This window comes from Diuraphis noxia, unplaced genomic scaffold (assembly GCF_037042655.1).
Source record: "Diuraphis noxia isolate RWA-SAM2 unplaced genomic scaffold, SU_Dnox_SAM2 contig0006, whole genome shotgun sequence".
Lineage (NCBI taxonomy): Eukaryota > Metazoa > Arthropoda > Insecta > Hemiptera > Aphididae > Diuraphis > Diuraphis noxia.
The window spans coordinates 2,349,605-2,493,783 of record NW_028301716.1 but is presented as its reverse complement, the minus strand read 5'-3'; the positions used below and the strand labels follow the sequence as shown (position 1 = coordinate 2,493,783).

The 144,179-nt window shown below is 29.6% G+C and overlaps 15 protein-coding genes and 4 pseudogenes across 15 annotated transcripts; 7 read left to right on the top strand and 12 right to left on the bottom strand.

Moving 5' to 3' along the window:
• Nucleotides 1-13,064: 13,064 nt before the first annotated feature.
• On the bottom strand, nt 13,065-13,862 carry LOC149054540 (zinc finger MYM-type protein 1-like). Its single transcript, XM_089230117.1, has one exon. The coding sequence runs from the start codon at nt 13,860-13,862 to the stop codon at nt 13,065-13,067; it is 798 nt and encodes a 265-aa protein (XP_089086243.1).
• A 9,235-nt stretch (nt 13,863-23,097) lies between these two features.
• Nucleotides 23,098-24,637, top strand: LOC149054539 (death-associated inhibitor of apoptosis 1-like). Its single transcript, XM_089230047.1, has 2 exons — nt 23,098-23,533; nt 24,523-24,637. Exons 1-2 carry the CDS (start codon nt 23,172-23,174, stop codon nt 24,635-24,637), a joined length of 477 nt encoding a protein of 158 aa, XP_089086173.1. The 5' UTR covers nt 23,098-23,171.
• Nucleotides 24,638-25,356: 719 nt separating this feature from the next.
• Nucleotides 25,357-26,469, bottom strand: LOC149054538 (uncharacterized). The gene is made up of 4 exons (XM_089230048.1): nt 26,322-26,469; nt 25,933-26,223; nt 25,622-25,738; nt 25,357-25,557 (listed from the first exon to the last, which is right to left on the bottom strand). The coding sequence occupies exons 2-4, from the start codon at nt 25,987-25,989 to the stop codon at nt 25,357-25,359; spliced, it is 375 nt and encodes a 124-aa protein (XP_089086174.1). The 5' UTR covers nt 25,990-26,223; nt 26,322-26,469.
• Nucleotides 26,470-32,153: 5,684 nt separating this feature from the next.
• LOC149054537 (uncharacterized) lies at nt 32,154-33,099 on the top strand (annotated as a pseudogene).
• A 1,159-nt stretch (nt 33,100-34,258) lies between these two features.
• Nucleotides 34,259-35,203, bottom strand: LOC149054536 (uncharacterized). Its single transcript, XM_089230116.1, has one exon. It carries the CDS (start codon nt 35,201-35,203, stop codon nt 34,259-34,261), a length of 945 nt encoding a protein of 314 aa, XP_089086242.1.
• Nucleotides 35,204-53,569: 18,366 nt separating this feature from the next.
• Nucleotides 53,570-56,721, bottom strand: LOC149054535 (uncharacterized; annotated as a pseudogene).
• A 328-nt stretch (nt 56,722-57,049) lies between these two features.
• Nucleotides 57,050-63,756, bottom strand: LOC149054534 (uncharacterized; annotated as a pseudogene).
• A 2,762-nt stretch (nt 63,757-66,518) lies between these two features.
• On the bottom strand, nt 66,519-71,139 carry LOC149054533 (uncharacterized). The gene is made up of 7 exons (XM_089230115.1): nt 71,094-71,139; nt 70,180-70,308; nt 69,503-69,712; nt 68,516-68,599; nt 67,193-67,440; nt 66,906-67,068; nt 66,519-66,843 (listed from the first exon to the last, which is right to left on the bottom strand). The coding sequence occupies exons 1-7, from the start codon at nt 71,137-71,139 to the stop codon at nt 66,719-66,721; spliced, it is 1,005 nt and encodes a 334-aa protein (XP_089086241.1). The 3' UTR covers nt 66,519-66,718.
• A 17,251-nt stretch (nt 71,140-88,390) lies between these two features.
• LOC149054532 (uncharacterized) lies at nt 88,391-91,186 on the top strand. The gene is made up of 4 exons (XM_089230114.1): nt 88,391-89,029; nt 89,441-89,733; nt 90,034-90,593; nt 90,912-91,186. The coding sequence occupies exons 1-4, from the start codon at nt 88,391-88,393 to the stop codon at nt 91,184-91,186; spliced, it is 1,767 nt and encodes a 588-aa protein (XP_089086240.1).
• Nucleotides 91,187-91,320: 134 nt separating this feature from the next.
• LOC149054531 (uncharacterized) lies at nt 91,321-98,011 on the top strand. The gene is made up of 3 exons (XM_089230113.1): nt 91,321-91,723; nt 91,835-91,976; nt 97,993-98,011. Exons 1-3 carry the CDS (start codon nt 91,321-91,323, stop codon nt 98,009-98,011), a joined length of 564 nt encoding a protein of 187 aa, XP_089086239.1.
• An 8,368-nt stretch (nt 98,012-106,379) lies between these two features.
• LOC149054530 (uncharacterized) lies at nt 106,380-107,234 on the bottom strand. Its single transcript, XM_089230111.1, has one exon. It carries the CDS (start codon nt 107,232-107,234, stop codon nt 106,380-106,382), a length of 855 nt encoding a protein of 284 aa, XP_089086237.1.
• A 6-nt stretch (nt 107,235-107,240) lies between these two features.
• LOC149054529 (uncharacterized) lies at nt 107,241-108,002 on the bottom strand. Its single transcript, XM_089230110.1, has one exon. The coding sequence runs from the start codon at nt 108,000-108,002 to the stop codon at nt 107,241-107,243; it is 762 nt and encodes a 253-aa protein (XP_089086236.1).
• Nucleotides 108,003-108,664: 662 nt separating this feature from the next.
• LOC149054528 (uncharacterized) lies at nt 108,665-109,588 on the bottom strand. Its single transcript, XM_089230109.1, has 2 exons — nt 109,550-109,588; nt 108,665-109,489 (listed from the first exon to the last, which is right to left on the bottom strand). Exons 1-2 carry the CDS (start codon nt 109,586-109,588, stop codon nt 108,665-108,667), a joined length of 864 nt encoding a protein of 287 aa, XP_089086235.1.
• An 860-nt stretch (nt 109,589-110,448) lies between these two features.
• Nucleotides 110,449-111,720, top strand: LOC149054527 (uncharacterized). Its single transcript, XM_089230108.1, has one exon. It carries the CDS (start codon nt 110,449-110,451, stop codon nt 111,718-111,720), a length of 1,272 nt encoding a protein of 423 aa, XP_089086234.1.
• A 99-nt stretch (nt 111,721-111,819) lies between these two features.
• On the bottom strand, nt 111,820-112,618 carry LOC149054526 (uncharacterized). Its single transcript, XM_089230088.1, has 2 exons — nt 112,013-112,618; nt 111,820-111,953 (listed from the first exon to the last, which is right to left on the bottom strand). The coding sequence occupies exons 1-2, from the start codon at nt 112,616-112,618 to the stop codon at nt 111,870-111,872; spliced, it is 690 nt and encodes a 229-aa protein (XP_089086214.1). The 3' UTR covers nt 111,820-111,869.
• Nucleotides 112,619-112,760: 142 nt separating this feature from the next.
• Nucleotides 112,761-113,946, bottom strand: LOC149054525 (uncharacterized). Its single transcript, XM_089230091.1, has 4 exons — nt 113,334-113,946; nt 113,166-113,264; nt 113,014-113,103; nt 112,761-112,959 (listed from the first exon to the last, which is right to left on the bottom strand). Exons 1-4 carry the CDS (start codon nt 113,628-113,630, stop codon nt 112,888-112,890), a joined length of 558 nt encoding a protein of 185 aa, XP_089086217.1. The 5' UTR covers nt 113,631-113,946; the 3' UTR covers nt 112,761-112,887.
• A 234-nt stretch (nt 113,947-114,180) lies between these two features.
• LOC149054524 (uncharacterized) lies at nt 114,181-115,866 on the bottom strand (annotated as a pseudogene).
• An 8,583-nt stretch (nt 115,867-124,449) lies between these two features.
• Nucleotides 124,450-126,585, top strand: LOC149054523 (uncharacterized). The gene has a single exon (XM_089230107.1). The coding sequence runs from the start codon at nt 124,450-124,452 to the stop codon at nt 126,583-126,585; it is 2,136 nt and encodes a 711-aa protein (XP_089086233.1).
• An 847-nt stretch (nt 126,586-127,432) lies between these two features.
• LOC149054522 (uncharacterized) lies at nt 127,433-130,377 on the top strand. Its single transcript, XM_089230090.1, has 8 exons — nt 127,433-127,668; nt 127,743-127,889; nt 127,972-128,139; nt 128,424-128,483; nt 128,610-128,714; nt 129,164-129,420; nt 129,917-130,076; nt 130,157-130,377. The coding sequence occupies exons 1-8, from the start codon at nt 127,461-127,463 to the stop codon at nt 130,294-130,296; spliced, it is 1,245 nt and encodes a 414-aa protein (XP_089086216.1). The 5' UTR covers nt 127,433-127,460; the 3' UTR covers nt 130,297-130,377.
• Nucleotides 130,378-144,179: the final 13,802 nt, after the last annotated feature.

The following is a 144,179-nucleotide window of genomic DNA, read 5'->3' as shown; positions in this document are numbered from 1 at the left end:
TATAACATTTTATACTATAGGTATACTAAACTACTAAAGTTAAAAAACACAAAGTAAAATGGAATGTTTTAAAATTCAATCAATGTAAGGAAATTACAATAGGTATTAGGTACATAAAAATTAGGTCGCATATACAAGTATACAACTATATAAAATACAATTGCCTATATATAGGATTAGATAGATTATAATCTATATCAAAATAATAAAATATGTATGTGATATGTACCGAATGTACCGTAATTCCATAATATGTGCACCAACACAAAATTGTTTTGAGATAAATAAGGTTTAAGTCTTAACTCTATTCATATCCGTCATTACGCACCTTCTTGAAAAAAAATAATAACAGCTTTGCAGTTTTGCATCTATGACTGAATACGCTTGCGCTAGTATATTTATTTTATTTGCGCAAAATGTAAATAATATACGGACAATATTATATTAAGCGATATTTAGCTTAGAAATCCGGCGTTCTTTTTGAGACACCCTAGCTATATATGACGTAATATTATACTAATCTAAGTCTATAATATAATATGTACTAGCTAATATTATATTACCATATCATATAATAATAATACCCACTAACACAACTCATCCGTTGGATATATAATATATAATTATATTTATATTATATATATATATATATATAGACATCTCCAATATATCAATTTTATGTAAATTTGTGACATTATATAAGTAGATGATAATATCATCCATATCTATTATGTGTAGTGTTGCAATGGCCACAAGGTCTGAGACCACACATATATTGTTTAGAAAGTATTCACAGGATGTACGTGTTGTACATGTACAAATGTATCACGTAATGAACACAAGGAAAAGTTAGTTTCTAAAAGCATATCGAAAAGCCCACTGCGAATACTCAAGTGGGACCTTGTAGAAAGACAATGCATTCTGACTGTTGTCTTTCCTATATAAAGACGCTCGTAGGGCGATCTCAACACACTATTTCTGCGTGACGACTAGTTGACAGTATTCATGCTAGAGATATTTGTCTTAAGTTGTACATTACTCTGAGTGTTTAGAATAAACTTGTTAAAAATACTAATCTGTCAATAAATCTATAATAATATTTAAATTGACTACTGTGTTAAATTCATTTGATTCGACCCTTGTCAACCGAGCTCCATAACTGGTTCGCAACAGAAAAAATTTGGTGCCGAAACCAGGGATCTTTACAAACATCGTATCAACACGACGAAGATTTCTACCCGAATCATTCAAGGGAAATCTGATCAACTTCTCAAGAATAAATTCAAAACATCTGCCGTGGACCAGCGAGTTCTAGAAGTGTCGACATCAATTCAATGAAAAATTCAGTAATGTACAATAGTTGGTAAGCGTAACTCATATGTCAGATAGTCCGAAAAAACGTAGTAGTTTAAATATAACGTTAGACGATAGTCCTACGAAAGTAGAATTATCCAAAGCACAGGTTTTTGAGATTGTGGTGGGTACTCCGACAAGTGAAAAAATGTTAGGAGACAATAGTAACGCTGGGACAACACTGTCCACAGACACCACACTATCAGCTTGCTCTATAGGGCTCGATAAAACCGTGGAGCATGTAACGCGTATGGTACCCGAATTTAGTGGGGGTATCGATGAAAAATTAATATTTTTTATAAATGCATGCGAGTTAGTATCGGAAATAACTCCGGTAGCTAATAAGGACATAATGTTGAGAACTATCTTAACTAGAATAAAAGGGCAAGCTTACGAGGTGATAAGATATGAGGAAATCACCAGCTGGGAAATGCTAAAAACTTTGTTAAAAAACACGTATGATAAACCTATAAACGCGGCATACTTACAGATAGAATTATTTAGCGCGAAACAACGTTATAAGGAATCGTTAATAGAGTATGCCACTAGAATACGTAATCTGGTACAAGCGGTATCAGAAGGTAGCACCCAGGGAAAGAGCACGAGTGATGCTCTCGCCGTTAAAACCAATATAAGGGAACAGGCGTTATTAGTATTTTTGGAAGGGATTAATGATAAAATAAAAGTAATGGTAAAAAGTAAAAATCCCTCCACATTAGAGCAGGCAATACAAATTGCAATAATTGAAGATAAAAATATAACCCCAAGCGAATTAAAAAATAATTTTAATAATAAGGCTAAAGGGGAAGCGCAAAAATACAATAAAGGTAATTGTCATGTATGCGGAAAATACGGGCATTATGCTAGAGATTGTAGGTTTAAAAAGGGAAGTCCTAAAAATGAGGGTGGTAAATTTAGTACAAATAAACCTACAGCAAATACATATTTAATATGCACATATTGCTCAAAAAAGGGGCACACTATAGATAAATGTTATAAAAAGAAAAATAAAGATAAACGTGATAAAGGAGAAAATTCCAATTCGGGAAACGAAACCCGACCGCAGGAATAGAAAGTCCCTCTGTGGTTGAGGATTTAAGGGAAATATATGATATAAAACAAATAACGGTAGCAATGGAAAATCAACATATTAAAAGTAGGTCCAAACATTTTATGAATAATCCGATAGAATTTTTAGTAGATACAGGTAGTAGCGTAAATATAATTCGATTATCCGAGTTAACATCGGACACAAAGTTAATACCAGGTGAAACAATTTCTTTAAGAGGTATAAGTAGTACGCTAGAAACTACCATAGGTATAGTCGAGATACCGATTGAAATAGGAACCGAAACTTTTAAGAAAGTAAAATTTTATATAGTAAAAAATGATATGCCACTTATTAAAGCAGGTATATTAGGTAGACCGTTCTTTCAATTGCAAAATACCACAATACATATGCCATACGGCTGTGGTACGCACACGTTAACATTAGGAAATCACATAAGAATACCTCCGCGGGTAGAATACATAATGGCGGTAGGTGTTGACGCCGGCACGGTTGAAGATAATGAAGTAATAACTATTCATCAGGAGGAGCTGCAAGAGCAAGTGTTCTTGGGCAACGTAATAAATACAGTGAAGGACGGGCGCGTGCTAGTAAACGTCATAAACATATCTGATGAGGAAAAAATAATACAACCGGTGTCGCTAAGTCAAATAAAATATGAAATTTATAGAGAGGAGTCAGTCATGTATATAAACACTAATAAAAACGAAAACTTGTCAAACTATTCAGAAAGGGTACAAAAATTAAAAAATGAATTACGTACTGAACATTTAAATTCAGAAGAGGCCCGTAGTGTTGAACAAGTGTGTATAGACTTTATGGACATATTTCATTTAGAAGGGGATAAGTTAACTTATACAACGTCCATAGAGCATGAGATAAGAACTCCGGGGGGAGAACCTCCCATATATCAGAGACAGTATAGGTTACCACATAGCCAAAGGGACGAAATAACAAAACAAATAAAACAAATGGAAAGCGACGGTATAATAGAACCAAGCAGTAGTCCATGGAATAGTCCTATACTTTTAGTTCCGAAAAAAATAGACGTATCAGGAAAACCTAAATTTCGTTTAGTAGTGGATTTTCGAAAATTAAAAAATATTACAGTAGGTGACAAAATGCCATTACCACAAATACAAGACGTATTAGATCGACTAGGTAGGTCTAAATACTTTTCTATACTCGACCTTGCTCAAGGTTTTCATCAAATTTCGTTAAATAAAGAGTCACGGGTTAAAACAGCCTTTAGTAGTGACATAGGGCATTGGCAATATACTAAGTTACCCATGGGATTAAAAAACAGTCCTCCCACATTTCAACGATTAATGAATAATGTACTTTGTAATTTAATCGGTTTAAAATGTTTAGTATATTTGGATGACATTATAATTTTTTCCACTGATTTACGTGAGCATGACAAACGAATTAGAGAGGTGTTTTCTCGATTACGTACACATAATTTAAAATTACAACCTATAAAATGTGAATTTTTAAGAAAGGAAGTAATCTATTTGGGACATAAATTAACAGAAAAAGGTGTACAACCCGACGAACGAAAAATTAAAAGTGTTAAAACATTCCCTACACCCACAACGGTAAAAGAAATAAAATCGTTTCTCGGATTAACAGGTTACTATAGAAACTTTGTACCTGACTATGGAAAAATCGCTAAACCAATAACAAATCTATTAAGAAAGGGAATAGAATTTATATGGACACCGGAGTGTCAAGAGGCTTTTGAAAAATTAAAAAGTATACTATGTAACGAACCACTATTGCAATATCCGGATTTCGAAAAACCATTTATTATTACGTGCGACGCTAGTAATTACGCGGTAGGATGTGTTCTCAGCCAAGGTGTTATACCGGCCGACTTACCTATCGCTTACGCATCACGTACACTCAATAAAGCTGAAATAAATTATTCAACAACCGAAAAAGAACTAGTAGCTATTATGTTTGGTGTTAAACAATTCCGACCATACGTTTATGGACGAAAATTTACAATCATAACCGACCATAAGCCATTAACATGGTTATTTAGTGTCAAGGACCCAGGCAGTAGACTACTTCGATGGCGAATAAAGTTAGACGAGTTCGATTATGAAATTCAATATAAAAGTGGTAAAACTAATTTAAATGCGGATGCATTAAGTAGAATAAAAGAAATTAACTTAATTGAAACTACAACCACATACGATAAATTTTGGGAACAGTTTAATTCTAAAATAATTATAAATACTCGAATAAAAGAAATAAGTGGACAAATAGCAAATGCACCTAGGGATTCAATAGTAGTGATAGATATACCTAAGGATAAAATAATAACTAACGAATTAATCCAAACCATAACTAGAGAGGTTGACCTAACTAATATTAATACCATTATCGGGGATATAGCGTATATAGAAAAAGACAAATTAATTTGTTTAGTAACTAAGGAAAATGATAGCGACGTACCTACTTACGAAAATATATATATAACGTTAATAAAGCTAAGACAGTTTTGTGAAAGTAATCGGATAAATAAACTGACAATACTTAAAAAAGAAATAAATTATACGAAAGATAAATTAAATTGGGCACAAGTAAGAGCCATGTATAGATACATATTTAAAAGTACACCTATAAACGTTTTAATATATTCTGAAACTGTAATGAGTAGCCAGGACAAAATAGATGTAATTAAGTTATATCACGATTCACTTCTGGGAGGTCATTTAGGTATGACAAAAACGTTAAAAAGAATACGAACACAAATACAATGGAAGGGAATGAGGAAGGACGTACGACAGTATATAGAAAAATGCGAATCATGTCAAAAGAATAAAAATTCTAAAAATATTAAATTACCAATGGCAATCACTACGACATCGACAAAACCTTTTCAAAAGATATTTCTAGACATAGTAGGTAAACTACCCACATCTTATAGGAATAACTCTTATATATTAACTATTCAAGATGACCTAACAAAATTCTTATTAACAATACCTTTAGAGGACCATACAGCTAACTTACTATTATAATACATGTAATATTAAAAAAAAAAAATAATTTTTTGTAATATTTATTAATAATGAATTTCGCTGTACGAATATATATATGTAATTGTAAAAAAAAAAAAAAAATGATAATACTATACTAACATAGCATAAGAAATAATTGTACCACCAGAGTAATAAAAAAAAAATATTTGTACAGTATGGATACCGAATATTAGTCGTAAGACAACAGTTAGAGGTCTTATTTAGCATAAGCCCTCGTTTTGTGGGGGAGGTGTTGCAATGGCCACAAGGTCTGAGACCACACATATATTGTTTAGAAAGTATTCACAGGATGTACGTGTTGTACATGTACAAATGTATCACGTAATGAACACAAGGAAAAGTTAGTTTCTAAAAGCATATCGAAAAGCCCACTGCGAATACTCAAGTGGGACCTTGTAGAAAGACAATGCATTCTGACTGTTGTCTTTCCTATATAAAGACGCTCGTAGGGCGATCTCAACACACTATTTCTGCGTGACGACTAGTTGACAGTATTCATGCTAGAGATATTTGTCTTAAGTTGTACATTACTCTGAGTGTTTAGAATAAACTTGTTAAAAATACTAATCTGTCAATAAATCTATAATAATATTTAAATTGACTACTGTGTTAAATTCATTTGATTCGACCCTTGTCAACCGAGCTCCATAACTGGTTCGCAACAGTAGGTATTCATAGAAAGTAACTGGCAAGAGGTAGATGATAAATTGATAAGCCACAGTGGATTTTTCGGATATCCATTAGTCATTGATATTTATTGTAATTTGTGGACTTCGCATCATATTATATAGTTGTTATTTGTTAATATTGTATACATTTATTGTAAGATATCAAAAAAAAGTTCAAACCACAATATATGTTTACAAAAAGTTTTTAATTTTATAATTCAAACATATCAATATAATATATATTATTATTTATTTTATGTTATAAAAATAAAATGTTATTGTAGTGGATATACATAATATAATTTTTATATATATTTTATTAATACATATATCAAAATTTACGTTCAGCTGTTCCAATTTAGTGTTTTTAGCTCAAATATATATTATTATAAATATTACTATATTAGAGTGAATAGTGAATTGGCCGGTCAATAAGCCGCCTATTATTATATTGGTTTTAATATTTGATATATATTTTATTCTTTATTTATATTTATACCTATCGGGCTATCGATGATTTACATTAATAAACAATGAGCTACATACCATCTACTAATACGAAAAGGAGTACGTTTTAGAAGGGCCTAAACCAAAACGTTAAGGTGAAGAAACGGTCCCGGCCAACAAATACATAAATAAAAAAAAGGGGGTAGAGGAAACTGAATAAAATATAATATATTATATTAGGTATGTTATTATGCACGTGGTCGTATAGTTACTCTCTCGTAGACCGTATATAAGTTGCCTGCAGTTGGATTATTATAATATTATTATATAATAAAATATATTGAATGTCATAATTAAATTTAACACATTTCTAGGACAGACTAATAGAACTAAACACTCACTCCGAAAAATAAAAATATTATATTATTATAATAAAATAATAATATAATATAATATATATAATAATATAAATTATAATAATTCATGCTATGTTAAAATGTCTGAATTTTGTTTGTATCATAATCGTGTAATTCCCAGACAGCAATATAAAATTATTTTAACATTTTTAGAATATTTAGAAGTTAACATTAATGTTTCCATAACATTTTAATTGCATTTGTTTAATATTATTGAAACTTTCTTAGAATATTAAATGGTCATTATTTGTCCTACCTTTATAAGTTTCCTAAAATGTTATGAAATTAACATTCTGAAAATATTCTTGTACTGATTAGATTAAAACATTTCGTGAAAGTTACAGTAATATTTATGAAATATTTTCAAAATATTTTAATTTCATTTCATACCATCAATTTTAATGTTATAATAACATTATGTCATTAAGTTCGTATAATATTTCAATATAATATATTTATAATATTCTTTTGAAATTATAATAAATAATATTTGAAATTTTAAATATGTTTTAACATATATTATATAATATAAAATAATTTCAAAATACACAAATAAATAAAAAAAAGTCAAAAGTATTCACTTTCAAATATTTATTAATATTTTATAACTCAATTAAAAAAAAATAATTTCATGATATCAGCAATGGTATTTATACAATATCAATAACATAAAACAGATTTGAAAAAAAAAATTAATGACAAAATAATATATTTTGTAGACGGGTATCTATATTTGTTTTATATGACTATATATGCACGCGATTAATACATAATTTTTAAAAAATTAAGTAGAAATAATTGTGGCATAATAATATATTGTATATAATAATATTTGCAAATTAATTTTTTATTTTATAATAGAATTCCAAAACTTTGTTATACATACATTAACAAAATTAAAGTATGATCAAATCACAATGAGCAATACATTGAATGCATCACATGTTGCATTACAAAATTTTTTAAATACTTCTGGTGAAACCATCAGAGCACACATGGCAAACAATATTACACAATCAATTAATATCGATGAAATATTCCCTCTTAAGACGGATGATGAACTTGATAATTTCGAACAAAAATTGCTATGTGATAAAAATTTTAGACCTAATATGGTATGCATTAGAACTCATTTAAAATAAATAGTAAATATGTATATAATATATTAAATATCTTAAATCAGCTTAACTATTCATTTTTTAGGTATCAAAACTATCTTTATTAGTTGGAAATAAAGATATTGGGGATAGTGTACGACGTATCATGTTGAAAATGTTTTCAGATGAACTTATAAAAAGTTACTCGCTATTGGGATTTAAAAAAAAAAAAATTTTTCAAAGCTTGGATGTTATCGTTTAATCATTGGTTATTAATATTTATTATTATTATATTTACTAATATTATTAATATTTAATATTATTTTTGTTTTTTAGATGCTTTAAGGGTTAACATCAAGTATAAAAACATAATTGACAAGGACATTGACACACCACTATCAACTTGGTTGGCCCATGCCAAATTTAGGATTTTAAGCAAAGCAAATGCTACAATACAGACATTAAATAATCTGGACAATACATTATAATTATTTTATATAATATATATTTAATTTTTTCATTATTATTATTATTATTTTAATATTTTTTATGTTGTTGGTATTGAGTAAATACCATTGCTGAAATCATGCGCTATATCAATGCTATATTATTTTTTTTATTTTATTATTATTATTATATTAATTTATATAATAATTCATTGAATTTTGTCATTAATTTTTTTTTTCAAATCTGTTTTATGTTATTGATATTGTATAAATACCATTGCTGATATCATGAAATTATTTTTTTTTAATTGAGTTATAAAATATTAATAAATATTTGAAAGTGAATACTTTTGACTTTTTTTTATTTATTTGTGTATTTTGAAATTATTTTATATTATATAATATACGTTAAAACATATTTAAAATTTCAAATATTATTTATTATAATTTCAAAAGAATATTATAAATATATTATATTGAAATATTATACGAACTTAATGACATAATGTTATTATAACATTAAAATTGATGGTATGAAATGAAATTAAAATATTTTGAAAATATTTCATAAATATTACTGTAACTTTCACGAAATGTTTTAATCTAATCAGTACAAGAATATTTTCAGAATGTTAATTTCATAACATTTTAGGAAACTTATAAAGGTAGGACAAATAATGACCATTTAATATTCTAAGAAAGTTTCAATAATATTAAACAAATGCAATTAAAATGTTATGGAAACATTAATGTTAACTTCTAAATATTCTAAAAATGTTAAAATAATTTTATATTGCTGTCTGGGATACACGATTATGATACAAACAAAATTCAGACATTTTAACATAGCATGAATTATTATAATTTATATTATTATATATATTATATTATATTATTATTTTATTATAATAATATAATATTTTTATTTTTCGGAGTGAGTGTTTAGTTCTATTAGTCTGTCCTAGAAATGTGTTAAATTTAATTATGACATTCAATATATTTTATTATATAATAATATTATAATAATCCAACTGCAGGCAACTTATATACGGTCTACGAGAGAGTAACTATACGACCACGTGCATAATAACATACCTAATATAATATATTATATTTTATTCAGTTTCCTCTACCCCCTTTTTTTTATTTATGTATTTGTTGGCCGGGACCGTTTCTTCACCTTAACGTTTTGGTTTAGGCCCTTCTAAAACGTACTCCTTTTCGTATTAGTAGATGGTATGTAGCTCATTGTTTATTAATGTAAATCATCGATAGCCCGATAGGTATAAATATAAATAAAGAATAAAATATATATCAAATATTAAAACCAATATAATAATAGGCGGCCTATTGACCGGCCAATTCACTATTCACTCTAATATTGGAGATGTCTATATATATATATATATAATATAAATATAATTATATATTATATATCCAACGGATGAGTTGTGTTAGTGGGTATTATTATTATATGATATGGTAATATAATATTAGCTAGTACATATTATATTATAGACTTAGATAAGTATAATATTACGTCATATATAGCTAGGGTGTCTCAAAAAGAACGCCGGATTTCTAAGCTAAATATCGCTTAATATAATATTGTCCGTATATTATTTACATTTTGCGCAAATAAAATAAATATACTAGCGCAAGCGTATTCAGTCATAGATGCAAAACTGCAAAGCTGTTATTATTTTTTTTCAAGAAGGTGCGTAATGACGGATATGAATAGAGTTAAGACTTAAACCTTATTTATCTCAAAACAATTTTGTGTTGGTGCACATATTATGGAATTACGGTACATTCGGTACATATCACATACATATTTTATTATTTTGATATAGATTATAATCTATCTAATCCTATATATAGGCAATTGTATTTTATATAGTTGTATACTTGTATATGCGACCTAATTTTTATGTACCTAATACCTATTGTAATTTCCTTACATTGATTGAATTTTAAAACATTCCATTTTACTTTGTGTTTTTTAACTTTAGTAGTTTAGTATACCTATAGTATAAAATGTTATATAATTTGTAGCCTTGTAGGTAGGTATTTTGTCTTCTTTATGAGTCAATATATTTAGTATTATTTTCGTAATTAGCCAATAGTAACCATTAGGCAATAAGTTAGCCAATTGTATAATATAATATTATAATATATTATATTATATTGGTCAGTCCACATTTTAAGGTTTCTGATTTTAATTGCGAATGATTAGCGTTTGAAAATTCCTAATATTTTCAAATATTGAAACCAAATTTATAAGAGTTGGGGCGTAAAATTGGGAAAAGTGAACTAGCATCATCTTAAGTAGACTCGATGACAAATTCAAATCTATTTTCAGAATTCTTATCGCTTTACTGTATAAATCGGTACGTTTGACAAAAAACACGTCTAAATTCTTATGTTGCGCGTGTGTTAGACAAAGACAGCCAATCATCGCCACCAATTCACTTGCTTAAGTTCCAAGACGTTTCGGACTTTGTTCTGGTAAACTCGTGACTATTAGTGTATCCCCATAACTCATAAAAAAAAATCACACGGCGTCAAGTCGCAAGATGGCGGCCTTTTCAAATCTGGCGTTCTTTTTGAGACACCCTTTATATATATTATTTAAATATTAAATATATAGTATAATATATAGTATTTGTGATCCCACAAATAGATTGTACATCATTATATTATACCATTTACGAGAAATAAATGATAGAGTCTAAACTAACACTTTAAACTAACTATAATAACATTATCCTGAGCTGAAAAAAGTAATAATAATAATACGTTAAACTTCAAATCTAATAATCTTAATTTTTTGTTTATAACATTAAATTTCTAATATTACATTAAGATTAGGTAGTCAACTTAATATAACGTTATTATAAAATATTCTTTAAATGTTTTTCATAAATTTAAACATAATATTGTAAATATAACCAATTTTAAACATAAAAAGAATATTTTCAAAAAAATATTATATTAAGTTGATTACATAATCGTATTATAATATTATTGTGGAATTATAAATATAATATTATTAAAAAAACATTGAGAGCACATTTTTTTTTATAACATTACATTTTTATTTCTACAATAATATTATAATAACATTAGGTAATCAAATTAATATAACGTTATTTTGAAAATATTCTTTAAATGTTTTTTTATAATTATAGTTATAATATTGTAAATATAACCAATTCAAAACATACAAAGAATATTTTCAAAATAATATTATTTGAAGTTGATTACCTAATCTTATTATAATATTATTCTGGGATTAGAAATTTAATATTATAAAAAAAACATTAAGAGCATATTTAAGTAATATTTAAATTTAAATGTTACTTTTATAAGATCAGAATAATGTTTTAATGATGTTAAAAATATAATATTTATTATTTAATCATGTTTTAAAGTTATTATAATATTGATGTTAAAGAATTGCTGTCTGGGTCGTATATATATAATGTGTGGTAAAATAGTCTAATAGTCTGCTAAATAATTGAAAAAATAGCTTGGCAATTTTTAAACAGTTATTTATATGATTCACTACTTATTTCAATGTTTAAATAATAATATTATATATACAATGGATAAAGCCATAGCCTAGCAGTGGTTCTCAACTGGTGTGCCGCGGCACACTATACCGGGTGATTCTTTTATCATTGAATAAAATGATTGTTATGATTATTAATATAATTGAATATTATTAGTTATATATATATATATATATTTATTTATTTATGGTACTCATAAGTACTGGCTAGTAATTCAATTATTTGATATTTTTTTACTGTTGTTCATATTGAACAATTAAGATCAGATATAATCCCAGACAACAATTTCGTAACATTAATGTTATTATAACTTAAGTACTTGATTAAATTATGAATATTATAATTATTATGTTATTATAACGTTATTTAATCTTTAAAAAGTAATATTAAAAATAAAATATTTCTTTAACGCGCTCAGTATGTTTTTTTTATAACATATTAACAATTAAAACTACATACAAATATTATAATAACATAAATTTATTAACATAAAATAATATTAGTTTGCAAATATTCTTTACATATTTTGGGTTTGTTTAATTTACAATATTTTGATTATAATTTCTAAAAAACATTTCCTAAACAATAAATAAATAATTTAAAATAACATTTAATTCTGAATGTTCTACGCGCGTTTCAAAATTGTTGTTATTTTAAAATACTAAATTTGTTATAATATAGTAAATAATAATATAATATAGTATTATATAATACCATGGGCGCCAGGTTTTAAACATATCATGGGGGGCTCACTATTTTAAGTACACTTACTGAAGTTTTACATAAATATTTTCGTTTTATTTACATTTTTCATTAAACAATTAACTATTAAAATTTAGTTATTTGTTGTATTGTATGTTATAAAATTATAATAGTATTATCATAAAAAGTCATAAGACAAAAATTAAAAAATGCTAATTTATTTTGAATGTTACACATTTTATAAAGAAAATGTATTTTTCCGCACTTTGGAAATGTTGATGAATTGGTTTGCGACAGTTTCTACATTTATTTCTTCATCACGGTGAACATGAAGAATGGCAATATCGTTCAACCGTGTTTGACTCATTGTACTTCTGATGTATGTCTTAAGTCTTCGAAGGGCAGAAAATGATATTTCTGAAGTACATGATGACACTGGTATAACTAACATTATGCATAATATTTTTTTTAACTCTGGTAACATTTGACAAAGTGCATCATCGTTTTTCATTAGCTTCAAGACATCATCAACATTTTTAATTGGCACCTTTCTCGATTTTGCTACATCTAAAAACATATCCCTGTGTAATTGCAATTTATCATCATCAAAGTCAGATCCATAAAATTTAATTATATGTTTATGTGAAGTTTCTTCCCCAATGATGAATCTTTCAATTAATGATAAATGTTCAATAACATTTTGTTGAAACCGCCTATCTAATGAAGCTAATGTTACATCAATAATCTCATAGAATAAAGCTTTATATTCTTCTCGAATGTCAGAAAATATATGTGGTTCACTCCCTTCATTAAATCGTTTTGGTAGTTTTCGGGTTCTAGTTTTATCTTTTTCTTCCAAACACAATTCATTTGACTTTAGTTTTGAGTCATTCCATAAAATATCAAAACCAGAATTCCTTTGTTCTTGAATTGATGTTCTTACATTTTTAATTTTATTTTGTGCTTCTTGGAAGCTTAATGTTACTCTTTGCAACTCTGCATTTAAAAGTTCTACACAATCAAAAATAGAAATCATAATATTTGTAAGAAATAAAAAGTCAAATTTAATTATCTTATTAAAAAATCCCTTTGCTGTCGCTCCAACTTCACTATTCTCATTCGAAAGAGTTTTTAAAAATTCAATCAATATTGCATAATTTGAATATACAGTTTTTAAAGAAACTATTCTCATACACCATCTTGTTGGGCAAAATGGCCTAAGAGATTTTGATGGTAAATTGTTTTCAATCTGAAGATCATTAAAAATTGATTGTCTTTTTGGTGAATTTCTAACAAATATTATCATAGACTTCATTAAAACCAAAAAATCACGAGATTTTTCTACTGTCATCATGGCATCTTGCACAACTAAGTTCAATGTGTGTGCTGAACAATGAACATATAATGCACGTGGCTCTATGTCATTTATTCTTTTTTGAAGCCCAGTAATATGTCCACTTACGTTAGCAGCACCATCGTAACATTGTCCTCGACAATCCGACAAATCCAATTCAAATTGAGATAAAACATTAGTTAATAAAGAATACAACGTTGCAGCATCAGTTAATTTGGTTTCAAAAAATCCCAGAAATAATTCAAAAACATTGAACATCAACTATTCTGAAACATATTGATACCTGTTATTTACAAGCATTATCAGTAGTTTCATCAAGTATTATGGAAAAGTATTTACAATTTTTAATTTTCTCAATTAAGTTTTTTTGCACATACTTTGATAATAATGATATAATTTCGTTTTGTATGTCATGTGAGATCCATTTATACTTTGTACGACATAACCAATTTTTTAATTCAGAACAATCTTCAGATCTAAGAATAAGAAGTTGTTGTAAATTTGAGTTTTCATCAATATGACCTCTTAATGCTAATCCTTGTCTTGTTAGGTGAAGTATAGAACTAAATATCTTTAAAAGAGCTAACTTGGACTCTTTCATTTCCTTAAGTTTGACTGTATGCAAGGAGTTATATATACTAGTACCATTTTTATGAATTAAGTTTGATGAAACAGCGGCTTTATGAAATGATCCACCTATAATTTAATTATTTTATTTAGTTATTTAGAAATTAACTATTAATTTAAAATTGTTAACACAACATAACACAAATCATCAAAAAATACTTCAATAAGCCGGTGTTAGTCACATTTTATTTAACAAAAAAAACATAAAGAAATAAAAAAAATAATATATAAATAAAAATTAATAATTATAATTTATCATCATACTTACTCATTACTTGAAATTTGAATTATGTAAATCTTTGTAAAGCCTTTTCCCAATTTGAAAACCCATTAACTGTAAAAACATCTTTAAAACTCTGGTCAACCAGTCATAATATTATTAAATTATTTTAAATATTTTATAGGTATTTGGTCAACTACAACATTAAATTTAAAACTAATCTATAGATATTAACAAAATATTAACACAAAATGACAAAAAAATACAACAAACCAAAATACTAGAATAAGCTGATGTTAGTTTGACACAAATTATTAACAAAAAAATTTAAAAATTATATCTAATTGTAACATGAATAATTGTATAGGTACTTAACTTCATGTGATGAAAATCTTTGTAAAGCCTTTTTCCAATTTGAAAACCCATTAATTGTAAAAGTATCTTTCGAATTCTGATCAGTAATTGAATTTATTGGTAAAACAATGTTGTTATTTACAGCGTTTTTACATTCAGTACAATATACTTTGTCTAATACTGTTATACATAATCCATGGATATTTAACAATCCATTTTTCTTGAAATGTTCTACCACTCCTATCAGTCCTATCTTTCACTTTTTCCTGTTGTAGAGGTAATTGAGCCTAAAATAATAATTTATTTAAAATTGTTATTTTAATTTTTAAATTACAATAATGAATAAACTTATTTCTACATTATTATTTACCTCCTCTTGCTCCTTATCAAGATTTATATCTGTATCTTCAACGTCATCATTACATTCGTTATTAACGGTATTAACGGTAAATCTATAGACAGACTTATTGTACTACATAAAGGAAAACTTACTACTAAAATTAAAGAATTGAGAAAAAGGCACAAGAATAGTCTGGAAATGTCAACTAATAATGTACTTAGAGATGGAGAAGGTTGTTGGAATGTGATGGCAAGTGGTCATGATGATAATATGTACACTGTCAATAAATTGAAAGACTCCTGTGATTGCCAAATTGTGTGTGATGATTGCAAAACTTGTATTCATTGTTTTTCGTGTACATGTATAGATAGTGCAATAAAATGGAATTTTTGCAAGCATATCCATTTGGTTTGCCAATCTGAAAAAGTGCAAAATATAAATACTAATAGTTATACAAAAAACTTAATGGAAGAAAATAATAAGAAAAATGAAACTGTAAGTATTGTATGTCAACTGAATAATACAGAAGTAATATAAGAAGAAGACAATTTAGTACATGAAAAACAAAAACTTAAAAATATATTTGATACAATGTTAAATACTGTTTCAAGTTTAGATGAACTTGATGTATTGAAAAAATGTTTGTCGTCTGCACAACCTACATTATTAGCATTGAAAAATAACATTCATAAAAAGCCTTTGAAAAAAATGTCGTCAAATAGTTCACCGGAAAATAAAAAAATTATACATCAGCGTCGTTTTTTTTCCACTAAAAAAACTAAAAAAAATACAAAAGTTTCAACTATTTTAGTACCAAGCAATATACCTAAGTAAAAAAAAATAATATAAGTGCATCCTTATTGTTAATGAACAAACATGAAAATTAATTTTATAATAATTATACAATTTGAAACTTACTATATTATATTAACTTATTTGGTTATTGACAATTTATTATACATATTATATTATAATTATACAATTTTTAACTTACTATATTATATTGACATATTTGGTTATTGACAATTTATTATACATATTATATTATAATTATATGATTATTTTTAACTTACTATATTATACTAACATATTTGGTTATTGACAATTTATTATACATATTATATTATAATTATACAATTTTAAACTTACTATATTATACTAACATATTTGATTATTGACAATTTATTATATTATAATTACTATTTATTAATGACTTTGAGATCAAGTCTACAAATAAGCAATTTGAAATTTACTATTGTTGGCTAATGATGTGACTGTTGATTTTAATAATTATTAATTTTATAGTAATTGGTAGGTACTTGTGTCGAATCCAAATATGAAATTTTATTTTTAAATAGTTTCGAATTTATCAACATACGTTATCAGCAGTTCAGTTTGTAAAGATAAGAGATAATATTGATAAGAGCATACAGCCGCCATCTTGCAGCCATTCGGCGTTTTCTGTCTCTAGACGCTTGTGTTGTATAACTATTAACTATTAACTGCCATTTTTTCCGCGTGATCGTGATTCCTATTGCCTTTTTTATATTCACTATTTAGTATTTATTTTGGTTTTTGGCTTTTTGCGTCTGGCACTCTCGTAGTCTCGTTTTATTTAATATGGTATATTGGTACCATTATTAAACGTTATTTAATATTATAATATTGTTTTAGTTTTTGTGTGCAAATGTCGTTATGTGTGCTAGTCGTCTGCAGTAGTTAAAAACGCAATTACGCAACCGGCGTCGTCGTTTCGTTTTCGTCATGTGCGTCATATCCATGCTTGTGTCGACACCATTGTTTTATTCACTGTCACCGTTTTTGACTTAATATAACCCAAAATAAAATGTAAGAACATATTCATGCTACCATAAATGCAATGTTGTCTGTATATTCATTGTATCTTCGTGTGAATCTGTATTTTTGATATATCTGTGGCTGTTTTTGAGGTTAGTCCTAATAATAGTCGTGTATCACTGTTCAATTCACCATAATATTACTGCATTAAAATTAAGATACCTACCTATATACCTACTTTTGTTTGTTTTGTTACAAGTTAACAACTACCTACACAGCTGCATTGAGTCATTTTTACAACTATATAATATAATAACAAGGCAACTATTCATTTTTAATATTTAGGTATTATAGTTATCTAGGTATACCTAATATTATTGGTGAAAGGTTAACATATTTTTAATTATTAAAAATGATTCAAAGTAGTTCACGTACAAAACGTCGAAAAATTAAGAACGAGCTTGAAATTATAAATAGTTTATATGAAACTAATAATTGTGTAGTTCAAAATGCTGAAACTGAAATTCATAATGATAATGAAATAAAATCTAATGTAAAATCTCAACAATTAATTAATGACAATGCGTCTTCAACTTACTCCGGTTCACCATCAACGGTTAATTTTAATTTGGCCAATATAATATTATCACAAGATACTACTTTAAGTAAGATTCCAACATCAAATGAAATATTTTCAGAACAAGTTCAAAATAGTATTCATAATAATTCTCCAAATAATTTTACTTCTGATCTTACCTTAGACTTTTTGTCTAACTGGGCCACAACATTTAATATACCACAGAATGCTGTAAGTGGTTTATTAAAAGTTTTAAAAGAACATACATGTTTTAGTCATTTTCCAGTTGATTGTAGAACACTTTAAGCCACACCTAAACAAACATCACTTAATATTCGAATTGTAATCCCAGGTTCATATTTTCATTTTGGTTTAGCTAGAGGGATATTAAGATATGCTTCGTCAGATTTAAAATCAATTAAATTGGTAATTGGTATAGATGTACTGCCTATATCAAAAAGTAGTGGTGGAAAACTTTGGCCCATTATGGCGTATATTATTACTGATCTCCCTTTCCAAAAAACAGTTTTTCCTGTGGTAATATATTATGGTTTTGAAAAACCAAAAGATAGTAATGAGTATCTACTAGAATTTGTTACTGAAGCCACTGATCTTATTAATAATGGAATTAATTTAAATAATGAACATTTAGAAGTTTCCATAAGTATAATTTGCTGTGACACTCCAGCAAAATCTTTTATTTAAAAAATTAAGGGCCATTCAGGTTTTTCATCTTGTACAAGATGTTGCATAGAAGGTGAATATACAAATAGTAGAGTTTGTTTTCCATATTCATGTACCAAATCTAAAGAAAGAACTCTTCAAAATTATTTATCCGGATTAGATGAAGATTATCATATTTCTTCTGAATCCAAGTCAAATTTAATAGAACTGCCTAATTTCGACATTGTAAAATCTTTTCCTTTGGATTATATCACGGTTATCTACTAAGGTTGGAGCACGGCACGTTATCACATGTTGAAGTGGCGTGACTAGTGAACTAAAAGCGCTAGTAGTAGTCGACCCGATTTTTATATGTTAAACATACTAAAATTTATAGTTTTGTACTACTTAAACGTAAAACAATTATTTTTATTGAAAAATTGTTTGAAGTAAAGATGTTTGATATTAAACTGTTCATTGATTCAACTTGGTTAGAATTATTTAATTAATAAATAAGTCTGTAAATAAGGTTTTTATAACATAAGCTTAGGGAAACATCTTATAAATGAAATTTTCAATTATGAAAATAATTATTTTTAATAATATAACATTTTTAACAGATTTAATCACGTTTTGTAATTGATCATTTATACTTCCAATCATTTCTTGAATTGTATGTTAGATTCTCGAATCCTAGAAAACATAAATTATTGTTATACCGAAAAATATTTTTTTAATAATTAATACTTTAATTATTAAAAAGCAATAAGCTAAAGCCAAGCAAGTATAAGCAAGTTTAAGCATGTATTTAATGTAATTTAATTATCATGTTTTATGTATTATAAAGTTTAGATATTTTCTTTTTTTCTCTTGATATTTTTTGTAATTTAAGGTTTTCTTGATAAGTATATTGGCGTAGCCTCATTTGAATAAAATAAACTAAAATTTCTGTAGCCACTTCAAGTTGATGTTCTGCACATGTATATTTGAGTTCAAATTTACTTTCAACAACTTCATCTATAACTCTTTCAAATACATTATAACTTGTACAATGTTTAGCAAAGGAACTTTCAACTTTACTGAGAAATTCAAACAAATAAGTGTTTGGATATAAAAGGTTACCTCTTGATTTTAAAGTAATAAGTTTTGCTGCAGGATGCTCATTACTGCCATTTTTTAAATATTCAATGCATTTAGGACATTTTTTTCTTTTTAAAATTTGTTTCGTTACATACCCACATACATAGTATACAACACAATCTCTAATGCTAGTGTGTTCCTCATAACTGTCCATTGGTGGAAGAAGTTGACACGGTTCCCAAATACCTTCTTCGATCAAGATATCTAATCGTGATTTAAGATTATTAATTTTTGTAGATCTGTCACTAGTTTTATCATGGAATATTTCATGCAAGTTAGTAAGTGATATTTTTGGAGCATCTGTATTAGTGACAGTACAGTTTCCGTGTTTTGGTGGTTTAAGAACAGAATAAATTGATAAAATTTTGTACAAATATAGGAAAGTCGGCGTAGTGGGGTGGTCATTGGGACCGGCAGACTGACGAATAATACCAAAAAATTTCTAAAACATAAAAATCAAGTATTTAAGTATATAATTATTTTAATATTTTAAATAATATGTTATAAAATTGTGTATACAATTTTTAATTTAATATATTATATCTATTCAATTTTAATTACATTAAACTATAATACATATTTATTTATTTTTATAACAAAATTAATTAATTAATTTTCTATCTACTTAGAATGCAATGATCATTGCTTTAAATAGTTATGAAAAAATTAAGAATTCCCAACCAACATCAACTGTTCTTCTTTTTATACATACTTCTAATGGATCTTGGCACATCTTTCCTGTAAGGACATATTCAAACCCACATTCTTCTAATAAATATTTAGAAAGGTCAATTGTCGATTGAATAGTGACACGTAGGCCTTGTGCAGTTGTCATTGTAAGGAAATCTTTAGGATCTATTTTTTGGTCTTTATTTCATCCTCCCACCCATTAAGATATGAAAGTGCATTCTCAAAATTCTGAAAAAAATTCATACATGCATAATTAGAATCATCAAATCATAAATTAATAAGTATAATCTTTAATTAAATATTAGTAGTATAGATGTACCATTCCTGGCACACTTTTATTTAATCAGTAAAAGATCACAAAGAAAACAATGTGCAAAAAGATCAGACAATTGAAATGCAATAATTATTAAAATATTTTTCGCAAAACTTATGATATTAATAATTAAAATTAAAATGCAACATTTCAATATTAGAAAATATTGAAATGTGATATAAATAATAGAAATGGAAAATATTTTAATATATTATATTTTCAATCTTTTTTATTTTGATTTTTAATTAATGTATTGAGATGGCTTACAAAATCATTTCTATCTATATTTGTTTTATAATGTCCCCAAGCTAATGTATCAATACTATTTTCCAAAATAAATCTTTTATCATCATAAGCACTTAAAGCTTTTTTGTTTTGTTCTACAGTAAAAATATCATGCAGCTTAGTTCTGAATAAATTTTGTTTAACATATTTTGATTTTTTTGTTAGTAAACAATTTTCAAAATCATTAAAAAATATTTTATTTTCCACAGCATTTTTTTTAACACCTTTAGATTTTTTAATTTCCTTTTCAGTATCTAAGATTCGATGTGAATATAATTTGGATCTTAAACCTATAAATTCAGTCATAATTTTTCCGTTTAACTCATCTTTAAACTTACCTAAGACTTTTTTGTTAACTAAAGGTAAACCACAAATATTATCTTTTGAATAATCTGATGTATCAAAATAATCATCAATTAATGATCTATCTTTATTATCTATCTTTACATTTATATCATGATAGAAATCATCAGTTTTTATTTCTAATATTAGTGAGTCTGTATCTGTATATAATAATCTAACTCTGTTTCCATATTTTTTCTTTATTATATTATAATAAAAATCATACATTAACAATTTAGATAAATCTAAAATACACATTCCTATATATATTGGTTGTTTGAAAGATATTTGACATCTTTTCATATGGATTGCAGCTAAATTATCTGTAAAAATTGTTCTTTTATCAAAATTTGGTCTCGCAATTAATTTGTCTAGTTTTGAAACATTAGAACATAATTTTATATCAACATGATTTCTCACATTCATCATAGTACGTCCATAAACACTATTGTTCATTAATTTGAAATATTCTCGTCCCCGATAGCGATGAGGACAGTGCAATGTCCCTATTGTCCCCGATAGCGATGAGGACAGTGCACTGTCCCTATCGTCGTGAGAGCGATGAGGACAGTACTGGTTCGAACGATATTTCACTGTCCCTTTCCTCCTCTGGTGAATGGGGACAGTGTCGTTACCGTAGCCCTGCACACTGTGCATCACGGTCGCGCGGCTGACAAGCAGCAGTCTACTCCGAAATTCCATGGAGGTGCGTAGCGGCACGTCGAACGGTTTTGACAAAAAAAAAATAGCGCCCGTCGCCCGGACCTGCGGGCCAGTCGACCGCGACCGAACCACGAACCTAACCTAACCTAGCCAGGTGTAGGCCGCGAGACCAATCCGAGAGAGACGATCACTGAACCGGTCGACCGGCGTGCGCTCCTCCCGGCAGGGTCACCGGGCACTCGGACGTCACGGCCGCGTGCCGAGGAAAAATTTTTATTTTCCGTCCGACCACGGTCCGCCCGTCACCAGTCCCCCGGCCGATCCCCGGGGCCGAAAAAAAATCACCGCACAACACAGTAGTATGTATTTGTATGTTCTGAGCACCTTTTTTACAGGGAGATTTCATTAGTTCAAGGGGGCATTCCTACATGCTCCACCGTGTAACACAAATTCTCAAAAACCCTAATGTATGTTCTGAGCACCTTTTTTACAAAGAGATTTCTACACACGTTCACTGTGTAACACAAAATCTCAACAAGTATAACACATTATAAAACTGTGTACCTACATCGTCTGTTACACAAAAATAATGAAAATTTTTTTTTTAGATTTTGAAAAATCTAAATTTAAATTATCATACGGATATGCAATAGAGTTTAGAAATACTTCAACTTTCGTTAGATTATACAATGATCGAATATACTACAATCTTTTGTTAACGAATTTTTACGATGTTTTTGTAATCCAATTATAATAGATAGTGGTTTTAAAAGTAACAATCTGACTACTAACAGTAATAATTTACAATTAATTTATTATTTACACATGTTGGCTACACTGTGCTGTAATTCTTTAGTGTCAAAATTAATTTTCTTTACATTTTAGTAACTAATTAACTATCGTTAAACCAAGTTGTGTTTTATGTTTATTTTCGTATCTCTTAAGAATATATTTTTTATAGTAATACGTTTTGATTTTCAATGTCATTTAAAAACATGAACTTACAAAAAACTAGCAATGACATTTCTTCATTAGTTTCTTTAGTACGAAGCAAATCATTCCCAGCATATCCGGAATACATTACATTTACATCCAGATTAAAAACGTATGATATATTACCATCAAATATACCTCAAAATAAATATTTATTGGCTGATTGTGGTTTCATATTCAGAGGATTAAAAGATGTTGTAGAATGTTTTTCCTGCGGACTTGTCTTACACGATTGGAAAAAAGATGATATACCATGGATTGAACACTCGAGACATAATCCGGAATGTATATATGTATTATTATCAAAAGGAAATCACTTTGTTGAATATGTAAAAACCAAATGCGGAAGATCTAAATGTAATTGTGAAATTGAATCATATGATACCACTTGCTAGTATATTAAGATGTATATAATATATGTATAAAAAATGTTATATAATAGGTATCGAATAAATTATCGAATTCTATTAAACAACTTAAATGTGTTATTATTCAATCCTTTATCTTGTAAATACGTGACCTAATGGATAAGGCGTGAAGTTCTGTTTAAATATATAAGGTTTAATTTCAGGTTTGATGCAAATTAATGTAAGTATATAATCATTAATAATTAATAATCTTTCTCTCCCCCTTCCACACTTATCAATTAGGTCACGTATTTACTTTTTTGCATTTTTTTTTTATTTTTAAATAATTTTAGTATAAAATGTTGTTATATTTAGCAATATTATCAGTATATGATAAACACTCTAACAATCAGAACACTACTTTAACAAACGTAATTCCTCAGAACAAAAAAAAATCGATAAGAATTTAAAGGCCGCTAGCTACAATAATATGATTTCACCGGTTGTTTCAAAGTCGGTATTCGAAATTCGACCGTATGGCAAAAAAAGTGTAACAGTTGGATTGCTTGTTAACAAAAAGATTTCAATCGTTATATTATTAGAATGTAAAATAACTAAAAAGATTTTAAACCTTGATCTAGAACAATGGCTTACATTAATGTGTGAAAATAATTACAATGCTATTATCGATAATCTGCAAACTCGATGTAAACGTGTAAGAATAACTGACAATTTAAGTTATTCTGTTAATGTGAAACAGTCTTCAATTATATTACATTCTAATGAAAATTATATTACTTTATCACATATCGATTTACACCGTTTGAAACAATTGCAACACTGTATTGATTTATATATTATTGAAAAACAAAAAAAAATTGTCAAGTCATCAAAAGACTTTTGACACAGCATATTCACTAATCATGGCAGATGTAAACGGGTTACCTTCTTCTTGTCGTCGGAATGAATTTACAAACCAATATATTCAGAATTATGACTTAAGTTATAGTAATATGGAGTCTAACGATATTTCTTTTATGTATGAATTATTACAGTATCATTATAACTCATTATCAGATATGATATTGCAAGACTTAGTAGTCTAATTTTTTTTCAATCAGCTGTTAACCAGTAATTTATATTATTATTGTTTTTTATTTTACGTTTCATGATACTAACTCATGTACCTACACTACTTTTTACTACATTTTAAAATAAATATACAATCTTTTTTTTTTTTTTTACATACATAAATAAAATACTATGTATAAATATATAATTTATTTTTACAATATAATAGTAACAGATATTTAATTGATATATAATGTGAGTGATGTATAAATATGTTTCATAACACAAGTATATTTAAACTGAAAAATTTTTTATTTTGCATAGTACCTATTATATATTCAAATTTTTTTCTACCGTCATTAATAAATACATTATTATGTCTTTGATAATTTAGATCTTTTGCTTGGTCGGTTATCGTTACTTTAAGACTACATTCAGCTTCTTTCCATCTATAAAAAAAATATAAATTTTTTTTTTTAATCTAACTGTAATATGATTATTAAAAAAACATATATTACATTTATTACAAGTATATTATATTCTGGGGTAAGCGGATAGCTGGACGAAGTGAATAATGTTAATACATTTTTGAATATTGGTGATTAAATAATAAAGAGCATATAAGTTGACAGAAATGTGTATCGCTTTGTAGGGATAATAATTTAATGTTATTCACTAGTTTACATTCGTAATAAAAGCGTTTATCCAAAAATTGCCCTGGTCTCCCCATATATAAATAATATAATATATTATATTACCTGTTCTTGCTATCAACATTCTTAATATTTTTGACTTTATAGTGGCTGATAGTCCAGTACTCGGAACTTTTGTCGTCAGTTGGAGACTTAACATTTATCAAATTATCACCTTGTTTTACAGTAATAGTATTTATGATATCAGTTTCAATTTTTTCATTTTTTAGCAAACTTTCAATATTATCCAAATATGAAATATTCTAAAACAAAAAAAAATAAAAATGTAATTTTTTTACTATACTGTAAATGTTTTGTTTAACTTACTTTTCTAGCCATTGTTTTGTTCTTATTTGATTTTACTTGTTTTTTATTTTTACTATGCATGTTTTGTTTAATCACCGATTTAACCTCGTTATTCATACTCTCATTATTATAATCGTTCTGAAATAAAATAAAATTTGGTAACTAAAAATCTACTAAAAATATATACGCTACACCTATTTATTTGCATCTTTATGTATAATACCGAACCAACATAGTTCAGTATTATACAAAATAAAATATTGTATTTAATCATCTCCAAAATATAACTAATAAATATAAATTATATAAAAAACATATTATTTTGTACTTACATCACTTTCGATCATCGATTCTTCGTTACTACTATTTAATGAGCTAACAAATGACATTTTTTTTTTTATTATTTATTTATTCAGATATAACTTGTAGCTAAAATATATTGAGTGGATTTATGTACTGTCTCTAAAAGTGTCTTGCTATTTTGTATTGAGTGTTAAACACAGTTGAAGCACACTGAAACGGGAAGTGTAAAATTATATTGTTTGATAGAGATGGTAAATTATGTGCGACTATATTTTTTTATTATTGAGACCAATAATAATAGTAATAGTAGTGGGCAGCGCCTGCAATAAAAAGAATACTGTAGTACGCCTCCTTGATAGTAGGTATATAGTAATAGTATATTATATCGCTACTCATATGAATAATTATTTTAATGCACCATGCAGAAATATTGTTATTCGCGTAAAATTAATATAAAACATAACGTTGATATAAAACATATGCAAAGCAACATCCAGGGCGTTGCAGCGCCTGCTGCACGACTGCAAGATAGTCTTTCCGTAGTAATGCTAAAAGTGTAGCAGGGATAAATGACCATCAACCGAGAGTAATTATGTCACATCATATCATTCGCTTCACACTGCTCAGCACATAGACACACGGAAAAAAGTTTTTTTTAATATTTCAACTTCTCAAAGAACATTGCAAGTATATATTATCATTAAACATACAACATAAAATAGTTATAAATCTAATTTAATTTTTTTTTACTTAGCTAAAAAAAAAAACATCAACAGTTTTATCGCAAGCATTGTATTGAACAACGGTCCCACTAACTTATAATATATCATACCACATCACGACGCTCAACACAAACACACACGGAAAAAGTTCAATTTTTTTTTCGAATATTTCAACTTCACAAAATAACAATGTAAGTATATATCGTTAGTATAGATATTATTTTTTTTATAAAAAATTTTAATATAGGTAGGTAGGTGTACGTTACATATAGAACGATTCAAACGAATACATCGACATTATTATTGTATACGTGTACAATATTCAATTAAAAATTGTTTTTAAAAATATAAATTACAGTATGCCTTCAATCGTTTCAAACAATACACGGAATAGAAAAATCAACAATGTTCTAGAATCTTTAGAATATCATCGTTCTAACCCAGAAATCACCTTAACATTTGTAGGAGATTATTACCCATTTATGGTAAAGGATCATGTATTAAATATTTTAACCGATCCACTTCGAAATTATACATTAGTTGAACTGTGTATACAAAATGTAGGAACCCAAAAGTGGTGTAGCAGTGCATGTTATCATGATGAAAGATCTTTTGGTTTTCGAACTTACAATCCTATATACCAGTTTGTTCGATTTAATGATATAGAAGCGTTTAAAGATTATTGTTATTATACACGATGTATATTATGTAATCGGTTTTTAACAACAGGAGTTCATTTAGAAAGTAACCCATTTCCTGCTAGTATTAACGCCGTACCTGTACCCGAAACATATTCAGCATTTTTTGTTTTAGATATGATGAGAAATATATCTCATCGTTAAAATTTTAACTAACAATAAAACAATTTCCTAAGATGTATACACTTTAAAACATTAATTATATTGTTATTTAATATAATATTGTAAAAACGGTGTCGAAGAATAATAGTAAATATTAAAATCGCTACGATTCTTTTAACGATAAACAATTATTATACACAGTTTAAAATAACATTTATTATATTACTATTATTATTAATTATTTTTTTTCTTAATCAAAACCATATTCATCTAACCCTATTATATTTAAACGCTTTTAAGGGTATTATTATTATTATTATTATTATAATTATACGCTTTATACCTACATACAAAAATTATTAATATAATTCTTATTAGATATTATATTTTAATTACTAATAATGTATTATATTTTGTAAAAAAAGAAAATGCATTGTCAACTATTAAAACTTACATTGAATTCTGTGATGTGAAATATACAATTAATGTTAAACATGAACATAGATTTAATAAGATGTGCTAATATGTGCTTGTATCTATGTCTGCGTCCAACATTCTTCATTAATATTTTCTACGATTCTTTAACGATAATCAATTATACACAGTTTTAAAATAACATTTATTATTATTATTTTTTTTTTCTTTTATTAAAACCATATTCATATAACCCTATTATACTTAAACGCTTTTAAGGTTATTATTATTATTATACGCTTTATACATACGAAAATTGTTGATATAATTCTTATAAGATATTATATTTTAATTACTACCTACAAAATGTTGTATAAATTTCAAATAATGTATTGTATTTCGTAAAAAGAAAATTAATTGACAACTATTAAAACTTATTATGTTTGTGTAAACCATGAATTCGTATGATTATATTATTAACATTGAAATCTGTAATGTGAAAAATACAATTAATGTTGAACGTGAACATAGATTTAATCATATACGTTTGAAAAATACTATACGCTTGTATCTATGTTTGCGTTCAACATTCTTTATTAATATTTTAACTGTGTTGTGAAAATTTATCACATAATATGAGTTGAATATAACATATAAAGGAAGAAATAATATCGTATCGTTTACCATTATTATGGTTCGACAAGGTGTTCATATAAAACAAATCCGATCACGTTCAATGACTGTGATTTATCGTTGAATTACATACGATTTTTTTTCTACTGTAATATTATATTTATATTAAAAACTAAATAAATATAATTACTTAAATAAACATTAGAATAAGAGATATTCTAATTTTTTTATTTTATTGAATAAGTATATTGGTTATTGAATAAAATATTAACATTTACAGTTTCAAAATAAAAATAATAAAATGGAATCACCTACGTTCATCAAACTACAAATTGAAGAAATGTATGAACAGCGTGAAACAAATTTTACCATTGCAGACGAAGAAGAAAAGATACACGAAGAAAAAATAAGAATAATAAACCAAAAAATTAAAAAATTAAAAGATAAAAAAAAACAACTTAAACTTAACTATGAAGAATCACAATATACATTATATAAATCCGAATTAAGTATACGCAATTCTTTAAATTCGCTGCACAAACAATTAGAATCTTTGAATAAAGACTAAAACTATTCTAAAACTTAGCTATTAGTATAATATATTAAATTATCATTAATATTAATGTATATTATTATATGATGCTTTAAATAATATAATGGAATTTAATATAACAAAGTATATTCGTAAAAATTTGAGCTCAACACGTACCACAACGGTGTATAATTGTACGTGTCAGGTTCGAATTATGTTCCACAGAAGTGATTGTACGGTACGTACGTTAGGTCTATGTGCGTAGATGGCAAAGTTCCAGCGTTGTGGGTGAATCGCACCTTCGTTGCTGCCCACTTCGCATACCACTATCATGACCCTACAACGCGTTCGTATAATCCGAATCCGATCACGTTCGATGGCTGTGACATGTCGTTGAATAACATACTTTAATTCTAATGAAATAATAATTAAAACGTACACTACAATAAGCTGAATATCTGATACACTAATAATTAAATCTTAATCAGTTAGGAATATAAACAAATGTATTAATATTATTTTTTTTTAATATAAATTTATTTACAGTTACAAAATGAAAAGAAATACAATCACTAAACGTAGACGGATGGAATCAGCTGAGGGTGAAGTTGTTGAAATTGAGAGATTTAAAAGCTGTTCGAGAACGTTTATTGTTAAGAACAAGGAAGAAATAATAGACTAATATGTATTTTTTAGTTATGTTTCTGAAATGTTAATTTCTAGATTAACACAATCAAGCCAGCAGTCGACAATTAAATTTAATTTACATGTTGATAGCACGTATGAAAAACTATTGACGGATGAAGTACAAGATATGTCGTTTAAAACTTCAAACGTATTAGCATGTAAATCATCCAATTTTAATATTTTGTTAAACAAAATGTTTAACAAACTATTATCTGAAGAAGCACAGTTTATATCAAAAAAATCAGGCTGGTCACTTAAATCTATAGATTGTATACAATTACGAATTAATAAAGTAAATCCTCTTAAAGGAAGAAGTACATATTTAGATTTACCTAAACATATAAAAAAAAAAAGCAGTTATAAATATAAAAAATAATGATAACGAATGTTTCAAGTATTCTATACTAAGTAAGTACGATAATCGATTAAATAAATCTCGGTTTAACAAAAAACATTTTAATATTTTAGAAAAAAAAAGTGGGTTTAATTTTAAATGCATTGATTTTCCAACACCTATAACTCAGATAAAAAAATTTGAAAAAATAAACAATGTATCAATTAATATTTACAGCTTAGATGATAAAAATGTAATTTACCCATTACATATAACCAATAATGAAAAAAAAATCATTTTGATCTATTTTTATTTGATAATAATAATACATCTCATTATTGTTAGGTATATTAACAACTTCTCAAGGTTTATTAGAAGTCAAAAAACTAAAAATTGTTCAAAGTTGATTATATGTAAGAGATGTTTTACAAGTTTTGGAAATAAACCGTGTAAAAGCAAACTTTGGGGTGAAACAGGATTAATTAGACATAAAGAAATGTGTATTAAAAATAAATTAGGAAGATCTATAATGTTTGAAAAAGGAGATGACGATTTCATATATTTCAAAAACTATAAAAATACTCAACGAATCCCAATTGTTATATACGCTGATTTCGAATGTATTTTAAACCCTAAACAACCTGATAAATTCTCTCAAAATGGTAAAAAACCAAAAACTCATATTACACATTTGCATAAACTTATGAGTTACGGGTTTTATGTAAAAGTTGACTATAATATTATCCCGAAAAAATTAATAAAAAAGTTTGAAATTCCTAGAAAAGTAGTAATATACTAATATACAGAGGTAAAAATGCAGCAAAAAAATTTATGAATAGTATGATAACTATAGGAAATAAAATTAATGATATTTATAAAACTAATTTACCAATTAAAAAATTAACTTTAAAAGAAGAAAAATATTTTCAAAAAGCTAAGGTTTGTGAAAAATGTTTATTATCTTTTAAAAATAATAATTTGTTAAAAGTTCGAGATCACTGTCATATAACTGGAAATTACAGACGATGTATTTGTGTTAAATGTAATTTTCAGCTAACTAGTCCATCATTTGTACCAATTTTCTTTCATAATCTGACATATGACAGTCATTTCATAATTCGAGAACTTGGGTGTAACGATAAAGATATTCATGTTATACCTAATTCCTCTGAAAAATATATATCATTTAGTAAAGAAATCGCACCAAAATTTAACATAAAGTTTGTTGATACATACCGTTTTATGGCTGAAAAATTAAGTAAACTTGCAAAAAATTTATCCGAAGATAAGTTAAGGTTTAGAGAAACTAGCAAAGTATTTTCTACTAAAGTATTAGATCTAGTTACTCGAAAAGGAGTCTTCCCATATGAATATGTTGATAGTTGGAGAGAACTAAATGATTCTTTTTTACCTTCAAAGCTTGAATTTTATAACTCTTTAACCGTGAAAATATTACTGAAGATGATTATATACATGCGAAAACTATATGGGACGTGTTTAATATAAAGACATTAGGTGAATATAGCGATCATTATTTGAAAACCAATGTTGCTATACTAGCTGACGTGTTTGAAAATTTCAGAGACTTATGTTTATCTACTCTCGAGTTAGATCCTGCTCATTATATGACTGCTCCAGGATTTGCGTATGATTGTATGCTGAAATATACTAAGATCGAATTAGAAAGGTTAAATGCCCTAATATGCTTTTTTTTATTGAGAATTCAATTCGTGGTGGGATAACTCAATCAACTAAAAGGTTTGCCAAAGCAAACATACCAAATATTGAAGGTTTCAATTATAATTCTAACGAACCGATTACATGGATAACATATCTTGATTGTGTAAATTTATATGGAAAGTCTATGTTGACAGAATTGCCTTTTAAAGATTTTGAATGGGTTGATGACTTAAACATAGACGTAACTAAAATAGCTGATGATTCTGAGGTTGGATATATATTAGAAGTCGATATCGACTACCCTAAACAATTACATAAGGCTCATAATGATTTCCCTTTTTTTACCGTTAAACGAATGTCCACCAAATTCTAAAGTTAAAAAATTGTTAACTACACTATTACCGAAAAAAAACTATATTGTTCATTATAAAAACTTAAAACAAGCGATTGCTCACGGTCTTAAACTTGTAAAAATCCATCGAGCTATCCGTTTTTCTCAAAAAAAAATGGATGGCATCGTACATTGAATTCTGTACTAAAATGAGAACAGAAGCTAAAAACGAGTTTGAAAAAGAATTCTGGAAGCTTTTAATTAATAGTGTTTTTGGAAAATGTATGGAGAATGTTCGAACAAGAACTTCTATAAAACTGGTTTCATCTGAAAAAAAGCTAATAAATTAATGTCAAAAACTAATTTTAAGGATAGAACTATATATTCTAAGAATCTTATGGCTATTCATCAACATAAGGAAACTATTAAATTCGACAAGGCGATTTATGTAGGATCTGCGATTTTAGACGTTTCGAAAACTTTTATGTATGATTTTCATTATAATGTAATGAAAAAAAAATATGGCAGAAAAATTAGTTCTCTATATTCGGATACAGATTCCTTAATATATGCTATTCAAACAGAAAATTTTTTCGATGATTTAAAAAATGATTTATTACCATATTTTGACACATCTAATTATCCTAAAGAACATTATTGCTTTAGTGAAATACATAAAAGTCAACCTGGATTCTTCAAGGACGAACTTAAATCAATAATTCTTAAAGAATTCGTTTCATTGAGACCGAAATTATACGCTTATAAAACCATAGATGATACTGTAGAAAAAAAAGCAAAAGGTGTAAAAAAATATATAATAAAAAACTATATGAAATTTATTGATTACATAGAGATATTAAATGCTTTTATTAATCATAGATCTGTTGAGAAAAAACAATCTCACAGAAACATGAATTTCATTCAATCGAATAAACATGTTGTTCATTCAAAAACAATGAACAAACTTGTTCTAAGTGCGAATGATGATAAACGTTATATAATGGACGATGGGATAAATACATTGGCTTACGGTCACTATAAGCTAGCAAAATATTTTAATTAAAAACTTAATGATCTAACAATTGGTATAAACAGTGGTATTATTCATCAGTATTATTATTTTTTCATTGAATAAGTTCATCACTTGATAGCCCTTTTGAATATATTGATTGAGGATATATTAAAATTGTAAAGTTTTTTAAACAGACTATGGAGTACCAGGAGAACATGTGAAATAATTAATTCAAATTCATAAAAAAATATATATATATTTTTTTTATTATAAATCTTTTATACATATAAAAATCTTTATTTTAAAATATCTGATGAAGTTATCCATGAATTTTGACTTGAATCAAAACCTAACCATTTAACGAACATTTTATTACCATTTTTTTTTATAAAACGTTCAACGAGAAATTTGTCAGGAAAATCAGTTGATTGAATTTCTGGTTCATAAAATCCACCTAAGATTATATTGTCAGACCCATCTTTTAGTTGATAAGTTACTGGATTTGTCTGTAAAACTTTTGAAACTGTAAATATTTCTGTAGTCCAATTTGGTGTATATCCTTTACTAAATATATGTTTATACTTAGATATTCTTACTTTGTCATTAACTTTAAATTTTGGTTTATATAATGTATCATTTAACTGTGTATTAAATTTAATGTTGTTTGTGTTCATTCGAGCTTCATTTGGTGAACATTTGATTGTTCTATGTTTTGTATTATTATAATTTTGTATAATTTTTGATATTGTATTATACCAATTCCATGTACCTGTTGCAGTAAAATGTTTATATATATTATTTTTCAGAGTTTGGATCACACGTTCACAAATTGAACATTTGATAACACTGTATGAACTGTAATGTCTAATTTTATACTTTTTCATCAAATGTTGAAATTTAATATTATAAAATTCTGTACCATTATCTGTTTGTAACAATTTTGGATGAGCTTTTTTCAATATATTAAACATACCTTTTGTACATTCCTTTGATGTTTTATTTTTCAACGTCTCAACCCATACATACTTACTATATGTATCTATGACAACTAAAATATACTTAAAACCATTATTTTGTCTAGAATGAGGTTGCATGTCTATTAAATCAGCTTGCCAGAGGTCATCAATAAACCGCGTTACCACACTACGTCTAGGAAATATTTTTCTAGCTGGTCTATGTAGCTCATTAGCTATAGCCTCTAATGTTGTCATTATACTATAATATCTCTCTCACGTAGTTCTTCTAAAATAGATATAATTTCATTATTAACACCAGTATTACCAACACTTTGTGATGATTTTATAAGATTTAATCTAGTTACTAGTTCATTCGGGTCGTCATAATAAACTAATTGTGTTTGCGGCATTACATCTTTATATAAACCAGAACCTTGCTTTGACTGTGGTGTTGAAGTAAAACTAAACATATTTTCAACTGTGGGAGCTGTAACCATAGAACTGTTTGCATCTGGATAAAAATCAAATTTTCTATTTTCTATGGTTATATCGTTATTACTTTTTTTAGCATTTTTACTAGATAAAAGATCCTTAATTGGTGTTAAGTCAATTTGAGGAATTCTAGATTTATTTAGTTTAGTTATTTGCTCGTTTAACTGTTTTTCTTCATATTTCATTCGTTCGTATAGAGGTTTTACAACAGTTGACCATTTATGAAACTTTGAGGTTTTAGGTTTCCCATCTGCTTTTAAATGAACTCCAGTAGTTTTCAAAATGTCGTAATAGTTTTCTATATCTTCTACAGTTGTTTTTTTTGGTTCCTTCTCACATAATAAAGACCATAGTCCTACAGTCCATGGATAGTAACTATCAAGCAACTGTAAGTTACCATGACTAAAAACTACAGAGTGTTTTCCTATTTTATATGAATCACTAGCTTGATCATAATGCAAACCATAAGATTTATCATAACGTTTTATTACATGACGTTTATTATCTAAAAAATTTGTAAATGATGGATCTAACTCATCGTCATCATCTTCATCACTAGAGCATACAGTTTCTGTTTTTATTAGTTCAGTTGGTTGTGAGTTACATTGTATATTTTTTTCTGTCTGTGCACTCAGTGGCTCGATTATTGGTTTAAATACTTCGCGGTAATATTTGTCAGAATCTATAACACCACGTTTCATTTTCATTATTTTTCGTTTAATATTCTTTTTTGATGCTATTAAATTTTCCAGCAAAACTTTTTCTTTGTTCATTGTGAATAATAAACACAAGATAACTGTATCGTATGACTACTAATAACACTATGTAGATAACAACAGTGTTACGTTATATTTATATATATATATATATATATTATTTAAGTACACATGTACTTAAAATTTGTTTATTTTAATAAACGTATGAAAACCGCATCTATATCTTCCTTCATTCAGTTCCCGCGTTTTATCGATAACCAAAAACCCGTAGTCGCTGCGATTCCAACAAAAATGAGAAATTTTCCGAAATTCTAAGAAATCCATATCTGCAGACGAATGATCGTTGAATACATGCCGTAAATTTGTATCATCTTGCTTCAGTATCATTAAAAAGTTTGAGTTATCTCTTACTAGCTGTTTTGATATTTTAGAATATGTTTGTGCTAAAAAAAATACAGAGCTAGCACCTGAATGTCTGCCAATGCTGAAGTATTCTCTGATTATAGATTGTGGACCACATATTACATCATCGAAAATTATTATAGAATTCTCCTTAGTCATGTTTGGTTTTATAACCTTATCAGCGCTTGTAAATATGAAAAAATTAGCTTCTTGTATATCATCTATTATTATTTTCAATAAAAAATATTTTTCCTGATTAGAAGTTTTAGAGTATAAATAAATATTTTCAAATCTTAACCCGTTTGCATGGGTGATCAGATTATACATTATATTTGTTTTTCCTGATCCGCTGGGACCGACTAATATAGCACGTATAGTATCAGGCAATAATGAACCGTGTCTTGATGGTTTTTTTATCATCTGAAGATCTACATTTATAACATCTAATTTATCTTTCTGATCAATCAAATCCATTTTTATTTCCTTATAAATACTCTAGAATTTTTCAATTGATAATCAGTCATAGATGATGTGTTTAACTCGAAAGTGTAAATCAAATAAGACTGGTAAAGGATTAGTAAACTTCCTTATAAATAGCCTCCCAGTTGAAGCCCATGTGCCAGGCTATAAATATTGTGGTCCAGGTACGAAATTGAAAAAGAAACTAGATCGCGGTGACAAAGGAATAAACCCATTGGACGCTGCTTGTCGTGATCACGATATTGTGTATGCAGTGAGTAAAAATTTAGACGATAGACATAAAGCTGATAAAGTGTTAGAAAATCGTGCCTGGGAAAGATTTAAAGCAAAAGACACTCCTAGAAAAGAGAAATTAGTAGCGTACGCGGTGACGCGGGCCCGCGTAATAGCCGTTTGAATTCAAACGGCCTTTGCCCGGCAAACCGCGCAATTACTTCTCTTTTCAACCGCCAATCGACGACGGACGACACCGACACGCGATAAGCGCGCCTGGAACGGTCGATCCGCCGAGACTCCGAACCGGTCGAGAGTAGAGTGAGTTCTCTGACCGACACTGAACGACACACGCTCCTCACCACCCCGCTATTTTGATTTTCGTGTTGATCATTTTCTGGCGGTTGTATTTTCAACCACCACAATAAAAAAATCATTATACCGCGAACTGTTTGTGTTTTTCTTTTCACCACTTCCTACACTAGTGACACCACTGACTCACGCGGTATCCGTCCAGGACCGCCACAATATTAAATCAGATTAGAACCCACCTAGTTTGAGAATTTAGTTAGAGTGTTAAAACAACTACTATACATTCGATCCCAGTTCACAGTAAGTTCAGAAAATTTGTTAGCTGTAGAAACTGTTCCAAATGAAAGTAATGCATTAAGATCTGCGGCAACTGCGCAGTCACTGGAAACTGGTCAGGGTTTTTTTAAGTGCACTAGTCTCTTATATAATAAAACGTGAATCCCTATATATATCGCTCTAAGCAACCCATGGAAGAATTACGTTTTTCTTCCATGGGTTTCTTAAGACCGGCCAATCGCGTTACTTCCTCGCGGCGGCGGCCGAGCTATCACGATTTTTCGGTTATCGTATCACTCATCAGTCACAGATATCGTGTTTTAGATTTTTCGAAACGTTTTACGCTCATTTTTTCGACTTTTTACTCGATTTTTCTGCTTTTACGCCCTTTTCCGTCGCCTTTTTTTTACGTTTAATTTAAGCGCGTTTCTTTTAAAATCGAAAACGCGGCCGACTTTCGTTTTTATCGTTTTTTTTTTCGATCTTTTTCGTCTTTAAGACCGCCGACTGCTCTTTTTTCGCGTAGTATACTTATTGTACCTACCTATTGTACTGATAATAATAAATATTATACTGTTTTTGTTTGATTCAATAAATATTGTTTTAAATACGTTTAATTCTGTCTTTTGCCTGTTCGAAATCCTTATTTTAAGCTCATGTCGACGGTGTTTGAGTGTTCCTACTTTTTATAAATTATTACAAAAACGGCTACTCGGTTAGTAGCCAAATATTTAACACAGCACATAAAAGGTGCGACTACATGTGATATAATAATATGTAATATTTATTTACACTTTTGTTCGTCGACGGCTCAAAGAACGTAATCATATGATGCTACGGATAAGGTGTTTAATATTAATTGCTGTCGATAGGTGAGATAAGTGTAATGAGTAGTCTACGACGGTGGTTAATTATTTAATCGAGCACACAAATTGTACAACAACGTAATGTACTGTAGGTACACTACGGTTAATCGACAACGGTAGTATCGGTGTATATGTAATCTCTTTAGGGTTTTTATGTTTAAATTGATTAAGTAACTACTCGGTTATACCATGAAAAGAATATTTTGGTGGTAATGTTAATAATTTAGTTCATTGACGGTGTTATAAAAGTGCATTATTAAATATCATTACTTATAGGCAATGTAGTTTTTATTCATTTGTGGTAATTAAATAGTTACTAAATTACACCAGTAGTAGAATATTTTTTGGTAATAATATGGACAGTTTTATTTATTAACGGCTGTATGAATGTCATTCATGGGACGGATAAAACATTAAATATTATTGTTGATAAATAATTTAGGTTCTATGAGTAGTCTATATTTTTGCACATTTGTGATAATCAAATACCTACCCAAATTTACCAGAAAAAGCATATTTTGGTAATTATATTAACGCTTTGGTTCATCGCCGGCTCTATTATTGTCAGTGTGTTATTAAATATTACTGTTTATAGGTAAGTTAGCTACTGTGAAAAGCCTATTGTTTTTAAATATTTGATAGATTTAAATAACACTTTAGTTCATTGACGGTGTTAGTTATGAAAGTCTATATGTACTGAAATGGATACGGTATTAAATTATGCTATTGTTGGGCAAGGTAGATTCTATAAGTAGGTAATCTATATTGGTTAGGTTAGTTATTTAACCAAGCCCACAAATGTACACCAATGTAATATAATAGTATAGTCACAAAACAGTTCGTTGACAACATTAAATGTTATTTGTATTAAATAGTATAATACACAGGTACATGCATATAATGTTAAACTTCCTTAATTTGACAAATTGTGTAAAAATCGTTAGAATTAGAATAAATTAATAAGCAAATTTAGTTAAACCAACTTCAATAGTTTGATTTTAATAAAATTACTCAAACATAGACTATCAAAATAAATTATTAAATATGTGATAGATCTAAATAACACTTTAGTTCATTGACGGTGTTAGTTATGAAAGTCTATATGTACTGAAATGCATACAGTATTAAATTATGCTAATGATGGGCAAGGTAGATTCTATAAGTAGGTAATCTATATTGGTTAGGTTAATTATTTAACCAAGCCTACAAATGTACATCAATGTAATATAATAGTATAGTCACAAAACAGTTTGTTGACAAAATGAAATGTTATTTTTATTAAATAGTATACATACATGCATATTATGTTAAACTCCCTTATTTTGATAAATTGTGTAGAAATCATTAGAATTAGAATAAATTAATAAGCAAATTTAGTTAAACGGACTTCAATAGTTTGATTTTAATAAAATTATTCAAACATAGACTATCAAAATAAATAAAAAATAATATATTGATATTACACTACATTTAGAAGTAACGACTAATTGTAAATTATTTAACATTTACCTAGAACTTAATTATTTAGCCGTGTATATGTATTTTTAAAATATACACAATGATTTTGTATATATTACAATATGTTTTGATTTTATTTGATACCTAACAAAAAAGAAATTGCTGTGTATTCACATGACTTCTTGATTAATTTTGTTAGTTACAATATGCAATAAAATAATGGTAGGTTAACTAAATGTTATGACTAAACAGTGAATAGAAACATAACTTAGTACAATATGAACAGAATCATAGATGGATATACTATACCGAAATAGTATAAACACATCGATTAAAAACAAACATACCTACTATATTATAAGGTTAACTGACACATAATTCACACGTTTAAACGTTTTTAGTATTAATCGCCGCTAAATTAAAACGGTTTAAATGCTAAAGTTTTTCCACAATCCAGTATCTCGGTAGGATGTCCCAGTAGGTTAGGCGTTAGGCATTAGATGTTAGGGTATAGGATTCGATCCCGGCGGCGGAGAATAATAAATTTGACAGATTTTTCTCCGACTTCTTAAGGAAAGAAGGAGTTCTAATGATAACAAAATTAATTGATTTAATTTGTTTGATCTTTTTTTTGTATTTTTTTTTAATTTACCGATGTCCTAATGTTTTTTTCGTTTTTTTTTTTTTTTCATAATTTTCCAATGTTCTAATGATCATAATTTGTCACTCGAATTACTGTTGCATATTATACCTACAATAAATACTTGAATACTAGGTAGTCCGTGTTTTTAGTCTGTTATATTTAATAACTACGCGTGATCTATTTATTGATATCAATGATATCGATAAAAGTGTTTTTGAAAATACTGTGGTCTCTGGATATCGCTTAGTACCGTTAATCACTTCGCATCTTATATCTACGCGTACATCGTATTATTTATTAATTAATTAATAATAATAAAATTGTTAGTTGTAGGACTAGCTAAGTTATTGCGGTGGCTCATTTAAATAACATAGCCACCTGAGATCTTTTGCATTTTTTTCGAATTTTATTTAATTATTTTTTGTTATATTATTACTTAGTTCTTTTTTTAGTGAAGGTTGCTCCACCATCACTGAAAACCAATTAGAGCTATATGCCTAAATGTATTTGGATATCCCACAACGACGATAAATGATAATTGATGGGTACCTAACCATTTACGATCCGTCTTCCATAATAAACCGTTTTCAAGAAAAAAAAAACCATTTAATTAAGCTATGTGTGTGTATACTGTATAGTATACAAAATAGTATATAGTAGTATATAATATAAAATAAGCCATTGGTTACACTAAATAAATTCCAATTCCTTAAAACATACAATATGTTGTCTTCAGTATTATTCAATAACCTATAGGCTACACAACTACCAGCAGTAATTTGTTCGAACTTATGATGACGTATATAATTTTAATATAAGTTAGGTTCGATGATATAGGTATATAAAAAAAATTTACTATATAGGAACACCTTGAAGAAAAACACATATATAAAAGGAATATCTTTTATATTACTCATTTCATCAATGCAAATGTAACAGAAACACATTAAAATAAATCATCATTGTATTAATACTTATTACTAATTTGTGACTAAACCATAGGTACTCTGTTAATCATAAGAATTTCTACACGGCATGCACACCATTTTATTTGTGATATTCATTAATTTCTTAATTCACTTAATACTTTATTATTATTCATCGTGAATTTCTATTGCGAATTGCGTGTTATTTATAAAATTGACTGTCTATATGATCAAATGCTATTGGTTTATCAGATTAAATACGTTTATATGCGTTTTGTTATTCATATATTTTTCGTGAACAAAATAGATATATATCTACTACCAAAGTAGCGCAGTTTTATTTATTGCCGTGGAACAGAGGGTCTGCAATCCACCGCAGGTGGATTGCCTACCTGATAAGCTGCTGCACATATGTTAATCGATATTCACTTGGGGAGATTAACTTGCTAGACACCAAAACATGGATTTCAAATTGAAGATTTTTTACATACGAAAAAGCATCGGACATGCGACGAGAGGCCGTATAATTCAATGACTGGTATATAATATATATATGTGTGGTGTGTATGGTTTACGTTACTTCTCTGTGTATGATAAAATTTGCTTAGGGTTTATCATGGCGAATACAATCATGTGTGCTCTAAAATGTTTATAATAATATATTATGCGTGTACAGAATAGGTTTATACTACCAAAGTAGCCGAATTTCATGTATTGCCGCGGAACAGAGGGTCTGCAATCCACCGCAGGTGGATTGCCTACCTGACAAGCTGCTGCATATATGTTAATCGATATTCACTTGAGGAGATTAACTTGCTAGACACTGAAACATTGATTTCAAATTGACGATTTTTTACATACGAAAAAGCATCGGACATGCGACGGGAGGCCGTATTATTCAATGGCCGATTTCCATAGGCCATAGGTGATGTGAGAATATATCTAGACACTCAAACTCGAAATTCAAACATTCCCGCCTTCGTAACGCGTTCGCCAAGCATTATCAGAAATCCTTATCACCTCCTCAAATTTTTGTTTTTAAACAGGAACAATTTTTATATGTAAAACTACGACGACATTGTCGTCACTAGCCTCCACCGCCCACTTCAGCGAGTCTCACCTATCCCCCGAGTTTCAGGACAGCGAGTTTCCGACAGCAGCTAGTCTCTTATATAATAAAACGTGAATCCCTATATATATCGCTCTAAGCAACCCATGGAAGAATTACGTTTTTCTTCCATGGGTTTCTTAAGACCGGCCAATCGCGTTACTTCCTCGCGGCGGCGGCCGAGCTATCACGATTTTTCGGTTATCGTATCACTCATCAGTCACAGATATCGTGTTTTAGATTTTTCGAAACGTTTTACGCTCATTTTTTCGACTTTTTACTCGATTTTTCTGCTTTTACGCCCTTTTCCGTCGCCTTTTTTTTACGTTTAATTTAAGCGCGTTTCTTTTAAAATCGAAAACGCGGCCGACTTTCGTTTTTATCGTTTTTTTTTTCGATCTTTTTCGTCTTTAAGACCGCCGACTCCTCTTTTTTCGCGTAGTATACTTATTGTACCTACCTATTGTACTGATAATAATAAATATTATACTGTTTTTGTTTGATTCAATAAATATTGTTTTAAATACGTTTAATTCTGTCTTTTGCCTGTTCGAAATCCTTATTTTAAGCTCATGTCGACGGTGTTTGAGTGTTCCTACTTTTTATAAATTATTACAAAAACGGCTACTCGGTTAGTAGCCAAATATTTAACACAGCACATAAAAGGTGCGACTACATGTGATATAATAATATGTAATATTTATTTACACTTTTGTTCGTCGACGGCTCAAAGAACGTAATCATATGATGCTACGGATAAGGTGTTTAATATTAATTGCTGTCGATAGGTGAGATAAGTGTAATGAGTAGTCTACGACGGTGGTTAATTATTTAATCGAGCACACAAATTGTACAACAACGTAATGTACTGTAGGTACACTACGGTTAATCGACAACGGTAGTATCGGTGTATATGTAATCTCTTTAGGGTTTTTATGTTTAAATTGATTAAGTAACTACTCGGTTATACCATGAAAAGAATATTTTGGTGGTAATGTTAATAATTTAGTTCATTGACGGTGTTATAAAAGTGCATTATTAAATATCATTACTTATAGGCAATGTAGTTTTTATTCATTTGTGGTAATTAAATAGTTACTAAATTACACCAGTAGTAGAATATTTTTTGGTAATAATATGGACAGTTTTATTTATTAACGGCTGTATGAATGTCATTCATGGGACGGATAAAACATTAAATATTATTGTTGATAAATAATTTAGGTTCTATGAGTAGTCTATATTTTTGCACATTTGTGATAATCAAATACCTACCCAAATTTACCAGAAAAAGCATATTTTGGTAATTATATTAACGCTTTGGTTCATCGCCGGCTCTATTATTGTCAGTGTGTTATTAAATATTACTGTTTATAGGTAAGTTAGCTACTGTGAAAAGCCTATTGTTTTTAAATATTTGATAGATTTAAATAACACTTTAGTTCATTGACGGTGTTAGTTATGAAGGTCTATATGTACTGAAATGGAAACGGTATTAAATTATGCTATTGTTGGGCAAGGTAGATTCTATAAGTAGGTAATCTATATTGGTTAGGTTAGTTATTTAACCAAGCCCACAAATGTACACCAATGTAATATAATAGTATAGTCACAAAACAGTTCGTTGACAACATTAAATGTTATTTGTATTAAATAGTATAATACACAGATACATGCATATAATGTTAAACTTCCTTAATTTGACAAATTGTGTAAAAATCGTTAGAATTAGAATAAATTAATAAGCAAATTTAGTTAAACCAACTTCAATAGTTTGATTTTAATAAAATTACTCAAACATAGACTATCAAAATAAATTATTAAATATGTGATAGATCTAAATAACACTTTAGTTCATTGACGGTGTTAGTTATGAAGGTCTATATGTACTGAAATGGATACGGTATTAAATTATGCTATTGTTGGGCAAGGTAGATTCTATAAGTAGGTAATCTATATTGGTTAGGTTAGTTATTTAACCAAGCCCACAAATGTACACCAATGTAATATAATAGTATAGTCACAAAACAGTTCGTTGACAACATTAAATGTTATTTGTATTAAATAGTATAATACACAGATACATGCATATAATGTTAAACTCCCTTATTTTGATAAATTGTGTAGAAATCATTAGAATTAGAATAAATTAATAAGCAAATTTAGTTAAACGGACTTCAATAGTTTGATTTTAATAAAATTACTCAAACATAGACTATCAAAATAAATAAAAAATAATATATTGATATTACACTACATTTAGAAGTAACGACTAATTGTAAATTATTTAAAATTTACCTAGAACTTAATTATTTAGCCGTGTATATGTATTTTTAAAATATACACAATGATTTTGTATATATTACAATATGTTTTGATTTTATTTTATACCTAACAAAAAAGAAATTGCTGTGTATTCACATGACTTCTTGATTAATTTTGTTAGTTACAATATGCAATAAAATAATGGTAGGTTAACTAAATGTTATGACTAAACAGTGAATAGAAACATAACTTAGTACAATATGAACAGAATCATAGATGGATATACTATACCGAAATAGTATAAACACATCGATTAAAAACAAACATACCTACTATATTATAATGTTAACTGACACATAATTCACACGTTTAAACGTTTTTAGTATTAATCGCCGCTAAATTAAAACGGTTTAAATGCTAAAGTTTTTCCAGAATCCAGTATCTCAGTAGGATGTCCCAGTAGGTTAGGCGTTAGGCATTAGATGTTAGGGTATAGGGTTCGATCCCGGCGGCGGAGAATAATAAATTTGATGACAGATTTCTCTCCGACTTCTTAAGGAAAGAAGGAGTTCTAATGATAACAAAATTAATTGATTTAATTTGTTTGATCTTTTTTTTGTATTTTTTTTAATTTACCGATGTCCTAATGTTTTTTTCGTTTTTTTTTTTTTTTCATAATTTTCCAATGTTCTAATGATCATAATTTGTCACTCGAATTACTGTTGCATATTATACCTACAATAAATACTTGAATACTAGGTAGTCCGTGTTTTTAGTCTGTTATATTTAATAACTACGCGTGATCTATTTATTGATATCAATGATATCGATAAAAGTGTTTTTGAAAATACTGTGGTCTCTGGATATCGCTTAGTACCGTTAATCACTTCGCATCTTATATCTACGCGTACATCGTATTATTTATTAATTAATTAATAATAATAAAATTGTTAGTTGTAGGACTAGCTAAGTTATTGCGGTGGCTCATTTAAATAACATAGCCACCTGAGATCTTTTGCATTTTTTTCGAATTTTATTTAATTATTTTTTGTTATATTATTACTTAGTTCTTTTTTTAGTGAAGGTTGCTCCACCATCACTGAAAACCAATTAGAGCTATATGCCTAAATGTATTTGGATATCCCACAACGACGATAAATGATAATTGATGGGTACCTAACCATTTACGATCCGTCTTCCATAATAAACCGTTTTCAAGAAAAAAAAAACCATTTAATTAAGCTATGTGTGTGTATACTGTATAGTATACAAAATAGTATATAGTAGTATATAATATAAAATAAGCCATTGGTTACACTAAATAAATTCCAATTCCTTAAAACATACAATATGTTGTCTTCAGTATTATTCAATAACCTATAGGCTACACAACTACCAGCAGTAATTTGTTCGAACTTATGATGACGTATATAATTTTAATATAAGTTAGGTTCGATGATATAGGTATATAAAAAAAATTTACTATATAGGAACACCTTGAAGAAAAACACATATATAAAAGGAATATCTTTTATATTACTCATTTCATCAATGCAAATGTAACAGAAACACATTAAAATAAATCATCATTGTATTAATACTTATTACTAATTTGTGACTAAACCATAGGTACTCTGTTAATCATAAGAATTTCTACACGGCATGCACACCATTTTATTTGTGATATTCATTAATTTCTTAATTCACTTAATACTTTATTATTATTCATCGTGAATTTCTATTGCGAATTGCGTGTTATTTATAAAATTGACTGTCTATATGATCAAATGCTATTGGTTTATCAGATTAAATACGTTTATATGCGTTTTGTTATTCATATATTTTTCGTGAACAAAATAGATATATATCTACTACCAAAGTAGCGCAGTTTTATTTATTGCCGTGGAACAGAGGGTCTGCAATCCACCGCAGGTGGATTGCCTACCTGATAAGCTGCTGCACATATGTTAATCGATATTCACTTGGGGAGATTAACTTGCTAGACACCAAAACATGGATTTCAAATTGAAGATTTTTTACATACGAAAAAGCATCGGACATGCGACGAGAGGCCGTATAATTCAATGGCTGGTATATAATATATATATATGTGTGGTGTGTATGGTTTACGTTACTTCTCTGTGTATGATAAAATTTGCTTAGGGTTTATCATGGCGAATACAATCATGTGTGCTCTAAAATGTTTATAATAATATATTATGCGTGTACAGAATAGGTTTATACTACCAAAGTAGCCGAATTTCATGTATTGCCGCGGAACAGAGGGTCTGCAATCCACCGCAGGTGGATTGCCTACCTGACAAGCTGCTGCATATATGTTAATCGATATTCACTTGAGGAGATTAACTTGCTAGACACTGAAACATTGATTTCAAATTGACGATTTTTTACATACGAAAAAGCATCGGACATGCGACGGGAGGCCGTATTATTCAATGGCCGATTTCCATAGGCCATAGGTGATGTGAGAATATATCTAGACACTCAAACTCGAAATTCAAACATTCCCGCCTTCGTAACGCGTTCGCCAAGCATTATCAGAAATCCTTATCACCTCCTCAAATTTTTGTTTTTAAACAGGAACAATTTTTATATGTAAAACTACGACGACATTGTCGTCACTAGCCTCCACCGCCCACTTCAGCGAGTCTCACCTATCCCCCGAGTTTCAGGACAGCGAGTTTCCGACAGCAGCTAGTCTCTTATATAATAAAACGTGAATCCCTATATATATCGCTCTAAGCAACCCATGGAAGAATTACGTTTTTCTTCCATGGGTTTCTTAAGACCGGCCAATCGCGTTACTTCCTCGCGGCGGCGGCCGAGCTATCACGATTTTTCGGTTATCGTATCACTCATCAGTCACAGATATCGTGTTTTAGATTTTTCGAAACGTTTTACGCTCATTTTTTCGACTTTTTACTCGATTTTTCTGCTTTTACGCCCTTTTCCGTCGCCTTTTTTTTACGTTTAATTTAAGCGCGTTTCTTTTAAAATCGAAAACGCGGCCGACTTTCGTTTTTATCGTTTTTTTTTTCGATCTTTTTCGTCTTTAAGACCGCCGACTCCTCTTTTTTCGCGTAGTATACTTATTGTACCTACCTATTGTACTGATAATAATAAATATTATACTGTTTTTGTTTGATTCAATAAATATTGTTTTAAATACGTTTAATTCTGTCTTTTGCCTGTTCGAAATCCTTATTTTAAGCTCATGTCGACGGTGTTTGAGTGTTCCTACTTTTTATAAATTATTACAAAAACGGCTACTCGGTTAGTAGCCAAATATTTAACACAGCACATAAAAGGTGCGACTACATGTGATATAATAATATGTAATATTTATTTACACTTTTGTTCGTCGACGGCTCAAAGAACGTAATCATATGATGCTACGGATAAGGTGTTTAATATTAATTGCTGTCGATAGGTGAGATAAGTGTAATGAGTAGTCTACGACGGTGGTTAATTATTTAATCGAGCACACAAATTGTACAACAACGTAATGTACTGTAGGTACACTACGGTTAATCGACAACGGTAGTATCGGTGTATATGTAATCTCTTTAGGGTTTTTATGTTTAAATTGATTAAGTAACTACTCGGTTATACCATGAAAAGAATATTTTGGTGGTAATGTTAATAATTTAGTTCATTGACGGTGTTATAAAAGTGCATTATTAAATATCATTACTTATAGGCAATGTAGTTTTTATTCATTTGTGGTAATTAAATAGTTACTAAATTACACCAGTAGTAGAATATTTTTTGGTAATAATATGGACAGTTTTATTTATTAACGGCTGTATGAATGTCATTCATGGGACGGATAAAACATTAAATATTATTGTTGATAAATAATTTAGGTTCTATGAGTAGTCTATATTTTTGCACATTTGTGATAATCAAATACCTACCCAAATTTACCAGAAAAAGCATATTTTGGTAATTATATTAACGCTTTGGTTCATCGCCGGCTCTATTATTGTCAGTGTGTTATTAAATATTACTGTTTATAGGTAAGTTAGCTACTGTGAAAAGCCTATTGTTTTTAAATATTTGATAGATTTAAATAACACTTTAGTTCATTGACGGTGTTAGTTATGAAGGTCTATATGTACTGAAATGGAAACGGTATTAAATTATGCTATTGTTGGGCAAGGTAGATTCTATAAGTAGGTAATCTATATTGGTTAGGTTAGTTATTTAACCAAGCCCACAAATGTACACCAATGTAATATAATAGTATAGTCACAAAACAGTTCGTTGACAACATTAAATGTTATTTGTATTAAATAGTATAATACACAGATACATGCATATAATGTTAAACTTCCTTAATTTGACAAATTGTGTAAAAATCGTTAGAATTAGAATAAATTAATAAGCAAATTTAGTTAAACCAACTTCAATAGTTTGATTTTAATAAAATTACTCAAACATAGACTATCAAAATAAATTATTAAATATGTGATAGATCTAAATAACACTTTAGTTCATTGACGGTGTTAGTTATGAAGGTCTATATGTACTGAAATGGATACGGTATTAAATTATGCTATTGTTGGGCAAGGTAGATTCTATAAGTAGGTAATCTATATTGGTTAGGTTAGTTATTTAACCAAGCCCACAAATGTACACCAATGTAATATAATAGTATAGTCACAAAACAGTTCGTTGACAACATTAAATGTTATTTGTATTAAATAGTATAATACACAGATACATGCATATAATGTTAAACTCCCTTATTTTGATAAATTGTGTAGAAATCATTAGAATTAGAATAAATTAATAAGCAAATTTAGTTAAACGGACTTCAATAGTTTGATTTTAATAAAATTACTCAAACATAGACTATCAAAATAAATAAAAAATAATATATTGATATTACACTACATTTAGAAGTAACGACTAATTGTAAATTATTTAAAATTTACCTAGAACTTAATTATTTAGCCGTGTATATGTATTTTTAAAATATACACAATGATTTTGTATATATTACAATATGTTTTGATTTTATTTTATACCTAACAAAAAAGAAATTGCTGTGTATTCACATGACTTCTTGATTAATTTTGTTAGTTACAATATGCAATAAAATAATGGTAGGTTAACTAAATGTTATGACTAAACAGTGAATAGAAACATAACTTAGTACAATATGAACAGAATCATAGATGGATATACTATACCGAAATAGTATAAACACATCGATTAAAAACAAACATACCTACTATATTATAATGTTAACTGACACATAATTCACACGTTTAAACGTTTTTAGTATTAATCGCCGCTAAATTAAAACGGTTTAAATGCTAAAGTTTTTCCAGAATCCAGTATCTCAGTAGGATGTCCCAGTAGGTTAGGCGTTAGGCATTAGATGTTAGGGTATAGGGTTCGATCCCGGCGGCGGAGAATAATAAATTTGATGACAGATTTCTCTCCGACTTCTTAAGGAAAGAAGGAGTTCTAATGATAACAAAATTAATTGATTTAATTTGTTTGATCTTTTTTTTGTATTTTTTTTAATTTACCGATGTCCTAATGTTTTTTTCGTTTTTTTTTTTTTTTCATAATTTTCCAATGTTCTAATGATCATAATTTGTCACTCGAATTACTGTTGCATATTATACCTACAATAAATACTTGAATACTAGGTAGTCCGTGTTTTTAGTCTGTTATATTTAATAACTACGCGTGATCTATTTATTGATATCAATGATATCGATAAAAGTGTTTTTGAAAATACTGTGGTCTCTGGATATCGCTTAGTACCGTTAATCACTTCGCATCTTATATCTACGCGTACATCGTATTATTTATTAATTAATTAATAATAATAAAATTGTTAGTTGTAGGACTAGCTAAGTTATTGCGGTGGCTCATTTAAATAACATAGCCACCTGAGATCTTTTGCATTTTTTTCGAATTTTATTTAATTATTTTTTGTTATATTATTACTTAGTTCTTTTTTTAGTGAAGGTTGCTCCACCATCACTGAAAACCAATTAGAGCTATATGCCTAAATGTATTTGGATATCCCACAACGACGATAAATGATAATTGATGGGTACCTAACCATTTACGATCCGTCTTCCATAATAAACCGTTTTCAAGAAAAAAAAAACCATTTAATTAAGCTATGTGTGTGTATACTGTATAGTATACAAAATAGTATATAGTAGTATATAATATAAAATAAGCCATTGGTTACACTAAATAAATTCCAATTCCTTAAAACATACAATATGTTGTCTTCAGTATTATTCAATAACCTATAGGCTACACAACTACCAGCAGTAATTTGTTCGAACTTATGATGACGTATATAATTTTAATATAAGTTAGGTTCGATGATATAGGTATATAAAAAAAATTTACTATATAGGAACACCTTGAAGAAAAACACATATATAAAAGGAATATCTTTTATATTACTCATTTCATCAATGCAAATGTAACAGAAACACATTAAAATAAATCATCATTGTATTAATACTTATTACTAATTTGTGACTAAACCATAGGTACTCTGTTAATCATAAGAATTTCTACACGGCATGCACACCATTTTATTTGTGATATTCATTAATTTCTTAATTCACTTAATACTTTATTATTATTCATCGTGAATTTCTATTGCGAATTGCGTGTTATTTATAAAATTGACTGTCTATATGATCAAATGCTATTGGTTTATCAGATTAAATACGTTTATATGCGTTTTGTTATTCATATATTTTTCGTGAACAAAATAGATATATATCTACTACCAAAGTAGCGCAGTTTTATTTATTGCCGTGGAACAGAGGGTCTGCAATCCACCGCAGGTGGATTGCCTACCTGATAAGCTGCTGCACATATGTTAATCGATATTCACTTGGGGAGATTAACTTGCTAGACACCAAAACATGGATTTCAAATTGAAGATTTTTTACATACGAAAAAGCATCGGACATGCGACGAGAGGCCGTATAATTCAATGGCTGGTATATAATATATATATATGTGTGGTGTGTATGGTTTACGTTACTTCTCTGTGTATGATAAAATTTGCTTAGGGTTTATCATGGCGAATACAATCATGTGTGCTCTAAAATGTTTATAATAATATATTATGCGTGTACAGAATAGGTTTATACTACCAAAGTAGCCGAATTTCATGTATTGCCGCGGAACAGAGGGTCTGCAATCCACCGCAGGTGGATTGCCTACCTGACAAGCTGCTGCATATATGTTAATCGATATTCACTTGAGGAGATTAACTTGCTAGACACTGAAACATTGATTTCAAATTGACGATTTTTTACATACGAAAAAGCATCGGACATGCGACGGGAGGCCGTATTATTCAATGGCCGATTTCCATAGGCCATAGGTGATGTGAGAATATATCTAGACACTCAAACTCGAAATTCAAACATTCCCGCCTTCGTAACGCGTTCGCCAAGCATTATCAGAAATCCTTATCACCTCCTCAAATTTTTGTTTTTAAACAGGAACAATTTTTATATGTAAAACTACGACGACATTGTCGTCACTAGCCTCCACCGCCCACTTCAGCGAGTCTCACCTATCCCCCGAGTTTCAGGACAGCGAGTTTCCGACAGCAGCTAGTATTACAATAATATGATATGACACCATGGAAAAAAAACGGACGAAAAAAATTCCCATACGACACTTATTATTGTTATATTATATTGTAACCGTTTCGACCCGGAGGTCATAATAATGTTCAAAACCAGTCACGACAATAAATAAATAAGCAAATTAAATAATATTATTTTAACATCGATAAAATTGTAGTCGTAAAATTACGCGAAAAGATTTCATGACGTGCACTCTATATGATTATTTTTTTTTGACCGGTTGCCCGACGTGGTTAGCGAACCAACAGTTTAGAATAATCGATCCAAATTGAGGTCTGTCTGGGCAAATAAGACGTATGAATAGGAGTATAGGGTATATTTTGTACATTACCGTTTTAGCAAATAAAATAGAAAAATAAAACACGTTTATAGGTATAATATATTATTATACATAATTAACAATTAAATGACTTAGTAGTAACTAGTAGTGTAATAATTACATAATGTATTTTATACGGATGTCGAATTGAAATTGTATAGAATAACTAGATATTCTATGAAATAAATAGTTAAAGTAAAATGTTCATGTATTATTTCATACTCTAACTAACATTCGTAGGTAATTCATGAAGTACCTAGTTATTTCATTAAATATCGGAATTCAACACTTTAGCTGTAACATAAATGTGTATTGAATATACATATCTATATTATATAATTATCTAAGATTATTACCACAGAATTAAAAACTTAACCGTCCTAACCTAAATATTATCATAGTATAGATGTGTCATGTGTGTATTTATGTAAACATGCATTATTAATTATTACTATGGGAGATGACCCTTGTAGCTCTAAAAAATCTTGAAAATCACTAAAGCAAAATAGAATTAATAATAAAAATTTTGAAATGAATATTTATGAAAAATTACAATAAGTATTGAATTATTTTAATTTATGGGATTCAGATCATTCTACAAATTAATGTTTCAACTTCAAAAACTTAATTGACAAAAAATTTAGTTTCAAATTTTAAAGGATTGACACACATTTTCACCTTGGAAGTTGAATTGAATAATAATAGGTGTTTTTAATATTACTTTGGTTCATTGGTTGTATAAATAAACAAATAAAAATGTTGATGAAACAATAAATTATTTTGAATAAGCATCAAAAAGTACAAAATGGAAGACATATGACATAAAAACTAAAATAACTCAAAATAAGCGTTTATATGCAAATACAATTTCAAAACTATAGCTTCGGGGAAACATGAAACGAATTTGTTTTGTACAACGGTATTTTTATGACTGCTGTGCACAGTGTGCACAAAAAAAATGCAAATGCTACAATTACTCTGCTCTATTTATTACATATTATAACAATAATGTAATATATATTGTCTGTAATTAGAATGTTTCCGAAGTACCTTAGTACCCAGTCCGAATATGTTCTATCCATATATTTTGTATTGTCCCAAGTAGCAAAAAAATATTATTTAAATATTTGAAAAAATAATTTTAAAACATTTCAAAAATGATTCTAAAAATATTTATTAAATGTTATAATGGCCGCTATTTGATTAAATAGAAAATATTTTATAAATTATAAAATTATAAAAATCTTGATGAAACATTTTTAGGAAATGAAAAAACAACGTTGTAAAAACATTAAAAATATATTTTTATTAGAGTATTAAATTTATGATAGAAAATATTTAAAAAATTTTTTTTTTATCTTAAAAATGTAATTATTTAAATTATATAATAAAAATGTGGTAATATAATATTATGAACTTAATATTAATTATATTATGAATAACTTTTTTATAATATACGTGTTAAATGAAAAAATTGATGATTGGCATTAGATTAGACCTAGAACTTCTGGCAGAACTTCTCTGTGTTCTAGCAGCCGTGATGATATAATATTTTATCAATTTTATTATTGATTGCCATCGTAGTTGGCACTACAGTTTCCATTATTATTGCAACTTTCTTTATTGACTTGTTTGCTATAACAGATGCAAAATAAACATTTTTGAATTTAAATGTATTTAAAAATGTAGTTAAAAAGAATAATATTTTTACATGTAGGTATTCATTTAATTTTCCTATAATATGCCTAATAGGTATTATTAATAATTGGTAGTGGTATATTAATCATCACTAACATAGAAAATGGCGTAAAAAATACAACTAACAAATATTTGATTAATTCCGTACTAATAATTATAAATACATTGTATAGAATATATTTACACAGCAATAGGATCCGTTCTCCTATAAACACAAATTATTGCTACATTGTGTGTGGGCCAGGGAAATATAAACAGGATATTCTACTATAATTACTATAATAATATTAATGTCATATATAGAATTACCTTGTTTTAATTTTGTGGGATGCTTGAGCAAACCAAGTCATTATGTTAGGCTTTATATCATCTTTATTGATACCAGGGAACTTATTTTTTACAGCAGCTAAAATTAATAAATATTTATTATCATTAAACTATACTTCATATAAGTTCAGTTCATAATATACAAAGTGTTCTATATCAACTTACCAATAATAACTTTGAAAATATGGTGATCCTGAAGTTTTTTTCCCCTTTTGTCCTTTCCAGCTGTATTCAGAAGCTAATTCAAGTGTAAATATTAGTTTTAAAAGACTAGTAGTTACTTTTTCAGCTGTTTTTCCTTCACTTGCAAATATAAAAGCAGATATCTAAATATAAATAAAGGAAAAATACATAAAATGATAATATAATTAAAAATTAAATATCAGGTAGGTGCATAAGATAAAAAATATACTGCCATAATTATTCCGTGTTCAAATATGTTTCTTTATATAAATGAGATGTAAAAAATATGAATTTAAATAAATTCTGTAATGATTAAGTTACTACATATTAATAATTAGTTGTCTATTTATATTTGCCGTAGTCCTTAATATATTAGTTCAAAAGTATAAAAGTATCCAAGTACAAATAATGAAGTTCGTTGATTTGTTTAGTTCTTATATAACCTAACCATGTCATATAATCAAGAATTACCAAGATTTTTTCCCCTAACTTAACTGTGGTTAAGTGCACCATTCTTTATATTAATGGTAATTAAATATATATTCCATAAACATACAGCTGTATCCAGAAATCCAAATCCTTTCTAATAGGCATACCGCGATCCCTGACCAGCGTATATGCAGTAGATTGTAGGTAATAAAATATCTAAAAAACAAAACATTATTTTAAATGTTACTTACCAATTTTTGAGTATATGATAAATCCTTATCTTTTAATTTACATTCTATAGCCAAAAGCTCATCATCAGTACTTAAAGGAAATATTGATAATATATCTTCAGTTCTTTTTTCAAGGTTTTGTGATTCATTGTTGTTTACTTTCTTAGTGTCATTAAGAATGAAAGATTCCATTTCACTTTTCATGTGGATCATATTTGATTTGATTTTCTGAATATCTGCTGTAAATATAAAATATAAATTATAATTTTTGTATTTAAGTATTTGTCATTGTACCTATTTAATTTTTAATTGTACCTATTTGTCATTCTAGAATAATGATAGCTCAAAATTATAGATACCGTTTTTAAAATACCTACTTACCAGATATTTTACACATATTGTGTGATATGGCAACTAATATCATTTGGATATTATTTATATCTTTAATATTATCAAACGAACAAGAATGATATTTTTTGGAAAGATTGCATCGAATTTCACCAGCATGTGAACCATTAGCTACGGCTGCTACAGGCCTACCGCCTGTACTGTTGCTCATCATTACATTGTCTACAAAAAAATAAAACATTACATATTACATTAACACAAGTAATAAAAATATTTTAATACAACTTGAATAATTAATTTACAAAAACGACAAAATGTATAATCAAAATATATTTAAATTACCAGCTGTATAGAAACTGTTTACTACGTTTGGAGATAAATGTTCTTCACCATCAATTATTGCACCTTTATAATAACACATGAAAAAAAAAATTTCTTATTAATAATGATTATTAAATATCAATTGAATATTTATAAAGCCCAATGTCATTTGTATGCAGTTTTAATATAGAATCTATAATAATAAGCATCTGTACAATTATATTTTTCAATAACTCAATTTTATAATTATTAACTTGATACATACCTATACTTAGAATAAATAAAATAAAAATCCTAACTTGAATGATAGATGATAGAAGTAAATAAAAATACTTACTAATGCCACTTATCTTAGGGGTACTGTACGAAATAGTTGATTCTGATACGTTTGAACAAGTAGGTTGTGGCGGTGTATCTACAATATTAATAATTACTTATTCACCAATTAGTTCATACAGAATTATATTAAATATGCATACAGTTGACTTTCAGTTTTTTTGGGCATTTAGGGTAAGGAATTGTTATTATATCTTCAGCTGAATCATTTTGAATTATCTCATCAATATTAGTTGAAAAGCCATGGTCAATGTCTTCAAACAAATTACGTTTTTTTAATTTTGGTCTCATTCCTCTACCTCTTTCTAGTTCAGCTTCAGAATGCAACTCGTTGTGTTTAGCCGCTCTGGCGCTCTATACATTAATTTCAAACCATAATCATAATTGTCTGTAAATAAACAAATAATAAAATTAGATATGAAAAATGTGTTAATTACAATTATTGATACATTTTACATTTTATTAATTCATTGTTAATTTCATACTTATGTCTCTTTCGATGATTTCAATTTTTAGTTGTTCCCAATTTTTAGGATCTGGATTTGCTTGAGATTTTGTTAATGATTTAATTGTTGACATACGAAAATTTAATGGGTACCAACATTTTACATCATTAATTAACCAAGTATTTGGTATTAAATCTGGTATTGGCTACTCATCTGGTTCATAAATATATATTAAAGTCCACATACTGTAAAAAAAAATAAAGAAAAAATACAAATTATGTCCACATTTCATATCATATTTTGAAATATATAATACATATTTAAAGTAAAAACTTAAAATAACCTCCATAAAATAAACAAAATATTGATAGCGTGTATATTTTGTAAATGGAAACAGATTAATATAATTATAAGAGTATAATATAATGAAATAAACATAGTAAAAATATATTATATTTATATACATTGATTTTAATAAGTAGTAGGTAGTTATATAGGTAAGTTTAGGTAATATAAAATATAGGTAACATAATAATTCAGATCATATAAAAAATAAAAAAGTTAATATACTATTATGCTGAATGCAATAAAGGAAAAACAATAAAAAATTGTTTGTAAGGCAAAACAACATACTTCATGCAAACCTTAGAAATAGGCCATACTTTTAGATTCGATAATTTTTCTACTTTATAAATACCAATAGTAGAACTTTCACAAGGCACTGTAAAAAAGTTATTTTTTACAAGAAATTTTCTTCCAACAATCAACAATTACAGAAGATTGTAACTCTGTGGAAAAACAAATATTTTCTACTATTACAATAGCATTACTTGTCGTTGCACAGCAATTATTGGGTGATACTATTTTAATTACAAAATCATAAAATTACAATGTTTTATACTGTGGCCCTTTACAATTTACAGGTAAAGGTCCACTACAATGCATATTTGATAATATAGGAAAATTGCCAGATGGAATTGATTGGAAAGAAAAGAAATGATCATCAGAGAACAATTGTGCTAGTCGTTTTCCAATTTGTTCTAACGGTTTATTTTTCCCTCTAATCATATTTTTTAATTTTTGAAGAAAATTTTCAAACGGAAATGCAGAAATTGAGTCGAGTGTAAACGCATCAATCATAGGTGCAAAATGTTGTGCGTCATCTACTAAATGTATTAGCCCATGAAAATTGTGAGTTATAAAGCTCTCACTATAGAGAGTCATAAACGTTTGCACAAAATGTTGTAAAAGAGATCTTGCATATTCCCTCATTTCTTCATTGTTGCATGTTTTTGGATTAAGCAGTATAGACATTGCCACATTTAATGTTAAAAAATTATTATATTTGTTGTCATCTAAAACACCTTTTAAAGCTACTACCGCAAGGTACAACATAAAAGATCGATACTCAACTCCTTTCCACCTCAAAAGATACTTAAGTTCACGAGGCTTCCTTGCAAACTCTGATGGTAAATTTAAACGGTTATTGTACATAAAATCTGATACTTTTTGTATTAGTTGGCGTGATAACTTAAATGGTATAACTCCATCATACCATGTTAATAACATAGTGCGCATTACTCCCAGGCAAACAAAATGTAAATAATCTAAAATTATTGACTTAACAAAATCAATGCTAGGTATTTTTGTCAATGGTGTATCAGACTGTCTATAATTTGTATCAACCCAATTAATGAAGTCTTCATTAGTTCTTGGTGCAGAACTTAATTCAGTAAAAACACGCTTGTTACCCACAGTAATACCATGGACTGTGCATTTAGTGCAAGATGAATATCCACCGTGACCTTTAATACCCAATATGTCTTTCTTTGCTGGGGCATCACAACAAAAACCAACAATTTTTACTGAAATTACACTACCATTTTCATTACATATACCTCTTTCTGTTAAAACTATAACTTCATCAACAAAAGTTTGAAGAAATTGAGCCATATCATTAGGTTTCTGTAAACCATAATAAATTCCGACAGGAAATATATTTTTTTTAAATTGTAGAATATTAACGACTGAAATTAATATTGGAATAACTTGTCCTGCAGAACTTTTGAAAATAGGAAGACCGTCAACATTCACTATTAATTTTAATTCTTGTATTTCATTAATTAATGGACAACTTTTAAGCAAACGTTTTAACTGGGTTTCCAATCCAATATGTAAATAATGGCCAGGTTCAATATTCTTTTTTTCAAACACAATATTTGTTTTTAATAAGGTTCTGGCATCAGATGGCAAAATTGTATTTAAGATAGTAACATTTTCTTTCAAGCCAACTAACAAAGCAGATAAAGATACATCAGTAATATTATATTTAATAGACCAATTTCGAAGAAATTTATTAATATCTAAAGACTGATTATTAGTGTTGCATATTCAGCATTTATATTATATGATATTACACCTATACTGTTTATACTAACAATAATCATAAGTATCATATTACGATCGGTGGGGACTGTCCATCGGTTATTAGCGAGTAGAAATATATTGTACGTCATTACGATTTATACTGTCAACAATAAATGTCTATATAATACGTTTATGTTATTATTTATATTTATAATACATAACAAATTGGCGACGAAGAAAATAATAATTTAATCGTAATCACTAGTGCATTAGAAGTTTCAAGTATTGTATTCATACTAATACAAAATGGCAACTCCTAAGACAGAATCCATAACGAACTTCAATCAAGTTATGGGGTCACCTGGAAACTTTGAAACAGGTATGGATATCACAATTTTTGAGTCAAAATTGACAAATTTTTTTTTGGCAAATGCCATCGAAAATAATATTCAAAAAAGAGCCATTCTATTATCATCAGTCAGTGAGGAAATTCACAAAGTACTTTTTTAGTTTATGTGTTCCTAGCACGCCAAACGATGTTGAGTATGAAACTCTAATGAAAAGTTTGAACAAATATTTCAAACCAATAAAATCGTACTTCGCGGCTAGGTATACATTTTATCAAGCTAAACAAAGACAAGATGAATCGGTGTGCCAATGGGGAGCACGTGTCAAAAATCTTGCTTCAAAATGTGGGTTTTCGTCGGAACTAACAACAGTCATTAGAGACATATTTGTTGTCGGAATGGGTTCAGGACCAATCCAAGATCGTCTGTTAGAAGAGGATGCCTCAAAAATTGGAGTTCCATATTCAAATCTAATGGAAATCGCGACAGCCAAAGAAGCTGCAATAAATGACAAGAGTGGCTGGAAAAAAGAAGAATACGCAGACTTGAAGTACCAACAAAAAAATAATGGACATACTGCCAAGAAGGGGTTCAACACATACAAGGAGTCAAAAATCAAATGCGGAATTTGTGGCCGTTCCAATCATTTTCAAAAAGACTGCAGATACAAGGGCTTCGAGTGCAACAATTGTGGTGAAAAAGGTCATTTGTCCACCGTATGTAAAAAGGGTATGAAAGAAAAGAAAAATATAAAAACACAAAATAAATTTTTGTATGATAATAATGATGATGACGAAACAGTTAATTATGATCTTTCGAATACTTTTTTTTCCATAATTGATCAAAATTTTCAAAATAAAGCGGTAAAACCGTTTACAGTTAATTTAATTGTACAAAACAATAATGTAAGCTTCGAAATTGATACCGGTTCACAACATAGCGTAATTTCAAAAAGATTATATCATCAACTGTTTAGTCATATCAAATTAAAAAAAAAATGACATTTCGCTATCTGATTACGTCGGCAACGACATTAAACCGATAGGAAAAATATTTGTCGATTCGGTGTACCAAAATAAAAAATTTACAATGTGCCTTTATGTTATCGACAATGGTGGTCCTCCATTAATAGGTCGAAATGATATAAAAAAACATAAAATGTTTTACCTTGTTTAGTATTGAAAATGACGTAAGTGTCGATAGTATTATAAAAAAATATAACAATGTTTTTAAAGATGAAATAGGCACTTTTAACAAATACGAAATTTCATTAAATATCAAAGCGGCGGCAGTACCTAAATTTTACAAACATAGGTCTATTCCATTAGCATTAAAGGGAAAAGTTGAAACCGAAATTGAGCGTTTAATCAAAAGCAACATTTTAGTTTCCGTCGACCACAGCGAATGGGCAACTCCAATAGTACCAATATTAAAACCAGACGGCACGGTTAGAATTTGCGGTGATTTTAAAATAACAATAAATCCGGTATTAGAAGGGACTGAATACCCTCTTCCAAAAATAGAACATTTATATGCAAATATTAGTGGTTCAAAATATTTTTCGAAAATAGATTTAAAAGACGCATACCAACAAATGGTTATTAAAGAACCTGATCGCAAATATACCACTATTAACACACATAAAGGTTTATTTAGCTATACACGCAACCCTTTTGGAATAAAGTCGTCAGCAGGGGAGTTTCAAAAAGCTATGGAAACTTCAACAGCAGGTCTTGAGGGCATAGGTATATTCCAAGACGACATTATTGTTGCAGGTTCCACTATCACAGAGCACAATGCTCGTTTAGACAAATTACTAAATGTATTGTCAAATGCAGGTTTAAGAGTAAAGTTGAATAAATGCAAATTTATGCAAAAGTCAATTGAATATTTGGGTCACAGGTTAGATGAAAATGGTTTACACACACTAACAAAACACACAGATGTTATAAACGATGCCATTGTCCCAGAAAATAAAACATTGCTAAAATCATTTTTAGGTTTAGTTACGTATTATATAAAATTTATTCCAAACGCTGCAAATATTTTAAAACCATTGTACACTCTTTTACGTAACGGCAGTGAATGGAATTGGACACCAAAATGTGACCAAGCATTCAATAAAGTCAAACAAATTTTAATTTCGAAACCCGTATTGGCATATTATGATCATAATATTCCGATTAAACTCGTTGTAGACTCATCATCTTATGCACTAGGCGCAGTTCTTTCCCATGTGTACCTAGATCGGACTGAAAAACCTATAGCATATGCATCAAGAGTTCTATCTGAGTCAGAATGTAAATTTCCACAAATTGAAAAAGAAGCTTTAGCAATTATTTACGGGGTTACGAAATTTTATGACTATTTATATGGTAGGCATTTTCTATTAGAAACCGACCATAAACCGTTAATATATATTTTCGGTGATAAGAAAGGTATCCCAATTTACGCGGCTAATAGATTACAACGATGGGCCTATGTTTTATAATCATTCGATTTCGACATAAAATATGTAAAATCCGAAGATAATACAGCCGATTTTTTATCACGAACAAAAAGTTCAAAATTAAAAATTGAAAATCATAATGAAGAATGTATTAGTTTTAATTTTATTCACGAACAATCACCTTTCACATTAGACTGGTCTAAAATAAAAATTGAAACAAGTAGAGACACAATTCTCGCCAAAGTATTAAACGCAGTCAAAACAGGAGAATGGAATAGTGATTTTTCTAAAAATTTAGAACTTAATTCATATAATTTACGAAAAACTCAAATTGCAGTGGAACAGGGATGTCTATTATGGGGTTACCGTGTTATTATACCAGCTAAATTTCGAAATAATATACTCAAGGAACTTCATTCGTGTCATATGGGTTCTTCCAGTATGAAAAGTTTAGCGAGATCATACTTTTGGTGGCCAGGAATGGACAAAGAAATCGAAAATATCACACAAAGTTGCGACAATTGTATTAATGTCAGGCAAAATCCGCCAAAATCTGTAACATCACCTTGGAAATGGCCAGAAAAACCGTGGACTAGAGTGCATTGCGATTTTCTTGGTCCATTTCAAAATAAATATTTTTTTGTCATTGTTGACGCAACCACAAAATGGTTAGAAGTATTTCAAATAAATTTTATGACAGCAGAAATTGTTATTCAAAAATTTTCAGAAACGATAGCACGATTTGGAATTCCAAAAACAATTACATCAGATGGTGCAAAATGTTTCACTGGTTTTGAATTTCAAGCATATTGCAAAAATCTAGGTATAAGGCATATGACAGGCGCTCCATTTCACCCAGAATCAAACGGCTGTGCGGAATCAGCAGTCAAAACAATAAAAAAATTGTTTTAAAAATGCTCGACTGCACAATCCCAATTAAATAAATTTCTTTTGATGTATCGTAATACACCTCATTCAACAACACGAGAAACGCCAGCTAAACTAATGTTAGGTCGATCAACACGTTTACAATTTGACGCGTTAATGCCGAATACAAGTGAAGTGGTTATTGAACGACAAATATCACAAATAAACAATAGTGGTAATAGGATAGTATCATTCAATACAGGTGATAATGTTTTAGCTAGAGATTATAGGAATAATAACAATAAATGGCAAAAGGGTAAAATTATCAAATCCATTAGTTGTAATTCACACGATGTAGAGCTCGATGACGGAACTATTTGGAAGAGACACAATGATCAATTACTCATTGATAAATCGCTGACACCAGCGAATAATTCAATTTCACTTACACCCACTAGACAAATAAATGAAAATACTGAAAATATCGAAACCGTAGGTGCAAAACAAAATTCTGATACTATAATAATAAATAAAACACCCAGACCAATTAGATCTAGAAAACCACCTCAGCGATATTCTCCAAGTGATTATAATTAATGTAATTAAACTTACTAACACACTAACATAGCGATTAAGCAATACACAAAATACTACTTATATATATTATATATTTTTTTTTTTAAGGAAAAAGATGTTGCATATTCAGCATTTATATTATATGATATTACACCTATACTGTTTATACTAACAATAATCATAAGTATCATATTACGATCGGTGGGGACTGTCCATCGGTTATTAGCGAGTAGAAATATATTGTACGTCATTACGATTTATACTGTCAACAATAAATGTCTATATAATACGTTTATGTTATTATTTATATTTATAATACATAACAATTAGCATCTTCATTTACATCAACAGGTGAAAATAATACTAGTGGAGACCCGGGTGGAGACAAATCAAAATTAAACTGAAAAAATTGTTCATTATCACTAGATGTACTGCTTGGAGACTGGTTATTTTCAGAAAATGTTGTTTGATGCTTTTCAATCTCTGTATTATAATTTTCTGAAGATACAGGATCAAGAACAATTGAAAAATTTGTATTTTTAGCATTACTTGCTGTAGTATTTATTTTATTGTCACTATCATCAGACCAATGTGAACAACCAGCACTTTCATTTACTCTTCTTCTTTTACTCCTACTAGACAATTGATGAAATTGAAGTCGCTTTCTAGGCATTTTTTTCTAAAATAGGAAATTTATAAAATAAAACAAGAAAACAACCTAATTAGTAATCTTTATACTCGTACATCTAATAGCTAAATAAAAATAAAAAAAGTTTCATATTTGATATAAATAAGTAGTTTTTATAAATACCTACATCAAAATATTAAGGAATATTGTGATTATTAAAGTAACTAAGAAATAATAAAGTACCTAAGTTGCTATTTTTAATTTTTACTTTAAAGGTATTATTTTATTATAAGATATTTTTATTAAAATTTGAATGAATAGGTAATAGAAATTTGGAATTTAACAATAGGTAACAATAGGACATTTAAGTGAAAATTAAAGTAAACACCTAATACCAGTTTCAATAAATAGGTTTATAATAATTAAATTGCCATACAAGAGTAAAAATAATTGATTTGCAGAAAGTATAAAGAAAGTAAATTATATAATATATAATATATTATATATATACCTATTCTATTATCATGTTTTTCCCTAATCCATTGCAAAGTTAAAAAAAAAAGTTCCATTTGCATAATATAAATATGTTACTATATACCTAAGTATACTTATTATACCTAAAGCCTAACACCATAAAATAAATATTAAATAATAATAGTACATCAGTATATTCTCAAATCGATAAACACTTATTATTATTAATTAGCTTTAAATTATTTCGCTGCCACTATAATCTAAATATACCTAACTATAATAATTCTAGTAGTCTGATTATTTATAGGTATATGTAACGTAACTAATGTATATAAAATATAACAATGCTACATTTCAAAGTTTCAATATCTCACACATAATATTATATTTGTATTAGGTACAATAAAATAACCAGTTCGTTATTCTTTTATTTTTATTATTTTTATTATTTTTATTATTATTTTTATCTAATTTCATCCAAATTTAAATTTTAACATGCATATAAAAATAAGAAATAGAAATTGGAACATTTTATAAATATTTAACCACAAAATCACTTGGAAATTATGATAACTTCAAATGCATGTAAATAATAATAGCGAATAACATAAACAGCTGTATAAAACAACTCATGAGGAACTTTGTATTAAATTCACAAGCTTTTTGACTAGGTAAGCAAAAATTGTTTTAAAAATACCTAAATATGAGAACATAATAGTATCAGATCAAATTTGTATAACAATAATTATTTAAATGTCGGCATAGCGTGCTAATACTATGATAACGTGTTGTTCCTATATTAAATTAAAATACTAGATAGTAAATAATAATATTTGAATTAACAACAATATAAAATGACTTACCTGTACAAAATAACTGAAGATGACGTCTTCTATGTACAGAACAATCTCTTTATTTATTTTAATGATGCAGGACGCGTTTAGAGTTACGAGAGACTTGCGAATAAATATCGATAAGAACTTAGAACAGCCAACAGGCAACAGTTGTACTACACAGGCGTATCGCGTATTGCCACTATTGCGTATAATATTATTATGATATAATTTAAGTTATTTATATCAGGGTATTATAACTATGAAAGTATAAACGCAATTTACACATCCGAATCGATCAGAAATATTAACATCACGATATAAATGATATAATATAAACTATAACCACACTTTATGTTATCATTCTGTATTTCAGTGCTATACTATTTTTATTTTTAAACCAACGGACAATTATATGCGATAACAAAATATAAACCACGTTTTGTCCGTGCGCACTAGCGCACTCATCCTACACGCAATCCGGACACCGCTAGCGAGAGCGTTATAGTGTCGACCGCCCGACTAAAATAATTAAATTATTGTGACAGTTGCATACTTGCGTGTACTGAGATGTATATAGTATAATAAGACTATTACATTTTTGATTCCACTCGCGCATATTATACTTTTATTCTTGTGATGATTACACGACACACATACTTACATTATACTTCGCTTATATAACTATATTATATACAATACATAATAATTTCGATGGAGTACCTGTATATTGTATATATGTATACCTAGTACGCCTACTTGGGAATTAAGAGTTATATATATTAGATATAATAATAATCCCAGACAGCAAAATTATATTTTGTAAATATTTTCAAAAAATGTTTAAATTAATAATAATATTCTCAATTTATTTCAATTGCATGTCACTAATATAGTTTTAAAGTTCAAAAAATATTCTAACGTTTTTAATTGTCCACTTGATATTGTGTTGAAAGAATATTATGTTTTTAACCAGTGTAAAATATTATATTAAAAACGATAACTGAATATTCCTCTAACATTTTGAACTGTTTACTGGAACATTGTAAAAGTTGTATCAAAATAATTTTCATACCAGTAAAATGTTCCTAAAACATTTTGGTTATCAGAAAAAAATATTTTAGAAATTTTTTGAAAAAGTATTAATTATTGAAACTTATTAATGAATATACACACTTGCTTATCAGTTATATTATATATAATTGCTTGCCTTACTCATCCACTAAAACTATGTTACAATTAATGGATAAAAATATTATTATTAATATAATTATAGAAATAACATATATTTTAAGCTTAATATATTCAAGAAAAATAACAAAATGGTTTTATTTCTATAATCAATTTATTAATTCTGTAGTTAAACAAAAAATATCCATCGCGGAACAAATTAACTTATTTGACATATTTTATTAATAACTATACAAAAAAATTCTTCCCAAACCAATTCATACTTGCATATCTAAATTAATAAAAGCATAAAAAAATATCCGACTCGGATCAATTAGTTTTACATATTTTATTTAAAATAACAAAAACAAAAATTCTCCTTGGATCAATTTAAAATTGTATACATCAACAAAAGTATAAAAAATATCCATCTGATCAATATTAATAATTTTACATATTTTATTATAAATAACGAAAAATATCCTTCTTGGATTTTGTATAAATAATATTATTAAATTTAATCAAATAATTTATGATTTGTCTATGTTTTTATGATTCATCAATCTAAATTTGGCATGTGCTATCCAAGTTGCAAGCGGTACATCAAACTCTTTGTCAATTAAATTGTTAAACTTTCGGTGGACCCTAATGGCATCTGTGAAATATAAGACACTATTTTAGTATTTTAATTAAAGAACAAATTAGTATCTAATTTACCAATCAGTAAACGATAAATTCCAAGTTTTTGAAAACTCTTCTTCTTTTTAAAACCTTGTAAGGAGTATTCTACTAAAATTTCATCTTTAAACATTTTTGACATTAATCGCCGCACGCTGTCACCAACATTTTTTATACCAACCATTAATGATAATTTTGAGGACTGGAAGTAAAATAAAATATATTAATGTATTAAATAAATAAATAATAATACATTGATCATGTAGGTATATTGTTCCATATTATATTTATGAGACTAATTTATAAGTAATACATAGTAGACTTACTATATTAGATCTGAAGTGTTTATCATTTTCAATTTGTCTTTCAAAATGTTCAAGTTCATCATTTGATTTGATTGGAAATATTTCATCTAGAATAAAAGTTTCTTGAAATTCATTTGATAAGGTTGATGAATTCACAGGCCTATTTTGAATGCTATCCAAAATTAAATGAGACGCATTTACTGTATGAGTTAATCCAGCAATATCGTACTTCACTTTTGTTAATGTACTTATAACAAAGTTTTGAAAATCTGTAACAATATTAGTAACATATATAGTTTTACAAGGGATAGTTGTATACAACATTGTTTTAATATTGCATTTAAATTTGTATTAGTATTCAATATTAAGAGGTATTTTTTCTATTAAAACCATTACTAAACATAAAAATTCAAAAGGTTTATTTAGTTTTCATAGATAAATTATAAATAAATATAAATTAACAATATAGTCATTTAATATCTTTTGTAAATAAAATTTAACTTTTGTTTAGTTGTTACTCTGAATAAGTTAATAAATAATTGTTTGGTTAATAGAAAGTATTAGCTAATTTTAGGATATACAGATTTAAATAATACATTGTAATTTCTAAATAGTAATATACAAAAAGATATAAATTAAATTACTTACATCTAATGGTTAAGTGGCACAGAAGTTTTTAGTAATTATAATTATATTAATAATAATTTATTCAAACGAATAAACCGGGTTATTATATATATTATTATATTAATAATTATGTAGAATTTGAAAGCTATTAACTCCTTCAATAAAATCAATGTTAGATTTAATAATAATAGAGTATTGATATAGACCAATGTTTCTCAACATATGGTACTAGTGGTACTTAAAAAGCTCATAGATGGTGCGTGAAGAAAATCTTTCTTTATGAAAAAATGGAATGGATTAATATTATTTGGTTTATTTAATATTAATAATAATATGAATAATAGTTGTACATAACATTTTATTTTATTTTTGTGCATTAAATGCTTATATTATTATTATAATTTATTGTAGTTCCAAATAAAATAAATTCCTATACATGGTAAAATAGCGTATATACTTTTGATAAAAAAAAAGGTTATTTGGTTAAGTGGAACATGAACATTTTTAAGCTATGTATGCGTGGTACTTTGATATAAAAAGGTTAAGAACCGCTGATGTAGACCGACCATATAATTTGTAAATTTGTAATTTTAATATAAAAACATAATAATATATATTATGAAACTCATCAAATAAATATTATTATTTATAATATTAAAATTACAATATGCATTATATTATAATTTATATAATATACTACTATAATTTTTAACTTACCTTCAGGAGGCATTGAAAAAGAAGCATTTTGTTTTTGTTTGTTGTTTTTCATGTTAGAAGATGTAGAAACTGAGACTGTATCATCTATATGAATTACATAATATATGTATAATATAATATACGATTAATAATATATATATTATTTTTTATTTATAAGAATAATAAATACTAAATATTATGAATTGAGTTAGGATGTTGATGACTTTTGCATTTTTTTTCCTTTTATTCTGTACAATGCTATCCTAGCTAAAAATTTGTTTCATGCTCCCTTGATGCAGAATATTCTAATTTTATTTTGCATTTTTTTCATTTTTAGCTATAAATGCATTTTTTTTGTTTTTTAATGTCATTTTTCAACATTTTTAAGTCTTTTTCATCTTTTAGGGCATTTTTTGTACTTTTTATACAATGTGGGGCATTTTTCACAAATTATAGATTTTAGGGCAAATGTTACACCCAAGTTTGGAAACAAATTTAATTTATTTAAAATCTAACTTTGGATTTGGCCTATTAGTAAAAAATAATTTTAATATTATTATTGTGGGGTTTTTGTTGTGATTACAAATATTTATTAACTGATCGACGTCGTCGTCTTTTGTTCGATAACATCAGACACATATTAATTGTACAGTGCAACAATGCAATATGAATATTATTATAACATCAACATCCTAACACTAATAATGAAAATATGTTTAATATAATTTTTTTTTATTTATATTTTACTTTTTAATTTATTTTTAATATTGAAATTTATTTATAAATTATTTAAATGCTTCTACTACTACACCCATTATTATACCCATATCTCTAATAAAAATTATTATTTATAAATAAGTTTTTTCACTTACTTAATTAGTATTTTAGATAATTTTTTGAAGTTTTTAGGGCATTTTTGTGTGTTTTTTAGGTCATCAACATCCTAACTCTAATTATAAACATAGAATTACAAATAAACTTGAACTTTATTGTAATATATTATTTTACCTGAATTAAAGCGTTTAGACGAAGGTTCAGATGAAAACAAAGTTCTTTTAACTGAATTGGTTTGTGGTGTACATTGGCTGGTAGATCCATGTGAGAACCTTTGCGTAGAATGTAGCGGACTGATATTTTCAACAATAATTTTCCCAATTGGTGAATTCATCATTGTAATGTTTAAATTATTTGGTGAACATTTATCAGGTGTTGTATGAACTGAGTACAAATATTTATAATTAGTATGGGTTACAAATTACAATCAACTAAACATAATTATGAAGATGATATTGTTATGTATAATATATTATGTTATATAATATATATTATATAAAAAAAAAAAATATATTTTTGATTTTTGAATTTATAATATTTTTTACGTTAATAATTAGATCAATTATTCACTGAACAAAAATATTGAAATTATAAACATTTGTAATAAAACAAATAAATGTTTTATTGCTATCAGTTTTTTTAAAAACCAAATTTACAAATTGACTGTTTTGAATTTTTTCATTCAACTTAATAATAATCAATAATTTTTTTATTTTTCAGTATTAAAAAATAAAAATAAATAATCTTATATTATATACTAAGCACAATTGTCTATAAATTAAATATATTAATTCAACAATGTATTTAATTTTTCAGACTGTTATACGTATACCATGCATACTTGTATTTACCTGCAATTTTAGCAGGTTGACTACAACTGTACTCAGGATCTTTATCAGAATCGTAAATAAGACTATTTTCGCTTTCAGATCGAATTAGATTACAATTACTATTTTTCTTGGTTGAAAATTTCTCATTATCTATTAAATACAAATAATAAAATCATAAAATTATATCAAAATAGTAAAATATGAATAATGAATACATTTATAAAAACTGAATATTATAAGAGGTGTTCATCATATATTTATATATAATAATATTATTATACATAAAATTATACACAATTAAATATTTAGATTTTTAATAGCTTGTTTGAAGTATTGTTTTAAGCCTTAACGTATACTTTTAAATAATATTACAGTAATAGAGTAATTATATTATTATTATAGGTATGTTGGATGATGAGTTAACACTTAACTTTAAATTGATATTGAAGACTAAAGAGTGGTACTGTGACCTACCTTCAAGTGTCTTAGAAATTCCTAACCGTCGGCAGAACCCTTACAACAGACCCCCTTTTATATGGTCCTTACTAAAAGAGTGGGGGCTTTGGTCATGGCGACTTGTATTTGGCTCACACTAGCATTTAATAATATAGGAAACCATTTCCTTTTGAATTTTGATGGTTAGCTCTTCCCTAATAGTATGTGTAATATGAAATTACTTTTTTAACTAAAACATTACAATGAGATTCACATTACTCTTACCATAATATTTATATTGCCAATTGTCTGATTAATTGTGAATGGGTTATGTGTGAATATAATATATAGGATTATATATTTATTAAGTAGCTACGTAACAATCGACATAGCCAATGTATCCAATATATCACAGTTTTATAAAATATTTCAAGCACAAGTATCAGAAATGCCAGATAATTTACTCAAATACTTAAGTCATGCGAAAAAAAATTGTCTACCAGTACCCAATTTTACATAATTGTGTGAACTGCATTTCATAAGCATGCTGAATAATATAAGTTATAACTCACAAAGTTATAATTCATAACAATTACGTAATAATATTACTAATTACTATTATAATAATTAAAATACCATATCATATACTTACGGCTTTCGGATAGGTAGATATTATTCTTTTTAATGTCAGTAGTAGTTCAGACTCAGAGTTCTCTTTTTAGCAATAAAATATGATCGCTTAACAATTATACTGACGGACTTGACAAACTTCTAAGTTCTAATGAACCTATAATCTAAAATATTTGAATTTAGCGTTGTGCTCGACAGCAGGCTTATTCTCCGATTTTCGGCACTCTGGTTAATATAAAGTAATAAAGTATAAACAAAAAAAAAAGAACAAACTCATCGACCGTTATCGTTATTGCGCATTATTGTTGCCAACTGCATAAGCGCTTTTAATAATAATAATATAATGACTAGTGAGTAGTGACAACCCGCACGCTGGACGTAAATAAAATAAATATTATCAACATCGCACCGCCAGAAAATAACAACCTATCTATATTTAGCCATATTTGTATTTCTTTTATTATGATATTATATTTGAATCCGTTTACGAATTCTATAATTAGCCACGTTCTTTTGAGCTCGCCGTGGAGTGCGTGTTCAAAAGAATCGTCACCCCTCGACTCTCTTCCTGCAACACTGATAGCATGGTGGAATGAGAGAGTGAAGTGCAGGACGGCCAGGACGTCCTTCTCTCTCCCACTAGTCACTACCCTATGCTATACTTTATTATTATTATATTTATAAAATTATAAATTTTAATACTCTGTTAACTGTTATCTATTTGTGCCTCTGCTGCTGCAGCAGTGCTTGCACATAGGTATATGATATCTGAGATAGTGATCATTGATCAAAAACCGATATCGACTTCGATTCCGATTTCCGTTTCAACATAATATATAAATAATTTTATTTTATATCCGATTGTGTTTAAAATAATATAATAAAAATAAATAATTTTTACAAGCAATATTATTTAATTTGCAAACAATATCCTGAATATACTTTCCAAATAAATTGTTTATCAATCATATAATATACAATAATTTCCGTAAACGAATTAAAATTTCGTTCAAACTTCAAAATGAGACGGGCACTCCCATTTTTATAATATCTTATATATATTTATCTTATATTATGTTTATTACAATATTGTATTACAATTTATATATCATGTAGGTAGGTCGGTATATATTCAATATGCTGGTTAAATACTGTATAATTTTATTATACAATATACTTAAGTGATTAGTTAGAAATGTTAGAATACTGATCCGAAGCCTAATGTAAATTGTAATATATTATATATATAATATTATTATAATATATTATATTTTCGCTCTTCACAGCATATTATTAAATTAATTCAGGTGAATCATTTTTGAAACCCCATAATAGCAATATTATTTTCAATTCCAATTTATATTTTTTCAGAATATTCTCATTAAGTTAAATTAAAATATTTAGAAACTAAACAGACTAAAATATTATTATAATTTGTCAATGAAAATATTATTTTGAATTCTGATTTAAATATTTGCAGAATAGTCCCACGAAGTCAAAGTTAAAATATTATATTTCTAATTTAGTTAAAAATGAATTACAATATTATGTATTAAATATAATGATTAAAAAATTCTTAAAATATAATTATAAAATGAATAATAAAATATTATAGTTTTAACTTAGATAACATATTTCTAAAATATCAATGTTACGGTTTTGCTATCTGGGATGTACATAATATTATAATATACTAGCTGCTGTCGGAAACTCGCTGTCCTGAAACTCGGGGGATAGGTGAGACTCGCTGAAGTGGGCGGTGGAGGCTAGGTACGACAATGTCGTCGTAGTTTTACATATAAAAATTTTTCCTGTTTAAAAACAAAAATTTGAGGAGGTGATAAGGATTTCTGATAATGCTTGGCGAACTCGTTACGAAGGCGGGAATGTTTGAATTTCGAGTTTGAGTGTCTAGATATATTCTCACATCACCTATGGCCTATGCAAATCGGCCATTGAATAATACGGCCTCCCGTCGCATGTCCGATGCTTTTTCGTATGTAAAAAATCGTCAATTTGAAATCAATGTTTCAGTGTCTAGCAAGTTAATCTCCTCAAGTGAATATCGATTAACATATGTGCAGCAGCTTGTCAGGTAGGCAATCCACCTGCGGTGGATTGCAGACCCTCTGTTCCGCGGCAATACATGAAATTCGGCTACTTTGGTAGTATATACCTATTCTGTACACGCATAATATATTATTATAAACATTTTAGAGCACACATGATTGTATTCGCCATGATAAACCCTAAGCAAATTTTATCATACACAGAGAAGTAACGTAAACCATACACACACACACATATATATATATTATATACCAGCCATTGAATTATACGGCCTCTCGTCGCATGTCCGATGCTTTTTCGTATGTAAAAAATCTTCAATTTGAAATCCATGTTTTGATGTCTAGCAAGTTAATCTCCCCAAGTGAATATCGATTAACATATGTGCAGCAGCTTATCAGGTAGGCAATCCACCTGCGGTGGATTGCAGACCCTCTGTTCCACGGCAATAAATAAAACTGCGCTACTTTGGTAGTAGATATATATCTATTTTGTCCACGAAAAATATATGAATAACAAAACGCATATAAACGTATTTAATCTGATAAACCAATAGCATTTGATCATATAGACAGTCAATTTTATAAATAACACGCAATTCGCAATAGAAATTCACGATGAATAATAATAAAGTATTAAGTGAATTAAGAAATTAATGAATATCACAAATAAAATGGTGTGCATGCCGTGTAGAAATTCTTATGATTAACCGAGTATGGTTTAGTCACAAATTAGTAATAAGTATTAATACAATGATGATTTATTTTATTGTGTTTCTGTTACATTTGCATTGATGAAATGAGTAATATAAAAGATATTCCTTTTATATATGTGTTTTTCTTCAAGGTGTTCCTATATAGTAAATTTTTTTTATATACCTATATAATCGAACCTACTTATATTAAAATTATATACGTCATCATAAGTTTGAACAAATTACTGCTGGAAGTTGTGTAGCCTATAGGTTATTGAATAATACTGAAGACAACATATTTTTTTTATAAGGAATTGGAATTTATTTAGTGTAACCAATGGCTTATTTTATATTATATACTACTATATACTATTTTGTATACTATACAGTATACACACACATAGCTTAATTAAATGGTTTTTTTTTCTTGAAAACGGTTTATTATGGAAGACGGATCGTAAATGGTTAGGTACCCATCAATTATCATTTATCGTCGTTGTGGGATATCCAAATACATTTAGGCATATAGCTCTAATTGGTTTTCAGTGATGGTGGAGCAACCTTCACTAAAAAAAGAACTAAGTAATAATATAACAAAAAATAATTAAATAAAATTCGAAAAAAATGCAAAAGATCTCAGGTGGCTATGTTATTTAAATGAGCCACCGCAATAACTTAGCTAGTCCTACAACTAACAATTTTATTATTATTAATTAATTAATAAATAATACGATGTACGCGTAGATATAAGATGCGAAGTGATTAACGGTGCTAAGCGATATCCAGAGACCACAGTATTTTCAAAAACACTTTTATCGATATCATTGATATCAATAAATAGATCACGCGTAGTTATTAAATATAACAGACTAAAAACACGGACTACCTAGTATTCAAGTATTTGTTGTAGGTATAATATGCAACAGTAATTCGAGTGACAAATTATGATCATTAGAACATTGGAAAATTATGAAAAAAAAAAAAAAAACGAAAAAAACATTAGGACATCGGTAAATTAAAAAAAATACAAAAAAAAGATCAAACAAATTAAATCAAATCATTAATTGTTATCATTAGAACTTCTTCTTTCCTTAAGCGGTCGGAGAAAAATCTGTCAAATTTATTATTCTACGCCGCCGGGATCGAACCCTATACCCTAACATCTAATGCCTAACGCCTAATCTACTGGGATATCCTACCGAGATACTGGATTGTGGAAAAACTTTAGCATTTAAACCGTTTTAATTTAGCGGCGATTAATACTAAAAACGTTTAAACGTGTGAATTATGTGTCAGTTAACCTTATAATATAGTAGGTATGTTTGTTTTTAATCGATGTGTTTATACTATTTCGGTATAGTATATCCATCTATGATTCTGTTCATATTGTACTAAGTTATGTTTCTATTCACTGTTTAGTCATAACATTTAGTTAACCTACCATTATTTTATTGCATATTGTAAGTAACAAAATTAATCAAGAAGTCATGTGAATACACAGCAATTTCTTTTTTGTTAGGTATAAAATCAAATCAAAACATATTGTAATATATACAAAATCATTGTGTATATTTTAAAAATACATATACACGGCTAAATAATTAAGTTCTAGGTAAATTTTAAATAATTTACAATTAGTCGTTACTTCTAAATGTAGTGTAATATCAATATATTATTTTTTATTTATTTTGATAGTCTATGTTTAAATAATTTTATTAAAATCAAACTATTGAAGTCCGTTTAACTAAATTTGCTTATTAATTTATTCTAATTCTAATGATTTTTACACAATTTATCAAAATAAGGGAGTTTAACATAATATGCATGTATGTATACTATTTAATAAAAATAACATTTCATTTTGTCAACAAACTGTTTTGTGACTATACTATTATATTACATTGATGTACATTTGTAGGCTTGGTTAAATAATTAACCTAACCAATATAGATTACCTACTTATAGAATCTACCTTGCCCATCATTAGCATAATTTAATACTGTATGCATTTCAGTACATATAGACTTTCATAACTAACACCGTCAATGAACTAAAGTGTTATTTAGATCTATCACATATTTAATAATTTATTTTGATAGTCTATGTTTGAGTAATTTTATTAAAATCAAACTATTGAAGTTGGTTTAACTAAATTTGCTTATTAATTTATTCCAATTCCAACGATTTTTACACAATTTGTCAAATTAAGGAAGTTTAACATTATATGCATGTACCTGTGTTTTATACTATTTAATACAAATAACATTTAATGTTGTCAACGAACTGTTTTGTGACTATACTATTATATTACATTGGTGTACATTTGTGGGCTTGGTTAAATAACTAACCTAACCAATATAGATTACCTACTTATAGAATCTACCTTGCCCAACAATAGCATAATTTAATACCGTATCCATTTCAGTACATATAGACTTTCATAACTAACACCGTCAATGAACTAAAGTGTTATTTAAATCTATCAAATATTTAAAAACAATAGGCTTTTCACAGTAGCTAACTTACCTATAAACAGTAATATTTAATAACACACTGACAATAATAGAGCCGGCGATGAACCAAAGCGTTAATATAATTACCAAAATATGCTTTTTCTGGTAAATTTGGGTAGGTATTTGATTATCACAAATGTATAGACTACTCATAGAACCTAAATTATTTATCAACAATAATATTTAATGTTTTATCCGTCCCATGAATGACATTCATACAGCCGTTAATAAATAAAACTGTCCATATTATTACTACTGGTGTAATTTAGTAACTATTTAATTACCACAAATGAATAAAAACTACATTGCCTATAAGTAATGATATTTAATAATGCATCCGTAGCAGTACATACTCACTTTTACTAAATTATTAACATTACCACCAAAATATTCTTTTCATGGTATAACCGAGTAGTTATTTAATCAATTTAATCATAAAAACCCTAAAGAGATTACATATACACAGATACTACGGTTGTCGATTAACCACCGTCGTATACTACTCATTACACCTATCGACAGCAATTAATATTAAACACCTTATCCGTAGCATCATATGATTACGTTCTTTGAGCCGTCGACGAACAAAAGTGTAAATAAATATTACATATTATTATATCACATGTAGTCGCACCTTTTATGTGCTGTGTTAAATATTTGGCTACTAACCGAGTAGCCGTTTTTGTAATAATTTATAAAAAGTAGGAACACTCAAACACCGTCGACATGAGCTTAAAATAAGGATTTCGAACAGACAAAAGACAGAATTAAACGTATTTAAAACAATATTTATTGAATCAAACAAAAACAGTATAATATTTATTATTATCAGTACAATAGGTAGGTACCGCACGTCTACGGGTTCGAAAATGAGTATACTACGCGAAAAAAGAGCAGTCGGCGGACTTAAAGACGAAAAAAAAAAACGAAAGTCGGCCGCGTTTTCGATTTTAAAAGAAACGCACTTGAATTAAACGTAAAAAAAGGCGACGGAAAAGGGCGTAAAAGCAGAAAAATCGAGTAAAAAGTCGAAAAAATGAGCGTAAAACGTTTCGAAAAATCTAAAACACGATATCTGTGACTGATGAGTGATACGATAACCGAAAAATCGTGATAGCTCGGCCGCCGCCGCGAGGAAGTAACGCGATTGGCCGGTCTTAAGAAACCCATGGAAGAAAAACGTAATTCTTCCATGGGTTGCTTAGAGCGATATATATAGGGATTCACGTTTTATATTATAAGATTATATAATCATGGGCGTACATCATAGATAACATTTTAGAGGGGGTCAAAATAAAAAAATTCTCAAAAATAAGATAATAATAATAGGAATATATTAGGTCCGGTAAAATTTATTGAGCAACAAGTTCATATTAATGTTTGTCCGGGGTGGGGGGGGGGAGTGCCCAAATCTTGCCCCACCTACACTATGTATACAATATGTAATATTATAATATTATATAATGATTTATAATATGTATATAATACATTATAATTATTTTATAATAAATATAAAATATTATACATTTAATTTATATTTTTTTTAAATTATTTAATAAAATATTTTTGTGTAAAACATAGTTAAAGAAGTAAAAAATATTTTCCTTAATATGTTTATTTAATAACATATTTAAAACATTAACATAATGTTTATTTAAAAATATTTGAAATAACATATATTAAAAATATTTATAAAATATTATTTTTAAAAAACGTTTTACCAATTAATGTTTTAATATTTTTAAAATATTGAATAAACATTTATGTGCTACTTGGGGTCTAGAATTGTGTGGTCCAGGTATTTAAATTACAGATTTATACGCGCCTCCTATTAATGTTATTATAACTTAAGTACTTGATTAAATTATGAATATTATAATTATTATGTTATTATAACGTTATTTAATCTTTAAAAAAAGTAATATTAAAAATAAAATATTTCTTTGACGTGCTCAGTATGTTTTTTTTTATAACATTGAAATTAAAACTACATACAAATATTATAATAACATAAAATAATATTAGTTTGCAAATATTCTTTACATATTTTGGGTTTGTTTAATTTAGAATATTTTGATTATAATTTCTAAAAAACATTTCCTGAACAATAAATAAATAATTTAAAATAACATTTAATTCTGAATGTTCTACGCGCATTTCAAAATTGTTGTTATTTTAAAATACTAAATTTGTTATAATACAGTAAATAATAATATAATATAGTATATATATAGTATATAATATAGTATAATATAGTATTATATAATACTATACTATATAATACTATATAATATAGTATTATCGTATAATTATCGTTTATATCAAACCGTAATCTAAAAACATCGTCACAGAGGAAATTCTATAGCGGAAATAAGTAACGTAAATATGATATGTGGGGGGCTGGGGAAACGTACGTATTGAACACTAATTATTTCAAAAATTATTAATGCTTTTGAAAATATTGTCTTACATAGTTTAAACTTGTTTAAAAACCAACATTTTTATTAAAATAATTTATTTTAAGATATTTTTTTATCCTTATCATTTTTTAAGTTTTTTACTTTTTTGAATGACAACAGAGTTTTAATTTCATATTCGAAAGCGGAATATTTTTCTAAGTATTTAAAGTTTAGATTGGCAGAGTGGAGTGGTACGGGGTTACCCCGCAAAATGTTTGTCCACTACTCCGCTTGACTAAACTTTAAATACTTATAACTCATATATTACTCGTCCTAAATTCGATTTTTATGAATCAAAATACTTAGAAAAATATTCTGCTTTGGTATATGAAATTAAAACTCTATTTTGTCATTCAAAAAAGTAAAAAACTTAAAAAATTATAAAGATAAAAAATATTTAAAAATATAATTTTTTAATAAAAACGTTGGGTTTTTAACAACTAGAAACTATGTAAATAATATTTTCAAAAACATTAATAATTTTTGAAATAATGAGTGTTCAATGATAAAAGAATCGTCCGGTATACTGGTGGCGTGAAAAATTTCTGATAATTGTAATTATGCTGGCAAAAAAATACTGAAAACAGTACTTTATTTCATTACATTTGTGTTGAATGTGCCGCGAAAACTTGTGATGTGCCGTGAATCAAAAAAGCTTGAGAACCACTGGGTTAATTATAGATTACACTTAAAGACGATGATGTACTATATAATCAAGGCCGGCTCTAGATACTAGATGGACAAAATATATACGTACACATAGGCAAAATCAAAATTTGCCACCCTTTCGTTTTTGTAGTTTAAATATCAGCATACGGCCCAGCCTATTACCGAAGATACCTATGCCGCCTCAGGCAAACGCCTGTGTTGCCGCTGTGCCTTCCGCCGGGCCTGATAATAATAGTATAATATGCTTGCTACGAGTCACTATAGTTATTATAATTATGTAGCCTACTCTCTACTGCGCAATGCGCATACATGGGCCTATGTATTTTATCACAATCTATTTATTGGAATTTCTTAGCTATGCGAAAATAATAAACTTTTTTATAATTTCTCACCATAAAAACAAAACTACAGTTTTTCATAAGTTAATTTAGTTAATATGTTATTTTTCCCTACGTTTGAAAAAATAACTGCGTCTAATTTCATTTTTAACCTCTCAAAAGTGTTAGCAAATCCACGTTCCTATAAGTATAATAAAATCGAATAAATGATGCTGAACAGCAGAAGTTGAAAATCGGAGCATTATTTTGACTCTTTATCGTGTTCGTGTATATGCACGATTGTTTGCGCCGGAATAATTCTTACACGTTTTTTAGCAGTGGACTACTCCGACTTGCGTCGATTTCGGAAAGGGTGACCTTTATGTATAATTTGTAATAACAAACAATATTTTTATATACATATAATATTCGTAAAATAAAAAAATAAAGGGAACAATAATAATGTGTAGTCATTCAAACTATATGTTACTATATTTAGATGACATTATTATTGCTGGTTCAAATATGTTAAAAATTGGAGAAATAAAATCCTATCTTAAGGAAAAATTTGAGATGGAGGACAATGGTGACCTCAATTATTTTTTGGGATTGAAAATAAATTATGACAAGACTGTTGGTAAATTATATATTAATCAAACACAATATTTAGAGGATGTATTGAAGAAATTTAATATGGATAATTGTAATACAATTTCAACTCCCATTGAGTCAAAATTAAATATCAAAGAAGATAATAAACAGGAATGCAACCAACCGTATAGACAACTTGTGGGTAGTCTCATGTATGCAATGTTGGGGTCACGTCCAGATTTAAGCTATGCTCTAAACTTCTTTTGTCGTTATCAAAGCAAACCAAATGAATGTCATTGGAACCATCTTAAAAGAGTTTTGAGATATGTTAAAGGAACACTAAATAATGGATTGTGTTCTCACAGACAGTCTAATAGCACTCAACTAATTGGTTTTGTTCGTGAAAAGGTGAAGGAAGGACTCATTGAACTAAAATATATTCCAACGTCAAATCAATTAGCAGATTTATTAACTAAAGGCCTAGAAAATGAACAATTCAAGCGATTATTGAAAACGATCATTGAATGAAAGAATTGTTGTTATTATTATTATTAATATTATTCAATTAATACTTGTATTTAATAAAAAAAATAAAAAAATAAAATACATATTATACATTGTTTGTTAAATTATATTAATGTACTATGCTTTAATCGATGGAGAGTATTGATAATATTATAATGATTGTTATTCGATTAACAGCTGCCAATAATTATATATATTTTGAGGTTATGTTTTTTTTTGCCTCATTCTGAGTAATCAACAACCTTTTCCCATAAAGTGGGTCTATAATTTCGGGCAACAAGCAATCCAAATAAAATCTAAAACAAATAAAATATTTATGTCATAGATATCACAGACACCCATGTATTACGCATATGAATAAATAATAATTATGTTCATTTTAATACTACTTAAATATATATATCACTTATTTCTTACGACTGAAGTTTTTTGACCATTTTCATTTCCCAAAAGGAAATATCAAAATGTACTTCTTCGACATTTATCCAATTTTTCGTGTACATTACGAAATAACACATCTTCAACTGACCCATTACTTGAAAGTAATAGACATGATCTTTTTTTAACATAATTTTTCCTTCATTAACCGAACAATATGGCAACTATAACATATTCCCCACATTTTAATACAAATTCGTTTTAGTATAGGCATGCTTGTAATATAATTTAATATCATTATACAAACCAATTTTTTTTCCATCGCTTCAATAGCACTGATTGTATCTTTGGCGGCGTATGGACATTTGATCTCCAAAACGAAATGTTCAACTAGTCCATCTATAAGATATTACATTTTGAGTTAAATACAATTAAAGAAACATTAATTAATATTTATGTACATAATACGTCCATATTTTATAAATAATTAAGCACCTGGGCTAGCTGCTAAGTATGGATACTCTCGATCGATAAACAAACCACACAACTGGACGGAAACTTGATGAAGTAACGCTTCAAAACTCGATCTGGCTAGGGGTTCAATTTCAATACCGTAAGCCATTGATTTGCACATAGCAGATGGTTTGTACAGCATTCCATGGACTTTTATCTTACAGCTTGTAAAGTCTCTCATTTTACATATCTCTCCGAATTTTGAAACTGTCAAACGTACTCGCCTTTCTTTAAGCCATATCTCACTATGACTTTGATCCTAAGTGATAAATTTACGAACTATAGCTGGATATTCAATTTTTTTCGAGAGAGCTGACATTTTCATTCCGTAGTTACGGAGGAGGTGATTTATACATTCAATTTTTTTTATTTTAAACTCTGTCCATAAGGCATTCGTTTAATTTATTAGTGACACTGCTGTCACCGTCACCTGAAATACATAAAAAAAAACATTTTACAACGAGGTGTGTTTTTTTTTTATACCCTTTTAAAGTTTTCTAACGATCTTTTACACAAACTAATGATCAATTTGGCTTTTTCTTAAAAACAATATAAAAATCCTATATTTAAACTAGCTGAAATTAATTATTGCCTACCGATAAGTTTACTATACTTTAGTCCATGCATATTTAAACTATTGGAAAACCCTTCCAATATACTATCCGCCTCCATGGCGGTGGATGGTTTTTTCCAATTAAGGGACCAAACGTGGACAGGTGGCTCAGTTTTTCTGTTTGTTGCTCGATGACAAATAGAACAGTAATTATTACGCACACCAACAAATAGAACTTTTTTTGTGTTGAACCCAATAATAGTCGCCTGAAATAAAATTGAATGAGATTTATTTGAAAATTATTTTTATACATCTTTTACCGCTCCAGAAAATGAATTATATTTTGTTTTATATGATATCTTATATCATATTATAAATCGTTGTTTTACGTCATTTCGTAAAAGTTTAAATTTCAAACACTCATAAAAATGATTGGTTTTAGTCCGGTAGTTTTGTTTAAAGATATTTAAAGAAAAACTTATAAAAATCCTTGTATACCATATTTTCAAACCTTAGGTAAACATACAAAAAATTTCTTAAAACCTAAATAATTTAAACCATTATTACCATTGCCATTTACAATCATTATTTATTTTACCTACTTAATTTTACATAAAATAAATCATTATTTTAGATTCTGAACGGAGAGAAGAATGTGTTGATTTTACAATGATATGTTTTTTTTTGTGTCTGTGTACAGCATAAGTAGTCGAAATAATGCTTCAATTTTAAACTTCAGAGGTGGTTTTCGATGGCAAAGTGAATATCTTTGGTCATTGATTAAATATACATAGATAGCCCAAGTAACAGTAAAATTCGTTAACGCTTGATAAAGTGAAATGGGAGCCAGAAATCTAGTAGTGTGGGAGCCATGCCAATAGGTTGCGCTGATCATAATTTATTCTGTCATGAAAATGTTGTTTTACCAAGATAATTTAAAAAAAACGATATACAATTACAATATGTATGAATGGCTATCAGTTATTAATGTTATCATTAATAATATTTAAAAATTTAAATCATTGTTATTGTTGTCGCGAATATCATTATTTATAGCAATATAAATATTTGAGTTCATTCAATTGCTATTTTCAATTTATAATTTTTTTTAAATGTCACGTCCTTGTGGATTAAAATGTGCTTATGTCAACTGTGGTAAAAGTGCGCGATCTGAGTTAGGTCTAAAACTCTTTCGTTTCCCAAAAGATGTAAATACATCAAGACAGTGGATATCGAACTGCGGTAAGAATATTTAAAGTAGCTATTAAGTATTTATTTATTTTATTTTATTTATCTATTAAGTATTAGCTATTTGATCTAAGGATATTTTTTGTTTTTGTTATAAAAGTTAATAAACCTATAATGATATGTTACTGTCTAGGTTACTGTATAATATCACATTTTTAAATTTTATTTTTCATGCTAATGTACTTAAACTATTGGTATAATATACAATTTTAATCAATGCTTAATCATGTTAAGTTCATAAATTCTAAACATTTTTTTTTACTTAAACTTTACATTTTGTTTTTAGGAAATATAAATTTATTACATCTGGATGTAGCAGATTTGTACAAAATGAGAATTTGTCATCATCATTTTGTGCAAAATGATTTCACAAGTTCCAGTAAACAACGCTTAAAAAAGTCCTCAGTACCCCAGATGTTCTCTGTAGTAGAAGACAACCTTTTTCATGTTACTACACCAACCAAAACATACAAAAAAACTAATTCTTATCTGTTAAGTCCATGTGCTGTTGCCTCAAAAAGAAAAGTATTATCACCAACAAATTATTCTCCAACAACAATGACACTCAGCCCTAATGAAACAATTCATTTTTTAACACCTACTACGTCTCATTATTTACCGTCTTCTGCTTCAAATGCCAATACTCCTGATGTTACACCAAAAACCAGAACTCTATTACACAAAATTATTGATTTCCCATCTACAATAGAACCTGCGATAAAACCAAAAAAATTGTTTTCCAGCTCTAATACTAATGTTTTAAATAAGTTAAAGAAATTAGTTGCTCATCAAAAAAAGCTATTAATGTCAAAAAGAGTAACAATATGCAAATTAAAAAAAAATCTATTTTCTTCAAAAACGCAAAATAAACATAATAAATCTGTACACTTTATGAATTTATTAAAATTTCCTTCTCAAGATTCAAAAACATTTGTTGGAATGCAAATATCACGTAATAATATGTCAACAAAACCATGGTCACAAAAAGAACAAGCTGGTAATTGGACGTCGCTCTGCTATAGGTTACAGTAGGTTAGAAGTGGGTTAGTAAGCTAACTGCATTAATGGATGGTATTAAATTTGAATTCAATGATATAATATCATTGTATAAGAAAAACGATTTTGATCAGAGCTGAAAAAGTTGAACATTTTATACATTTTTAACAACTAAACAATTTGTGAATATTCAGTTTAATTAATGTTGTCAAAATTTGAACTTTAAACGATTATAAAAAAAACATGCCTATGTATTTTTAATATTTTTCAACTGCTATTGTATTAACTTATGAGGAACCTTGTATAACATTTTCAAACTTTTTGACCCAACGAATAAAATTTTATTGACATTTATAGAATAAAAAACTAAACAAATTGAAAATTGAAAATGTGCATAAATAACTTAAAAAGATTCGAAATATTTTAAAAATGTTATCATATATAGTAAACTATAAAATAAACATTTGATGATAATTTCAAGTACGGTGATGAAATGATACACCAAAAAAACACACATCATTGTAAAATCAAAACGTCATTCATCGCCCCGCTCTAAATCCAAAATGTTTCTACGTAAATGCGTGTTATCTATTTTTCGCATGGGCTAGAGAAAGAAAACAAACAGTGCGCTTTGCAAATATCATCTTATGCGCAATGATTTAATTGTCTTGAGTTGCAATGTTACGAAAAAAAAGTGAAAAATAAATTGTAAGAAATATCAAATGTGCCAAATAAAAGCAATAACAAAAAGTATTAAAGGATTAATTTTCATAAGCAGTTTTATGAGAGGATATAAAGGATCTAAAAGTACATTTGTTTATCCAGACGTTGAAGATATAATGGAAGTTACAGCTGAAAATATTGTCAAGAAGTTACAAATTATTCATGAAAAGAGAGGAAAGTACATGTTCAACACATTGTTACCATAAAATTAAGACTGATTATTGTTATTCTCATTGTTAAAATATGTTAATTAATATTGTAATTTAAAATAAGTACCTATTCTGATTTAATAATAGACTGATATAAACTAAGTCATAACGTATTACCTGCATACCTAGGTTCCTAGTTTGTTATAATAATATAATATTGTTTTGTTTTCAACTATAAAAATATAATTTATGTGAAATATATAAATCTATAATTTAATTGTATTTTTTTTTAAATTTATTCCTTATTTTCTAATTAGTGTACATTGTCTTAAAAACAAATGCAAAATGTTTTTCTTATGTAAAAAAATGCAAGGAATCTCTTAAAGAATGTATTTTTTTGCCCCAAGTTAGTCTTAAAGAAGAAAACTTGGTTTTTATATGAAAATCATATGTCTGCCCCAAGTTAAACTTTTATGGTACAACTTGGGGCAAGCAAAAATATTTAAAATAAAATATGAAGGACTTTAAGAAAAAATTTAACCTAATAATATTTTTATGAAACAAGGTAAGACCCAGATTTTTTGTTATCACATGTAATTGCCAAACTTAAACAGTTTTTAAGTTATTTACAATAACAATTTTAAAGTGCCAAGTAACACCATTTGACGGTATATTGTTACAAATTATCAAATTTTTAAAACCAAAATCTTTTTAGAAAAACAATTAACAAAATTAAAATAAAACTTTTTGAAAAATATTATCTTACATAAACAATCAAATCAACTTAATAATGTATATGTTACGGTCAATGACGAAAATTTTGATATTTATGTTAAAGCCCGGCCAATGTCGAAAATTACCTTGTACAATACAAATTTACGTAAATTACCGGTAATTTACGTAAATGGCGATACATAATGGTTAATGTTGTAAACACGGGTATTTTTTTATTATTCACGTCAATTCCCAACTCCTGTTGGACGTTGTTGTAACTTATACATTTATAACATACGGGTCACTGTTAAGTGTCAGTTATCTATCTACACACGTTAGGTACTACGTTAGTATGTATAATTTATAAAAATATCACCGATAATCAGCGATAGTTACTCGAGTAAACCATAATAATATTAATATATAGCTGATGGACAAGTTAAATAATGCCGTGCTTATCTAACAAATTATCAAAGGTAGGTAATTTGTTTTATTGCATTTTTTTTTTCCCCCATAAAGTATTTTAGCTATTTCAGTTTCGTTGCAGACATCGTATTCGTTTCATATCGCTTGATTCGCTCGGAATCTGTAAATACCGAAAAAGAAATTACGCTGAGAGAAGCTGCAGGTTTAAATAGTGTCACTGGATCACAAGGTTACAGAAGGTGCAATTGCAAACTAAAGTGCAGAACAAATGCATTTGTCGATCAGTGGGAATATTGTGTAACTCCAAATGTCACAACAGCATGCCTTGCAAAAATAAATAATAAATAATAAATATAATATATTATCTATCTATACTATTATATAAAATTGTAAGGGTTTTTCTTAGACCGCGCTAACCGAGAAAACTACTGAACCGATTTGGTTGAAATTTTTTTTGGCTGAAACCCGACACTCCGCTGAAGGTTATAGTAACACTTTTGTCAATAAAAAAAAAGTATAAAGTTCATACAAAATCAAAAACAGAATCAAAGTAGTGGCGCCCTCTTTCGGCCAAAAAATATACTAAATATTTTTAGTTGTTACGGTTCTATAGGTTGCAGATCCAAAGAGGATGAGTTGTTCTTATATAAAATGGAAACATATGGTAAACTTATTGTATGACATATAGTTACTATTGGTTACTGATAGGACAAGGTTATTATGAAAGAATATTTTATGAAAATCCACCCGAAATGTAGGAAATCTGTATGTCAAAAATACAACAGTGGCGCCATCTGTCTAGAAAAAAACAAACTAAATTATAAAAAATTTAGTTTATTGTTGCAGATTAAAATAATAATAAGTAGTGTATTATATAGTGGTTGCTATTGGTTTATCGGGCATGTTTGTATATTATAATATTACTATATAGCCGACCCGGGCACGCATTGCTGTGGCTAAAGTTTTTGTAATATTACATTATAGTAAACAATCTAAGAGAACATCAGTCACTGGCATCAGCACACTGGCATAATTTGTACTTAGTTTTTTTACCTTTTTTTCTTACCCAAATTTTGAGTAAGTGGCCAATTCATTATCATGCCGAGAGCGCAAAGAGCACGCATTAGCAGAAGAACTGCCAATGCATCTCGAATGTATAACAGAAGGCAACAAAATAACACACCAGAACGTTCTCAAACACGTGCTCAGGAGCAACGTAACGCTTTGAGTATGAAATCAGCGTTTAATTATCAATCTGAGATTGATTATTTAAATATTAAAGCGCTTCAAATTGGACGAATGACTATATTATGTCCTAAGTGCCATGCAAAAAAATGGAAAGATGAAACCCATGGACTTTGCTGCGCTGACGGTAAAGTTGTTTTACACCAATTTGAGGATCTTCCAGACCTAATTAAAAGTTTAATTGATAATTCTCACCCTCTGTCAAAACATTTCTTTGATAATTATAGACGGTATAACACTCTGTTTCAAATGACATCGTTTGGAGCAAACGAAATAAGTGAAGGGAACTTCATGCCCACTTTTAAAATTCAGGGTCAAGTGCATCATTTAATAGATAGTTTATTACCCGAAATTAGAAATAATGCTAAATTTTTACAAATATATTTTATGTCAGAGTCGGATCAAATATCTATTCGAACAAATATGATTCCAAATATGAAAAGAGGTCTCATTGAATCATTGCAAACAGTTTTGCGTGAAAATAATCACCTCATACAGAGCTTTAGATCTAATCTGGAGTCGAGGTCTTTTGATGAGTTGCAAAACTTTAAGTTAATTATTCATGCTGACAGAGTTCCTCAAGATGAACACAGAGGTCAATATAATGCACCTACCATCGATGAAGTAGCTGTATTATTAGTTAATGAAGATAAAGGTCCCAGAGATATAGTTCTGCACGGTCGGAGTGGACAATTGAGTCGAGTTTCCGAATTGAATAGATCTTATGATGCACTGCAATATCCATTGATGTATACTAGAGGCGAAGACGGTTATCACATTAATATATTACAGGAAAATAACCAAAATCGAACCAAAACTGTATCCTGCATGCAATTTTATTTTTATAGGTTTATGGTTAGAGAAACAAGTCTAAATCATCTACATTATTACAATACATTATTCAGCCAATTCGCCGTAGATATGATGGCAAAATTGATTTCTGAAAGACTACACTTTATTCGTAACCATCAAAAACAACTACGTGCGGATGATTATGTTCACCTCCGAGATGCTGTTAACAATGATGCAAATATTAATGCTAATAACGTTGGGCAACAAGTAATTCTTCCTTCCTCTTTTACTGGCTCCCCACGTTACATGCATGAAAAAAATCAGGATGCCATGACTTATGTTCGTAAATCTGGCCGTCCAGATTTATTTATTACTTTTACATGCAACCCGGAATGGCCGGAAATAAAAAATGAATTATTTCAAGATCAAAAGTCGTTTGATAGACACGATATAATCTCTAGAGTTTTTCATCTCAAACTAAAAAAGTTTATGCATGTATTAAAAAATAAATATATTTTCGGAGATGTAAATTGTTATGTTTACAGTGTTGAATGGCAAAAACGAGGTTTGCCACACTGCCACATTCTTTTGTGGTTACAAACGAAAATTCAGCCAGATGAAATTGATAAAATTATTTCTGCCGAGATACCAAACAAAGACAGAGATCCTATACTTTATGAAATAGTTTGCAAGAATATGATTCATGGCCCATGCGGCGAGTTAAATATTAGATCGCCATGTATGAATATTGGAAAATGTAGTAAGAAATACCCTCACAAATTGGTCAAGGATACTCAAACTGGAGATGATGGTTATCCGACTTACCGACGGAGATCACCAGATGATGGAGGTTATACTGCAATATTAAAAGTTCGTGGTAAAACAGAAATCGTGGTTGACAACCGTTGGGTTGTACCGTATTGTCCAGTGCTATCTAGGTGCTTTAATGCGCATATTAACGTAGAATACTGTCATACGGTTAAAGCGATAAAATACATATGTAAATATATTAATAAAGGATCAGATAGAGCTACTTTTTCTGTTAATCGTGAAAACGATGAGATTACAAATTTTTTGAATGGTCGATACATATGTACTTCTGAAGCGTTTTGGAGAATTTTCAATTTTGAAATCCATGATAGAGATCCGACAGTTCAGCACTTGGCTGTTCATCTAGAAAATGGACAGCGTGTTTTCTTTAATGATAATAATCTTCATCAAGTTATTGAAAATCCAAGAAAAACGACACTAACTGCATTTTTTGAACTGTGTTCACATGATGATTTTGCGAAAACACTGTTCTATCATGAAGTTCCTTCTTATTACACCTGGGATAATAGCAGAGGCTGGTTAAAGAGAAGACGGGGAAAAGATGTTCCAGGTTGGCCAGGAATAAAAATGGACACTGCCATTGGTAGAATTTACACGATTCACCCAAATCAAAGTGAGTGCTTCCATTTAAGATTGTTACTAAATTATGTACAAGGCCCTACTTCATTTGAAAGCTTGAAGGCCTTTGATGGAGTCATTCACGCGACTTTTAAAGCTTCCTGTTTTGCTCTTGGGCTTTTAGAAAATGACGAGCAATGGAAAAATACTCTAGCGGAGGCAACTCTTTCAGAAAGTCCTTCAAAATTAAGAGAATTATTCGCAATAATCATAGTTTTCTGCCAACCGTCTGAACCTCAATCTTTGTGGGAACAGTTCAGAAATGATTTTTGTGAAGATATTCTTCTTACAGAGCGCACTCGATTAAATGACTTGCAATTTACTTTTTCTGATGAAATATTTAATAAAGGTTTGATTGAAATAGAAGATAAAGTTGTTTTTCTGTCTGAAAAATATTTAACTGAATTTGGAATGAACTCAACTGTTCGAAATGAAAATGCATCTGATCCTTTTGAATTCTCAATTTTGCGTTCTTACGATAATAACCGATTACAAGATTTTGTAGAAATCAATTTACCAAAATTAGTAAATGATCAAAAATATGCTTTTAATGTTATTACAGAAAGCGTAATGAATCATCAAGGAAGAGTTTTTTTTTTAGATGCTCCGGGTGGTACAGGAAAAACATTCCTAATTAATTTGTTGTTGGCTCAAATTAGATCCTCAGGTAAAGTTGCATTAGCAGTAGCTTCATCTGGTATAGCAGCAACTCTCCTTAGTGGCGGCAGAACTGCTCACTCGACTTTCAAGTTACCGTTAAATGTATTATTTGATACAGAATACGTTTGTCCGATTCGTAAAAGTGGCCCTCATGGAAAAATTCTTCAAAAAACCTCATTCGTTGTGTGGGATGAGTGTATAATGAGTCACAGATCACATATCGAAGCAATTGATCGAACATTAAAAGTCTTAGGTGTAATAATAAGTTTATGGGTGGCATAACATTCGTTTTCGCTGGTGATTTCCGTCAAACCTTACCAGTAATCCCTAAAGGTACTCGAGCTGATGTCGTTAATGCTTGCTTAAAATCTTCCCATATATGGAACTATGTTGAAAAACTTTATTTGCGAACAAACATGAGAGTTTATTTATGCGGAGGGGACGATATTTTTCCAGCACAGTTGTTGAAAATTGGAAATGGAACTTTAGAAAATGAAAATGGTTACATTTCTGTCAATCACACGATTGGACGGGTGGTCAATAACGTGTTAGAGTTGATTTCTACAGTTTATCCAGACATTTTTAATCTGTCCAATAAATCAGATCAGTGGTTATGTGAAAGAGCAATAATCTCTCCAAGAAATGTAACAGCAGAAGAAATTAATGATATCATCCTTCTAAAATTCGATGGACACTCACGTGAATATCTATCTATTGATACAGTTACATCAACAGATGATGCTATTCATTATCCACAAGAATTTCTCAATTCTCTTTCTCCTTCGGGATTTCCTCCTCATAAACTAAAATTAAAAATTGGTGCTCCAATTACATTATTACGTAATCTTCAACCACCGAACTTATGTAACGGTACAAGATTACAAATAAAATCGTTGCGAAATAATATTATAGAAGCCGTAATTCTTACAGGGCCAGCGAAAGGAGAAATTGCATTTATTCCAAGAATTCCCATGATTCCCTCTGACTTGCCGTTTTCTTTCAAACGGCTTCAATTCCCGGTTAAAGTTTCTTTTGCCATTACCATAAACAAAGCACAAGGTCAAACATTCAAGTACGTTGGCGTAGATCTTCGTACAGAGTGCTTTTCACATGGGCAATTATACGTGGCATTTTCTCGAACTGGAGACCCGAATCATCTTATGATTTTAATTTCAACAGGAAATATAACAAAAAACATCATATACTCAGAAGTCTTATAAAATTCATATTTTAATTCTTTTTTTTTCTTTAATAAATTTTAATAAATCTTTAATAAATTTTCTTTAATAAATCTTTATCAACCATAAATTATTTCTTTTTTATCAGTATTTATTTTTATAATTTATAACGCTAGAAACCGTTTTTTATATTTACTAGCCGATCACAATAAACAATAATATTTGAATAAAACATTCTACATATCATGGTCCGAAGGCAAAATAAACAACCAATCACGGGCGAATCACTCCGCTGAAGGTTTTAGTACCACTTTTGTCAATAAAAAAAAAGTATGAAGTTCATAAAAAATCAAAAACAGAATCACAGTAGTAGCACCCTCTTTGGGCCAAAAAATATAGTAAATATTTTTAGTTGTTATCCAAAGAGGATGAGTTGTTCTTATATAAAATGGAAACATATGGTAAACTTATTGTATGACATGTAGTTACTATTGGTTACTGATTCATAGAAACCTAATTCTATGTTTGTTTTTTTTTATATTATTATTATTATAAATGTGTCATAAATCTTTTTGTTAAATAGTTTGTGCTTAGTTTGATAAAATATACTTATTTTTACTTATCATGGCGAGAGCGTCAAGAACACGCATTGGAAGAAGAACTGCCTATGCAACTCGAATGTATAACAGAATTCAACAAGATATCACAACAGTACATTCTCAAACACTTGCACAGGAGCAACGTAACGCTTTGAGTATGAAATCAGCGTTTAATTATCAATCCGAGATTGATTATTTAAATATTAAAGCGCTTCAAATAGGACCAATGATTATATTATGTCCTAAGTGCCATGCAAAAAAATGGAAAGAAGAAACCTATAAAGTTGTTTTACACCAATTTGAGGATCTTCCAGACTTAATTAAAAGTATAATTGATAATTCTCACCCTCTATCAAAACATTTCCTTGATAATTTTAGATGATATAATACTCTGTTCAAATTACATCGTTTGGAGCAAACGAAATAGCTGAAGAGAACTTCATGCCCAATTTTAAAATTCAGGGTCAAGTGCATCATTTAATAGGTAGTTTATTACCCGAGATTGGAAATAATGCTAAATTTTAACAAATATATTATATGTTAGAGTCGGATCAAATATCTATTCGAACATTATTACAAAACATTATCCAGTCAATTCGCTATGTTCGATATGTTTGCTATAAATACTGCTAGCATGATCACAAGCAACGAATTTAATTAACAGTTTGAGACATTCAAGAGGTAGAATTTTTAACGGGCTACGAAGTGCACGGGTTCAGCTAGTTAATAATAAAAAAATAATAAGACAATTATTAATAAGTGTAGTCTGTAATTAATGTTATGTACGTAATTGACCAACAGTCAATGGTTAATAACGTTAAGATTCGGTCATCGAGGTAAAATTGTTTTATTTTATTTTGTAATTTACAACAATAACCTATTATCTTGGATACTGACGTTATTTCCAGGTAGTTAATGAAAATAACCTAGCGAACTGGCTTCTAACGTTAATGACCGGTTAATAACGTAAATATTCAATTTTCATCATTGACCGTAACATATATAATGAAATTATTGTCATATTATAATTGGTACATGTTTAAAAACCAAAATATTTTTATTATATTAAATTAACAAAATAAAATCAAACTCCATTCAAAATATTATGTCACATAACCACATAAGTAATCAAATAAACTTAATAATGATAATACAATGGTTTACAGTGTTGGGTAAAAAAAAATTTATGAGCAAAATGCCAAAATGTTATTTCACATGAGTAATCAAATAAACTTAATAATAATAAAATATTAATAACTAGCTGAACCCGTGCACTTCGTAGCCCGTTAAAAATCCTACCTCTCGAATGTCTCAAACTGTTAATTAAATTCGTTGCTTGTGATCATGCTAGCAGTATTTTTTTATACATATAGATAGATAATGGTTAAAATATACTAAGTAATAAACTTACAATGATAATCAATTTAGTTTATCATTATGTAAATTTATTCGTTTTATCGAGAAAAGTCTGACAATTTAAATATTCAATAGAATAATATTTAAGTCTGTCACTTTTTAACTCAGCCAATCTTATCCCCATAGGTCTAATATATCTTTGTACAAAATTTCGTCGCAATTTGTTCATCCGTTTAGAAATGCATAAAGGACAAACAGACAGAAATCCATTTTGATATATATAGATGATACTAATAAGTACGTAATTATAGTTTATAATCATTGCATTTTTTTTTTTTAATAAACAATTTTAAATATTGTTATGTATATAATATACTCTGGTCCTTTTTAATTTGGACTTTTTAGGCTTAGGACTTTTTCACCCCGACTCATTTTACCACGATTTGATTAATATGTTACATGGCGATCTAATATTTAACTCGCCACATGGGCTATGAATAAAGTGACCAGACGTCCCGATTTTGGCGGGACAGTACCGATTTTCAAGTTGGTGTCCCGCTAAATATTATTATGATAAAAGCGGGACAGTAAACTGTACCGACTTATACTTTTCGTCCCGCTTTTTCCCGATTCCAAATAATAGTTAATTGACTTATTTTCAGTGAAAAATTTTCACTTATTATGGCGAGTATGTCGTTTATTTTATGTTCCATCAGATCATAATATGAGATTATTTTGGACAGTTCTTACTATCTATACTATGCATAGTAACTATATGGCTGTATAGTATTATATTATATTATAGCTAATGGGTTAGGTGACAACCGTGCTTGTTATCACAGAACATTGTTTTTTTTTTTTTTTTTATTACTTATTTTATTATATAATATTATTATTTAACTATAAAATTATGTTTTTTTTTTTAAAATCTTTTTTTTAATTTTAGCCTCTATAGTTCCTTTTGAATACTTGTCCCGCTTTTATAGAATTATTATCTGGTCACTTTAGCCATGATCAGATTCTTGCATACTATTTCATAAAGTATAAGATCTCTGTCTTTGTTCGGTTTCTCGGCAGAAATAATTTTATCAATTTCATCTGGCTGAATTTTCGTTTGTAACCACAAAAGAATGTGGCAGTGTGGCAACACCACTGTAAACATAACAATTTACATCTTCGAAAATACATTTATTTATATGCATGTATTTTTTAATACATGCATAAAATTTTTTAGTTTGAGATGAAAAACTCTAGAGATTATATCGTGTCTATCAAACGAATTTTGGTCTTGAAATAATTTATTTTTTATTTCCGGCCATTCCGGGTTGCATGAGAAAGTAATAAATAAATCTGGACGGCCAAATTTACGAGCATAAGTTATGGCATCCTGATTTTTTTCATGCATGTAACGTGGGGAGCCAGTTATTTTCCTCCAAAAGAGGAGGGAAGAATTACTTGTTGCCCCACGTTATTAGCATTAATATTTGCATCATTGTTAACATCATCTCGGAGGTGAACCTAATCATCCGCACGTAGTTGTTTTTGATGGTGACGAAAGGGTAGTCTTTCAGAAATCATTTTTGCAAACATATCTATGGCGAATTGGCTGAATAATGTTTTGTAATAATGTTCGAATTGATATTTGATCCGACTCTGGCATAAAATATATTTGTAAAAATTTAGCATTATTTCTAATTTCGGGTAATAAACTATCTATTAAATGATGCACTTGACCCTGAATTTTAAAAGTGGGCATGAAGTTCCCTTAAGCTATTTCGTTTGCTCCAAACGATGTCATCTGAAACAGAGTATTATACCGTTTAAAATTATCAAGGAAATTTTTTGATAGAGGGTGAGAATTATCAATTAAACTTTTTATTAAGTCTGGAAGATCCTCAAATTGGTGTAAAACAACTTTACCGTCAGCGTAGCAAAGTCCATGGGTTTCATCTTTCCATTTTTTTGCATGGCACTTAAGACATAATATATTCATTGGTTCTATTTGAAGCGCTTTGATATTTAAATAATCAATCTTGGATTGATAATCAAACGCTGATTTCATACTCAAGCGTTACGTTGCTCCTGTGCAAGTGTTTGAGAACGTACTGGTATCTTGTTGAATTCTGTTATATATTCGAGTTGCATTGGCAGTTCTTCTTCCAATGCGTACTCTTGACGCTCTCGGCATGATAAGTAAAAATAAGTATATTTTATCAAACTAAGCACAAACTATTTAACAAAAAGATTTATGGAACGTTTGTAATAATAATAATATGAAAAAAAAAAACAAACATAATATTCGGTTTCTATGAATCAGTAACCAATAGTAACTATATGTCATACAATAAGTTTACCATATGTTTCCATTTTATATAAGAACAAATCATCATCTTTGGATCTGCAACCTATAGAACCATAACAACTAAAAATATTTAGTATATATTTTGGCCGAAAGAGGGTGCCACTACTGTGATTCTGTTTTTGATTTTTTATGAACTTTATACTTTTTTTTACTGACAAAAGTGGTACTAAAACCTTCAACGGAGTGTGGGGTTTCAGCCAAAAAAAATTTCAGCCAAATCGGTTCAGTAGTTTTCTCGGTTAGCGCGGTCTAAGAAAACCCCTTACAATTTTATATAATAGTATAGATAATAATAATAATAATAAATAATATTATTATTATAATAAAATTATTGTCATATTATAATTGGTATACATGTTTAAAAACCAAAATCTTGTTATAATACAAAATAAAATAAAACTTTGTTCAAAATGTTATTTCATATAAGTAATCAAATAAATTTAATAATAATAATAAAATGATTCACACAGGTAATGGGTTAAGATAAAACATATGTGCAAAATGCCAAAATGCTATCACACATACATACATAAATAATCAATAAATTATCTTGCATCATAATATATTGTAGGTATTTATACTTAAAAAAAAAATATATATATATATAGTTTGTTTCGAGTTATCAAAATTACACAAAGTTTTAATATAAAAATCTTTTTAGTATACTGCTGCTTTTATAAGTTATTACAAAATAAAAATAAGTACAATTTGTTGGGCAAAGTTTTAATAATGATAATAATAATAATAAAACATACACCATTTTAATAGATATATTAACATATATTATTGTTCTGAAGAATGCTCAGATGCATGTGAATGTATCATTGACATAAGTATTGCTTTATTTTCAGATATTTTTATAAAAAAACATTTATAAAGAACTGAAGAAAAGTCTATATAGGTAGGTCTTGATACACTTGATGTATCCACATAAAATAAACCTAAAACATTTGATGGTAATGGGTCATTATAAAAAAGTGACATGTTGTTAAATATACAAATATTCAATGCAATACTATTATCTTCATTTTGAATAATTTGTAATATCCTAGCAATTTTATTACAAGATAGCATTACATATTGATCTTTAATTTTATCAGAATTAAGTAAAACATTATTAATACTCAATTGTTTAAACATTTTTATGGCGGGATTTATTATAGATTGTCTATAAACATCATAATAAATTTCATATTTAAAAACCGGGGATGCTGAAGATGTATCAATGCCAAATGTACAATTATTCGATAGATGGTGTTTTTCAATTATCCTATTATATGCTTCTTGCAATGGGAATCTTGTTTTTTTTATTTTTATTTATTATTTCTTGCAAATGGTTTTCATATTTAAAAGCACTAAACTTGTCTAAAGGCCCATGCATTTTAGCACACTCTGGCAAACGTATTAAATTATGCACATTATATGATATACATTCTGGACCATAAATTATGATATAATCACTAATAAATTGTTTTATTAGAGATGTAGCCTTGTCATTATATAGTATATGAGTATCCTGAGCCACCAATAAGCGTATTGAAGTATGCAATAGCATAAAATGTTTATACTGTTTTTTTTTTTTTTATCTTTCAGGAGAAATGGCCCAGTATAAAGAAGTAGGGCACAGAGCTCTGTGGCCTTAAAGTTTTCAAATTCTTGAAAAGATCTTGGTAATCTAGAAAAATCTGATGGATAATATTTTTGTTGAATGTAAACAACACACCCTATAGTATGTAGATTATAAGTAAAATTATTCACACTGTAGTACAGCAGACGCTGAATAGGCATTTTGTATTACTAGCATCATAATCGTTCTATGTAGTAGCCTGTAGGACGATTAGTCGTTGTTTTATATTACGCCTCGGAGCACTATAGTTATTCGTATCAATTATACATATTATTATTATATTATTACATATATCCGATCTTATTATTATTTACCTTTAGCTTCTGTGTATCTGGTGTACTTCAACAGGTTATGGGCCCAGTATAGTAAGGTAATTATAATAAAGACGTGTATGATTGATACAATAATTATTGATTTACGAATCGCGTGTTTGTGTACAGACAGTGTACAGCAATAATAATTCGCGAAGTATAGTGCAGTGCAGTGTTAGTGCATCGATCGTGTGAAGCACAGCAATTGTGTTTGTTATTATTACATTTATAGTGTACAGACATTGTACAGATAATTTGTTATTATGGAAAACGAATCTATAAAAATTAATAAACTAACCGGTAATGACAATTGGGAAACATGGAAATTCCAAATAAAAGTCATAATGACTGCAGCCGATATATTTGATGTTGTGACCGGAAAATCGAAAAAACCTGCTCTTACAAAATCAAGTTCAGAAAATGAAGAAAATGCAAGAAAAAGGTATGGTGTAGATTATTCAATATATAAAAAAGCGGACAACAAGGCTCAAAAGTATATAGTCACGTCAGTGGATGAACAACCACTGCAGTACATAATGAATTGTGACACGGCTAAGGAAATGTGGGGCAAGTTGCTTAGTGTATATGAACAAAAGTCGGACTCGAGTGTAACGTTGATTCAACAAAAGTTCTACAGCTATGTTAAAGACCCAGATGACAATATGGCGATTCATATTTCGAAATTGGAGAGTCTTAGTAGAAAATTAAAGCAGTTAGGTGAACCAATATCCGACTCAATGCTTATGACCAAGATACTAATGACTTTGCCAGAAAATTATAAACATTTCTACAGTGCGTGGGATTCGATACCAAATGTGGACAAAACATTGTCTAATTTGTCATCTAGACTCATGGTAGAGGAAACAAGACAAACTCAAAGTTATGATGCTGAGAGATATACTGCAAGTAGTAGTGCATTTTCGGCAAAGAAATCATTTGGAACAAATAAAGAAAAACGTACGAAAATTGGCAATTCTGAAAATCAATGGAACAATGATTAAAAACCAGGCAAGTGTAATCATTGTAAAAAACCAGGGCATTGGAGACGTGAATGCCGGATTTTCTTAAAAGAACAAAAAGAAAGAAATAAGAGCAACTCAGGAAATGCGTTGGTTGGTGTACAATCAAAGGACATCAAAATCAGTGAGTCAGAAAAATGGTATGTGGATTCAGGTGCTAGCGATCACATGACTAGCAGAAGAGAATGGTTCAGTAACTATGAGTCATTTGAAGTTCAGTTACCAGTACGTATTGGTGATGGCAAACATATCATGGCAATTGGCAAAGGAAATATAAATGTTCAAGCGAAAATCGGTAATAAATGGGTTGACAGTCATTTGTCAAACGTTTTACATGTACCTGATCTTAAAGTAAATTTGTTTTCGTGTGGAGCGTGCCTTGACAAAGGTATAAAAATGATGACAGACAGCGATGGATGTACATTTAAAAGGGATAATTAAATAGTTGCTATTGGAGTTCGTGAGAATAAAATGTTTTCAATGGCTCTGAAGACAAAGTCAGTGCAAGAAGCTGAACAAGCAAATATTGCAGTTAAAACTCTCACATTACTACAGTGGCATGAAATGTTGAGTCATCAGAATGTCCAATATGTTCGGAGCTACTTGAAACATATGCGGATTCCATTTACAGAAACGAAAAACAAATTTTTCTGCGAAGCTTGCATTTATGGTAAACAACACAGAGAGCCATTTACACTGAGCAATACAAAAACTACAAAACCAGGTCAATTAATTCACAGTGATGTCTGTGGCCCTATGGAGGAAAATTCACTTGGAGGTAAACGGTATTTTGTTATATTCAAGGATGATTATTCTAAATATACATATGTGTATTTTATGAGCCAAAAATCAGAAGTTAAAAATAAATTTGAACTAGTTTTAAATACAGTCAAAAATCAGTTAAATATTTCAGTAATTACTTTAAGAAGTGATTGTGGTCTGGAATATAAAAATACTGAAGTAAAAGCCTTATTGGATAAATTTGGAATAAAACATGAGACGAGTGTACCATACACACCCCAGCAAAATGGAAAGGCGGAAAGATCAATGCGAACAATTGTAGAAGCGGCCAGAACTATGTTATATAGCAAAAATCTATCCAAGGCACTTTGGGCAGAAGCAGTGAATACAGTCGTGTATACAATAAATCGTACAGGTAACACAGATCGAGAAGGAAAAACACCTTATGAATTATGGTTCAATAAAACACCACATATAAATCATCTGAAAATTTTTGGTAGCGAAGTATATACCACATATACTAAAAGAAAAACGAAGAAAATGGGATCAAAAGGGTAGAAAAGGTATATTCGTTGGATACTCAGAAGAAACCAAAGGATATCGTATATGCATTGATGGAAGAGAAATTTCAATAAGCAGAGATGTAATATTCAAAGAGTCAACAAGTCCATCTACAGCTACACAAGTAAAAATCATAAATAAAGAAGAAAAAGAAGAAGAGGAAGAAATAAATTCGGAAGGTGAAGCTGGAGATGAGGAAGACAACAACGACGACGAAGAAAAGTTGGATGATGATGAACAGATACCAATAGGAGCTGAAGAGCAAACAAGAATGACACTCAGAGACAGAGGAAAACTCAATAAACCTATAAGGTATAAAGATGCATTATTTTCAGAATGTAATGATCCAGTTACATACGAAGACGCTATGACAGGTGACAATTCAGATGATTGGAAGGCAGCAATGAACGATGAAATGTTGTCATTAAATAAAAATAAAACATGGACACTTGTGGACTTGCCTCAAAATAAAAAAACCTATAAATAATGGTTGGATATACAAGACTAAATACAAAGCGAACGGAGATGTCGATCGGTACAAAGCAAGATTAGTAATAAAGGGATCTGCGCAAGTTCATGGAATAGATTTTCAAGAAACGTTCAGCCCAGTAGTGAAATATGATTCTATTCGAGTAATACTTGCGATAGCAGCAGCCAGAAAATTAGTACTCAGACAATTTGACATTAAAACAGCATTCTTATATGGAGATCTTGAAGAAGACATTTATATGAAACAGCCTAAAGGTTACGAAGATGGAACACAGTTAGTATGCAAAATTCAACGGAGCCTATATGGGTTGAAACAGGCACCCAGGTGCTGGAACAAAATGTTCAAAAATATGCTGATGAACTTTGACCTAAAGGAAACAAAAGCAGATCCTTGTGTATTCGTAAGTAATAAAAACAATCAATTACTAATTTTCGCTATTTTTGTAGACGATGGACTAATCGCAGCAACAAATAACCAGCTGGTGGACATAATGGTGAAGTATCTAAAGGACAACTTCGAGACGAAGGAAGGTGAACTTGATCATTTCTTGGGTATTGAAATTGATCAGAGACCTGATGGTTCAATTTTCATACACCAATCTTCATATTGCAAGCGCATTTTAGAGAGGTTCAATATGGAAGAAACCAAAGTCCTGCATATTCCCACAGATCCACAACACTCATTAGATCCAAATTTGTCAGGATCATTGGAAGCAGGGGAAGTTCCATACAGAGAAGCAGTTGGAAGTTTGTTGTATCTAAGCCAAATAACAAGGCTTGATATAACTTTTGCAGTAAATCTTGTCAGTCGTTATCTAGAAAAGCCTCTGACAATTCATTGGAATGCGGTGAAACGTATATTTAAATATTTAAAGGGAACATTTAATTATGGTTTAATTTATGATTCTAGTGTAACACCAAAGTTGCGTGGATATAGTGATGCAGACTATGCTGGTGACACAACAACGAGACGATCAACATCAGGATTCATTTTCATGATGGGAGATGGAATCGTAGCATGGTGTTCACAACGACAAAAATCGGTAGCACTTTCGACTACTGTGGAAGAATACATAGCGCTGAGCCAATCTATACAGGAACTCACTTGGTTGACGCTACTTATCAGTGATCTTCTGGAGCCACAGGGAGATACACCTGTTTTGTATGCAGACAATCAAAGCGCCATCAAACTAGTGAAAAATCCAGAATACCATAAGCGAACAAAACACATCGATATTCGCTATCATTACATTCGTGAGAAGTTCAGTGAAGGGATGTTTTCTCTGGAGTATGTGCCAAGCAAGGAGCAGTTAGCTGACATATTGACTAAGCCAACTCCACGACCAAGATTCCAGGAACTCAGGGAGATGATGGGAATAAGATATATTAATTCTAAGTTAGGGTATATTGTTTAAGGGGAAGTGTTGAATGTAAACAACACACCTTATAGTATGTAGATTATAAGTAAAATTATTCACACTGTAGTACAGCAGACGCTGAATAGGCATTTTGTATTACTAGCATCATATTCGTTCTATGTAGTAGCCTGTAGGACGATTAGTCGTTGTTTTATATTACGCCTCGGAGCACTATAGTTATTCGTATCAATTATACATATTATTATTATATTATTACATATATCCGATCTTATTATTATTTACCTTTAGCTTCTGTGTATCTGGTGTACTTCAACAATTTTCTTACGTTTTCTATATTTATATCTAATAAATTTAGTTTTTCTTCAGGAATTCTCACCATTTTTTTTTGCATTTACCCAAAATCTTATCAACCTTTTAACTACGCCAAGACATACCACATGCATATAGTCGAGACTACCCACAGAAATTATATCAATAGGTAGACGTTCTAAGGGAGATGATCCTTTATGGTAATCTTCATTGGTCTTGCTGCGAAAACTTTCGTCTGTCCTTCGTGGAGCATTTACACCAGGAAATGTCATTCCCTTAATAAAATCACCTTCTTCAATACACATATTGCACCCAAAATAAGCCATGTGACCTTTTACATTAAGAATATAAGCTTTAACTGGTGCATCACATATTATTTGACTAATTGAAAATCCAAAGGTGTTATTATCAATAATAATGCCATTTTGTAAAATATTTAACATTGCTTCGATAAAATGATTTAAAAACTCTTCGACATCATATGGTTTTTTGGAGTCACTATGATAAATTCCAATGGTGAATACTTTATTAATTAAAATTGGTATATTTGTAATAGACATTAAAATAGGCCAAAAAGCACTATTGGAACATTTAGATATAGGCAATCCGTCAATATTAAAACCAAGTTTTATATTATTTAATAGGGCTGGCGGTATTTTCGGTATACCGTAAATACCGGTATACCGGTATTTCGGTATACCGGTCTTTTAAAATTATTTTGATATACGGTATAACGTAAAAAACCGTAATTTACGGTATACCGTGAAATATCGTCTAAACCGTATACCGGTATACCGTAAAAACCAAATAAACGGTATATCATAAAAACCGTAAACCGTATAAACGACGACATTTTTCTATTTATAAAATTACCTACGTTTTTAGTATTGGGAATTCTGGACCTTATCATTTATATTTATACAGGAATTATGTACAACGAGATACGAGAAACACGATTTCTTGGTAGACTGGTTACTGTCGACTGTTGTGTGCCCAACTAGTGATTGTCTTGTAATTTATTTAATATTGTTAATCATTACATTTATCGGTATTAACTACTAGCGTTTCAATTTGTCATTCTGTTAAAACTACAACTAAATACCTACTAATATTGTCGTTCTGGTTCTATTTATCTGACTTACAAATTTAATTACACATCAAGATCATCAAGTTATTCAAAAACGTATTCAAAGGTCTATTATTTTAAATCGATAGTCGGTATGTATAGCTTAAATTATTATTATTATTATGTTACCTACTCATAATTTCAAACAAGTAAATATTATAACAAATTTAATGATTGACACCAAAGGCTGAGTGGCCCTAAAAAAATTAATTTAAATTATAAGATAAATGTGTTAATGACAAATCTTAAAATTTTAATATTATATCCTTGTTCATGTAAAAATATTCCAACTCTAAATCAGAATGAAATTAACATTAAGAATAGGCAGTATCTCTATATAATGTTAATGTACAAATGTTTAAATAGTAGTAGCCAGTAGGTATGTTACTATATGTATAGTACATCCATATAAAAAGTTTTAATTTAAAACTATGATTTTGAGACGCTGCGAGTCTTTGAATTAATTACATTATTTCATTATTTATTATGATTTAATCTATTTTTGCATATTAGTAAAACATAAGTAAAGTATATTATGTTAATATTTTTGGCAAGTTTCCAAATCAATTTTTTTTAAAATTAAATTGTCTTAAAAACCTTAAAAATGGTTCATGCCATAGTACCTATAACATGTAGGTATTGTACCTTGGTTCACATTGGAGTATGCATGTATAACTATAAAGCTACACTTTAAAATGTACTTTTTTTTTAGAATTTTATGTCTGGTCATTATTATTATATTATATTAAATTATTTATAATTTCAACCAATTATAAAACCAAACATTCAATTTATCACCAAAATTTCATATCACAATCATTCTGAAAACGAATGATTGGTAACTCTTTATTTAACCGACCTAGGACACCAAGCAATATTTTTGTTGCTTAGTGAGCTACATTGTCCCTAATAAACTTATTTTTCAATAAATGTATGTACCACTTTTATATTTCTTATAAGTTAAGTACTATCTATACCGACCTAAGACACCAAGCAATATTTTTGTTGCTTGGTGAGCTACATTGTCCCTAATAAACATATTTTTCAATTAAATGTATGTACCATTTTTATATTTCTTATAAGTTAAGTACTATCTATTTTTTAAATACTTCCCTAATTATTTTTCAGGTATGGCCAAGCAACGTTCAAAAATTTGGATATACTTTAGTAAAAATAATAAAGATAAAGGTGTATGTAATAAGTGTAAAAAACAGTTTGAAGCTAAAGGTGGAAATACAAGCAATTTAATATCTCATCTGAGGTCTCACCACCCAAACATTCATTTGGAGTTTAAAAATTTAAAATCTCTTGTTGGAAAGTAAGGATACCTACTTATGAGTTATGATCATATGACATATATGATATATACCTATGTCCTATACTTACCATTTAATATTTATGATTGCTTTTTATTTTTTATACTGTAATTCAATTAATATTGTTTTTGGTTTATTAGTGATAATGTTGATGAAACTGATGAAGACGAAGGTAATACTCAACAAACTGATTCGCAAAGTCAAAGTGATTATCAGTCATCACCATCAACATCGATGTTGGATAATACACCTTCTTCTTCAGTGTAAGATTATTAAACATAATTTAAATATTAATAGTTTTTGTAGATAAAACAAACAATAATTGTAATAGCTTATTTTTAATACATATAATAAGTAATAATATCTTATACTTATGTTAAACCATAGTTGTAATTGTAGGTATTCCCAGACAGGGTTTTTTTTTAATGATTTTTTCTGTAAATGATCGGAGGTAGGAATGGACTGTATAATCGGTATGTAAGATCAAAAGGATAAATAATGGTGCAACAACTTATGTTTGCCACGGTGTCACCGGGTGCTACTATTCAAATAAAAATGATAATAATAACTAATACTTTAGGTGAAGTAGGGGGCACAATAGTGCTGGCCAGCGGAGGGCAATAATTAATACAATAAATAATAATAATGTTAGGTAAAAACTAATTACGGTATAAACACAATAATAACAAAATATATGTATATAAAAACCGTGTTGGGCGACAGCAGTCCGCTGGACAATCAACGGCTCAAGGTATGGTTGGTGGACGGTACTGGTAGTGATGACGGTATATGTTCAGAATGATACACAAAACGATGACGGTAACAATGGCTATGAACGGTCGGTCGGTAGTTAACGTGGTGAGTCGGACGGTAGGCCGAACGGTACTGGTCATAGGTGCCGGGCGGCCTGCATACTGCAGCAACGCATTTGCCGATATGAACCGGGACGCCGTATAACTGCTTCACGTTCCGAACATACCGGCCTCCTTGAAAGTAGCGACCTTCAATTGGATAGTGGCAAAGGGCACAGCTTAACCACGGGACGACGTAGAACGGTGCCGTTGGCCAACTTGACATCAGCGACCCGGGTTATGGCATCCGTTCATGGGTAAACTTCCACGATACGCGCGGTTTTCCACGTGAGGGCTGGTGATGGTTCTTTGATTAGAACAAGTTGACCCACCTGGAGGTCTATGGCTATTTTCAGCCATTTTTTGCGTGGTTGCAACGTTGTTAAATACTCCCGCTGCCATCTTTGCCAGAAGTGTTGTTGGATTTGTTTGACCAGTGTCCATCGTTGTCGCAAGCTGACGGAGACCGGACGATCTTCGTTGTCTGGTACTGGTATCTTAGCCGGCGGTCCCATCGATATAAAATGGCCAGCGGTTAACGGCGTGTAATCATTGGGGTCTGACGATAATGCACCTAGGGGTAGTGAGTTTAGAGACGCTTCTACTCGATGCAAAATGGTGTTCAGCTCTTCGTATGTCAGTATTTGATCTTGTATGACTCTTCTCAACAATGTTTTCGCCGACTTAACAGCTGCTTCCCACATTCCACCCATGTGAGGGGCTGATAGTGGATTAAAATGCCATGTTATCTGCTTCTCAGTTACATGACGCGTGTAGGCCTGCGAACTGATGATGTCATGAACTTCACTCAGATACCGTTGAGTACCAGTAAAATTCGTGCCACAGTCACTATGCATGTCCGAACATTGCCCTCGACGTGCGAGAAACCGATCTAGAGCTGCCATGAACGTCGGTGTAGAAAGGTCCGATGCGAGTTCCAAATGCACTGCGGTGGTTGACATGCACACAAGGACGCACAAATATGCTTTTGTTATGCGAAGTTTTCGTAACAGTGCGGCCTTTACATTAAAAGGACCTGCAAAGTCTACGCCGGTTTTATTAAAGGCCTTTACGTGGTCCAAACGCGCACGTGGAAGGTTCCCCATAAATGGCTATGGGGACCGAGGACTAGCTCGGAAGCAAGGTATGCAACGATGTATTCTCTTTCGGATAACACCTCGCACCGATATTATCCAAAAGGACTGTTGCAGAATGTTTTGTACTGCGTTGGGACCTGGATGGCAATTACTACGGTGCACGTAGTCAATCAGAACTGCCGTCAAGCGAGCTTCTTTGGGCAAAAGCACTGGGTATTTTCCATTGTAGGACAAATCTGAATGTCGCAGGCGTCCTCCCACTCGAAGTAGATTCTGTTTGTCCAAAAAAGGGGCCAATGTCCGTAACTTTATGGAACACTTACGGTGGTTCCGCAGGTTTTCTATCTCTTCTGCGAAGAAAACTCTTTGCGTCCAGTGAACCAGAGCCCACATCGCATTGGTTGTCTCCACTGTGGCGGGTGGAACAGCTTTATCTGGCACGGCCTTCTTCCGTAAACAATCGCGCATTCGAAGCCAGTAAGAAGTTAAACGCAGAATTTTAGGCCAATTGTCCGATTGATATAGGAGTGGGCATTCGGTTATGGTTTCAGTAGTCATCAGTGTAACTATTTTGGTCTCAACGTGTTCATTTTTTTCGTTCTCATCTGATGCGATTATGTCGATTTTAGGCCATAACTCCTCTGGTTTCTTCAGATAGTCTGGCCCCATCCACCACATGGTATGGTTGACTAATTCTCCTGGGGTCAAACCACGCGATGCACAGTCTGCCGGATTATGTGCAGTTGGCACGTGTCTCCATGTATCTGGTGACGTCATATGCTGTATCTGGGCAACACGGTTTGCTACAAAAGTTTTTAGTTTCGAAGTTGGTGTTTTTATCCATGCTAGAGCTACTGTTGAGTCCGACCAGGCAGTGGTGCGGCTTATCTGTAATGTAGTTAGGTTGGTACGCACATAAGTGTAACGAGCTGTGACTTTATCTATATTTACTTATGAGTCCCTGGTAGTAATATCATAATAATAATGCTGGAGAGCAGCGGCGTAGTGCTAATAATAGTCATAATACATCTGACACTATATATCTCACTACTCATATAAATATTCTATATTATATTATATATAAATAGGCCACGCAGGAATTGTGTGTTTTATGGAGATCGTGTTACAATGTTTTATATAAGGAACATCCGGTTAACTGTCCGTGTAACCACAAGCCACAGTCACACGCACCATATATGGCCATGAGAGTTACGTAACATAGATATGACCACTGGAGTAGGGACTAGGGATTTCTCTACGAGAGGAGCTCGTAGACCGTACGATAGTCAGACGAACTTACCAACAACTAGCGACTGGAAGCTGAACACACTAGAAGTCACATCTCGTTATTACCATTAAATAAATTAATTGAACTTAGTCATTTTTTCAATATTATTAATTATTGGACTTGTAATAAATAAAATATTATTCAAAAAACATCAAGTGTTGATTATTCCATTCAACTTCTTGACAATCCTAGAAGGGCTCGTTACATAAGTGATAACTCGAGCGAGGAGTAGTGCTCCGCATAATTCCAATCTGGGAATGGACAACTTTTTTTCGGGTGCTACTTTTGATTTGCCCATTAGAAGCTGACAATGCATGGTCCCGTCTGGTCTTCGAGCTAAGATGTACACAGCAGCGGCGTAGGCAATCTCCGAGCTGTCGCAAAATCCATGTAGTTCGTAGGTCGATCCGGTGCAAGTAACTTGTCGTCGCACTCGTACTTGTCCTATTATTAGTGGTAATTCATTGTGATAACACTTCCAAGCATCCATCGCGTCTTGGGGCAATGGGTCATCCCATCCAACACCCAGTGACCATAAATATTTCATAAGCTTCTTGAGATGAGTGGTTACAGGCGCTAACAGCCCAATAGGGTCGTAAATACGCGCGATTTCCGATAAAATATGACGTTTGCTAAACTGTATAGAATTCGTTTGGTGTTGATAGGTTAATACGTCACTATTTGGCTCCCACTTTAAACCAAGTACTTTGGTAAACTCAATTTCACCTCCGTTAAACGTAACGTCTTGGTTTTGTCGATGTTCTTTGGGTAAGGCGTCTAATACCTTAGCCGAGTTACTGGACCATTTACGTAGTTCAAACTGCCCATTCTTTAGAACTTTTATGAGATTTTGTTGAAGTCGAAGCGCACTTTCTACACAGTCGGCACCAGTGACCACATCGTCCACATACAGATCGTTACGCAGAACTCGTTGAACATCGGAAAACAAGTAGAATATTACGACAGTTTTGGAAATCTACCACCACCACTGGAACTACAATCGTACCTCAGCGGATGTAAAATACAATATAATTACACTAGGCATCAACGTTATAACACATATAATTGTGGTCATTTGTGTTTGAAATTTTTATCATGTACACGATAACATTAAACGGCAATTCCAGCGAAATGTCTTGTGATATTTTCCCGCCGTTAGAAGTACAAAATACCTCTCAGCTGTGTCTTTTAAGCCTGCAAACACATAATTCTATACCAAACGTAGAATCGGATTGCAATACAATAGGTTTTCACGATTCACTCGGAAAATGTGTGACTGTGACTATACCTACGGGATCGTACGAAATAACTAACTTGGAGTCGATGATTCAAAAACTATTACCGAATCATGTTACTTTGTTTCAACTCAAGGCCGATGGAAGCACATTGAAATGCTCGATGACGTGTAGTCATGATGTTGATTTCACTATTGAACATAATATATCGAAAATATTAAGGTTTGAGAATAAAGTTTATTCTGCCAAGACACTACACGAATCTGAACGGATAGTCAACATAATGAAAGTTAACTGTATAAAAATAGATTGCAATCTAATTTCTGGTTCATTCAGTAATGGTATACCGAGCCAGACTATACACGAGTTTTTCCCTTCTTCACCGCCTGGACATAAAATCATAGAAGTCCCAAAACATTTAGTTTTCTACCGGCTTAATTCTTCGTCTATAAGTAAAGTGAATATAGTACTAAGAGATAAAGATAATAATTTGATCAATTTAAGAGGGGAGCCAATCACAGTTCGTATACAAATTAAACATTAAAATGGCTATTAAGTTCAACAGCTATATAAAAAGAAATGCTATCAAGAGTCGCTACAGTTCTACTAACAAGATTAATACGTCGAGACGTACGCCGATTGTAAAGAAACTAACAAAGAACAATCTATCATTTCTACGGTCTTTAAAAGTTCTATAATCATGGATGACATGTATTTGGATGTGGCCGGCGGATATGAAGATGAATGCAAAATAACTCAAATGCAGTACCACTCTTTCCTCCCCTATTCTTCAACAGCTTTATCCAATAACGACGAAATTAGAATATCCATTCAAAATATGGACGCTTACACTCTCCCCTGCGAGAGCTATCTCTATATTGAAGGTAAATTAAATATACCGGCAGATATTGCATCATATGCGAACGAAATTAATGCGAACAAAATTAATTTTACAAATAATGGTTTGGCATTTTTGTTTTCTGAAATCCGGTATGAAATTAACGGTGTTGAAATACAAAAATTAAAATCTTCTGGAATATCATCGAGTCTTAAAGGGTTTTGCTCACACACACCGAATGAATTAAACAATCTAAAAAATGCTGCTTGGGACGTAGAAATGAATGTCAGTGAAAATAAAAATTTCACGTTAAATAACAAATTTGCTGGTTGTATCCCGCTCAAATACTTGTTAGGATTTTGTGAAGATTATAAAAAAATACTACTCAACTGCAACCAACAAATCATTTTAAACAGATCGTCTACGGACTCTGATGCGTTGTACGTTTCCGAGACCACTGCGAATGACAATAAAGAAAAACTCAAAAAAGTAGTGATTGAGCTGAGTAAAATTATTTGGAAGATGCCGGTTATCAGGGTGAGTGACAAAGAAAAAATAAAACTATTAAAAGTATTAGACTCTCGTAAACAACTTTCGTGTGCGTTCAGAAATTGGGACTTGTGCGAATATCCGGTTCTCCCTCAGAACACTTCTCATTCGTGGACGGTTAAATCGAGCAGTTTGCTCGAGAAACCCAGATTTGCATTAATTGGCTTTCAAACAGATCGAAAAAATAATTTATTTAATCCGTCTGGACGATTCGATCACTGTTACCTGAAAAACCTTAAAATACATCTAAATTCTGAGGTGTATCCATACGAAGATTTCCGTTCAGATTTCACAAACAACGTTACGGCCATTTTATATAAAGCATATACAGATTTCCAAAAATCATACTACGATAGAGAATATAGTGAGCCTCTACTGTCAAAAACCATTTTTGAACAATACGTACCAATCATAGTCGTAGATTTATCACGACAAAACGACAACGTAAAATCGTCGACTGTTGATTTACGCATCGAGTTCGAAACAGGCAAAGCCATTCCAGCGAAGACTGCAGCTTATTGTCTAATTTTACACGATAAAATTATAACTTATAACCCTTTTAATGGCGATGTAAGGAAATTGTAAATAGTTTGTAAATAAAAATACTTTTTTTAAACACCACGTTGTTTTTTATTATCATCGACCAAAGCCACAATAAAAATGTAAGTATAAAATATTACATTTTTTTTTTTTTATTAATGTACCAAAGTCACAATAAAATATTACATAATTAATTATTTTCCAAAACTCAATCTACGGCTTGCTATTTCCCTTTCACGTGCTACGAATGCTCTTGTCTTAGGTCTGCTGACTTCAGGCTAAAAAAAAAATGTTTTTGTTTAGTATAAAATAATATGCAAAAATATGTTTGTATTACCTCAATTTTTGCCGAATAAGATAACCAGCCTCTTGCTAATTGTTTGAGTGCTTTGATTTTCAAATCTGCTATTAAGCAAGTACCTGCGACTGGAATACATTCTTTCAGTTTCCTAACTTCGATGCGGTTCAAATAATCTTCAACATCGGTTATGGCTGTATCTTTAGATAACGGCATTTCCTTTCCGAGAAACATTGAAATCTTACATGCCTGATCCAATGCAGTGGGCCGTGTGTACATTGTTTTCATCTGAATAACTTCTTCAATGGCACCACTTAACTGTAAGATCCTTGCAACATTCCCTTTTGTCAACTGCACATTCTGGTCTTGAAGCAAACATTTGATTGACAGTATGTTGTTGCCGTTGCACTCTTCGATTGACATCAATTTAAACTCCTCTAACAGTAAATGTGATGGTAGTGAAAAATTGATGTTTTTAAGTAATACATTAAGCGATTCATATAAGTCCACACTCATTTTTACACATTGCATGTTACTTGTAATACATACAACACAATTTAACAAGAAATCCTGATCTAGACCTATATTTATAAAAATATTATCATCCACGAAAAAAGTCGAACAGTCGATAAGTTGACTAGCCATTATGATGGATCAAACGCACAAAATTGTCACTTCTTGAAGAGCGGGTTACGACTGACTTGTCCTATGCTCGTGTCACACGTTTTATGCAGTGCTGCCGTGTGGAGCGGGGATTAATCCCTACTCTATCCTTTATGGTGGGGATATGTATAACGAAATGAATAACACACATGTTATGATATAAAGAATATTTATTATCATCATTAATAAGATATTATTAAATAAAAAATTAATTTCGTATTCCTCTGAGTTGATTGAGACTTGCCGTCTGTTTAGTCAAACAAAGATGGGAGGGATGGTGAAAATCTGTTAAAGTAAGTCGGCCCATCGTTCTCGTCAACAGCCTGTAATAAAAATTTATCAATATCCGTTTATCAAGTAAATAATGTGTGTATTACCATAGGTTTGATTTTCCGAATTGGTGCCCTCGTTGGTAAACTTGAACGTGTTGAAAAGTATTCTCGAAACCCCCTTTCCTCGTCAGCACCCTAAAAATAAAATGACGGTTAACTCGAGAAAAATATTTTTTTTTTTTTAATTTTTAAGTTACCAGTGACTGTGATAAATCGTTTTCGTCATGTATAATCGACGGTGACAAAATTGAGTATCTTGGTGGCGATATGTCAACGTTAAAAGCTTCCGTTTTATTCTGTAATAAAAATAAGTAATCATGATACGAAAATTTTAACTATCGAAATATTTAAATAAATTTTCATACATTTATAGAGTTATTCAGCTTTTCCATCCATTTGATTGTCAGCTGTTCAGTTGCGAGTAATTTTATCTGATGTATGAAACTCTGTTTGTTTTTCGGTATATGGCTTGTGATTAATTCGGCATGAATTCCTTTTGTTATTGAAACTACTTCTTCAAGTTTCGCTGATTTATCAACATTAAAATCGGTTTTAAGGTAGTCGGTTATTTGATCGATTTGATTTAAAATAATAGGTCGTGTGATGGCGATTTTCATTGTTATGGTTTCAAGAATTGTGCTCTCTAAAACTTGAATTGTCATAAGATCTCTTCGATTTAATATAGTTCTACATCCGTCTATTTTTTTAGACTTGTTATGGATTTTACACACAACACAAAATAAAATGTACGCACCAATTGAAGATTAAAATAATGAATGTATTTTTATTAAAATTGGTAGTAAAAATCTTAAGTATAGCTACAAATTGTTAATCGGACACTGGTTATTCTACGACTGTCTGACTCCCCTGTGTGTTGTCGTGACGGTGCTCCGTCTCACATAAAGAAAACCCTTATTCAGCGGTTCCCACGGTAGCAACGTCGTACGACACACACTCTGCATTATCGTTGTAATAAAATATGTGTTAATATATGTTAATAACATATATAGATATATAAAACTAAAATATGTACCATTTAGGGGTTCTTAACACCCCCCAGACTAAATGAGACACGGGGGTCCAATGACCACAGTGTTTCACTCAAATTAAAAGTTTCTGTAAAGTTTCGAATTTTCTGTTATTTGGGGGTCAGCTCAGTTTGACAATAAAATAATAAAAATAATAAAAAAAAAAATAATAAAAGAAAATAATTTATACTTGGATATCCTGAATACCATTAGATTATTCTGCTTCTGGTATTTCAGGGTTGTATAGTTTTGTGACATTTTTTCTTAATCTAAGACCTAATATACTAGTTGTTAATATTGTTAGTATTACAATAATATAAATGAAAATAACATGAATGTTAATATTAAAAATTAATGAAGGTTCAGCCAATGTATGTGAAAGTTTATTTAACTCAACTGCTTTATTAGTTAGTTGGTTCAAATTTTGAATTAGGATTTTATTTGTAAGGTTTTGAGGAATAATTGTTTTGACTTTATCTGTCAATGTGTGTAACAGTTCATTCCTAGAATTTACTGGTATAATGTCTGAATGAACTTCCCTACTAGGTTTGTTATTAGAAAATAATATAGAGTTTCTGAGATTGATTTTACAAGATGGGGGTATAGTTATTCTGCCCACGCCCTCAATTTCTATCTTGGAATTTCTTATTGGATTTGTGCAAGTGACGGTACCTACTTCCAGTTGGGTGTAATAGATCCATGAATTAGTTTGCACCAACTGATGCCATATAGGGGTTTTTAAGGAAATGAATTTGAACTTGCAATTGTCTGGATTAAATTGGTTATTCACTAGTAATGAAACTACACATACATCCGATTCTGCACAATGTTGGATATGTTGATTACCTCTACAAACTCTATAGGGATTTAATGTTATACATTCTCCCCATTTTACGTTATCTAAAACAATAAAATTCTCATTGTCACTGCTTACACCTAAATAATCTATTTCAGGGTCAACTAAGAAAATATTTTGTTCACTGTGGATTATAGGTAAAGGTATCGGGTGGTATATATTGTATTCTTCACTGGAAATTAGTGGAATTTCTATTACATAGATAAGATAGTTGTCTTTAAAGAATATAGTTTTTTCAGAGATTCGGAGAATATCATTAAGAGATTCTGTATTTACTTCCAATGGAAAAGTATTTCCAATCGGCAAGTCTGCCTTAATTTCAAGAAGTTCTTTAATAATATGCTGTGGGGTAAAGACACTAGTGTGAATTTTTCCATCTAAGGCTGTGTTTATTATAGAGATAAGGTTCTGTGTTTCATAAGCGTACTTATTTAATACTAGTTCAAATAGTAATGATTGTTCTAATACTTTGGTTCTGAACGCCAATTTATTAAGGTTTTGGATAGTAGTATTTGCTTGTGCTTGTAGGTACTGGAGGTTTTGTTCTACCTTTTGTTGTTGAAGTTCTAATTGTTGTGTAGAGTGATTTACTTCTGCTTGTAGGAACCTGATTTTCTCTGGAATATTGTTTTTGCTAAGTACTTTGCTTCTGTTTAGTTCTGTTATTTGATTTATAATGAATTCAACATCAATCTTTGAGCATACACCGTACAGAACGTTGGCCACACGCCTGAAGGTTTGCCCCAATCCCCGTCGAACTTTATTACCACCATTACCAATTGCTAACATTAGACTTCTGTGATTAGCTTCGATCTCGTTTAAATATGGCAAAGTCGCTCTAGAAAATTGTTGTATAAACAGAGAGCAAATCTCCTCAATTTCCACACTACCAAATCTGTTGTTCATATTTTTACAAATGGTCGTAGTTGCTTCATAGTGAGCCATGATGACATGGTATTTTGAAATTAATAATTGTACATCCAAGGAGATTACCAATTCCCAATTAACATGTGACAATCTGGCTACTCCATTTGACTCATAATAGATCCCTTGTTGGTTCTTGAATGACGTTAGATTGAATACTTGGTAATGATTTTTATGGTCCAAATCATTGATAGAAGGTTCTGTGATGCTTATTGAAATTAGGCTGAGTCTGAAACATAGTTATGTTCTTTCATGAATTTGTTTTAAAAGGTTCCGGTGTACCTTTACAGGTTTGTTTCTCTTAAGTATCGTAACATTTGGTGAATCTGGTTGGATATCTACTATGGGGTAAGGACCTAACCATTTTGGAGCTAGTTTTCCCTTACGGGCCTTGTCTTGTATTAGGACTCTATCCCCTTCAGCAAGATTTAAAGGTGCTATTGATTTATCATAACGCTCTTTAGATTTGTGTTTGCTTTCCAATAGCTCTGCTCTCGCTAATTTATGAGCTTCCTGCAGTTGTTTCTTCATCTCAAAGTGATAATCCTCATAGTTGTATTGAGGTTCTGGGTCTCGAGTGAATGAATGAGGAACTGTTATTTCATTACCATAAACTAATTGATATGGTTGAAATTTGGTTGCTGTATGTACGGTCGAATTATGACAGAACATCGCGAATGGAACATAAGTGTCCCAATTTTGAGGATCTTTGTCAACAAAACTTCGTAAGTAATCTCCTAATGTTCTGTGGCTACGCTCTAGAGAGCCATGGATTTGAGGATGATATGGTGTGGTTGAAATTTGTTTGATCTTTAGGAGTTGACATACTTCTCTGAATACGTGGCTCAGAAATTACGTTCCACAGTCTGTGACAAGACTTTTCGGAAGTCCATGTAAGCACACAAATTGGGTTACAAAATGGTATGCTACCGTGTTTGCTTCATGATTTATCATGGGGACTGCCCATGCAAATTTAGAAAGGTCATCTTGAAGAGTTAAGATGAATATATTTCCTTTATGAGATTTAGGAAATGGTCCTACAATATCCATGAAAATTTTCTCAAAGGGTCTGGAAGCGGTTGTGGTAATAACCATTGGTTCTTTTACTGATCGATTTGGTATTTTCTGACGTTGGCAAGTTTCGCAGGAAAGGATATATGTTTTGAACATCTGTCTCATTCCCTTCCAGTGATGTTGTTGTAATATTCTTTGATATGTCCGATTTATTCCTTGATGTCCCCCCAAAGGAGTTTCGTGGAATTCTCGAATGATTCGTAACTGGTTTTCTTCCGTTAACCGTTCTTGTGTCACGATTTGTATTTCTATTTCCGAATTTCGGAACGTGTAGTATAACATGCTCCGGACGGTTTCCCATTTAATGCCGTCCCGATCTATCACTAAACGCGGACAAGCAAGTCGCATGACTTTCCGCTCTTGGCAAATTTTCTTGAGATTCTGAAGACTTTGAAAAATATCTGCGCAGGTCGGCTTTTGCCAGAACTTTTCTTTAGTAATGAGGAAGAATATGTTTCTGTCTGCTATTTCTAGTGATGCTACCTCGGTAACCTTTTTCTGTAGTCTACGTAGCTGTGCTAGGTTGCCAAATTTTCTTCTCATTTGTACGGCTATTCCGTGTGTCATCTCGAAATCCGCCGAAACGCCACATACCAAGGAAATGTTATGATCCATTTCGAATATATTCCCTGATACTTCGCTAATCTTTTTAGTTGGTTTCTTAAGACTGGAATCTGCTTGCAGAAATTCCTGATAATTTTCGGAAATTTGTATTTCTCCCGAAGAACTAGCTTGATGAGTGTTTTGAGCATTCGGAGTATCGGAAGTTTCTGATGGTTCTGAATTGTCTGGATATTTTGAATTCTCTGCAGCTTTCGAGGATCTGGTGACGACTTGATTTATTCGACTTAAAGCATCTGCATTTGTGTTATTAGCGCCAGGTTTGTAATGAATGGTGTATTGGTGTTCCTCCAATTTTAAACGCCACCGCGTTAGCCGTGAACCTGGGTCCTTTAGGTTGAACAGCCACACCAATGCCCGATGGTCTGTTATAATGTTGAACTGTTGGCCAAAAAGGTACGGCCGAAAAGTTTTAACTCCCCATACTATGCTTGCTAATTCTTTTTCGGTCGTATTGTAGTTTATTTCAGCTTTATTCAATGTTCTGGATGCATAAGCAATTGGTAGGTCCTTCCCAATGGGTCCCTGAGAAAGTACACAACCAATTGCGTAGTTGCTGGCGTCACAGGTAAGATTGAACGGTCTAGTGAAATCTGGGTACTGAAGGATCGGATAATTTATTAGAAGGGTTTTCAGTTTTTCGAATGACTGTTGACATAGATCACTCCACTTTAATGGCTCATCCCTTTTTAGTAACGAAGTTAGTGGTTTAGCTATCTGTCCATAATTTTGAATGAAACGTCTATAATACCCAGAGAGTCCCAAGAACGATTTAATACATTTTACGTTTTGGGGTATTGGAAAATTCTGAACACACTCAACCAATTTCGAGTCAGGCTTAACGCCTTCGTCAGTAATTTGATGTCCTAAATAAGTGACCTCTTTCCTCAGAAATTCGCATTTCAAGGGCTGTAGTTTTAAATTGAATTGTCTAAGCCTTTCCAAAATTTCTGTAAGTTTTTGTGAATGATCTGGGAGGTCTTTAGCATAAATAATGATGTCATCAAGATATACTAATGCTTTTAACCCATTCAGGCCTGAGAGTACTTTGTTCATCGTCCTCTGGAATGTTCCGGGGGCACCTTTTAGACCAAACGGCATCCGCAAAAATTCGAAATGGCCTTTATCCGTGGAGAAGGCTGTCTTTTCGCGGTCTGCCGGGTTCATTGGTACCTGATGATATCCTTGAGCTAAATCGAGCGTACTATAGTATTTGGACTTTCCTAATTGGTCCAGGATGTCCGTAATATTGGGAAGTGGAAAAGCATCCCCCACTGTAACTTGATTGAGTCGTCGAAAATCAACGCATACTCGATATTTTTCAACACCGTTAACATCCGGTTTATTTGGAACAACCAAAAGAGTCGCGTTCCATGGAGAATCACTAGGAGCAATTACACCTTCTCGTTCTAAAATCTCCATTTGTTCTGTTATTTCTTGCCGATGTCGCTGGAGTAATCGGTATGGTTTTTCATGAATTGGATGAACGGCTCCAGAAGTTTTGATTTCGTGAGTCACGGTGTTTGTCGCAGTGATTTTATCCCCTTCCAATTGAAACACATCAAAGTATTCCTCACAAATGGTAAGCAATGAAGATTTTTCTTCGGAGTTTAAATGATCTGTTCGTAGGGCTGAGTGTAAGCGAGAAATTCTGTTTCCATCAACACAAGGTTCCGTATTATCTGAGATTTGTGATAAGTGCAAATTAGCTTCGTTGAAATCTTCATGCTCGAGTTGCTCTAGCTCAGGAATTTGAAGTTGAACTTGACTGTCTGTTGGATTAATAAGTGGAACGTATATAAGATGATTTCTTACTGTGGTGACACAATTTCCACAGGTGATGGCATTCGTAATGCTTTGACTAGAAATTAAAATAGTTGAATCCTCTGTTTTGTTGGGAGCTGGAATGGCAACGAGAGTTTGTGTTCTTGGTAGTATTGTTAAGTTACAAAGAGGAGGAAGGATTAATTCTTTTGACTGGTAGTTGATTATGGTTCCTTGTCCGATAATAAATGGTTTGCCTAAGATTCCTTCATTTGGTACTGGGAAATCGGATTTAACCACTTCGAATTCAACACGTCTTCGTTCACCTCCAATTTGAAGTTCGATAGTGACGGATCCTAGAGTCATCACAAAAGTATCTGTTATTCCCTTGAGTTCGTACACGGTATGGTCGTATACCATTACTTCATCGCGCAATGCTGAGAGTTTGATTAAATTTAAGTCACTGCCAGAGTCAATTAAAAATTTGGGATCTGTTGGAATGGTCTGAGGGCTTTGACACTGTACATGATCTTGTTCAATTTTCTGACGAGCTGTATTATTTTAGATAGTCCTGTGAATGAGATTGCGGCTGTTTTCATGCTTCCTACCTAGCGCCCGCCGTCGGCTCCCGACTGTGAAGAGTTTTTCGAGTTTTGTGAGGTAGTCGATGTAGATTCTGCGGATCGCTTTGAAGTCACGTATTTTAATTTCCTACACTCCTCCTTGGTGTGACCTGGTTTCTTGCAATAACGGCAAGTAATCGTACTAACGGTCGCTTTTTGGGGATTCTGATGTTTTTGAACATTATTGGGCTTAGCTTGGAGAGACCTGCAGTCTCTGGCCCAATGTCCCATTTTCCCACAATGGAAACAAGGAGTACTAGGTTTCTTTGTGTGCGTTTTTCCATTGTTTTGTTTGACAGAAGATTCATAAAAACGCTTGGACTCGTCGAGTGATTTTCTCACCCTTTCCTCTTCTCGTGCAGCTTGAATCGCTTTTTCAAGGGTTGGTGGATTTCGGGCCTTAATGAAATCTTTCAATTTTCCCAATCCTTCTATAAAAACTTGAATGGTCTGAGCTTTCAAACTGTCCTCCAATGCTGTGGCGACTTCTACAGATTTTCCGTTGGTTTCCTGTTCTAGTATGAGGGTCTGTAAGGACTCAATTCTCGAAGAATATGACATGACGTCCTCATCACTTTTCTGCTTACTTGAATAGAGTTCTAAATATAGATGTGTCGTGGTTCGCTGAGGTTCTAATGACGTTTTTAATGTATCTTTGAGTTCGGTCCAGGATTGAATCGAACGGAATTTTACGGCGGCCCGGGCCTTTCCCGTAAGCCGGATAATAATGCCTTGGAGTAGTCGCTGCTTAGCTTTCTCATTGGCACACATAATTGCGAATTCACATTGTTCTAGGAACAGCTCAAGATCCTCTTGGTTCGCCCCACTGAATGTCGCTGGTAATAGTTTTAAGGCTGCTTCTAGCCCTATGGTGTCTACGGTTTTGCCTGACTGCGATAGAAGTTGTTGTGGGTTGTTCTGTGTTGATGTATTTGTTACTAGATTTTCGGCTGGTTGAGAATTTCCTGCTTCGGAATTTAATGGTTGTAGAATGGATTCGTCGTCGGTCATCACAATGGTCTGATCTAGAATATTTGTTTGCAAGGTATGGTTCGTATGAACAAGCACGCTATCTACGGCAGCTATTGTTTGGTTAACGTTTTGCAATAACGTCTCGTTAGATTCTATAACTTCAATGCTCTGGTTTATAAAAAGATTATCCCCCGAAATTTCTGCAACGGGTCGTTCAGATTCTGGAAATTGTGGATTTGAAACCCTAACAGGAAGACTGAGACGTGGAGCAGGGACAGGGTCCTCGAAAGTTTCCTCACTATCTTCCAATTCAGGGGTAGGGGACCTACTATTATTATCTACTGTGTCACTCATCAACTAAGTATTAAGCAGTAATGATCTATGCCAAAAAAAAAACTAGTACTGTTGCTAAACAGTTAAAATAGATTATTAAGTGTTATCACTAGTGGTTTTTATGACAATAATAAAAAAAAATAATAATAAAAAAAAATTCGATAACTAATTTAAATTGTTAGTATGTTAGTAAATGTTCTGTTACTCACAACACCGCAAACTGCATTGACGCCGCCATGAGTGTTGCCGTTGGAAGTGTGTAAATGAATCTGCTTGGCTCTCAGTGAAAAGAATCATAAACGACGTAAATCCTCTTCGACAGCTCTTGTGGAATGGACGTTCGCTTGCCCCGAAACAGCTGGCGCGGGGACCACTACAGGTAGTGGGTTTCGAATATTGCTCCGTTATTGTTGATTGTTATTGTAAACAATGTTATCAATCTTCTTATCAAGTTTGATAACTCTTATCAATATTGATAACAATGTCGATTTTGACTATCGATTTCGATTCTGACTATCGATTTCGATTTTGACTATCGATTTCGATTTTTACTATCGATTTCGATTGTGGTGTCTTACCGATTGCTTGAACTGGTCCGACCGATGCCGGGTTTGGGCGGCGCACTAATGCCACGCCCAAGAATTTGCTGACGCCGATATTAATAATAATAAAAAGAATATTATTTACGTATTTTTCCGGAATTTTCGGTAGAATGTCTGAATGTTAAAGGTCTGAAGTGTCTGGGTTGATCCGAGTGTTTGAATTTTCTGCGAGTCGTATTTGGTTACACGGACGCAGTGCACGATCTACTTAGCTATTTAAACACTTAAAAAGATTTTTTTTTACTTTAAGCGTAAAACCGGAATCTACGGATCCTACCGCTGCCACCAAAAATGTTATGGATTTTACACACAACACAAAATAAAATGTACGCACCAATTGAAGATTAAAATAATGAATGTATTTTTATTACAAATTGTTAATCGGACACTGGTTATTCTACGACTGTCTGACTCCCCTGTGTGTTGTCGTGACGGTGCTCCGTCTCACATAAAGAAAACCCTTATTCAGCGGTTCCCACGGTAGCAACGTCGTACGACACACACTCTGCATTATCGTTGTAATAAAATATGTGTTAATATATGTTAATAACATATATAGATAAATAAAACTAAAATATGTACCATTCAGGGGTTCTTAACAGACTCCATGACCAAAATATGCTCTCCCTTATATACCATACTCGTGAGCAATACAAATTCATCTTCCAAAAAAATAATTTTTTTATAACGTACAGTAGTACGCTGCGCGCCGCCCGTATATCTAATATCTATTGTATTTCAGTACATAATAATATAGGCTATAGTGCGGCCAGCGAAACTAGAAGCTTGACGGTTACGCGCCTTAGTGGCCGTTATCGTGTAGACCAGGGGTTCTAAATATTTTGGTTGTTTCTGCAGCTACGCGATCTTTTTTTCGAAATGAATATAGTGAATATGTTATTTTTTTTATAGGTTGTAGTTCGGCTCATGAAAAGTGGTTCTCATTCTATTGTAAATAATCAGTAAAATGCGGTGCTACGTAGTCTTGTGATTACAGTTTACGATACGTATTATAATTCAAATACAATTTGGGGGGAAATATACAATACCCTACAACGTTGGGTACAACGTATAATGGTCAACTATTGTGTGACCGATGCATGCCGAACACCTATAGATTTTAATATAGACCTCTAATTATTAAACCATCCGTTGTATGACCTTTATGTTAGTCACTGGACATCTTTGCTTCGTGTTACATGTATTTTGTGTGTGCTGGTTGTTATAATTTGAACTGTCTTGATTGTTGACTAATAATATTGTAACGTGGTCGGGGGAACGACCAGTTAAATATAAGATATCCAGTGAGAGTCGTAGGACTCTATAGATACCCACATAACATTTTTCAATGTAACTCATTGAATAAATATTTGTTTTTCGTTTAGTTGAAAATATTTAAATTAAAATATTTTTAATACACTTAATAAATATATAATAGTATATATATATATTTTAGAATATATAAATATTTAATCAATGTATAATGTTTGATATATATTTTTAAAAATATACTAATATTTATTAAATTTATCAAATCAAATATTTTTAAATAAAACATATTAAATATTAAATAATTGTTTATGAATTAAGATTATATTATATTATAATAATATATAATATAATACCCGTGTATAATACAGTATAGCTAGTATAGCAGTACATAATATATATATTATATATATCATATATATTATAAAATTATATTACCAGTCATGATACTATGAAAGCGGTATAATATTAACCTAACCAGTAACCGTGGTATAGTTAAACATCATCCCGCGCGATTGTGCGAGATGTGTATTGTCGCCTGACGGCTGACGCATGCGCGTGGTTCGGTTATTCGCGTCTCGTGGCGGTTCGTGACGTTCGTGTTCGTCCGTTATTTGCCGTTGGTTCGTTTACGACGTTTTCTTTACCGTTTATGTTACTTTGTAGTTTGTTGGTCACTTGATCGTTTGTGTCGTTTTCCTGTTTATTTCTTATATAATCAAGTTATCGGTGTTTTTCAGTTGTTTTTACCTTAAATGTCTAAGTCGTAATATGCATGCCTTCTTTTTAACCCACAATAAGGAACGCGTGTAGTTCGAACAGTTCGGTTTTGTTTTACGCGTCGCCATCTGCATCACCACGTGCGTGGACAAGGCGTGTTTTACGTTAACGCTGTTTGTAGTTTTGTACGAGTACTTATAGGCTCACCAGTTTTGTCAAACAAGCATGCCGTCGTTTGAAAATCGTTTTATTAGTTGCCATCGTCTCTGCAGTTCAGTATATGTATGCGAACACGTCGTAAAAGTGTGCGTTATTGTCTTTTGGCATCAAACGTGTTGCCGCCATTAATCCTTTTGCCGCACGCTTGGTACATGTTGTGCCAGTGACCAGTTATTGCAAGTATATTATTTACAGTTACAAGATCCACATAGATCCATATAACTGACCATAAGATGATATTATAATGCTACCTATATACATACTAGGATTAATATATTAGGTACCTGTATTGATAAATCCTAGGGTGATTTATGTAGTATTATTTTGGTGTTTGTCTCTAACATAATAGAACATTAGTATTGGGATATTTAAACTTTAATACTTACATATATATATATATATATATATATATATATATATATATATATAATTTACAAACACTTAACTTCACTTAATTAAGGCAGGTATCTTTTGGAATGGCACTTCATAAAAGTAAATCAACTAAACGTAGACGATTTATAGAGGAATTAAAAATTGTTGATTTTATTGAAACGGACCAATTAATTGAACCTAATACAACCATATCACCTAAAAATACTCCTTGTAATAGTACTAGTACTAATAATTATACTCTTACTGAATTAAATGTAACTCCTCCAGGACCCCATGCAGGACAAAACTTGTCATTTAATTTTGATTACAACAATGATGCATGGAGTGATAAAAGTGATGATTTTAGTTTAACATCTGATTCAGATATTGAAGAATTTTATAACAATGAATTTAGCCAGGAAAATAGTTTTATTAATAATAATTCATCAATTTTATATAAACTAAGTGAGTGGGCTGTATTATATAATATTACTAATGTTTCTTTGAGTGCCTTATTAAAAATATTGAAAACTCATAACTGTCATAGTTATTTCCCTATTGATGCTAGAACTATTTTAAAAACTAAATCATCTAATAATTTGCATGTACAAACTGTATCAGCCGGAATTTTTCATTATTTCAAAATTCAAAATAGCTTAAATATAATTTATAACTCTAACCATCAATACTTTTTGGATGATATCATTAAAATAGTGATAGGAGTGGATGGTCTCCCTCTAAGTAAAAGTTCCTCAAGTTGTTTCTGGCCAATTCTTGGATATATCCGTAACCCTTATTATAAACCATATGTTTTTCTTATTGGGTTGTATTGGGGCAAGGATAAACCTCTTAATTGCAATGATTTCTTATTAGATTTGGTTAATGAACTAAAATATTTATACAAAAATGGTTTTCAAACAAAAAACGGTTTAAAACGTGTGGTTGTAGATACTTTCTGTTGTGATTTACCAGCTAAAAGTTTTATTCTGAAGACAAAAGGTCATGCAGGTTTTTTTTCTTGTACCAGATGTACAATTGAAGGTGTTTATTATGAACGTAGAGTTTGTTTTCCTGGTGTTAATTTTACTAATAGAACTCACTTAGATTTTATTAACAGAACAGATGAAGAATTTCATGTGACAAATAACATTCCCATTATTACTGAAATACCTGAAATAAACCTTGTTGACAGTTTCAGCCTTGATTGCATGCATCTTGTTTGTTTGGGAGTAACAAAAAAATTAATTTTACTATGGCTTGGTATCATAAAATATTCTCCTACTTCTGTAAGACTTCAAAGTAAAAAGGTTATAGATGTTAATGAACAAATGTTATCTTTAAAACGTTCAATATGCTCTGATTTTTCTCGACTTCCAAGGGGGTTAAATGAAGTTCTTAGATGGAAGGCAACGGAATTCCGTCAGTTTCTATTATATACAGGTCCAGTAGTTTTAAAAAATATTATCAATGATAATTGTTACTTACATTTTGTCTGCTTACATGTTGGTTTCCGGGTTCTTTTAACTCAAAATAGCAGTACAGACCTTATTAATTTTGTAGAAAAACTACTTAAATATTTTGTTAATGAATTTGAAGAATTATATGGCAGGCAATTTGTGTCACTTAATATACACGGTTTATTACATGTTGTTGAAGATTATAACAAATATGGGGCTTTAGATAATTGTTCATGTTTTCCGTTCGAAAATTACATGAAAACTCTAAAAAAAATGATACGGAAACATGAAAAACCTCTGGAGCAGGTCATGAATCGTTATAATGAATATCAGACTTTCTGTAGATCTAATAATCTTAATGTTTCTTTGAAACCTATTGAATACTTAAAGCAACATAACAGTGGGCCATTGCTTGAAGAATGTACTGGACCTCAATTTAAAATTGTTATTAAGAATAATATTAAAATAAATATTAAATCCCAATCAGATTGTTACATTGGATGTACTTATAATGGTAAACTTAGTATTTTTAAAATTGTCAATGTGTGTATAAAAAAAAGTGATAAGTCTAAAGTATTTATTGCTAAACAGTTTAACAATATTCAACCATTTTATAGAACACCAATAAATAGTTTAAAGTTAGGTATAGGTACTCTGAATGAATTCTACGAACAACTTATTACTCTTGATATAGAAAATATAGAGTATTCAAAATATATAATTTTACATGATACTCTGGTGGGTAATATTGCTTTTCCAATTTTACATTCTAATATTCATTAATTTTAACTGTTATACATATATTATATACTTAGGTATGTGATGTAGTTGTAATCATATGTAGGTATGTACAAGTTTATTAAGTAAATTCTAATGTTAAGATTATAAAGAAATACTTTTTAAGAACACACTACACCCGCATGTGTTGTCTCCGTCTTACAAACATACAACATAACAAAAACTGTTTAGCGCTGTAAAGAACCAAGAAGGTTACAGTTATAACTGAGAAATGAAATTTTCACACAGTAAAGATGAGAACATTTACTGTACAACATCGTTTTTTTTTTCGATATCACAAATACAAAAAAATTATTGTTTAAAAATGCATTATTTCAACTTTGAATAACTTTTTTTGTATTTGTGATATCGGAAAATTAAAAACGATGTTGTACAGTAAATGTTCTCATCTTCACTGCGTGAAAATTTTGTTTCTTACTTATAACTATAGCCTTCTCAGTTCTTTCCCGTGCAAAACAGTTTTTGTTATGTTGTACGTTTGTAAGACGGAGACAACACATGCGGGTGTAGCGTCCTCTTAATAGGTCGTACTTAAAAAAAAAATAATGATTGAGTAGCTTATAGTGTATTTTTTCAAATTAAAATTAAATTACCTGATTAATATATTTAATTATTATAGTTTGTATACCAAACATATGTATAAACTATAAATTAATTCACTATAAATTATAATAGTAGGTCATATAATATTATAATATTATAATATTATGCTCCCTTGTAAAGGTACATCTATATATTAATATTGTTATGTATATAGGCTGTAGTATAGGTATTGTTGGTATTGTTTAATAAATTATTTGTACCTATACAATTTAACATTGCCTTGTGTATTTTGATTTAGATACTTTTAATAAATATATATGATGAATGCAACAAAATATTCAGTTGTACATTTTTTTGCTGATAACTCAGTCGAGGCTGTACCTAAATTTTGGTTTCGCAAAAACAATGGGACATGTGCATGGCCAAAAAAAACATCTAAATTTCATAAACTTGTTGAAAAAAACTGTATACCAAATGAAATTGAGTATGATTTCTTAGAAGCTAGAGAGATGTGTTCAGATATAGGTAATTTAGGTTAATAAATAATGGAAATTTGTATAAATTGTTTAATATAATTTTGGATATTCTTCATTATTTAGAGTCCTTGATAAAAGCCAGAGAGAAAGCAAAAAAAGCAACATTTGTTTCTGATCTCTCTGATGATGATGATAAAGCTAATCGAAAGTTCAAGTATAAGAAAAACCCATATTCTACAGAATCTTTCAGTTCATGTCCAGTTTATTTAGGTAATATAAGTGCTATATTTATATCTTCCTAATCAATGATAAGTTTTTTTTATATTATACCTATATCTATAAACATTTATAGATTCTGAAGTTACTGAGAATCATGGAGCAGATAATACATCAATTAAACCAAACACTAAAATTATTAATCATGTTGCACAATTTCTGTCACCTTCTCCAAAGAAATTTAAATCAACTGAAAGCAAACCTAATGGATGGTCTCCATCTCCTCTTAAAGCATCAGCTTCAGGTAATTATATTATGTACTATATTATATAGTAATAAAAGTTATGTATTATTCATGTCGGTAATCTTAAAAAGCAGTTTTCTATGATACAATATTTTCATTATAAAATTGAATGCCATTACCAATATATTTTATAATTCAAAATTTATCTATTATAATATTTTTGCTAATTGCGTTATAATAAAATTAAATAAATGGATATATCATATATGGTGATGATATTTCATTAAACGGACAAATTATATACACAGGTACTTATAACATTATCATTATATTTAATTTTATAGACGTAAGAAGAAAACTATCTTATGATAAAAGTTCTAAGCCAACATCTATTAAAAAACCAGGTAAGATACCAACCAATAAAGCCATATGATAAATATATAGATATAATAATTACCCATAATTTAACAAATGTAAATTATTATACTTGATAATAAAATAATTTGATATTTTTAATAAATTATTATCAGTTGGAGAAGAAAATATGCCTGTGGATGGTTATTTGACGAAAATGAATACTCCTATTTCATCGAAAGTTGACCGTATTTCAGTTACTGATAAAAGTCAAGATAATGGTATGTATATTTCTTATAAGCATTATACACTTACCTATAATATATTTTATTGTCTAAAAATTTGGTGAAATAAAAAAGCATTATTGTTTGCACATGCGTTATAACTTATAAAGTAGAAGCATATTTAATGAACTGCAGGATAAATTAAAATATGATTAATCAATTTATTTACTATTTATTTAAATTAAATATTTTGTTTAGAAAACTTTTACCTATTAATTTATAAATCACATTTAATTATTGTTGATATTATTTACTTTTGATCAACATTGTCTACAAGTATTTTCCATGTATATAAAAAATTTAATAAGTGTGAATAATAAAAGTGAATAGATTTCTATATTATGATGAACTACTAGGTATATTCTTGAATGTCATAAAAATTATTTTAGTTTGTTTGTATCACAATGCATATTAAGTGATAATACTTTATTTTTTTTTTATTATAGGTTCACCAAAGATGCTTAAAGCTATTTTAAGAAATATTGTATACTTACAAACTGATATGAAACATATTGAAAGGAAGCAAAATGAAATATTAAATAAACTGGAAGCTTTTGAATCTAATTATGGAAATAATAAAAAACAAGTAGATGATAATAATGTTGATGAATTACAAGAGTGCAATTTTCCATTAGATGACATAGATGATTTGAATAATATAGAAGACAAAATTAATACAAAATCCAATTTAAAAAAATGTTTGGTATGTATATACCAGTTAGAGTTAATACAGTTATATATTGTATAACTTTTAATAGGCTGCAGGCGATTAACAAACATCAACAAATATAATATATCAATACTATGAATTTTTTATTACTTTAACAACTTAAACTACTCGACAGTCAACACACAAAATCACAGTTCATCGGACACACTAGGAATATCTATCATTTTTATATCATTTTTCATGTGATATAAAAATAGTACTATAAATAATAATAATAATAACCACAACCATAAAAATAATAATCCCACATGTATCTAGTTTAAGTAATACTGTAAAATTATAAATTATTATTTAGATAACAAAAATGGTTTAATTTAATACTGCTAGAACCTAAAACTTATTATTGATATTCCATCCCATTTTAGATACATTATATGGTTTAAATTGTAAAAACAATTATTCATTTTCTATAGTAATCAATTAAACTATTGTACAATATTTATTACAGCATTTATTTCATTCATTTTAGGTTCAATATTTATCATATTTGGGAGGTAACAACATCAATTGTACTATGAAGAGAATACTGACGAAATTATTTACTGACAATTTACTCTCTCTATTTTCGTATAATGGTAAAAAAGGAAAAAGAAAATTTTGCGACCTGATTATTTGTCCCGTTATTTTTGGTAAGATTATATTAATTGAATGTTATATTTTCACATTTAAATAAGTCTATTATAGCAGTTTATATATTATTATTTTACAGACGCAGTAAAATGTCAATCAAAATTTATGAATGTTTCCCAAAATGAATTAGAAGGAAGAATTAAGTACCATTTAGCTCAGGCACCATTTAACATAAAAAAAAACGAAAAACTTGGAATAACTACTGCAGCTACAGTTTAAAATTATTAATTGCCATTTAATTAAAATTATAAAACTGACTATTATCATATAAGCTATGCATTTTACTTTAAAAAAAAATTGTCATATAGTAATTACTATTTAGGTTTTTTTTTCACTATTAATCTAATTTGTTACTAAATAATGCTTAATATTATATTATATAAATTCTTTATTAATCACACAAATAAGTTTATTATATACATATTATGTAATTGTTAATATTTTAATATATAATTAAATGTAAAGAATTAAACCAGTATTTAATCAATTCTTTATTTTGTTATAATAACAATAATAGATTCTAAAAAATAAAGTTGTCCAAATTGTATTGTTTAATATGTATTATATTTGTTGTTTTTATTACCTATATATTATTATTTTTATTTTAGAAGTTACCTAATCCTAATTATTTTAAAACTGATAACATATTTCAATTATTTCTTAAGAACTATAAACAAATTCTATTTTATTTTTAACACAGCCAATTAATAATATCAGGTATAACTTTAAAACTACAGTATAATTACTTTAAATTGTAAAAAAAAAATAAATATTTAATTTCGTGTTATTAATTAAATATTGAAATTAAAGTTTAGAATCAAGTTTATTAGTCAACATTGAATAGATATTAGAAATGGGTTCAAAAAATCAATTTTCCATATTTATTTAATATTTATAAATGAAAAATTAATGTTGATTAAATATAAGATATTTAATATCAAATGTTAAATAAAAGTTTATTTAATATATTTATGTTGTGTGGGTACATATATGATATATATGTACCCACACAACATAGCAACATAGAATTCATTGCAAGTTTTTGTAAGCATTTGCAGAGTTCTCGGATTTTAAATTAAGGGGGGAGTGGGGTGTTGGTCAAAACGTACGTCGAATTTGTGCAGAAAATACGTGATCTGCAGGCATTTTAGATTCTACATATTGAAAAGCTTAGATTTTTAGATTGATTTATTTAATTATGTAGTCAATCAGAAAGGTATACATTTATGCATTAATATAATATAATATCTTATCGAATGAAATGGCACTTTCTAATTTTTATGTTTTACGATAAAAAACAATTTCAATTGTTTTAGGGTTATAGGATTTTAATTTTTAAGCTGCACATTTCCATTTTCTGCATAATATACCTATATATGACATATGCAAGCCGCATGCAGGATAAAATCTCACCCGGGACAAGATCAAAATTCTAAAACCAAATCAAAAAGATTATTTTAAATTTTAATATATTTTTAGTGTCTTCATTCTAAAATAGCATAACCTAAATAGAAAAAAAATCAACATTATATGTCATCACATAAGTCCCTTATATGTGTAGGTTTACAAAACATTATTAATATTTTTTAAATACATGTTAATGTAGATGTTACAAATTAATTATCAAATTAAAGTTTTATGCGTCTCGGTTGTACCAAAATGATTGTAAAACGTCTTCAATATTTTTTTGTTTTTGCTTTTTAACAATGTCTTTAATATGCGTGGCATTAAATTAACAATAGTTTTGAAATATTCCCAGTAGGGGCAATGGCCCCTTTGGCCCCCCCCCCTGCGGGCACCCTTGGACATATGTCATATATAATATATATCCTCTTCGTCTTTATTAAATAAACGCAGACAGAGTCCCGAGAGCCTAACCTAACCCTAACCTTGGTCGAACTCGTAAAATCCTCATCGTTTCAACTCACAATAATACGTGAGTGAGTATATTATATTTTATTGCAGATAAACAGACCGCAAATGCTACGTGTATTATATTATTATGACGACGACGCGCATTCGATTGTTTTTTATTAAGTTTTTTTTTTTCGAAAAAGTCGAACGCGCGCGCTTCTCGTATAAATTATACGTCCTCGAGGACGCTCGACACACAATACGATCGCGCGGAGTTAAATAATATAATAATATGTACATATTATTACAACCTTGTGAATTAACCAACGAGAAATAAAATTAATTATTATAACAACGAAGAAACGGTTTATTGTTTTTTATTTATCGGTCACGCCGAATAGTTACCTAGATTATATAATAATTATAATAATCAAATCACCCACTACCATAACTATACCGTCTACCATTGTTTATATTATTATAATAATTATAATAATAATAATATTTAAACCACCTACGATAACTATTACTACCATTGATATTATTATTAATATAATGATGTCTTCGGTGTCATTGTTTTGTTATAGTTTGTTTTTTGCACACTCAACCGCACTAGCCTGGCTGAAAAGAATATTGAACCATTAACTAAAGGCATCAGTAAATAAGCGATGTATAATATTATTACCTGACTATAAAATGTAATAACAAATAATCTCATAATATTATGAAGTACACGAGGGCCAAACACAAACTGAGATTACTATTATTGCCACTGGGGTTAGGTTAAGTTATTACTCTAATTATTATCAACCCCCTTACTAACCACAACGGTTATTTTGTATAAAAAGTAAATTTAAATTCCCAAAAAATGCAGTTTAAATTACACTTAGGTCATGATTGTTATGAATTGAAAAAAAATTTGCATTGAAAAAATCTAAACAGACAATTTGTAAATATGAAAAATGTTTTGACGTCTTATATTTATAATTTATATCAAATAATGTTCATATTAACACAACAAAAAATAATTAAATTTATTTAGGCAATAATGCTCATAAACTCTAAAATACACAAAAAACGATAATGTTCAGAATTCGTGAAAACCATACAATTAAAAATACATTTCCTTAAATTATACACATGTACATATATATATATTTATAAATTATATTAAATCCTTAATTTATAAAATCAAAGAAAAATTCTAGAAATAACAAATACTTGGCAAAACAGCACTCTTTTATTCAATTATTGTATTGTTGATTTCAGTTAACTATAGTGACAATCATCATGCAGTACTATAATGTTAGTTTAGTAAGTTATTAATTAGGGTATACGATAATATTTAATTTGTTTTCAGTGTGTGTTTTGAATATGATCAAATATCTTCAAATCTAAAAATATTTTTAATATTTAATTATAAAATATTTATAAAGTTTATAGATTTTTAATTGTAATAAAAGATAGATTATTTATCACTTAGTAATATACAATTGTTATGTTGTAAAAGAATGTTCGTTGTATAGGTTGGAGAAAAAATATCAAAATCATAATATTGTAACGTGGTCGGGGGAACGACCAGTTAAATATAAGATATCCAGTGAGAGTCGTAGGACTCTATAGATATAATTACCGTAGCCAGGGGTAGATATATATATATATATATATATATATATATATATATATATATATAACAGGATCTTAAATATATTTAAATAACTAGGATTCCGTTTCAGTTATCATTAAGTTTTATTATAGATTAAACACTTACAAATAATAATACTCACAAGCTATATAAATTATATTCTATCCAACTATCTGACTGTATCGTAGTTATACGGAGTTCGATGTTTGTTGAGTGTTGAGGTCTAAGGTACACAGTGAACTAACTTACTTCATACATGGTGTGTATTGACCATAGGTCTTACAGTTATGAGTGTGTGTTAATATTATTGTATTGGTCAGCAGTTCATCGTACATAATGTTAAGTGTGTAGACGTGTAGTACATATATATATATTTAGGTATCATGTAAAATATTATAATTGTTACAATATTGTTGACAGCTTTTATGACAAGGGAGAATTTCCAACAAGTGCAAAAATTTTAGCAGCATTGCGAGAAAAAACTGATTACCGGGGGTCGAAATCATCGTCAAGTCGTTTAGTCGTATGATTTTGGAACAATGATAGTTGAATATAATAATTATTATTAATAACAATGTAAACAAACGCTATTTTGGATAATAATAATTTATAATATGACTTGTCCCCTTCCGCATAACGATGTTTTGACTTGTCCTCTAACGCATTTGGAAATAATTTGATAACAAATGGTCACATGCAAACGACAGTTAAAAAATACGTCCCTGGGAAGGGTGGGTAGTCTGCTATCCTGTGAATAAGTGTTTAGGGATAACTTTTTAATTGGTAAGTGACGGGGGCGTGATTTCCGCAGCAAGTCTAAATAAAATGGCATCATGCGGCAACGGTATGCTAAACTATCGCGTTACAAAATTATTTAAAATCAACCACCCAACCTACAGCTATAAAAAATACGTCCCTGGAAAGGGTGGGTAGTCTGCTATCCGGTAAACTTTATAAGAAAGATAACACTTGCGATTGTTGGTGAGGAGAAGCTCGTGATAGTTTAGCATACCGTTGCAGCATGATGCCATTTTATTTAGACTTGCTGCGGAAATCACGCCCCCGTCACTTACCAATTAAAAAGTTATCCCTAAACACTTATTCACAGGATAGCAGACTACCCACCCTTTCCAGGGACGTATTTTTTTGGATGATTGGTGTAGTTGTGGGTTTTCATCAACATATCTTTGAGAACTTTCTGAATGGCCATGTTAAATATTGAGTTATTCCAAAGTCAGTTCTATTTGTTACACCCTGTATGTGTTTTTAATTTTTCTTTTATTTACATAATATTTAATTAATATATTTATATTATATTTTTGTTGGTTTAGTTCCCGTGGAACACGAATATGGTGACCTTGGCGATCAACCAATACTTAAAATTGAAAGTATTAAAAGGATTACAGTAAAAAACGAAAAAGAAAAGATATATCATAATGAAGTAAGTTTATTTCTTTTACAAATTGGAATAAAAACTAAATAATTAATAAATTATTATAATATCTTTAGAAAATAATAGCATATATATTATATATGCAGAGGAATAAGAGAATTGTGTGAGATGGGGCATCATATATATGTAGATGTTGAATTAATTGATTTATATTTAAAAAAAAATGGCATTAATAACGTAAATGTATTAAAATATTTGAATAATTGTATGTCATACATTCAAGATAAAATATGTAGTAATAATAAAATATTATTACCTGCAAATTCTAAAATTCATGATGACGTTGTTAACATCATAAAGCAAAATAATTTCTATAATAATTATATTATTAAAAAAGATATTATCATTACAAAAATGTTGTGTAACAAAAAACATTTAAATAAAGCGAAAAAAAAAAAATCATGATTTTAAAAAACAAATTCTGGATGCCATAGAAAGCCAACGTTTGTTTTATACCATTTCATTTGAAAATAAGTAAGTTTATTATACATTGATAGATACATTTTTTCATATTTTAAAAATCTATTATTTACAGGAAGCAAATGCCAAATGAAATATCCGAAGATGCACTAGTTATAAATTTTAATGTGCAAAACTTTAATCTATTAAAAGAATACAAAAAATTTAAAGTTATTCCTGCTATTTTGTTTTTAAAGTTCCAAGATTTTAGCGACAATTATTTATTTATTAAAAATAAAACCATAAATGTACACAAAATAATGACGAGCACAAAGATAACTGATTATTTTTTGTCATTTAATGAATAGTAAGAACATTTTTTATATTATACATTTTTATAAATTTTTAATTATTTACACATTTATTTACAATTCTTTACAGTAAACAGAATCCAGAATTTGGTGGTTTAATTCATGATGCATTTGACCAATTAATATTATGTGCAAAGTTCAATGTAATTTATAATTATATTGATAAATATCACGATATTGAATGTATATTTACAGAATATGGATATCAAATATATAAATATGAATATTATTATGATTTTATGAATATCGTCTCAAAACTTGAAAATATCGAAAACCATTTAAACATTGATTATAATATGATTGTGTAAGCATCAAAAAAAAAAAATTAATTTTCATTTTAATTTCAAATAGTTTTTAAATATATACATAACATTATGCTTACAGAATGGATGAACTTAAATTCAATTTTAAGTATGTTGATGTCGGCGACCATTTAAAAAAAATTATATTTGACAAAATAAATAATTTTACATTTTGTGAAATAATAATAATTTCAGTATTGCAATGGTTGACCGAAAATAAATACAATAATATTTTAACTGTAAGTTATAAACATTGATTAATATGACATGATATTCGTATGCGTTGTCTCTGATTAACGAATGCGTAACATAGTAAATTTGGTATGTTATGTACTTGTGAAACGGAGACATCACATACGGGTATCACGTCCTCTTAAATTAAATATATACAAAATTAATAATAGTAATAATAATTAAAATTTTAAAAAATTTCAGATGAAATCATTAATTGAACATGTTTTGACCTTCACAAAAATTATAAAAATAAATTACCACCCTCAAAATTCTCAGTCATTAATTAAAAAATCTACTTTTCTTCTTCTAAAAAAAAAATCATTGATAGTTTCAGGCCCACTTCTAAATCCCCCTATAACTATTTCCTAATTAGCAATACAACATCCAAAATTCATCATGTCTACAATACCATTCTTTATAAAACCATCATAAATATTCCGATTTCTCTTTTTCAATTATATTCTCTTCACTACAATAACCCTATTAACATTAACGTCTCTATCTTAAAAAAACAAACTTCTTTTCTCAAACAAAATCTAACTACAATTCTTCAAAATCACCTTAACACTAATTTACATTCATTCACATCAGATTTCCGAACTCACCTTGAAATGTATAAAGACAATATAAATAAAATTATTAAATACATAACAATCAATGGCTTAATACCCTCCAAAAACAATGATTTAACCTGCCTCATAAATACCCCTCAATTAATTGTGAAAAAGAAAAAAACATCATTTTATCCAAGGTATACTTAAAGTTTTAATTTTCAACTGATTTACCTCATTATGTGTTATATTTTTTTTTTGTTACATGGACAATGTTCAAAAAATATTTATGAACCCAAATTTCAACTACTTCAAAATTCTCAAATAATTTATTTACATTTTATCATTAAAATTTATTTACATTTTACAATAAGTAATATAAGTTAACCTGCCTATTTGTAAAAATTTAATAAAAATATTGACAAGTAATTTGATATTGATAAGGTTTCTATTATATTCATGGCGTTCGTATTAATTTTTTATTGTAAAAAAGGGGGGTCGAAAAACAAATATTAACCGAGATATCAACCAATGAACAATGCATAACCAAAGGTCGGATCACCTCGCTATTAGTGCCGTTGGATTCGGGGCAAAGTGGTTTATAAAATACGACTAAAAAAACGGCTCGGATCGCCCAAAATACAAGTATTCCTGCCAAAAAACACGAAAACCATTGGGTGATAACCATTGATTTCCACGTTGAATCCAGTGGCGTAACTTGGAGTCAATACTGGGGGGGGGCAAGCAGTAAGTAAAACTAAAAATGCTTATTACTATTAATAAATAAAATAATACTTAAAACTCAATTAAAGACGTACCTATTTTTTATAGCTGTAGGTTGGGTGGTTGATTTTAAATAATTTTTTAACGCGATAGTTTAGCATACCGTTGCCACATGATGCCAGATACTCGGACTTGCTGCGGTAATCGTCTCCTCATCGCCAACCAGCCCAAATGTTATCCCTAAAAACTTATTCACAGGATAGCACAGTACCTACACTTTACAGGGACGTATTTTTTATAGCTGTAGGGTGGATGGTTATTTTTTAATAATTTTGCAAAGCTATAATTTAACATACGATTGCCCATGATTGGACTTTTTTGAAAAATTTAGCTCATTGTGCATTGTTCAAAATGTTACGAAGTCCTCGACGGTTGGATTGTCGTTGGTATCGACTAATAGTTCCCATTGACCTCTTAGTGGGGCATCCATTTTTTTTTGAAATAAGTATAATAATATTGGGTCCCATTGGTCAACAGCATACTTCTGGGTTTTTAATGCTCCGACTGATTCGGTAATGGTGTTCAATAATTGTCGTATTGATTTTGAGTCACCTAGCATGGCCTTTTGAGCTGTCCAAAGCTGGTCGAAGTGGTCGTGTGCTATTGTGCGCCTATTTGAGTACCGCTTGTCTAAAATATTCAATGCGAGTTCGTAATTTTCATCACTGAGCATTAGATTGTTTATAAGTTTTAACGGTTCACCTTCTAAGTACGCCTTTAAATAACTAAACTTAATGACCGGTCTAAAAACTTCATTATTATGTACTAGTACATCGAACTGGTTGCGGAAACTCGTATATTCTTTTTGGTCGCCATTGAAGTGAGGTACTGGCAATTTTTCTACTGGAATATTGATTTGAGGAACTTTTTTCTACATAAACGTTTGGTTCAAACTAGCCTCGGCAATTGACTCTGGTAAATGCTCATCTGCGAGGATTTTACAACCAATATATTTCTCTTCAAATTCAGCACGTTCTTTTTCTGTGTCTATTCCGTCTGGTCCGCTTGCGCCGCCTTTACACTGCTGACGTATAACGACTGTAAGATGCGTTTCAAACTCGTTAGATATGCTTTCTAACGACGCGTACATTATTTTGAATTTTGATCTCGCTGTCTTCGATTGGTCTTTTGTAAGCGCTTCACCGGCGTCATACACGCGTTGTACTTTTTTCTGAAGACCAACCAAACGTTCTTTTGACTCTTCGTATACACCCATTGCAGTGGTGTCAGACAAAATTCAAATAATAATAATAATCTGATAAATTGTTATATAGGTATATAGTATTATTTATAAATTACTAACGAAGTCGATGACCTACTAACGAATTATAAATACAACGACGGTGACGTCGAGCGAGCGTACTTTTATCTCCGCGACAAGACGCTAATCGCTTATTATGTCGTGTAGGTCCAAAGTCCACGACGACTTTTTCTCACACGGCGATAACGTAATAAGGTCGCTGCACCAATAACTTATTATATAACTTAAATTTAAATTTAATTATTATATTATGTGTATCATACGTTTTAACTTACGGAAATATATTTTTTTTTTTTTTTTACCGCGGTCACTGTTCAATCTCTTAGGAACATCCTAGGTACGAAGGACCATGTAAATGATCGGAGGTAGGAGTGGACTGTATAATCGGTATGTAAGATCAAAAGGATAAATAATGGTGCAACAACTTATGTTTGCCACGGTGTCACCGGGTGCTACTATTCAAATAAAAATGATAATAATAACTAATACTTTAGGTGAAGTAGGGGGCACAATAGTGCTGGCCAGCGGAGGGCAATAATTAATACAATAAATAATAATAATGTTAGGTAAAAACTAATTACGGTATAAACACAATAATAACAAAATATATGTATATAAAAACCGTGTTGGGCGACAGCAGTCCGCTGGACAATCAACGGCTCAAGGTATGGTTGGTGGACGGTACTGGTAGTGATGACGGTATATGTTCAGAATGATACACAAAACGATGACGGTAACAATGGCTATGAACGGTCGGTCGGTAGTTAACGTGGTGAGTCGGACGGTAGGCCGAACGGTACTGGTCATAGGTGCCGGGCGGCCTGCATACTGCAGCAACGCATTTGCCGATATGAACCGGGACGCCGTATAACTGCTTCACGTTCCGAACATTTTCTGACTGCCCAAACTTATTTCCACTGTTGCGTTATAGTAGGGAATTTGTCTACGCTGACCAAACCCTACAGACCATTATCTGTTGAACTATCAGGGGTGGCTCTAGCCTCCCACCCCCAAAAGCTGTATTTCTAAACAATTGTATACTGTTAAAAACAAAATTACCGAAAAAAATCATCGTCATTTTCTGAAAAAATCCTAATCACGTCTCTGGAGCCGCCCCTGTCAACTGTGCGGCTATACTATACCAACTAACCTACTGTCTACTGTATACTGTATACTGTACTATCTACATTTTTTACTTTCATAAGACTACATCAGGTACATACTCAGAAACGATATATAAAAACATATAAATCCCGACTCATGATAATATACCAAATAAATCATTTTATACTAATGTACTATTTTTAATAATTTTTAAATTTTGTTTGTAAATATAAGTAATAATACTTAGTAAGAAATATTTACTTGAAATAGCTAATTTGTAATAATAATAATTGTTTATAAAAATAAAAACAATCAATTGACTAGGTAGGTAGGTACCTAATTTCTTTATAATTTTTGTAATATACTTTTACATATTACATCAAATAATAGTCAAAATGATAATTTTTACTTAATCAAAATGCGTCTAGACCACTACAGCTTTTACAAAGAAAAAATATATTTTGAAGACTTAGGGTGTAAAGATGTTATAATATTTTCATTTATTACCTAGTCAAATAATGAATTAAAAAAAATGTATATAAAAATAATAACCAAAGCTCACTTTTCGAAAGTGATAAATTCCTGGTTTTAAAAAAGTACAATAAATTATATTATTTCATAGTATGCTATTGAAAAATCATATAAATATTAGCAATCTTAACTATGTCTACCAACTAACAGACAGACAGTGGATAACTCTAATTTGTAGTTTAGAAAAAGTGGTTGGTAGTAGGTACATATTTACATATATCACCATTAATTATAAGAGTTTGTAGTGGGTACAGCATATTATGTATAGTACATTTGATCATAACCGTTAGTTCTGAGTCCTAGACACCTTATCTCAACACAAGACTACTGTTGACGGCTTGACGCCAAATAGTATCGGCATAATTTAATATACGTATATAATTTAATATATCGTATGTACGCGCGCTCCGGTTACGAGCCGTCGCCGATTGACACACACACACACACTCGCGCTCACCTGTCGTTATCTTTATATACTTATTTTTGTTTAATTATATTTGTGTATTGTGAATTATTATATAATATTATGCAGATTAAGCGCTATCACACGCCACCTGATCGGCTGGCGACTATTATTTAGCACGGCCGCCGTAATTCGTCAGTCTCGTTCGTACACCGTATTGTGGTTATTGCTTACGCGGACCATATATTGTCGTGGACGCGAATCGCCACTTCCCTTTTTTATATTATATTGTGCAAGGCACGAATCGCCACTTTTTTATATTATATTGTGCAAGGCGCGAATCGCCAATTATATTGTGCAAGGCGCGAATCGCCACTTTTTTATATTATATTTGTGTGCACTAATCGCCACATTTATATTATTATTGTATTATAGGCGCTAATCGCCGCCTTTTTTTATTATTATTGTTATATTTGTGTGTGCGGAATTATTTATATAGGCATAGGTAGCAGCTGGCCAGCCGAGCACCGACAAATTTGTGAGTTTTATTATTATATTGAATTATTATACATTATATTATTCGATTATTTAGCTGTATAATATTATATTTCTATTGGTTGTGCCGAACCAGCAATTTTATTTATTATATTTTATATTGTTGAGCCACAAGGGCTATATTATTGTTATATTTTACAGTTTTATTTGTTGGGCCAAAAGGGCCATAATTTATTATTGATTATTGCTTTATTATACTATACATATATTTACCAAATCTCTACTGAGTTACCATATTTGTTATAGAGTTACCTGTGTCCCTAGATTTAAGCACACACCCATACATATACACACATACACACATCACCCCCATACTAGCACTCACGGGTTTAGCTCGGCGAACCTGTCCACTTCCTGTTGAGTGCTATACCTATATACACATTAACACAGTTCGGTCGGTGTGTGAGTGAAGCGCACGAAGTAATTAGGTAACCGGGCGCGCGTATTGGGATCACCCGAGTTGCGTCCCGTAAAAAAGGTATACACGAATTGCGTCCCAAAAAATACAGGACGCAATTCGTATATTTAAATCAGGGGTTCTTAAATAACTAACAAAAATAAATAACAGTTATAAATATAATATAAGTCAATCAAATATAATAAACAAGTAAATAAACGTTAAATCGCTTAAATCCAATACAAATTAATATAGTCCATAATATAGGTAATAAATAAGTTAATTAATAAATAATAATAATAATGTTGTCAATAAAAATGTCAGTCAAAAATTAGGTTTATATTTATTAGATAAGCTTTTTACAAAATCTAACCTTGTTATTTTATTTTCATTTAATTTTTTGATTTGATTTTCAAAAAATAAAATATTGTTTCGGCGCGGTTTCCTATATTGACGTACAGAAATTAGCGAACTTCTTATTAACATAACACTATCGGTTTGCATTATCTTTAAAACATCTAAAAATATATAAATATTTGGATGGGAACTATTAAAAAAACTATTAAATTTTTTATGAAAAGACTCGCACGCGTTTTTCGTTCGCTGTAAACTTGAACTCTTTTCTGCCCATATTGATGGAGGGAAAAGTGATTCTTCTGAAATATAATTATTGACTAAATAGTCAGCGAAATCTACAACTATAAAATCAACTGGTTGTATTTCTGATAATTCAAATGAAAAAAAATCACCAACTTCCTCTGGACTCAAAAACGATAATCCAAAAATATATGATAGATAGTTGCCAACGTCTCCATTCAACCCATATTCTTTAGCTAAGCCCAGTTCTTGCATCTTTCGCCACCACGATTGTCCTAGGTGAAACCTGCACCCTTTTATAAGTGTTTCTGGCCAAATTTTCTGAATTGCCTTATGAATAGAAACTTCAAAGTCAACATAAATTATATCAATTTTAAATTCTGGACACACTTTTGAGCATTCTAAATCAATAGCTTTAAATGCTTCAGAGTAAGTAATTGTTTGTTTATATTTTAATAAAAAATATACTAAAGGAACGTAATAATTGTTAAAAAGGCCGTGAACTGTAAATAATTGGCAAAAAAATTTTGTACGATATTCAAACGTGCCATCAACATACACTGTTTTAATTTTACTTAAAAACTCTAAATTTGATTTACATGTAAACATTACTATACCATTAATAGAATCATTTAAAAACAAAAAAGGTTCATTTTCGTTTGTAGTACAGTCAATAGCATTTAATGCTGAGTGCACAGTTAAAATATTCGTTGGCAATTTTGGTAGCTGTTCACTACGAGATCGATATAAATTATTTTTTATATAGCGAATATCGGTAATTGTTAATGTATTTTTAACACTGATATCAATACTTTCTTTTAAATGTCGATGCATTAGTTTAGCTGGTCTTTCATATAACTCTTGTGTACCTTTTCGTTTAAGAGAATTACTTACAATTTGCCGATTTATAATTGCTTCAGATAGTGCATCGTGGTTGTGGGCAGTATCGCTCACGTTAAGTAAAACATGATCATTCTCGTTAATTTTTAAATATGCTTTACACGTTTTCACCGTACATTTCCAACGTTGAATATTATTAGCCAAACATTTATGGAAACAGAACTTATAATTATCAATTATTTTCAAATGCTTTTGTTTTTCACTTATAATATTTTGCACTTCCATTCTAAATAATATATAAAAACTAAACAGTTATCACAGCTCACGTAGGTATACGAAAAACTAAAAACTGAGTAAGAACGAAGACCGAACTGCAGTAAAAGATATACTAAACACAACAATATTATTATTATTAATAGTAGATACTGTACCCACCTAATCAAACATTTTATATCAGCTTGGTAAATCCAAAACATTGCGAAACTAAATGCTATATAGTATATACACATACGTCATACATATAATACTACGTATACAGTTAAACAGTCGCGTTTCAAAAATTATTTTGTATTGTATTAAATACCTATCGACTTGATATTATTTTTATTTCGATAAGATACCGTTATTACTATATACTATACTAATAATTGGATTTTATGGCTGGAGATATTATAGTAATAACTTATCTACACGACTGTCGAGTATCGACTTTAGCTAAAATAGTTGTATAAATGAATAAATTCAACAAAGTTGAAAAATCCCAAAAATTGCACTTAAAACTTTTAGATTTGAATTATACTATTAAAATAACTACTAAAAATA

Excerpts from the sequence above, each read along its gene's own strand:
- LOC149054540 (XM_089230117.1), bottom strand. The coding sequence starts at position 13,862 with ATGATTTCTATTTTTGATTGTGTAGAACTTTTAAATGCAGAGTTGCAA.
- LOC149054539 (XM_089230047.1), top strand. The coding sequence starts at position 23,172 with ATGTCATTTAAAAACATGAACTTACAAAAAACTAGCAATGACATTTCT. Across the intron at positions 23,534-24,522 it reads GTAAAAACCAAATGCGGAAG|TTATGACTTAAGTTATAGTA; the intron begins ATCTAAATGTAA and ends ATATATTCAGAA.
- LOC149054538 (XM_089230048.1), bottom strand. The coding sequence starts at position 25,989 with ATGTCATTTGTTAGCTCATTAAATAGTAGTAACGAAGAATCGATGATC. Across the intron at positions 25,739-25,932 it reads AATCGATGATCGAAAGTGAT|AACGATTATAATAATGAGAG; the intron begins GTAAGTACAAAA and ends ATTTTATTTCAG. Across the intron at positions 25,558-25,621 it reads ACAAAACAATGGCTAGAAAA|AATATTTCATATTTGGATAA; the intron begins GTAAGTTAAACA and ends TTTTTGTTTTAG.
- LOC149054536 (XM_089230116.1), bottom strand. The coding sequence starts at position 35,203 with ATGAAAATGAAACGTGGTGTTATAGATTCTGACAAATATTACCGCGAA.
- LOC149054533 (XM_089230115.1), bottom strand. The coding sequence starts at position 71,139 with ATGCTTATGAAATGCAGTTCACACAATTATGTAAAATTGGGTACTG. Across the intron at positions 69,713-70,179 it reads TCAACCTGCTAAAATTGCAG|TTCATACAACACCTGATAAA; the intron begins GTAAATACAAGT and ends ATTTGTACTCAG. Across the intron at positions 67,069-67,192 it reads AACACTTCAGATCTAATATA|TCCTCAAAATTATCATTAAT; the intron begins GTAAGTCTACTA and ends TTTTACTTCCAG.
- LOC149054532 (XM_089230114.1), top strand. The coding sequence starts at position 88,391 with ATGTCAGAGTCGGATCAAATATCTATTCGAACAAATATGATTCCAAAT. Across the intron at positions 89,734-90,033 it reads TATTGTCCAGTGCTATCTAG|AAAAACGACACTAACTGCAT; the intron begins GTGCTTTAATGC and ends TGAAAATCCAAG. Across the intron at positions 90,594-90,911 it reads TGATGAAATATTTAATAAAG|GTAAAGTTGCATTAGCAGTA; the intron begins GTTTGATTGAAA and ends TTAGATCCTCAG.
- LOC149054531 (XM_089230113.1), top strand. The coding sequence starts at position 91,321 with ATGAGAGTTTATTTATGCGGAGGGGACGATATTTTTCCAGCACAGTTG. Across the intron at positions 91,724-91,834 it reads TAAACTAAAATTAAAAATTG|GGCCAGCGAAAGGAGAAATT; the intron begins GTGCTCCAATTA and ends TAATTCTTACAG.
- LOC149054530 (XM_089230111.1), bottom strand. The coding sequence starts at position 107,234 with ATGGGGAACCTTCCACGTGCGCGTTTGGACCACGTAAAGGCCTTTAAT.
- LOC149054529 (XM_089230110.1), bottom strand. The coding sequence starts at position 108,002 with ATGACGTCACCAGATACATGGAGACACGTGCCAACTGCACATAATCCG.
- LOC149054528 (XM_089230109.1), bottom strand. The coding sequence starts at position 109,588 with ATGACCACAATTATATGTGTTATAACGTTGATGCCTAGT. Across the intron at positions 109,490-109,549 it reads TTATAACGTTGATGCCTAGT|ATTTCCAAAACTGTCGTAAT; the intron begins GTAATTATATTG and ends TGGTGGTGGTAG.
- LOC149054527 (XM_089230108.1), top strand. The coding sequence starts at position 110,449 with ATGGATGACATGTATTTGGATGTGGCCGGCGGATATGAAGATGAATGC.
- LOC149054526 (XM_089230088.1), bottom strand. The coding sequence starts at position 112,618 with ATGGCTAGTCAACTTATCGACTGTTCGACTTTTTTCGTGGATGATAAT. Across the intron at positions 111,954-112,012 it reads CTTATTCGGCAAAAATTGAG|CCTGAAGTCAGCAGACCTAA; the intron begins GTAATACAAACA and ends TTTTTTTTTTAG.
- LOC149054525 (XM_089230091.1), bottom strand. The coding sequence starts at position 113,630 with ATGACAATTCAAGTTTTAGAGAGCACAATTCTTGAAACCATAACAATG. Across the intron at positions 113,104-113,165 it reads ACGATTTATCACAGTCACTG|GGTGCTGACGAGGAAAGGGG; the intron begins GTAACTTAAAAA and ends TTTTATTTTTAG. Across the intron at positions 112,960-113,013 it reads TTCGGAAAATCAAACCTATG|GCTGTTGACGAGAACGATGG; the intron begins GTAATACACACA and ends TTTTTATTACAG.
- LOC149054523 (XM_089230107.1), top strand. The coding sequence starts at position 124,450 with ATGGCACTTCATAAAAGTAAATCAACTAAACGTAGACGATTTATAGAG.
- LOC149054522 (XM_089230090.1), top strand. The coding sequence starts at position 127,461 with ATGATGAATGCAACAAAATATTCAGTTGTACATTTTTTTGCTGATAAC. Across the intron at positions 127,669-127,742 it reads AGAGATGTGTTCAGATATAG|AGTCCTTGATAAAAGCCAGA; the intron begins GTAATTTAGGTT and ends TTCATTATTTAG. Across the intron at positions 127,890-127,971 it reads TTCATGTCCAGTTTATTTAG|ATTCTGAAGTTACTGAGAAT; the intron begins GTAATATAAGTG and ends AAACATTTATAG.